Raw genomic sequence first — 124,707 nt, 5'->3', positions numbered from 1 at the left:
TGTAAACGAGTCTATAAGTATATTCGCTACTTAATAATAATAATCGAAGGGTTTAGATAGAAGGGGGGGGGGGGGGGGGATAGTTAGGTAGTAGCGAGTTAGTTTATAATCGAGTAGAAGAAAGAGCTTAGGAAGCTCGCTTTAAATAGGGTACGAAGGTAACGTAGTCCGTATATACCGCGCTAGTAAAGCAAACGGATAACGGCCGTATATAAAAGTAAAGCTATATACGAGACTTCTTTATTATTAGGATAGGCTAAAGTTTAACAATCGATCTAGCTAATTGCTAGTAGCGACTACGCGCCTTTATTAAACTTTAGCTAACGTAGACTCTCGCGTGCTCGAAATGTAACTAGTTAGTTCGAGTCCCTAGTAGAAATCTATAGTAGTAAGGCTAGCGGGACTAATAATACCCCTAGGGTAGTATTAGCTTCTCTCTAGAGATACTCGGTAACGAGGAGCAAGTCGCTTAGGCCTAGCGTAGCTAATTCGTCGGTATATTAGCCTATAGTACTGCCGTTATAGATATAGCATTACCTTTTATATTAGCAAGTACGTAAAGGTAGTCTATACGTTTATCTTCTTCCTTCTTCTAAATACTAAGCTTAATAGCCTAAGGTCCCTATTCTTAGAGGCTATAGGCCTAGGTTGCTATATCTATCTAAGAGCTAGGAAGGGAGAGGGATCCTCCCTTTCTTAGTATCCTACGTAACTAGTGCTAATTAGGGTAGGAACATCCTCTAGTAGAGTATCTTATTATCGTTATTACTTAAGGATAGTTGCTAGAGTCTAGGAATCTAGAGGGAAGTAGTCCTAGAAGGGTAGAGGGTTAGGTTCGGCTATTTTCCTAATACTACCCCCGGGGTATTATTAGGAAAATGCGCCTCGTATAGTTCTATCTAGGGAAAACAAAAGCAAAGGAATAAAGTTATAGCAATATCTCGAAGGCTAAAGAGCAAAACAATAGACAAAGTAAAAGTAAAAGAGGGCAATAACTATAAGCATTAACACCGTAGGAACAAGCAGTAAGGACTAAAGCTATAGGGCGGTACTATATTAATAGCGCGGAGAAGGTAAGGAAAACAACGTAGTAGAGGTAGGGAAAGACAAGCAATTATTTAGTCTCGGGATCTAGCTATAATTCTAGGCGGTCTTCGTCGCTAGACTAGTCGAGCTCCTCTTCGGAGTTAGAGTTAGATAGCTAGAAGTCTAGTTTACTATCGGAATTAATATCGGAAATGCTCTACGTATAATTAATACGTATATAACCCTCCCTTTATTTATAAGTTATTCCTAATAGCTTACTAAGACGTATCTAGGGATATATATAGTTGTCGGGTAGAATAGGATCTATAATCGCGGTAGGATCCTCCTCTCGATAGGCATCTAAGGTAGGTAGAGGGTCTATAGAGGTATTAACTTCCTCCTCGGTCGAGAGAGGGCTTTTTAGTATATTTTCGTAGGCTTGTTTTGTTTCGATATTACTATACGAGAGAGTAGTATACTAGGCTGTTTTCTTCTAATATTACCCCTAGGGTAGTATTAGGATTTAGCCCCCTAGGGGTCGCCTAGATACTACTAGGAGCTTTAATTTAGTAAACTTAGGCGAGAGCCGCTCGGAGGGAGAGACTATAATCTCTATTTATACCTAGATCCTAGAAACTAGCTCTCGTATCTCCTTTAGCTAGGCGGGGGGGCGGTAGCCTTCTTTTCCTAGTAGAAAGCTAAGCACTGTCTAAGCGAGGCTGCGAATCTAGGAAAGCCCTACCCGATTAATAGGGGACTCCCCGGCTATCCGACCTACAATCTAGAAATTGCTATCTATCGATAGTCTTAGCAAACTAAGCAAGGCCGATAGGTAATTAATCTATCTTCTCCTTAGGCGGGCGGTAGCTTATCTCGAGCAGGCGGTACTAGATAGGTCTTCGACCTAGAGCCGAGTCCTTAGAAGCTAGCTATAGTCGTAGACTAGGCCCTAAGCTATAATAGTCCTAAGGGTTTGTAGCTTTTCGGGGTCAAAGCGATACCCTCGTTAAGAGGTTTCTCTACTTATCGTAATAGCCCCTTAAGATACTTCGGTATCGTCCGTATCGTAGGCTCTTATCGTGCCCTCGCTTTAGTTATAGCTATTCGTGCCTAGAGACTACCTTTAATATACCCGAACCTATTAGATATAAAGAGATAGCCCTACCTTCGGCTCTAATAAAGGACGGAAACTAATACTACTACTACTACTAGTAGTAATAGTATAGGCTACCGAGGGTGATATAACCTATAGCAGTGTAGGCAGCTGTGTTTAGTATAATAGGATAATAAGACGATTGCTTAGGCTAATAACTAGAGCCCTACAATATAGGTATTGTAGAAGTGTAACATAAACAATGTGCTATACGAGGTTAGTACTCTATCTATAATATAGAAGGAGGCCTCTTGTATAGGCTTAAAACTTAGCCTAGGTATGTGGGGCCGGTTACTAGCTAATAATAGTCTCTAGTAGGTATAGATTGCTACGACTTCTAGTTTGCTTAGCGATAGAAGAGGTTGTTAGTACTACCGGCTCTTACAATTAATAGATACCTGCCTTATACTCTATATATCGAAGGAGCCGTAGATCAAGTTATATTCGATAACTAGCTCGAGAACGAGGTTCTACCTCTTCTCGAAGGGTTAGAGATAATCTTTATTATAGATAACTGCTCAATCTACTATAGCGACAACGTAGAAGATATTGTTACTTTAGCTAGCTATAGACTCGAGTATTTGCCGCTATACTTACTAGATCTTAATCCGATCGAATAGACCTTTAATATACTAAAAATGTAGATAAAGAAGAACAAGGACCGATAGAAGGAATACGCTAACTTTACTAACTTTCTTATATAGGCACTAGACTGTATTGCTAGTATAGATATGCGTAAACTCTTCGAATATAGCGGTTATAACGTTAGTAGAGCTAAGCTAGATAATATATTACTCGGCTTCGACACTCTGCTAGTATAGCACTATACTACGTCTATAATATATTACAAAAATTAATAAGCTCCTTAAGAATATATATCTAAAGCTCTATATCAATTTTTATATAATATTATTGTAATATAGTAGTACGAGAATGTTAGAGAGGCTGCTAAGCGTAAAGCGGATAGTCCCGCTTTATATATGCTAGGTAGTTACAGAAATCTCGGCGGAGATCTCGATAGTAACGAGAGCGATTATAGTATATCTAACGGAGGATAAATTAGGCCGTTAAGTTATTAATTTGCTAACAAACTATCCTTCAATCTCGCCTAATTAAAGTAGCCGTTTCTCTATTATAAATGTCGTAATCGCCTTATAAGCTAACCGCTTCTCTTAGCCAATTTCTGCTTCTAAAAGCGCTTTAGGCTGTCTCTTATAGAGCTATAGTCGCCTTTAAAGAAGCTAAGCGCCTTCTATTCCTTTATCGATAGAGTATAGATCTAATTATAGTTATATCGTTCCTTTATAAAGTAATCTTCTATCTTTATAAGCTACTTATTGTCTTCCGCTTCTAACTATTCTAGTTGCTTTACTACCTACTTAAAGAACTGTCGTAGAAGACTTCGTAGCGGCGTACTAAGTATAGTAGTAACGCGAGTTAGAATAGGTAACTCTTACTAAGACTAAGAAGCTAAAGCTGAAGTTGCTAAACCTAGCTATAACTGTTAATTAGCAAAGCTAGTAGCAAGGCTAAATGCTATTTCGAGAAGCTTTAAGTAATTAACCGGAGGTATAGTAGGTACGCCTCGATCTCGATAAGGAGTATATAGATTAGGTAGCTATAGTAAAGTAGGCTCCTTCTTCGGCTTGTCTCGTTTGTTCTTAGTAAATAACTTTATCTAATCGATAGCCTTCTACGGAGGGTTCTTTAATATAACGCCTTCTTCGCTAGCGATATAGGCTTCGCTCTAGAGCTTAAAAGAGTAGTTGCTAAGCTATAGATAATACCTCTAGGTGTCCGGCAAGTAAGGCGGAAGATAGTACTATTTGTTAATATTAGGACAGCCTACTATAAGGCATATATTGTTAGCTTTAATCTTAGCTGTTCTATTACCTCTAGTCGTACGCTTCTTAGTAATAAAAGCGTTACTCTCGATAAGTTACTAGTCGTTTAGCTTTAACTTAGACTTCGGCGGAGCAATAGGAGGTAAGTCTTTAGTAGTAGTAAAGAACTCTATATCTATACGGACAGAGCTAATATTCTTCGGGTCGTTTCTATACTTAAATGCGGCTTTAAGGCCCTTCTCGTACGTATCCGCTACGAGAGATATTAGCTAATCGTCTTATTATATAAGCAGTTACCTACCTAAGTTGAAATTCTCTCTAAACTCGTACTTCTTCGTTACTGTCTTCGTAGTAGCAACGACAAAGCGGTTACTAACAAACATCCCCTTCTTCTACGCCTCGTTAACGGCCTAGCGATAAGCATTATTACCGAAGCGAGTAGACTAGCTAGTACGATCTTCGTTAAACGATAAGACGAGGGTTTTGCTAGTAAAGAGGCGCTAGGTTTGCTTGTATTAGAAGACGTTACGCTTATCGCTAGACTCGGTCTCTATATCGTCCTTATTTTAAGTTATTTATCTAAACACTATTAATTTTACGTTGCCGTAGCCGTAGCGCTACTAACTGCTTCTTTCTAGGTAAAGTCTCGCCTATTCGCGTTAACTCGCCTTTATTAACTTGTCTAGTTATATTAACTTCTACGGCCGTCGAGGCGTCCTTATTATCCTTCTACTACTATACGAAGCGCCGGTAAGTATTGCTATCGTTTACGGGCGAGTCTATTAACTCTCGAAGCGCCTACGCCGCCGTTTCCTTCTTCGCGCCCTTCTTTACTCTCGAGCCCTTCTTAGGCGGCGACTCGCGCCTATCTATAGTATCCTTATACGCCGGCAACTCCTTATCGACTAGCTTCCTCGATCGACTCGTACGCTACTATGCGTCTTCGGTATTTAACTAACCTCGCGGCATCTTGAAATACTACTTTAAGAGGTAACTAGCGCCGTAAAGAAACACTATACCTACTAGCTCGGGCGGCAGCTATATAACAATCATCTTTAGGCGGTATAAGGATTCGATATAAGGTCTATAGAAGCATAAGAGGAGCATTCTACCTAGTAAAATATATAGGGAGGTGCTAAGGCTCTACTATACTTAGTATTCTTACGTAACCCGAGAAACCTAGTAAGATTCGGCGAGCAAATAGAAAGCCGCGTAAGGAGAGCAAAGAAGAGATTATAGGATAGATATAGGGTGTCTTATATATACAGTATATATATACCGCCTAGAGGCTAGTAGCTATCTCCGTTTTAGCCCCTTGCTATTTAGGCGTAAGGAGGTTTTTAGTATAGCAGGTAGTAGGCTCTTTCTAATGTTAAAGACGTTTAGTTAAGGTACGCTTTTTACCAAACAGCGCCTATTTAATTAGTAATTCATTTGGTATTTGACTAAGAGCCGGCGTATACAGTATTGCACTATAATAGCCCTCTTTTGCTAAATCCGCCTTCTATCTACTTAGCATCCTTAGTATACTATAATGCGCTTGCTATCGTGTGCGGACTAGGCTCCGCTCTATCTCCTAGTAAGAATTTACTAGAAATTTAGTAAGAAATACTATTAAATAGTTCCCTTAGCGTATATATATAATAGGGAGTAATATCTAAATTTAAAGGGGGATAACAACTATTAAATAGAGGCTTCTATAGGCCGTACGCGACAGTATATCTCGTAGAGGATTGCTTAGTTTAGAAGGGAAGATTAGACTAATATTATATATAGAAATAGTCCTATTTTCTCTATATAAGTACCCTATTCTCCTAACCTTACTACTATTACCTCTACCTCCTCTTTGCCTCCCTTAGTATAATAATATTATATTATAGAAGTATTACTATACGATATAAAGCTAACTAAGAATTCAGCCTTTAAGCTTAGTAAGCGGCTTAGAAATCCGGTTTCTATATTATACGGACTTATATTTAACTAAATAATACCTATTATAACTAAACAATGCCTTCTGTAACTAAATAATACCTAGAATCTAACTAAATTACGCTATTTTAATAAATAGGTATACGATAGTATAAAGAGGCTTATCTAGTTAAAGCTACTAGTAACTAACTAAATAGGCCTATTTTACTAAACCGACGTAGATTTACTAGTAACTAACTACTAACAGGCGTTAGTACTAATACTACCTACTACTACCTTCTACCTTCTACCTTCTAACTATTCTATATCGGACTACTACGCGACTAGACCTATATACCTATATACCTAACTATACTAACCTATTTATTTAGTATAATCGCCTATACGCTATATTCTAGATATCGTCGTTATTACGGTAGTTTTGCGATAAAAGTCTTAGTACCGAGTACAGCCTTTACTACCTTTCGATTATTTTAGTTTATATATATCGCCTTAGAAACGTACTAAAATACTTATATTAGCTTTATCCTAATAATATAGGATTATAAGAGTAATTATAAACACACCTAGGCCTAGTATTACTATACTCTCGTAGTATAAGGAAAAGGACCGCCGAAGTTATAAGATCTTAGTATTCTATAGTAAAGCGTAGGGCTCGAGAAAGCGAAGGTCGGCCGGAGCCGAGAATAGATAGTAGGGGCGACTAGAGTTAGAAAAATATTCTAAAATGCTATAAATTATTTAGTCTTCTACGATCGATACCGAGCAGGAATAGAGACTATGTACACATCACATAGATACTGGGATGCCTATGGGTATGCTTCGATTTCATTCTAACCTACACTACATTCTCCCCTCAAACATGTCTCCTCCTCGCCCACAAACTCAAAAACTCCCTCCCATCCAATCGATACGTATCATTCTCCGCACAACTCCCTCCCTGGTCCTTCGTCTGCAAAACAAGATTCAGCCCTTTCTCACCGTCACTGTACTTCGGCCACTCCGGCACTCCCTCCCCATTCGGATTCCCAGAATACACGAAATTGATCCACTGCTCACTCACCTGATCGCTCAAAGCCCGATACTCAGGCCAAGGACCCACAGTCGTAGGGTTGTGAAAGACGAAAGCCACTTCGCTGAAATGTTGTACGCCTTTGTATGCGGGAGCTAGACTTCCGGTGTAGTCTGTGTAGGTGGCGTTGGTGTTGTTTTCCCAAGGTCGGGTATTGAAGCGGTAGATGTAGGTTGGGGAGTATTTGGCGTAATTCTGGGCATCGGTGCGTCTGGGAGCGTGGTAGAAAATGTCCCCGACGATTGCTGCGACGCGTTTGTATTGCCAGCCTCGGGAGGCGAAGCGTTCGGTCCCGGTGTTGATTGGGACGCCTTGGGTTGGATCGTCGGGGTAGAGGGACATGATGTGGTCGACTGTAGATTCTGGGTATCCGAAGCCGACTTGAGTGAGGAGGTAGTGTTTGAGGTCTGCGTCTGTGTTGATTATGCCGACGGGTGCGTTGTCTGTGCCTTCGTCGGAATTTGTGCCGTATAAATGCGGGACATGCGCAAATTGGCCCTTCTCTAGCTGGACTGTCGGGAAGTCTGGGATGATGTCTCCATCGACTGTGGGATACCAGCCGGGGCCTGGAATGGTGGAGCCGTTCAGGAACGGAAAGATGGCTTCATAGGACACGGTACGCAGACATGCCAGAGTGTCAACCGCATCCGTACAGTTGACACCATCAACTACACTCTTATAAATGGGCTGATACCAATCACTGCCATTGTACCACGCAGTTGCTGCTGATCCTGACTCCTGGATGGAGCGATGGAATAGCCCGTCAGTTCTGCCCCCGTAGCTCATGAGAAGCTGACCGACTGCGAAACTACCTGCACTCTCACCCCAGATGGTCACGCAATCTTTGTCTCCCCCGAAAGCGCCGATGTTCTCCGAGATCCACGCCAGTCCTTGGCGCATGTCTCGAATAGCCAGGTTGGCGTTTCCAGAGCCTTGAATTTCGATACTGTACATATTGCCCCAGCCACCTTTGCGGTAATTGATCGAAGCAGCTACGATGGGTTTGCCGGTATCGATTGACCTCTCCACGATGTACGTCAGGTTGTAGTTGGAAAGGCCGCTGCTGCCGACCTGATAGGAGCCGCCATGGATCCATAACAAGACTGGCAATTTCGTGCTCGGCTTGAGACCAGCTGGACGTACGATATTGATACTCAGGCAGTCCTCGCTCATGCCATAAACTGTGTCTGCGGCAGATATGTCTGGACAAGCATGGCTGTAATTCGTGGCCGGCCGTACATCTTGCCAGGTCTCATTCAGCGCCTGGGGGATCCTGAAGCGGTTATGGCCTCCAGTGTCTTGAGCATAGGGTATCCCGAGAAAGATGTCTTGCTGGAACTGAGGTAAATGGACGCCACTGTAGCTGCCATTCAGGACTTTGACCACGGGCTGGGTCGCAGCCGCGCACACAGCCAGCAGAAGGACGAGCATGATGGTAGCATGGGCGTCTGAGTTGTTGCTTGGACGTGAAAAGTTGCACTTAGCTGAATGGCCTGCCTACCATCGAGATGTGCGACCGTCTCGGCCGCGGTCGGCCGTCACTATAAAGCATTGGCGATCCTTCGCCTATCGCGAGCTTGGCGCGTATGTTCGCACCTGGAAGCATTGCGCATTTACAGCCCTACAACAGCCGAGAAAAAGTCGGGTTGTAAGCAGAAGATAAGGAGAAGGGACGTGCCCTTCTGATGGTCACGTGGGGTCTCCATCCCGCTGTAAAAGGCTAGCGCAATCGCCAAGCATTCGAGGATATGAACCGTCTTCGAGAAGTTCCCAACTTCCCAAGTCAACTCACAATCCTTCATGTCCCATCGAGCGCGGGCAAACTCAAACTAGACCTGCTCAGTACTGCCGGGCGAGGTATTATCGACAGCATTAGCGACAAGGCTACCAGTACGCAAGCTAGTATGGGCGCCAGCAGGATCGTATCTACTCATGGCCTTCATGGGTGAGGACAATGCTCCAACAACAGGTGATGGTCGGCCACGGTTCGCCCACGATAGCAGAAGAAGTCGGAAGGAGCGTGCGATGAGGCAGGATGTAGTGCGTCCTACAGCACTACCCCGAACTATCTGAGGACTCCAAGAGAAGAACTGCGGCTGCAGCGTTCTAGAAAGAAGCAATGCCAAGAAAGAACAGGAACACCGTCACGCCACTGTCCAAGACACACAGTCAGAGGAAGAAGATGCACGGCCCGATCTCGAGTGCCGGTCCACGAGCACGGGAAAACTGGTCATGGGAGCTCGGAGGCAGTGCGTCTGGCAGAGATTGCAAGGTGGGTGTATGGCGATATGTTTCCGCCTGAAGAGGGAATCGAAGCACAAAGTTTCCCGGCGACTAATTACTACTCAGAACGACGGCATTCAGGAGCTCAATAACTCGTTGGACAGTCTCTAGACTGAGGTAAAAGTAGCCAAGCACGAGACATTCCAATTGACGCCTAACAGAGGTCAATCCCAAATCTCCGGAGTCTAAGATTGGCACGAAACACCGTAGTAGTCTTCGCTGTCATCACCATAATCTTCCTCCTGCTCTCCTTCATTTCTAGAGTCTTCGGTATAGGAACACAGTTGATTTTCGCAATATGAATCAAAATCAATAGGTCTTCTGGGAATCTGCGGCTCCCTTCACGCTCGCTGTGATCATGATCACAGTATGATTTGTCGATGTGGCTCCACTATCGCGGTGGAATGAACGACATGTGAATGCAGAAAACGAACAATAGGCACAGCGTTTTACGGGAAACAGCACAGCAGCCGAGCAAATATATTTGCGGATCTTGTCACGATGCAGGAGGCAGCTGCAGAGCTGATAAGTGCTTCGATAGAGAAGGAATCGAGGCTGAGGAGAGGAAGGCCTAAGGTTTTCAACCCGCCATACTTTCGGCGTGACGAGATTACTTCTTCAATATCGGTAGAGGACATTTAAGCATGAAACCTTGAAGTATGTCGTGATAATGCAATCAACAAGATCTCAGTTAAGCATCACTAAACCTCAAAATGAAGCCATGCAGGCACAGAAGTCGAAACGTAGAACGTCTTAGTTCTCACCAGCCCAGATTTCCGGACAATGGGCCGGCAGCGATCGACAGCTCAGACGGCCGCCGAGGCATGATCAGTGTTTCTTAGCATAAGATCTCAAAACAAGCTTAAACGCTAATCCCGCTCAAGAAGGAAGGTGATGTGCTCGATCGATCCTCAAAGACCAATCAAGTCGATTATAATTCTAAGCGTGCCGTCTACCGAGGAGACTAACTTGAATGTGTCTTCTTATTCAAGCTACTAGACAAGCATGATGGAGTGGCTTTTAGGCCTAGGGCGAGGGATTTGGATGTTTACAAGTATGGCTGACATCCTCGAGTACTTCTTCGTACTTCTACCACACAAATCGGGCTGCCCAGGATGGTTCAAGTCGTGAAAGCGTTGCCACTGTTGGCCGCCGCTGTATTAGCACAGTCGCTGCCCGCAATTACTGACATTCCCGCCCTGCTCGCCAGTCTGGGACCAGCACCAGAAGGAGATCCCCGTTTCACCAACTGGGTGGCACCAGGACCCAACGATGTCCGTTCACCATGTCCCGGTCTGAACGCTCTGGTAAGTCTAACACCAACAAATTCCCGCAGCACCATACCCATATCCTGACCGAAGAAATTTCTCAGGCCAACCACAACTTCATCCACCACGACGGCCGCAACATGACCCTCCCCCATCTCCTGCAAGGCCTCGCAGCAGGCATGAACATGGGCGCCGACTTCACAGTCCTAATCGGCGGAGCCGGCCTCCTCTCCGCTCCCATCCTAACCGGAGCTTTCGACCTCAACGACCTCGACCAACACAACTTCCCCATCGAGCACGACGCCTCGCTCTCTCGCCAAGACGCATACTTCGGCAACGACTACTCCTTCTACAACAAGTACTGGCAACAAGTCGTGTCATTTTTCCAAAACGGGCAAACTGCCCTCCTCCCAGCTGCCCAAGCCATCGCAAACCGAACCGCAGATTCGATGAACATCAACCCAACTTTCACGTACGGATTTAGGGAGTTCATTTTCCGATACGGCGAGACAGCGATTTATCTGCAGACTATGGGCGGTGATGATGCGACGGGTGTTACACGAGTAGATTGGGTGCGTAGTTTATTTGAGAAGGAAAAATTGCCGTATGATCTTGGTTGGAGACCGCGTGCTAAGGCCATCACGATTCCTAGTTTGGGACAGATGGTTTTCGAGCTTTTTAATGTGAGCCCGCAAAGGGTTCCGGAGGGGAGGAAGGTGTTTGTAGATAGTTATAAGGATGTGTTTGAGGTGCTAGTAGGTGGGGAGGAGCAGTTGAATAACATTACGGGGGGTTTGGCGAGGGCTGTTGGGTTGTAGGTTTTCTTTACGAGGAGGTGGGGGGGGGGCGGAATTTTATGTTTGTACCGTTATGGATGGCGACACAAACATGTCCTGCTCGATCGCGCATTACGTATCGTTAAAGCAGCTGTTTGCATCGCTAGATGACCCAGACCATTAGCATGCAATTCATTCCTCTATATAGGTAAGGTATCCTACTACCTCAGCTCAGCATAGAACGAAGCACCCACACACCCAACCATACATTTTCTCCAGCAATCCTCGCCTCAAAAACGTCATCACATCGCCTCAAACTCTTTCAGAATATAGTGAATATATCACAGAAACAGTACTCAAAGCACGAAACTTCTCTCGCGACCTTAGATCCTGCACACTTTCCATCAACATCCACGTAAGCACAACACTCTTCAATCAATCAATCAATCAATCAATCAATCACCATGACCTGCATCCAAAACTTGACCGCTCCAAAGTTGAACATAGCACCAACACAAGGCGGCACCAGCGGCTCTTACGACGATCCCGATGACGGATATCACGGCGATGATGATATGCGAAATTAAGGCAAGCAACCAACCTCACCTCTGATACACGAATTCAAAAAATCCTCAAAAAATTCTTGGAAATCTCAAGAAATGGCGTTAGTCATTCATAGTTCGTGTATCTGTATGCCATTCGTTATTATCATTTCTCTATCTATGCCGTTCATGTCATCTTCATAAAGCAAAAAATACCCCAAAACTCAATGCAACGAAACAAGCTCCCCAAGCTCGAGAAGCTGCTGCTGCTGCTGCTGCTGCGCCGCCTGTATTCATGTTGGAAATTTCTGTCGTCGTTGTAGAGGTAGTAGTACTAGGAGATGTAATTTCACTCGTAGTCGACGAGGAGGATGTGGATTCCGAACGCGTTACGCCGAGGGTGGTAGCAGAAATTCCGGTTCCGAGAACGACTCGGCCAGAGGACGCGATGCTGAAGATTTGAGATGCGAGGGTTATGGCGGAGGCTCCTGCTATGAGAGTTGTGGTTTTGTCGGCGTTGATGATTACGACGCCGCTTGTGCCTGGTAGGTTTGAGAAGGTGTATGTTTCTGGCCCGATTTGAGCGATCTCGACGCCTGGAGTCGAAGTTTGCTGGGATGGGTCGATGGTGGTTGCTGAGTTACCGGTGCCGATTATTAGAGCTCCGTTAGATGCGATACTAGCGGCTTGATTTCCAAGTGTGATGGGATTGTCTCCTGCGTTTAGGGTCTGGGTGTCGCCGCCTTGCGCTACGACGACAGCGCCGCTGCTTCCTGAAAGCTGAGAGACAGTAAGAGTCTGGAATCCGACTGTAGCTACTGTATTTGGATCAGAATCTGGCGCAGGCTGAGTCGGGTCAGAGTAACCACCCAGCACAGACGTCAGCTGGCCGCCAATGTTTACAGTGGACTGTGGCTCATCAGAAGAGACATGGGGTATTGTGGGTCCGTCATCGCCGGTGCTCGTCGGAAGGTTGTCAGGAATTGCAGTAGGCGTAGGTGTCGTTGGAGCTGGACCAGAAGCCGGCGTCGCTGGGTCTGATGTTGGCTTCGAAGAGTCGCCGGTCTGTGTTGGACCATAGGGCACAGTTGGGCCTTTCGCCGATGTGACTTGTGTAAGAGCAATAGGTGGATCATAGACTCCACGAATGTCTCCCCAGCAGTTCGACCAGGCTGGCTGCATGCTCTGCAGGAGCGGAGTAGGTACAACGAGAATTGGCTTGTAAGCAGCAGTAGTAGGGCACGTGACATTTCCGCAACCATTGTTTCGGACATAGGTCTGGCACCAAGGCTGTGAAGAATAGATGCTGTAAGCTGGAGAGGGTAGGTCCTGCACGGTGAATGGAGCAGTCCCGGTCCATACCTGCGTAGGGCGGAAGTGTGCATCGCAGGGCATGGTCCCAGCATAGACACTTGAGAGCGGCTGATCAGTGGGGATTGCCAGAATGGTGTTGCTGATGACAGTGCCAATGGTGCCACAAGCATTGTCGGCGTACAAGCTGTGATAAGAGATGTACAGCGTGGGAGAGGTAAAAGTCGTTCCCAGTGTCTCCACAGTGACTGGTGCAGTTGCTTGCGGTGTAGCACGACCTGGTGAGCTTCCATTGCGGGCAGCCGGGGTAGGTGTTGCTTCAGGCCAGTAGATGAGCTCCACTGTGCCGCCAGTGACAGCGCATCGTCCGCATCCAAGCGTACAGCCAAGTGCAGATCCGAGGGTGGAAGACGTAGGCCAGTACCAAGATGTGCGTATGCCATTATAGTTTCCGAGTGTGCCTTGATTAAAGAAGAAGGCATCATTTGAGGGCTTGAAGATGTAGTTCTCATCCATTTGGTAGTTGTCGCGCACGGACTGGCACAAGGATCCGCTGATGGAAGCCACTGTACACGCGGGCTCGCTTTGGGCATAGGTGCCAATCGACTCAGAATATGCGGTGACCAGTGAAGAGAACGAGGTCGCGCATGCTGGCACTGTGTTCTGGTTATTGAGGAAGCCGGCACCAATATCGCAATGTGGCGGAGGTGTTGGCGACGGAATGAGTTGTGTGGTGATCCAGTTTTCCCAAGAAGACTGGCAGTCCGGCACGACAGATGGGAGCGTACACGTGGGCTTCGGCGGCACACTGACCGTCGCGTTTGGCGCAAGAGTAGCATAGGAGGTGTAGGTCCAGGTCCATGTGCTTGTGCTAGCAGGTTCAGATGACTGGGTATAGACATAGCTAGAGGTCGACAGGATCGTCTGAGTGGAGATTGTGAAGCCGCCATTCACGATGGGAATCTCTGTGTCGATGGTGGTGATGTCTGTGGACGTGGTCAGTGGCCGCGCGCTGAACGTTTCTTCGTCGGTCGAGGTCAAGGTGGTGACGGGTGTCGACGACGGCGTGTAGCTGTAGTTGGACAGCAGAGAAGCGCGACCCGCTGTCCAATACTGCTGCCATGATGCGTAGCAATCTGTCGGATCTGAGGTGCCAATCGATGCCGCAGTGCCGGTCCTGGCTGGCGACGGATGTACGGTGGCATTTGCAACCAGAATGTCACCATTCTCAAGCTTTGTTGCTGTGAACACCGTCCCGTCTACCGTTACCAGACCCGTCGCTACAGGCTGCGTCCCGGCTGCCGGTGTCGATGCCGATGCCGATGCCGATGCCGATGCCGATGCCGATGCCGATGCCGATGCCGTTCCCGTTACCGATGCCGCTGCCGATGCCGTGGAAGACAGAGCAAGCCCAGCAGCAACATAGTCGCCCACTGCAGAAGATGCTGGAAGATGTCAGCACACTGTCATACCACTCTCTGCCTGCCACTTACGATCAGCTCGCACTAGACGCATTCCAGCAAGACATGTTAGCGAGAGAATCGCAGCGAGCATGATGCGCCCCTGCCGAGAAAACGATACTGCCCAACAAGCACGCTAACGCTTTCAAAAAAGAAGACTGGGAAAGACAATGTGAAGTGTCGCAGAGGAAGAAGATGGTGTCACGGCCTACCACTAAATCCTACATCCAGGCTTCCGCATCCTTCGGTGTCGCCATGCGCAGCACAGCAACGTGAAAAGTGCGGCTGAAGGAGGCTGCAGGTGAGCCATGTCCAAATTCCAAACAAGGACAACGCTCCTGTCGATCATCGGTCAAGCTCGGTAGAACTAGAATAAACTCCGCCAAGGTTTGCAAAACGTCAAAAGCGAAGCTCAGAGAAATCTGCGGTTGACCACGCTAAAAGCGGAGTTGACCAACGTCCGTATAGCCGAGTCTATGCATAACCGTATATATAGTTAGCCGCAAATTAGCGCCTACGCATCTACTTTCCCACTAATCGACTAATTCTTTCCCTTCCCTTTCCTTCTACTATACGAATGCCCGCTTCTTAGACTATACAGATTACGAGCACCGAATAAAACTACTATCTAAAGCACCGACTAAAGCTATAGAGACTCTATTAACCTTTCTTCCCTATATATAGGAAGATTATAAATATAAATATTCTAATAAGCTTATCTCGTATACCGAGTCTATTAACGAGCGCGTATATATAGGTATATAGATATATATACCCTTTAGCTTACCGAGATATAGGCCTCTAATGTCTTTACGTTAGGAATGCTTACGGAAGAAGATCGCATCGCTTTAGAGGCTATAGAAGACAAGTAGCTAGAAAGCAACATTGTAGGCTTAGCTATAGCTAATAGTATGCCTATACTTTCTAATAAGACTTAGCTACTTCCTCGACCCGGGCCTACCCTTATTATAAATGCTATATATGCCCCGCTTTCTGTTAAGTATATCGAATATATTACTACGATACTAGAATACCTAAGTAGTTATAACTATAGCTATATATATATCGTTCTACTTGCGGATTACTATAACTATACCGATCTTATCCTAGAGAACGTTATAAAGATTCCGGCCGTTCTTAAATATAGAGTATATATAGGCGTATATATTGTTATATATATGCTAATATATATTAGATGCAATATAGGGCAAGGCAGCCCTATTCCCCGAAGGAAACTAAAGCGTCGTACTTTAATAGCGTATCCTATGTTCGGGTACAGAAGAATTGTAGCGGTGTTAAGATATGTTAATATACTTGCTTATATCTCCGGGAGGGCGCTACGTACTATCGCCTTACAGACGAGTACCTAAACTAGAGGGTTAATTCTATACCTCCGCTCGTAAGGATATTCGTACTAAGAGGAGAAGAGACGCAATACCGGGTAGAGAACTCACATACGTATATATATCCGTAGTTAGATAGTTTACCGAGTACTAACCTACGGATATAGGCTTTAGTATATAGCACAAGCAAGATTCCGGTCGAGAAAAGCCTGCGACGATTAACGCGAAGATTGTAGTTTAACGTACGAGGAGGCAGAGACGCCTATAAGTAATTAGTTATATATATAGGCATATCTATAGCTAACTATATAGACGCTAGCTAGTTATTACTAGTACTTACTCGTATGTACCAACTACTATACATACCTACGACTATTATGCTTCCGCTAAGTTATTCTAAAAGAAGGGAAATAGTTAATCGATATACTTAAGGACTTCTTCTAAAATCTACTAGCAGGTCCGACTAACGTTTATACGGTTGTTAAGCCGACAAAGGTAGTTTATACGACATGCCGTAGGTACGTCTAGACCTATAGGCATAGATTAGCTAACACCGCGTAGAAGTCGATTACCTATAAGGGTAGGGCAAGCTCGTTACGCAAGAGTATAAGGTTAAGTTCGATTTTATCGTCCCGCGCGATCCTATAAGGACGCCCTATATAATAATCGTATCTCGGGGCAAATATACGTATATACTACCCCCTCCGACGAAAGTCCCTACTCTTATCGAGGAAGAGCTAAAGGAATTAATTAAGAAGTGCATTTCGCCGGACCTAATAACGGGTATGTATATAGCTATACCTATAGACTTCCGCTTACGTAGTCCTTAGCCCGATTCTAGGTCTATCCGATATTGTAGCAGTTCCTTAATGAAAAAGGGGTACTATTACTTACTAAGCTCTATGTTGCTTTAAACAATACTTCGCGCTTAACCGCGATAATAGTAAAGCTTAAGTATACGGAGTATAGTTACTTTCGCGATATTAACGTAGTAGAATAGGCATACAAACAGTAGAAACTCAACCCGAAGACTATATATCCTTATCTATAGCTATAGATGCTAACATACGCTAATTTAGTAGCAATATATCTAAGACGTATATATCTCCCCTATAGGCATATAGATAGTGGTATGCTTTTATAGGGAACAAGTAGAGATCTTTACGTCTCTCTAGTTATTCGACGTCGATATATCCTATAAACGTATCGCAGGATCTAATATAAACGAGGTTATCTTTGCGGTTAAGTTAGGTTAGAATAGAAAGCGTATATATAGGCTAACCTATAGCTATATACCTGCTAATAAGATAGTCTTCACCTTAGCTCGGGTTATCTATAACGAGAAGAATACTAATCGGATATATTATCTCGTATAGAAGCGCCTATTTACGACCTTAGCGGCTGTCGTAGGTGTAGGCAGATATAGGTAGGCACATATTTACGGGGATACGGACGGGTAGCACTATATCGTAGTCGATTAGCTCGGGTGCCAATATGCTAGTATCTATGCCCTAGCCTATGCCCGTACCTATGCTAACCTATAGGCCTTAGTCTCTACCTATACGAAATCGACCCCCTCTATACGGCGGAGTATTACCTACAGCATGTACTTATGCTCTATCGTATACACTTCATTAGGAACGTAGACAAGGTTATAAGCAAATAGCGTAGTAGGGTTACTATAAAAGAGCGAGAAGATATACTATCCCTTATCGACGCTCCGAGTAGATAGGAGTACTATACGATTATCGGCATCCTCTAACGTACGTCTATATATATAGCTATAGACATTCGCTAATATATATAGGGTCCCGGAACAAAGATCTCCGTAACTAGGCGACGAACAAGAAAAACGATATTATTGCAGCTACGCTCAACCCCGAGTATACGCTTATAAACAAGGATATATATAGAAGCAGACGGGCGGATACAAATGCTAACGAACAGACGGGATATAAGTCATACTCATTCGGAACCGACCTACCTTTAATAATAGGTATTTCTAGAGCTGCGACTATAGATATACGCGATATCGATTAGTTCTAGGGTTAAACCGACTACCGCGTAAAGCATATATTAGTAAATGTCTCTATCTAGTCTAGATACGAGAGGGCACTATAGAAGCAAGGTAAGAGCTACCTATTAGTAGATTTATGCCCGTACTAATAGCCGTAGTTGTAAAGAAGACTAGATATAAACAGGAAAAGGCTATAAGGCTAGCGTACTAAGAGTAGGCCTCTAGCAATCTCTATAAGTATAGGAGTAATAGTAAGGATAAGCGTACTACTAGGGTTAATAATGCGCATCGCGCCGCTAGAGCTTAGGTTAGAACAATTCCTACCCGGAGGACCCTCCTAGAATAGGAAACACGTTCACAATTACGGGATATCGAGCCTAGCCTACCGCTATATCTACGACCGTTACAACGCCTAACCGGAAGTCCAAGCCCTACGCCCGCCCTACGACCGTTACAACGCCCAAGCCTACTACCCGGGATTCGCCTATATATAATCCCTATCCGGGATCCTAAACTAGAGGTTACTAGCCGGCGACGAAAGCGAGCGAGTACGGAAAGTATACCTCTACCTTTACGCGTTCCTACGCCTAGAGAAAGGGGAAACTAGAGATTAGTTACTAATACCGCTACATTAGGACCTAGCCGTATTAGAACGCCTATAGGTACGCCTATAGATATGTCTCGAGACGGGATTCAACTTTAAGATTAAACCCGAATTGTCCCTAGCTATAACTAGCCGATAATTGGATAGCTAATATAGCTACTAACAATGCCGCTAATACAGCTACTAATAGGATAGCTAATGCAGCTACCGATAGGACAGCTAATACAGCTACCGATAGGATAGCTAATGCAGCTACCGATAGGACAGCTAATATAGCTACCGATAGGACAGCTAATGTAGCTACCGATAGGACAGCTAATATAGCCCCTAATAGGACAGCTAATGCAGCTACCGATAGGACAGCTAATGCAGCTACCGATAGAACAGCCAATGCAGCCCCTAATAGCTATACTAATAGCCGCGACAATGCCTTCCTTAATGCCTCCGGTTATACAACCTACCTCAATATATCCGCTAATACTAGCAGAGATCGCTAGTTTACAGGCGGAGTATCTACGGGCGTAGCTACGGGTATACGACGAGATAGCTCGCTAGTTAAGAGAGGGTCGGAGATAGCTATATATATAGGTTGTATTAACATCTTTTTGGCATACATTACGTATATAGACATAGTCGAGCATATATATATAGGCATAACTCGAGGGAGAGCCTCATCGTAAGCGCATAGGTATGTTCAAAGGGTAGATAAACTAGGCTAAAATTACCCTAATATTGAAATAATATTAAGCCTTTATTACTAAAAGGAAATGCAGGCGCATGCCTAAAGCGTAAGGTATGCGCATACCTATACGCAGCCGTATACAGAATAGAGGTAGTAACTAGAATAATAGTAGTAGAGATAAGTAATATTTGTATTAATATATATAACGAGAAAATTTAGAGAGAGAGCGATATCGTAATAACGTAAAATGTAATAGCTATAGAGTATTATTAATAAGTATAGATCTAAAAAAATAAAAAGATCTTTTTAGCTATATATATATAGGGTCTTCTACTATATAGGCAAACAAGTTAAACTATTTACTTTATATTACACTAGCGTAATAATCTTATACTAATATAAAATAATACTAAGCCTTTATTACTAAAACGGAAGAACGGACGCATATCTATAGCGTGAGATATGTGCATACCTATGTAGTGTCTTATACAGAACAATACGTAATAGGATAATAAAGTCGGATAAAACTAAGCTTTAACTATAATAGTTATATTAGAGATAATATTTCTATTAATATATATATAACGAGTACTAAGCCTTTATTACCAAAACGGAAGAACAGACGCATATCTATAGCGTGAGATATGTGCATACCTATGTAGTGTCTTATATAGAATAATACGTAATAGGATAATAAAGTCGGATAAAACTAAGCTTTAACTATAATAGTTATATTAGAGATAATATTTCTATTAATATATATATAACGAGAAAATTTAGAGAGAGAGCGATATTATAATAACATAAAATATAATAGCTATAGAGTATTATTAATAAGTATAGATCTAAAAAAATAAAAAGATCTTTTTAGCTATATATATATAGGGTCTTCTACTATATAGGTAAACAAGTTAAACTATTTACTTTATATTACACTAGCGTAATAATCTTATACTAATATAAAATAATACTAAGCCTTTATTACTAAAACGGAAGAACAGACGCATTCTATAGCGTGAGATATGTGCATACCTATGTAGTGTCTTATATAGAATAATACGTAATAGGATAATAAAGTCGGATAAAACTAAGCTTTAACTATAATAGTTATATTAGAGATAATATTTCTATTAATATATATATAACGAGAAAATTTAGAGAGAGAGCGATATTATAATAACATAAAATATAATAGCTATAGAGTATTATTAATAAGTATAGATCTAAAAAAATAAAAAGATCTTTTTAGCTATATATATATAGGGTCTTCTACTATATAGGTAAACAAGTTAAACTATTTACTTTATATTACACTAGCGTAATAATCTTACACTAACACAAAATAATACTAAGCCCCTACTACCAAAACAGAAGAACAGACGCATATCTACAGCGTGAGATATGTGCATACCTATGTAGTGTCTTATATAGAATAATACGTAAAGGGATAATAAAGTAGGATAAAACTAAGCTTTAACTATAATAATTATATTAGAGATAATATCTCTATTAATATATATATAACGAGAAAATTTAGAGAGAGAGCGATATTGTAATAACATAAAATATAATAGCTATAGAGTATTATTAATAAGTATAAATCTAAAAAAATAAAAAGATCTTTTTAGCTATATATATATAGGGTCTTCTACTATATAGGCAAACAAGTTAAACTATTTACTTTATATTACACTAGCGTAATAATCTTATACTAATATAAAATAATACTAAGCCTTTATTACTAAAACGGAAGAAGGGGCGCATATCTATAGCGTGAGATATGTGCATACCTATGTTGTGTCTCGCATAGAATAGGGAGTGCCTAATCGCTAGTGCATAGGTATGCGTAAAGGGATAATAAAGTAGGACAAAACTAAGCTTTAACTATAATAATTATATTACTAAAACGGAGGAACGGATGCATAGCTATAGCGTTGCCTTTGCGCATACCCGAAGGCATCTGTATGCTAAGAGAGGGGCAGTAACTAGAATAATAGTAGTAGAGATTATATTTCTATTAATATATATAACGAGAAAATTTAGAGGGAGAGAGATATAGTAATAACGCAAATTATAATAGTATAGAGTATTATTAATAAGTATAAATCTAAAGAAAAATAAAAAGATCTTTTTAGCTATGTATATATAGGGTCTTCTGCTGTATAGGTAAACAAGTTAAACTATTTACTTTATATTACACTAGCGTAATAATCTTATACTAATATTAAATAATACTAAGCCTTTATTACTAAAACGGGAGAAGGGGCGCATATCTATAGTAGGAGATATGTACATACCTATATAGTGTCTCGCATAGAATAGGGAGTGCCTAATCGCTAGTGTATAGGTATACGTAAAGGGATAATAAAGTAGGACAAAACTAAGCTTTAACTATAATAATTATATTACTAAAACGGAGGAACGGATGCATAGCTACAGCGTTGCCTTTGCGCATACCCGAAGGCATCTGTATGCTAAGAGAGGGGCAGTAACTAGAATAATAGTAGTAGAGATTATATTTCTATTAATATATATAACGAGAAAATTTAGAGGGAGAGAGATATAGTAACAACGCAAATTGTAATAGTATAGAGTATTATTAATAAGTATAAATCTAAAGAAAAATAAAAAGATCTTTTTAGCTATATATATATAGGGTCTTCTGCTGTATAGGTAAACAAGTTAAACTATTTACTTTATATTACACTAGCGTAATAATCTTATACTAATATTAAATAATACTAAGCCTTTATTACTAAAACGGGAGAAGGGGCGTATATCTATAGTAGGAGATATGTGTATACCTATGTGGTGTCTCGCATAGAATAGGGAGTGCCTAATCGCTAGTGTATAGGTATGCGTAAAGGGATAATAAAGTAGGACAAAACTAAGCTTTAACTATAATAATTATATTACTAAAACGGAGGAACGGATGCATAGCTACAGCGTTGCCTTTGCGCATACCCGAAGGCATCTGTATACTAAGAGAGGGGCAGTAACTAGAATAATAGTAGTAGAGATTATATTTCTATTAATATATATAACGAGAAAATTTAGAGGGAGAGAGATATAGTAACAACGCAAATTGTAATAGTATAGAGTATTATTAATAAGTATAAATCTAAAGAAAAATAAAAAGATCTTTTTAGCTATGTATATATAGGGTCTTCTACTATATAGGTAAACAAGTTAAACTATTTACTTTATATTACACTAGCGTAATAGTCTTATACTAATATTAAATAATACTAAGCCTTTATTACTAAAACGGAGGAACGGATGCATAGCTACAGTGTTGCCTCTACGTATACCTAAAGACATTCGTATGCTAGGAGAGGGGCAGTAACTAGAATAATAGTAGTAGAGATTATATTTCTATTAATATATATAACGAGAAAATTTAGAGGGAGAGAGATATAGTAACAACGCAAATTGTAATAGTATAGAGTATTATTAATAAGTATAAATCTAAAAAAACATAAAAAGATCTTTTTAGCTATATATATATAGGGTCTTCTACTATATAGGTAAACAAGTTAAACTATTTACTTTATATTACACTAGCGTAATAGTCTTATACTAATATTAAATAATACTAAGCCTTTATTACCAAAACGGAGGAACGGATGCATAGCTACAGTGTTGCCTTTGCGTATACCTAAAGACATTTGTATGCTAGGAGAGGGGCAGTAACTAGAATAATAGTAGTAGAGATTATATTTCTATTAATATATATATAACGAGAAAATTTAGAGAGAGAGAGAGATAGTAACAACGCAAATTATAATACTATAGAGTATTATTAATATATATAAATAGGAATTAATAAAAAATAGCATAGGGTATTCTACTATATAGGAATACAACTTAAACTATATACTTTGTATATTAAAGAAATAGCAAAGATACGCAGATCTAGAGCATCATTTATGCGTAGATATACGCGAGATATTAGCTAAACATATAGCGCTTCTTCTGTTCGTTCGGTAAAGGGGCTAGCGCCCTAGTAATAGCCGTCTGCTAGGTAAGCAGAGTTATAGGCGTAGATATGTCTATAGTTATGCTAATACATCTTAGCTACCTGCTATCGCGTCGTTCGAGAGGGTATCGAGTAAACAGAGCTATAGCTAAACGTATAAGTATAGCGATAGCCGTATATATAAAACTCCCGCTACCCGCCGCTAGCTCGGTCGACGCTAGCTAAAGTACGTCTTAGCGATTAAAGAAGTTGCGGAAAATGGTATAACGTTAGCTATACCTCTATATACGAGCTGTGCTATAAGCAGTAGTGTGAACTTTACTATACGTATAGGTCGGCGTATAGATTTGTATATAAATCACTGCATACTAAACGCTATAGGATGTTAATCTATATACTCTTACCGCCGCTAAGCTAAACATTAGCTAGCGCAAAGCTAAATCAACGCGCGAGCTATAGCTATAACCGGTTGTATACGTATAGCTATCTAATTCCCTAACGAATCCCTCTCCCCGGTGCGAGCCCTATAGTACTCTTATCTATACGCGTAGGTGTAGCTATAGATTAGAGTACGTATGCCTTTATATTCTCGCAGGTATAGTTACCCTATTTGCAGTCTATACATCCGTTAGTATACTAACAGACTAAAACGGATAGATAGGTATACTCGTCTTCGCACTAGCGGCCTTACAAGTATTATAGGGTACGGCTATATTAGGGAAGCGCCTTTTAAAGTCGTTGTTTATAAGCGTCCTATTGACCTACGCGCATTAGTATAAGTATAGATAAGGCTAGCCTTATGCTTACCCTACTAGACTTCGAGGCAAGTACAAGCTCGAATTTGCTACGTATATTAGCGGCGACAAGTCTCTATAACTATATCTAAGCATATACCCTTGCTTAGACCTAGAATCTATTTCCTCGTCCTCGTCCTCGTCCTTCGTAGACGACTTAATAACTACGGTCGGGGTCTTAGGACCTTTAGTAGAGGGCTTGTCGGTAGCTATATCGGTAGCCTTACTTTTCGCCTCGTTCTTAGCCTTGTTTTTAGCCTCGTTCTTAGCCTTACTTTTGGCCTCGTTCTTAGCCTCGCTCTTAGCCTCGTTCTTAGTCTAGTCGCTAGCCGCGTCGCTAGCCTCGTCGCTAGTCTCGTCGCTGCCCTCGTCGCTAGTCTCGTCGCTACCTATATCGGCCTTCTTCGAGGTCGCCTTAGAGGGACCCTTGCTAGATAGGTGTTAGAATGCGTGTATCTATAATCGTAGACTTACGTATACTCTCGCGCTTCGTCCTCGTATATCTCCTAGAGGCGGTCGTAGAATTCTAAGGCTCGTTAATAGGAATTAATAGGCAAATGTATAGGCATAGCTATACCTATATAGTGCTTTAACTTGTCTTCCGGGGTATAGCGACCGCCGGTATCCCGCTTGCTATCTTCCTTACGTCCCTCTTCGACGACGCCGCTATACTATAAAGGCATAAGTATAAGCAGATCTATTCGGGGACAATATATACCCCGTACTAAATATACGTCGCGAGTGTCCTTATATCGCGGCATATTATCTACGCAAGTATTAGCAGAATATATAGGTATACGCGAAGGCTAGGTTATATATAATACATGCCCTCCTCGTCGTATATATCCTCTAAACTCTTATTACTATAGAGATTAGTACTACATATAGATATACGCAATAGTATAACTATACCCGTTATCCTCCGTAGCGTCGATAAATCGACTCTAGTTTTTAGCACTAGCCGGCATACGACAAACGACCTCACCTATAAAAAGGCGAATAGCGGGCACTTTCTTCTTTAGGCATATCTATATATATAAGTATGTAGATAGGTAAGGGCAGAAGAATGCTTACGACGATATCTAGAATTAGTAGAGGGACTAGCTCGCTACTAAGTAGACGCTTTTTATACTTGCGGTAGCTGCTCTGTTTGCGTATTAGTATATAGCGACGTATAGCTATAGGAATGTACTTACGCTACCGTTAACGAGCGAGCTCGGGAATACGCAGCCCTTAATGTCCTACGGCATAGTCGACTACTATGCGTATAGCTTTGTGCGGATGTATATATAAACACTAGAATTGATTCTAGTACTAAGCGGATTAGGAATGCGTATAGGTATATATAGAGGGCTCTAGGTCTAATACGTACGAGTAGTTTATAGTAGAGAAAGAAGAAGAGGGTTCGAGCGTATAGAAAAGCGCAAAGATATCATATCCTTACTTAGCGTAATATATAATCCTAGCATAATAGAATCTTCGTATCCGGGATTGCCGGTCTCCCGATCCGATATGCGCAAACGTATAGCTATGTGTCTGCGCATACACTTAGTATATCTTATTCGACCCTAATAGAGTACTCTACTATAATCTCGTTATATATAATACTTAAACTAATATACTAGGTATATCTTCGTATACTTGTAATTAGCCTTCGACTCGTTATCCTACTAATATATACTAGTAATAGTCTATTATAAAAATAGAATAAAACCTTATACTATTAGGAGTACTAAAGAACGTAGAGCTAGCATATTACTAGACGACTTTATAGGAATACTAGTAGTATCTTATAGATAGTAACTTAAAACCTATTAAATAAGCACTAGGAGTATAACTAGTATTCTAATACGAAGGGACCTAAGCTTTATCTACTAGCCTCTAGGCCCGAAGAAAAAGGGTTTCTATATAGGAGAATACAAGGCAACCTAAGGACTATTCTAGTCTATATAGGCTACCTATAGGCTTAAGAGTTACAATTATAACCTTCTAAATATTTTATCTACCTAAGATCTAAGATAGATACCTAGTATATTAATAGCTACTAGACTAAATATAATACTATATAGTAAATTAAATTGAGCTATACCTCGACTAATAGTATATTAATCTGAACTATTGCCTAGTTCTAGCTACATATTTTGCCTCTATAAACGCTTAGATTTATAATAATATTTAACGAGTATCGCAAAGTCTAACGCGAATATAACGTATATACTTAATCCGATAGGCGAGTAGTTACTATTTAGGTATTAACTATTGCTAGCTAGTTATAGCTCCTTATAGTATTAACTATATCTCGACAAATAGTAGGTTAACCTATATAATTAGTATACGGTTAGAGGCCTATATAGCAAATTAAATGTTACTAGTAAATTAGATTTCTAGTAGGTAGTACTAAGCGGAGGCTAATACTCCTACTACTACTACTACTACTATTAGCTATAATAGTATAAGGTTCTATAGGTAGTATAACCTATCGTAGTATATATAGCTATACTTAGTAGTTAGAAGAGTCTACTTATAATTTATACTATAGTATATAGCGCACTATAATAGCACCTCTATTAGAATAATATAGGAATAGTATATTATACTAGGTTAATAAGGGTGTCTGTATTCTAGTAACAAGTCCTAGCGCTATACTAGGGGGAAGAATCCCCTCTTAGAACCCTCTCTTCCGCCTATAGTAGGCCTTTATTAATACTATTCGAATTCTCACAGTATAAAGTATAGGGAGTAAGGTAATTTAGAATATATCTAGGTTCCTTATTGTGCTATCGCTATATAGGCAACTATTAGTATAGATACTCTACAGGACTAACCGAGAATTCTAACGTATACTAGTAAGACTAACGATAATACTACGATACTATAATAATAAGCAACAACTATACCTCGAAATACGTAAATCCGAATTTAGCGGGTACTATTATACCTTACCGCGTCTAGAAGACAATATATTAATAATAATTATATATAATACCGACGGTTTTAACTTATAATATATAAAATCCGAAAAATTAAGTTTAGCTAAGCGAGTTCCTAGGGTATAGGGAATAGCCTAACGTCCCCTATTTTTAGAGACTATAGGCCCGGTTTGCTATATATGTCTAGGTACTAGGAGGGGCGAGGCAATAACCTAAGTACCTCCCTTAGACCCTTTCGTAGTATTTAACGTAGCTAATATTAATTACAAGTAGTATAATATCCGCTCGTAGTACGATAGTATCGAGCTAGTTAGAATATAGAACCTTATTACGCGGTTCGAACTAGGTACTTTTAACTAAAATATATCTAGAGACCGCCTAGATATCTAAATAACGTATACCGCTTTCCGATTAGAAAGGCAGCGTTAGATTCGTCTTAGATTCGAGATACGTTCTCGATTTATACGAAAGTTTTATATTAGATAGAATAAGATTGCGCGGTTCTAACGATATACTTTTTATTAGGTTATATTAAGAGACCGCCGAGAAATTTAATTAAACGTGTTTTACTTTCTAGATAGAAAGCGGCGTTAGATTCGCGCTAGATTCGAGGTACGTCTTCGAACTATATATTAATTTTATTTAGGACTAAGTTGTCTAGTAGTAACGGTATAGTAGTTTCTGTTAATATTATCTTAGTATCTACTAATATATATAAACAAATAATACTTTATCTACCCGTTAGGAAGATAAGGGTAAATTTTAGTAATAGAAGACTACTTAATAGGATGTCTTAGAATTGTTTTAATTTTATAGCCTAATTTACTCTCTTATTAAGCTTATAGTACTACGACGGGCCTAGACGATAGTTTTAGTATAATATTAGAAAAGAATAGGAGAATATTTAAAGAAATATTTAAACTACCTAATACTCTAAATTATACTACTACTTATAAACATCGTCTAAACTAGGGCGCTAGACGAGACTAATACCGTTTATAACGTAGGCTAAAACAAATTCTATCTATACTATAGCTATCTAGGAAGGAGCTTTCCGATTTAGGCGGAGGCTATAAGTACTACGAGGCTACTACTCCTCTATTCGCCTAGTAGTTAACCGGCGTCTACTAGTTAATTTAAACGTTACCGCTAGTGCCTTTTACTAACCTAGACTTCTACTTTAGCTTTAGGCTAACGCGCGTACTAGTAATCTTAACTAGCTTAAAGCTTTCTTTTATATATTAAAGGTCGATACCGCCGATATAAAAGATAGCTAGTAAGAGCTAATTAGAGTTAAGATTAGGACTGTTATCGGCTTTACGAAGGTCGCCGACAAGAATTAGGTCTAGCGTTTAAGTAATACTAACTAGGTTATATTCTGCTTTATCGACCCTATAAATACTATACTACGATAGATTACGGTTAATAATTACTTCCGTTAGTACTACGGAATTGCCCTTACTAGTAGGTACCTAGATCGTCTAGTACTTAACGTCGGTACGTGCGCTAATTACTAATATCTGCCTATAAAGTTATATACAGTCCGTCCTAGCTAGCCTTATCGACGCCTACTTAGTAGCAACTAGACTTCTAAGATACTTAAATTCGTAGCTAGATTTTTAAATCTTAACGCTATATCCGTTACTAGAACTCCCGGTACTAGACTTAGGAATAGTATATAACTCTTCCGTCTTACTAATCCTAATAGTAATCCTTAGTTAACTTCTATAAGGCTATTTAGCTTCTCGGTAGGTCCTAGTATAATTATAGTATCCGACTATATCCTAGATACTCTTTACGTAAGCTATAGTTCGAATTCGAAACCTATTACGCCGTAGAAGGGCTCCTAGAACTTATAGGGCGTTAAGTTTACTAGACCTAGAAAATCTAATAGGTAGTCGTTTCTAATTATTAACCGTAAAGGCAATCGAGGCAATACGCTATATAGGGACCTAGGTAATCTTAAAACTTGATTAATAGAGTTAAAAAGTATATAAAGTTATACAGTATTAGTATAGGCTAGCGTATTAAGCCTACGTAGGAAATCTTACTAGAGACCCTTACTACTATATAGAATCGCGACTTTAGTAACCGCTCGCTACGTAATATAATACTAATATCTTCGCGATAGCGGCCTAGGAGAGTATAGGTATTAGGTTCCTCTTTGTATTTATTCCGGAAGCCGATAAGTAGTTATACGCTCGTATTAAATAATTTAGTAATATTAAATTTAGTATATATACTATCTGCTCTCTAGGATCGAAGCTTTAGAAGCCTATTAGATAGGGCATATATATTAGTAATCTAGTACTTAAGTTTAACGTAAAGGGTAGTAGCGTAGCGTACTATATACTAAATGCCTTTAGTAGTAAACTGCTTGATAACGAGATAATACTACTATTTAGTATTAATATTACCTACCCGTCGCTAGGCTCCTCGAAGGTACGCTATTAATAGCTACGCTTATTACTAGCGTTAATAAGTATGTACTCTAATAGCTAGGCTCGATCTATATATAGGATAGCCGCTAAGAAATAGCTAATAGGCTCGAAGAAACGGTAATTAAGCGTCTAAATTTGTAGTATAAGAAGAATAGCTCTCTACTAAACAAAGTTATTATTTACCGGAATAGCGTCTCGGAAGGCTAGTATAAACTAGTCCTATAGATAGAACTACCGTCTTTCGAAAAGGCCTTTACGAAGCTCTACGGTAGTAAGGAGAAGTAGCCGAAGATAACTATTATTATCGTTAGTAAGCGTTGTTATACTCGATTCTACCCGACTCGTAAGTAAGCTCTTTAGTTTTGTATTCGTAGAGATAATATACTTAATAATAACTATAGCCTTATATGCCCTTTTAATATAGTAGTACTAGCTCTAAGCCTACGGCGTTATTCGCCTTAGCTTTAGTTAACTACGGTATAATTACAACGGGGACGAAAACTATATATTATATCTACTAAGAAGTATAACGGGATACTATAAAAAATAGGGAAGCTAGGTAGCGGTACCTAAAGTGGTATAGAACTCGTACGAGTCGAGACTAGACCCCGTAGTAGTTTGGGTTAGTTTAGTTTAGTATAGTTTGCTAAGCTAAAGATCTAGTTTAGTTTAGGTTAGTTTGCTAAGCAACTATAGGAGTAGCTAGTTCGAACTATAGAATTTATCGGTTTCTAAGAAGTATAAGAATGTATACGTAACTCGAAGCAAGCCCTTTATAAGACACGAGAGTATAGCCGGCAGCGTAGCCGGCATTTTTTAGTTATAGGAAGGTACTTATATAACCCTAAATCTATAGATAATTAGCTAAGGGCACTAACTAATTAAGAGCATATATATATACAAGCTATTATAGTTTAGTTTAGAAACTACACTTATTAGGTATAAATTTCATCCTTTCGCTCGCTATTTGATTCCCTAACTACTCGGTAGAATATTATTATCTATATCTAGGTAGAACTTATCGATTTCCCTAGAAGCCCTCTTTAAGAAGTTCTAACACTTTCCTACTAAACTATTCTCTAATATTAAGTAATAGGATAGCTCTTCCCTCGGTATCGGTATAGTATATAAAAGAGCTATAAAATAGCTCTATACTACGTTCTACTAGTTACTCGCTATACTAAGGCCGAATACTAGTTCGTTCCTTAGAACTCTTAGTTATTTAGTAGATATAAAGGGTAGGGTAGGTAGTAACTTCGTATTATATAAGGATATAGAGGCTGCTATAGAGGAGTCCTTTAACCTATAGAAGATAGTAAAAGATATAGAGGCAGCTATAGGTCTAGGTATCTAGTTAAATTTCTAGTAGGTAGAGTATAAGGATATTTAGAGTAAGTATTAGGTAGAGTTGCGAAGGCAGGTATATAATATAGTCTAGAAAACAGGGATAATGCCTATAACTATAAGTATTAGGCTCTTTAACCTTCCTTCTTTTTCCCTATTTTCTTTTTATAAAAATATAAACTAATACAAATTAACTAAAATATCTATCTTCTTCTAGTTCTTTAAAAGACCTAGTAGCGTAGCTATTAGCGTAGCCGGTAGCGTAGCCGGCGTTTTTACTCCTTAGTACTAACGGGATTTTTAAAGACTTCTATTCCGTACGGCTAATAAAGTATACTATACTATATATATATATACTTAGGGAGTATTTAGAGCGCGGTATATAGCGCCGTATAATAGCGGCTTATTTCGTATATAGAAAACGCTTATAGATAACACTAAGAACATTCTTCCTACTATAATATCTATCCTACCTAGTAGTACTATTTCGAATATAGACATTCTAGCCTTTTAGAATCTGATTGAGGGCTTTAAAATCTTATCTATAATCGTAATACGCTTCGCGTAGATAGCTATAAGGACAATAGCTAAAATAGTATTAGTATAGTTCGAAAAGAGGTAGCAGAGAAATATATATTCGTAGATACAAATAAGGTAGGCTTCTAAAGCCTCTTAAAGGGTATCTGTTGTAGAGGCTTAGAAGCGAAGGTCCTGTATAATATACTAGGCAATTTTACGAATAAGTCGTTAGAAAGGAGCTTTACGGATTAGGAGTTTAGTATCCTTCTAATATATCCGAATCTAACGAAGGGCTACGGCTAAAGAAGGATTAGTAAAAGAATAGTAAGAATGCCGGCTACGCTACCGGCTACGCTACCGGCTATAGATAGGACTTACTTCCTAGGCGCTATCGACGCTTCGTACGATTATTGCTACTAGTAGTAGAAGCGCTAGTCGTCGTCTTGCCTAGAGCCTTATCTGCCGTCGTCTTACGCGGAGCCTTACTCGCGACGCTCTTTCTAGTGCTAGAGCTGGCGGTAGTAGTAGTAGCCTTCTTGCGTTAATATACTATACTCGTTCTACTACTTCCGGTCTTATTATAACCCGTAGAAGTAGTAGGTCCCTTCGTACGAGTCGTTATAACTTAGTTAAGTAGACTCGGTATTATAAAAGTCGTCGAATTAATAAAGAAAGTACGTTACGAAGGTATACGAAGGCGCGCGCGGAGCGAGGATATTAGTACGGAGGTAGTAGATACAGAGCGTAGAGATATAGGTATCGATACGAAGGTTAAATATAGCGAGAGAGGTAGTATCGCGGTATCGCTAGGTAATAGAGTAAGCGTCGCGCAAGCCTATATTATAGTAACGTTAGAGCAAGAAAAGAAGTTAGATACGGCTAAAAAAGGCAGGTACGGCAAACTTTGAAATATAGCCGGTAGATATAGCCGGTATAGTAATAGGCAAAAGCCTCCTTTTAATAAATACTCGGCGTAATAATAGTATCCTACTATAGTATAGATATTCTTTAGTAATTCCCTTACTAGCTATAGTAATCTTATAAATAACCTAGGCCTATTACTAGGAAATATAAGAAATGTTAGGTAGGCTATACTAAACAAGCTAGTTATTTAGTAGGAAAAGGCCTACTACTATCTCTATATACCGGCTACGAGTGCCGGCTATCGCTCTAAATTTAACTCCGCCCTATCTCGGAGGCTAAGGTACCGAGCGGAAACCCTATAGCTTATATTTAATCGGTTATCGCGGAGCGCTTATAGGTAAGGTATTAGAAAAGAGTATAAAAAGTATAAGAAGAGTATCCTAGGATATAGGTCGTAAGTAAATAAGAGTCGCACGCCTAGTTATTTATATAGTACGTTACTCTATACGACCTAGAGCCTATATTATCTCGTACTTCGCTTATAAGACCTCGACTCTACTAGTATACTATCGATCTCTTAAATCTTCCTTAGTCGCTATCTTAATTCTTCTTCGAGTTGCCGGACTTAGTACGTATCTGTCGCTATATAATAGCGCTACGTATTATAGAGAATCTCTTATTAAAATTTCTCTCTCGTAGGCTTACTATCTGCCTCGTAGTATAGAGGATTAAAGTGCTAATACTAAAGAATCTCTCTATAGTTAGTATATTAGGGCTCCTTAGGACCTTTATATTTTAGGTCTAAATAGAGACGTATTATAAACGTTCTATCGCCCTTTCGCTAACTATCTACTCGGTCGCGATATACGAAGAAACCAATTTAAATATAGCTCGTCTCTATAATAGCCGAGTAAATATAGGGCGCTAGGTTTCTACTTCGTACCTTATATCTAGGTATAACGCGGGAATAAAACTAGGAGTATAGCCGGTATATATAGCTAGTAAAAGGATGCGAAAATAGGCCTCCTCCTAGGTTAATCTAACGACTAAATACAAAGTCTAACTAATCCGCTATAAACCGACGCCGAATTTTAGCTAGAAGCTATATATCTTTATCTTAAAGAGTACCCCGCTTCGTATAAATAGCAAGGAGGTTATAAAGCTTAAATTCGGTTATAAGAAATGCCTCCGTAGCTTCCTAAAGAGCATTAATCGCCTTAGCCGTAAATCGTATACTAGACTAAAAATCTAATATAATTTCTCGGACGAGTCGCTAGAAGAGAGTCTTAGGGATTAAAAACTCGGTCCCTCTTTTGTCTTAGAATAGCCGGATCTAGCGAAGGGTAATAGTACCTAGTTTAAAGTACTACTTCTTTATTGTCGAGTCCTACCTTATACCCTTTTTTTTAATAGAAGAATAACTTTTCTTTACGATAGTCTTCGTATACCTACTCCTTTTAGCCTTCTCTTATCTATCTAAGGCCTTCTTGTTTTTTAGTACTGTTTTCCGAGGAACCCCCTTCCCTTATATATACTACGGAGAGTCTTACTCTTCCGATATCTCGTTCTCGCTACGGTCTCCCTATACTTAGCTTGCTTTAACCTTGCCCTTTAGGCTCTAAAGGTATCTTTATATGCGCTTAGACGACGAAGGTATATCGCTAGAACCTAGAAAATTAATAAGCCTATAATCGTAAAGAGATATTCTATAATACTTCCTAGTAAGGATACGGACTATCCTAATTACGAATCTAACGATAACCGACTAGGACGGTTTAATAGAAGACTATTTAGTCTATTGTATAAGAAGTATAAATATCTCTTTACAATTATAGGCTTATTAATTTTTCTAGGTCTTAGCGATATACCTTCGTCGCCCGAACGTATATAAAGATACCTTTAGAACTTAGAATAGAGTACGAGTAAAGTAAGCTAAGTATAGGAAGACCGTAGCGAGAACGAAATATCGGAAGAGGAATACTATATATAGTATATATAAGGGAAGGGGTTACTCGGAAAACAGTACTCGAAATAAGAATACTTTAGGTAGATATAAGAAGGATAGAGTAGCTAAAAAGGTAGACAGACGAAGACTATTACGAAGAAAAGCTATTCTTCTATAAAAAAGGGTAAAAGGTAGGTTTAGACGATAAAGAAGCGGCGCCTTAAACCGGATACTATTACCCTTCGCGAGATCCGGCTATTCTAAGATAAAAGGTAGACCGAGCTTTTAATCTCTATAACTCCCTTCTAGCGACTCGTCTAAGTAATTATATTAGATTTTAAGTCTAGTATATAATTTACGGCTATAGCGATTAGTAATCTCTCGAAAGCTACGAAGGTATCCGGGGTTTCGTTAGTTATACTTTATCCCGTAGTCGCGGGGATTTCAACTATATATAGAATCGCACTTTCTTAGTAGGCTATACGTAAACCTCGATATAATCGTATATTCTAGTCCTATTCGGATATCTAGGTAGGTATAGTAAGGAACCGCGAGTCTAAATATTATATATATAGCCTTATCCGAGTATATTATAGCTATAGACTTTACTACCGCCGTTTTCTTATATAATCCTTAGCAAGCTAGTCTACCTTATTCTAAGGCGCGTATTCTTCGTATTCTTTCTTTCTAGTATACAAAGAGTATAGAAAACTCGGTATAGGGCGTAAAAAGGGCGAAAATATAAAGAGGGTACGTACTAAGCGGTTAACTAAGGTAGAGAGGGCGGAGAGGGTAGTAGATTATATAATAGATATATAGGCCGATATATAAAGTAATCGATTATATAGTAGACTAGAGTTTTGCTAAGAGGCCGGATTAAGGTCCTTAGTCGCAATTTACTAGTTACTAATATAGCGGAAATCTACTGTTTCTTATCTCTTATCGTACTTATATTTAGTTTCCTATTATATTTACTCTATAATAGTGCTATCGTCGACTTTTACGTATAGCCTACTAAGAAAGTGCGACTTTACGTATAGTTTAAATCCCCGAACGTAGGCGAGGGGTAAAGTAGACTAACGCAACCCTAGATATTTCTTATAACCGAGTTTAAGCTTTCTAACCTCCTTACTATCTATACGAAGCGGGTTGCTCTTTAATATAAAAATATATAGCTTCTAGCTAAGATTCGGCGTCGGTTTATAGCGGATTAATTAGGATTTGTATTTAGTCGTTATATTAACCTAGGACGAGGCACATTTTCGCATCCTTTTACTAGCTATATATACCGGCTATACTCCTAGTTTTATTCCCGCGTTATACCTAGATATAAGGTACGAAGTAGAAACCTAGCGCCTTATGTTTACTCGATTATTACGGAGACGAGCTATATTTAGACTAGTTTCTTTCTATATCCCGGCTTGCCTTAATAGTATTCGTAGTTTAACTATACTAAGAAGTAGAAGTATATATAACTAAAGAAGAAGAGAGATCGTTATACGATCTAGGTATTATCGCTTACCGCTACTCGTATAGCTAGGATAACTAGGGAGGAGATCGATAGTATAAGTTAGTAGAGTCTAGCGACGACTCTACCTACGAGTCTAACGAAGAAGAACGTATAGCCCGTATAAGAGATTCTAAGATATATAGAAGCCTCGTCCTAAGATACTACCTCTACCTCCCTACTATACTTACCCGGTCGTATATAATATAGTCTTATAAGCGAAGTACGAGATAATATAGGCTTATAGTCGTTTAGAGTAACGTACTATATAAATAACTAGGCGTACTACTATTATTTACTAACGACCTATATCCTAGGATGCTCTTCTCGTATATTTTATATACTTTTTTAATATCTTACTTATAAGCGCTCCGCGATAACCGAGTAGATATAAGGTATAGGGGTTCTACTCGGTACCTTAGCCTTCGAGATAGGGGGGAGTTAAATCTAGAGGCATAGTCGGCACTCGGAGCCGGTATATAGAGACGGTAGTAGGCCTATTCCTACTAAATAGCTAACTTATTTAGTATAGCCTACCGTAGTATAGATATTTATTATATTTCCTAGTAATAGAGTTAGGTTACTTATAAGATTACTATAGCTAGTACCTCTAGCCGGGTCTTTATACTAGATAGTTAGACTATATATAGTAGTATTATTACTATTAAAGTAGTAACTGCGGAAGATATCTAGGTAGAATTTCCTACTAAATTTTACTACCTCTTTTGGAACTATACTAATACTATTTTAGCTATTGTCCTTATAGCTATCTACGTAAATCGCGTTACGACTATAGGTAAGGATTTTAAAGCCCTAGATTAGATTCTTAAGGGTTAGAATATCTAAATTCGAGATAGTAGTAGGTAGGATAGATATTCTAGTAGGATAGATATTCTTAGTATCCTCTATAAGCGTTTCTATATACAAAATATGCCGCTATTATACGGCGCTATATAGCGCGCGATAAATACTCTCTAAGTATATATATAGTATATTATGCCTTATTAGACGTCCGAAATAAAAGTCTTCGAAAATTCTATTAGTACTAGTCTTAAAAAGGGCTTGCTTTAAGTTACGTATATATTCCTATACTTGTTAGAAACCGACTAATTCTATAGTTCTAACCTGCTACTCGTATAGTTGCTTAGCAAACTAACTTAAACTAACCTAGAATTTCGGCTTAGTAAACTAAACCAAACTAACCCGACCTACTATAGGGTATAGCAATGCTAGTACGCTAACCTACGATAGTATATAATACTATCTTAGGCCGACTATAGTAAACGTTTATAGTACTACTTAGGGTTGCCTAGTTAGCGGTAGCTAAATATTTTAGTTATAGTAAAACATACTTCTCTAGATACTATCGATATACTACTCGTCTATGCCGCGGACTATAGTAATAGCACGAGCCTTACTAGCGTCCTAGTCAGAAGTCTAATATACTACAATTCGGAAATATAATATAGTCGGCGACCTTAGTATTAGCTAGAATTAGATCGTATAGCAGGTATACAAACTAGTCTTCTAGATATATACGATCGAGTAGCAAATCCTTATTATTAAACTAACCTATAAAATCGAAATAGGCACTAGTAGTAGTGCGATTGCTACCGACTTTAAAGTAGTAGATATAAGTACTATTACCCTTCCCGGCCTACTAGTATAGAAAGCCGATTATCTCTAGGTTATAGCCTATACTGTCCTATTTAGTATAGGCGAGCGGGTAGGTAATACCTAGCTAAAGCACCTATATCTATACGATTAGCTATATATCTAGCTTGCTACGTTAAAAGTATAGCATAGTATTAGAGCAATTCGATACTAGTTAGAAACATACCTCGCCGACCTTAGTATACTAAACTAAAAAAGCGGGTTACTAGTAGATCCGTAGACTATACCCGATAGAATAGTACTATTAGCCGGAAAGCGGGTAAGTAGCGTATTATCTCCCGAGTAATACGAGACCCGATACTAGGCTACGCTAGAGATTAAGATATAGTTTAATATTAGTTAGTCGGTATATAGGCCTATACGGTAGTATATATATATATATATATATATATATATAAAAAAATCAAAATAGGGTAGTATTAAACTAGAGTACTACTACTTCTATACGTTTATATAATTCAATATATATAACGTATTCGATAGAACAGTATATAGGCCTTAGGGCATTATAAGATACGTACTAGCGCTAGTATATAGCTAACTTAAAAAGAATACCTAAACCTACTTTTTAAAGACTATACCTTTATTCTATTAACAGTAGGGGATAATAACGCCCTACTGCTATAGCTAAAGACTAGAGAATAGGTATAGTACTAGTAGTAGCATCTGTCCTATATAAAAAACCAGCCTACTAGTAACGCTATAGTATAATATCGATCGGTATCTCTATGTCTTTTAGACTAAAACTAGCAGTTATAAAATTCTAGGTATCTATACTAAAAAGGACCTACCCGCTATATACTAGTTTTAATTATTTTGATCTAGGTAACTTTACTAATATAGCCCCTATTATTTCAAACTTTCTATACTAATTCGTCTAAACTGTAGCTTCTACTACCTATAAATCCTAGTATATATATAATTATTGTTAGTTTCTAGCTGTTAGTACTTATTAGTACTAGTATAGCTTATATTATTCTTAGGATATAACCGCTAGCCTTTCGTTATCCCCCTTGTTTTTTAGTTAAGCTACCTTTGTTAGACTCTAGAAGCCTCGAAAGCAGTTACGATATTGTAAAGGGCGACCTATAGCTATAGCACGGCGTATATAGGAAGTTACGAGTACGGAGAAGATTTGGCTATAGTTAGATTTCAAGTCTAACTATAGCTGGGGCTTTTAACTAGTAGCTACTTCTATGCTTATACACGTGCCTATATAGGCAATAATCATCCTATGTTTATCCTATGCCCGTGCCTATACCTATATCTATACCCTCATCCTATAAGGATAACGACGTTATAGTTCTTAGTGTAGTTACAGGTATCGGCACTAAGGTTGCAGTCTGTTATAGGCGTTAGTATAGGCATTGCTATAGCTAAAGCTCTAGACTTACTCTTCTTAGCCTTCTTAGCCTAGCAACCTAGGCAAGGCACTATAGCCTCGGGGAACTCGGTACGGAACTCGCGGTTAGCCTTAGTCAGATCAATCTATATAGGCGTTAGTATAGGCAAAGGTATGTACGTAACTATTTATACCTTGCCGTGCTTACCGCGCCGGACGACGAAGGGCCTATTTGAGTTAGTATATAACTAGCGGCATAGGCATAGATCGGTATATATACCTCGCTATTACTTTTAGACTTAGACTTAGTCTCTAAGTCTTCGATTGTCTCGGTAGATTTAGCCGGTGCTTTGCCCTTAGCTTTGCCCTTACTCGATATACCTAGGGCGTCGGGGCTATATACGGATTAGTATAGGCAAAGCTAAGGGTGAAGATATAGCTATACTTAACCTCGTACAGATCCTAGGCATTGTCGAAGAAATCTAAGGGATATATTAGTAAAAAGCTTTGCCTATAGAGCTGCCTAGACCTACTAATACACTTTTTTATCTTAGTCTTAGGCGTATACCGACTACTACGGTCCTTCTCCTTAGGCTGCTCGACTTTTCCCTTATACTATATATACGTTAGTATAGGCAAAGCTCTAGGTAGGGAGCTACGTACACTATAGATAATGTGTATAGCGAGAGCCGAAGTGTCGCGGCAGATAGTCTATAAGGTATTAGCTTTAGGTATACGTATAGGTAAAGACAGAGTTATATACTATAGAAGCCCTTCTCTTCGTACAACTCCTTTAGTGTCTCTTCGTCTTCGTCTTTTCTATTATAGTATTAGCAATAACTAGTAATATAGGCATAATACTATATATACCTATCGCGATTCTTCTAGGCAGCTAGGAAGCGACCGAAGTTCTTAGATCCTACCGGTATACGATAAGTTACCTTACCTATATAGGTGCGTACGGCCTCCTAGTTAGTCTTTAGGCAGATCTATAGGCATTAGTTTAGCCTATTATATAGGTAGAAGAGAGATTATATACTACGATTTCTATCTTAGGCATATTAAATAACTCGCCCTATAAGAGGCGCTTCTTATATTTATAGTAGGAGCTCTATATAGGTATAAGTATAGGCAGATATATGCCCTAGTCTCTATACTTATAGATTGCTCTAGTAGGATATTATTCTAGGCAACGGTTTTAATATCTTACGGTATATTAGGAGGTATATATAGAGCTATAGGCTTAGGTATAGTAGTATAGGGGAACTCGGTTAGCTGCGATATCGAAGTCGCCTTATTAGCTCGTCGCGTATATATATAGGCATATATAAAGGAATAGGGGTAGGGGCTAGGGGTAGATACGTACTAGTAGTATATTGTAGAAAGAAAGGAAGAGAGTATACGCGTAAAGATACGCGCATAGATATCGCGTAACGCTTAGCGTAATAGAAGATCCTAGCGTAATGAAACTTTCGCGTACGGGACGCACCCGCTTTAGCGTCTACGGATCCCTACATCGATGGTCAACTCCGCGTTTAGCGTAGTCAAGCGCACTTGTCTCACAGCGAAGCTTACGAAATCAAAGCTTGCCTGGACGAGATCCGATCTTCATGTTCCACACGAGCATAAAAGCACATCACGGCGGCGCGGAGAGCAGAAGAGGTGGTCGTCTTTCGTAGAGCCACAGCAGCACACAGGTCTTCCGATCGCCAATGCAATTCCAGATGAACAATAGATGCGGGCAAGAGGTCAAGGTTTTTGGATCTGTGAAGGACTTTCCTGTCTGGGCATTGTCGTATCAGTAATAAAGCGTAGAATCTAGATGTACGAATACGAATACCTACACGCCAGGCCCGGATACTGATCTTCTCGAGCTGTTCGAGCGGACGATCTCACAGTGGATTTCGGTTGCAGCAGAGGGATGCTTTTCGCGAGCCACGACTTGGTTAATTACTCTCATATGGCAGCCGCTCAGGACTACAGCTCAACAACGCCGTTCGAACACCCACTGGAGCATATATGAAGTTCGACTGAGTCAAGCATTCTGGTAGCGGAGCAATCCTGATGACTCGAAGCCTACTGCTTTCTGCCATCTGCTTTAGAGCACGTTGCCCACTGTGGGATCCCTGCACGTGAGATCTGGGCATTATTATGTTACCGGAGCAACGTTCTTAGCAGGTGCGCATTGACGCGTGACGCCTGCTGAACGTCATGGGATGGATTGCAGCTCAGCGAGATTGAGATGCTGTGAAAGGGCTCCCCAAGCGACGCTGGCGGCATAGGCGGCTTGGCATTTTTGAGATACAATGTCCTCGAGAGTTCTTAAGCCGAGCACCTTGTATATCATAAATCCCACTCGAAAGTGCATGTGTGAGCTCTGTACAGAGTGTTCTGCGGGGAGCTGGGAGATATTCTATGTCCATCGACGCGTGACGCTTGCTGAACGGCATGATAGTCGTCACTTTCAGCTCCGCGAGGTCGAGCGAGTATGAAGAGCCCAAGAGCGACGGTGGTGCCATGGACGCCCTTGACTCACAGGAGGCGGTAATGCATGTATATTCCCCTTGTTGGACAATCAACGCCGTATTCTACGCAGAGTCTCGCCCCTGTGGTCGTGGCTGGAAGCTTTTCAGGAGTAGCTTGTTGGTGAGTACAGCGTCTTTTCCTCTTGACGCGTTCGTGATTCCCGGCCACCGCCAGACGCGTCGCTGCCATAGAATCCCGTCCTTCCCTCGCTTTCCTCTCCTTCCCTTCCCTTCCACTACACTTTCCCCCAAGGTCAGGTTTTCGAAGCGCGGCTACCACAAAACCATAAAGTTGCGCATCTGTAACACGCACGAGCCACCATCAATCCGAAACAGCGGCCCGCTCGAACCCTGCATACGCTAGCACTGCACTGCACTGCACGCACTGCACTGCAAGATGGTATAGAGCACCTCTCGCGTAGCAGGCGCGATCGCGCAGCTGCCACCCAAAGCAGCATCCACCCTCACGGGCTTTCACTTCTTTACCATGGAGAACGAGCAACCTTTCACCATGCCTTCCTCGCCGTCGCCAGCACCGGCACCGGCACCGGCACCGGCACCGGCATCGACCGCGCCTGCCGCCCAGGACGACGACTCCAGCTTGTCGTCGCTCCGCATGCCGTCAATGACCACGCTCCGCAGCTCACAATCGGCATATTCCATGAGCCGCTCAGAAATGGAGTCGACCACCCCTCGCGCGCTCTCCCCAGAGCAAAAAGCCTACCGCGAGTATGAAGCGGATCTCGATAATGCGCTCGACACCGCGCTTAGCAAGCGAGTCGCCAGCATTCAGGTGCCCGACAATGTCGCCGAGTCATTCCGTCTGAGCACCAGCAACATCTCCCCAGACCGCCGCCCAGCATCGTCTGGCGGCTACGGCGACGCATACCACCAGAAGCCACCGCGTAGAACGCTGACGCTGAAGGAGCAAAATGCCAAGACCGATGCTCTCACCAAAGAGAACTTCGACCTCAAGCTCAAGATCCACTACCTGAGCGAGGCACTCCACAAGCACTCCGAGGAAGGCGTCGACGAGTTGATAGCAACGAACGTCCAGCTTCAAACGGATCTGGCAAACGAGCGCAAAGACGCCAACGCCCTGCGCAAGAAGCTCCGCGAGTATGAGACTCGCTTCCGAGAGCTCGAGGAGGAGCTGGCAGACGCACGCCAAAATACTACTGCCACCCCCAGTCGCGATGACGACGATAATCCGACTCTGCAAGCCCAGATGCACGAGGAGATCCTCTACTTGCATCAGAAGAATGACCGCTTGGAGGAAACGGTCACGACGTTGAGGGAGGAGGTTATGAGCAAGGAGCAGGAAAAGCGCAAGATGGCAGAGCACATGCGCGGAATGGCAGGCAAGCGTGGCGAGGAGACCACTGGCTTGCGAGAGATGGAGGAAATGTGGCAGGACCTCCTGAATGCAGAGACCGGACGACGCGAACAGGCAGAGGAGGAGATCGCCAAGCTTCGCAATGAAATCACTGCACTACGTCTCGAGAAAGCATCACCAGCGCCGACTCGGGTTGGCGACAAGCTGAAGGCGCCAAGGAGACGAAGCCGGATGGACGAGCTCAACAGCGTTCACTCCGACATTGAGGATGACATCGCCAGTGGCGTTAGAATCGCCCTAGATGATCCCGTCGTGACAGATCTCCGGCGAGAACTGGAGTTGCAGAAACACGAAGCCGAAGAATTGCGACGCAATCTTGCAGCGCAAACAAGCATGTTGACATCACGCAATCGAGAGCGCGAAATGCTTCAAACACAGGTCGAAGACCTCAAGCTTATGACGCGAAAGAGCGATGGCGGCGCTCGATCACTGGCTGGGGAAAGCATCTTTGATCGGTCTGTCTCCAGGGCGCATCAGCATCCGCGGGCGCACTCGCGGATGAGCGACCACACTGCCGTCACCGAAGCAGAACGCGAAGAATGGCACAAGAAGGAGGGTGAGCTCCGCGACGTAAACGCAGAGCACCGGCTCAAATATCAGGAACTGGAGCGAAAACACAACACCTACCTCAACTACGTCGAAGTCCTTGAGCAAGACTATCAGCAGATGGAGGAGGAGTTGAACAGCTTCCAGGATGATGTTGTCACGATTTCCAAAGAGCGTGACGAGCTTCTGAAATTGAATCAGGAGCAAGAGGCCGAGATCGCCACCATTAGGGAGGAGGCCCTCGACGAGATTGCCGGCTTGGAGCAAGAGCGCGACAAACTCAACGGGAAACTCGAAGAGCTCAGAGACAAGCTGGACAGAACATCGATGCGATTGCAGACGACTGTCGACGGCTACAAAGGCCTACAAGGCGAACTTCGCGATCTCACCGCCCGCGTCATTGACCTTGAAGATGTCAAGGCCATCAATGAGCGCACTATCGCCAATCTGGAGAAACAGATGACTGAGGCGGAAGAAGAAATCACCAAGTGGGATCAGAAGTGCAGCGAGCTAGATCAGAAGAATCGCAAGCTCGAGATTGCCGAGGAGAGTCTCCATTCTGAAATAACCTTCCTGAGAGAAGAGCAGGAGGGTGATAAGATCAAGATTGGAGAGCTCGAAGGCGCACTCAATGCAGCCCACCAGACCATCCAGGACGAGCAAGAGAAGTCTCGCGAGATGGAAGAAACTATGGAGGAAGAACGCCGACAGCGCGACGTCCTCGAAAACAAGTCCAAGGAAGAAGTCCAGAAAGTGCTGGACGACCTCAATTCTGAGAATACCAAAACAAAGGACGAGGTTCGCCGACTGCGCAGAGCACTATCTGCCAAAGAAGTTGAGGCGACGAGCGAGAAGCAAAAGCTTGATCAGCTCGAACAAAGCCTGCGCAGCGTTTTGGGTGACCCCAGAGGTACCAAGCAGAGTTTACTGGCCGACATCGAGAAATTGCAGCGTGATCTGGACACGACTGCCAGCGAACTCGACAGAGCCAAGATGGACCTTTCAGACAAGGAACGTCTACTCAGACACCGAGATGGTCTGCTGGAGAGCACCAGCCTTGAGAGCAGAAGACTCTCCGACCTACTCGAGAAAGAGCGCAATGGCCGCAAGCACGACCTTGAACAGTTCGAGAAGTCATCGCGTGGCCAGGCGTCGCATATGCGCGCTATTGCGCAGCACGAGTCCCGCTACATGGAACTCGAAACAGTCCTCTTACAAGAGAGACGCAGCAAGACGGCGCTGGAGCAGAAATATCGCGACCAGTCTTACGAAATGTGCAGCCTTTTGCTTGCGGTGTGGAACAGACTTTCCACCATTTGTGGCGCCGATTGGGCTCAGGATAACAGCCTCATCAACGGCGAGATACCATCTATCGAATCTATTGGCCAGAACCTGCCAGCTTTCAATAAAAATATGATCAGTGCGATCAAGACGTTGGAAGCACTGTTTGGCAGCTTCAAAACCCGCATTCGAAGCATCGAGAAGGATCTCTGGAGAGACTACCAGACGCTCGAGCACAACCTCGAAATGCGCGCCAGACGCATGGACAATCTCGAGCACGCAGTCATTGAGACTCAGCAGCGTATCGAGGAAGAAGCCAGAGCCCAAGCAGCACATCAACAGCAAAGACCCGAGACACAGCGATCGTCAAGCGGCAAACTCATCAAGGGCTCCGAAGAAATCTCCAAACTAAAGAGCGAAATCAAGCTCCTTAAGACCGAGCTCAAGTTCCATCGCCAGCACCCGTCCGCCATGGCACAGCAGATGCTCAACCAGCAAGCCCTGACGAACCCCGAGCTCATGCGCGCAGGCAGCAGCAGTGGTTCCACTAAGAACGGACAGTCTCCAGCACGCCAAGTCATGGCGCATCTCCTCCGCCATCACTCCGCCAGCGCCGTAGAACAGCTGCACTACGGCGCAGGCGACGAGAACGTTTCTCCCACCCGCTCGCCCCAACAAATCGTGGTGGCTCCGCCACCGATGGAGCCTTCGGAGGCGCGTTGGCTACATCGTCTCAAGGAGTTGGAGCGCCGCTTAAAGGCCGAGAGAGAAGCGCGACTTTTGGATAGGCAGGGTGCGCGGAGGAGATTGGAGGAAGGGCGCGTGGAGAATGAGTCTCTCCGCGCGGAATTGGAGCGTGAGAGGCAGAGATTTGACGCTGAAAGCTTGGTGGAAGAAGAAGAAGAAGAAGGGGATGAAGAGGAGTGATTTGGAGTGGTGAATGATCAACTTGTATAACCTATGATACCCTCACCCCATGTGTATTATTATCTCCTCCAACGCTCCGTTGTCTGCTTGTGTTCTGTGCTTGCCGTGTTTTGTTCCCGGGTGTTTTGGCCCCGTCATCCCAAGGCTGGAGTTAGAATAAGACGAGGTGGACTTCTCCAGGCTCACATTGTGCACGGCTTTTCATTCCGCGGAAATTGTCTGGGGCGATCATCGGGCGTTTCGCCGTCGGCTCTCGAGTGCTTTGTATAGCATCAGTAACCGACTCGAGATTCTATGCCCGATGCCTGAAAGGCGGTGGTGGTCTTCTCCGACTCGCGAGATGCTCAAATTTCCGAAGACTCTCTCAACGCGGCTCTCTCTAAGGCGCCGAGACGCTGGAGTCGAGGTTTTGGAGCGGCTGTGCGTGTATTTGGAGACATTCGTAAGGGATGGAGCATCAACAAGTCAGTGGCATATTGCCCTCGTATCAAAAATGCTGGATGAAGGCGCTGGAACTACTTGCCACTGCCCTCTTTACATAACGAGTATTCGGAGGGCGGGCTGGCGCTGTTACATGCCAGCACGCACAGCGGCGGTCGCCATAGCTAAGATCCGTCAATTGGCAATTTGGGATGGTCCCATTGCCTTCTCTCAGCTCAAAATCTCGCTCATTGATGACCAACCGGCGTCCTGCCAGGGCGCCAAAAATATTGCTCTTTGTGCGTCACCAACTGTTCCAACTCCCGCAAAAGCTCGACTCAAATCTTCTGATGACATTTCTCCAAGCGGAGGGACAGCTTGAGCCGCGGTAATCAAAGCCATATCGGCGGCCTCGGTCTCGCCGGACAGTTCAGAAAGCTGAGACCAAGCCTGTGGATCGTCGGGCTTCAGAAGGATAGCTGATTGCGCTTCGCTCTCGACTGAGCCACCGGTTGACAAGGATGCAAGAGCAGAGAGCAGAAGTTCGAGGTCAGTGAAGTCCTTGGTTGTTATCGCATCCTTCGTCTTTAAACTGAGCAGATCATCCTTCACCGCGCTCGTCGTATCAGTGTCATCGTCCAGAGCTGCAATGGCACCAAGCAGTGTTACAGCCCCGATGTGCTCGGGAAAGTTGCCCACTGCCTCGAATAATTGCTCTCTCGCAACATCCTTCTCCGCCTGTCCACCTTGTGCCCACAGTACCTGCACTAGCGAGCATACCACATCAGGGTCGTTCTCGCTTTCGATGAGTGCAGCTTTGAACATGCTGACGCTCTCGCTGATTTCGCGCAAATAGTACTGCGCAAGTCCGGCGGTGAGATGGCAAGAGAGTCGAAGCTTTCGTCTGGCATCTGCAGCTAAGCCGCTACTATCGGCATCGGAGGAGAGGTCAAGAGCGAGGGCCGCATTTTCTGCTGCGTCGGAGAATTGCGATGCAGCCAGTTGATTCCTTGCAAGATCTGACTTTGAGAGAGCGAATCGTGCTAGCGAGGCGAGTGACTCAGAGGCTTCATATTCTGCTTCTGCGCTCTCGCATAATTTGACGAGACTTTCGATGGCGCCAACATGGTCACCTACCCGCTCGAGGAAAAGAGCTGCCAGGTGGCGATATGGCAGATCCTTGGGCCGCTGAGTTCCCAGTTGTTCGAGTGCGAAAATTGGCTGGATCAGTCTCGTGAGGTCATTTGATGTGGCTTTCGTCGAGAGCAAATGATCAAAGCTGGATATTGTGTACTGTCGCTTAGTGATGAGCGAGGCAGAGTCTGAGATCTCAAAAGCGTGTGTGAAATGATTGAGGGCTTCTCGCACGTCTCCAGTCATAAGAGCAATAATGCCCTCTCCGACCCACGCGTGAGCATAGTCCGGATCTGTGCTTTGAGCCCTTCCAAACGACTGATGCGCCAGCTCGATGTCGTTCTGAAGAAGGTAAAGAACACCAAGATTTGCCCATACCTTGGCATTGAGCTCGTTCAGATGCAGCGATCTGACGAAGGAGTGTTGTGCCACTTTTGGATTCAGTGTCGTCGTCACCACGCCGAGGGCATTCCAGAGCTCTGCATTGCCCGACTCAAGCTCGATGGCTCGCTTGAAACATCTGACTGCTGTGGTAAGATACTTCTTGCCAGACTTCGCATCGCTACATGCGTACGCCCGCTGTTCCATCCATCCTAGATTGTACCAAGCGACAGCTTGCGCGTGTATATCGTGGGAGCTGGCATGAATCGCGCGCTTGTATGCAAGAATCGATACAATAAGCGGATCCGACGGCACAGCAGCTGCAGTGCCATTCAAGCCGTCCTTGTCTAGAGCGCCTAGTGACACCCTGTCAATTTCCGAAAGCAGCTCGTACATCTTTTGATCGGAAGAACGATCCAAGAGACCATCTCGAATGGTCTCCGTCGGAAAATCATCCGTGGCGCTCTGAACCCATGAGAATATAGCACAAGCATCTCCAACAGCTTTCCAGAGATTAAAAGCATTGGGCACGTCTTTGGCAATCTCGATGGCAACGTCGATAGCATCGGCTGCACATTCGATGGCCCGTCCGAAAAGACCAGCCTCCACACACTGTCCAGCATGCTCTACTTGATTTTGCAACAGCGACACGAGGACTCCAAATTCTGATGGTCTTTCTTCGAGCACGCTTCGCAGTCCTGATTCAGCTTCATCATAATCGCCCAGCTCTCGATGTACATTGGCCAGCATATATTTAGCAAACCACTTCTCGCCAGTGACCTTCATTTTGATCCCATCATGAGGCTCCAGAGCGTAATTGAAAGTGCGCAGCGCGGAGTTGTAGCGGCCCGAATTGTGGTAACTTTCGCCGAGTCCAACGTAGGACTGGTAGTCATCGGGACTGATCCGCAATGCTGCAAGAAATGATACAATTGCGCGTTGATATTCTTGTTTGTTCATCTGAACCACGCCAAGAGCAGAGTATGGCCAGCTGAGGCCTTTCTTCTTGGAGCCAGGAGGCGGTCGTGCCCGGCCAGAATCCACGACACGCTGGGCAATGATCTCTACTATGTCCCAGTCACCTTGATCTGCAAAGGATTTGGCTAGACGCTCAGCGGCTTCGACTTCAGAGGAGGAGAGCTCGAATGCTTTTTGAAAACATTGCCGGGCGCGCTTCTTGTCCCTCGCATAGTCGGAATAGTAGTAGCCAAGACTTGTATATGCAGGTGCAAAATTTACGTTCGTCTTGATCGCTGCCAGAAAGCGACTGTACGCGCCACTGCGATCTCTTCGAGCTGTCTTTGAAGCGTCCAACTCCCACAAGCATATACCTGTGCGGTACAAAGTGAGGGCTCTGAGATCTTTCGCTCTTGGATCATCGGCTTGTATCATTTGCAGAAAGTCGTCCAGTTCGGTTAGTGCACGTGAGTAATCGCCGCTGAGTGCCCTACACCATGCAAGCTCTGTACCCACACGAACATTCCCTTTGTCTTCGTGCAGTGCTCGTGTCAGGAAGTCGACGGCGTCTTGGTAGTCTTCCGTCTCCTCGAAAATGAGCCCAAGCCCTATCAAAGCTGATGTGAATTTTGGTTTCCGAGCCAAAATATCCTCAAAGAGACGTCGGGCTTCAGCGTGATTTCGGGGTGCTTGATGATGGACCAAAGCTGTCCCCAATACAGCGCTGATGGCGTCCCTTGTGTTCTGCAGAGTAAGACCAAGTTTGCTGGACTCTGAGGCTAGCGTTTTCAAGCCAGCTCTTGCCGTGTCTGCGGCACTCTCATGCTCGTCAAGATGCAGGTAGTAGTCCGACACGAGACGGTATGCGAAGGGCGACTGTTCCGCAGCAGGTAAACCTTCGGTGAATAACAAGAGACGGTCCTCCGGGCTAATCTCGAACGCGAACGCGAAATCGTCATCTTCATCCTCCTTGGGAAGGGCCGGGAAGGGTGACAGCTCGCTCGTCAGCCAACCGCGCAAGATCTTTGATAGACCCGTCTCCGGGAATGAGCGCAGGTATTCTCTCAGGATGCCCACATCCAGATCCTTCAGGTCGTCTACATCTCTTGATTCCAGGACAAAGTCCCAAGCGAGGCGAAAATGGTGGTGTATGATGACCATACCTTCAGCGAGATCGAGGCACTGATTGAGCTTTGCAGCCTTACTGTCAAGAGGAAGCACGACTAAGTGGTCATAGGCCCTCTGGAGCAACTTCTCTTCGTATTGCCTTCGAATCTCATCGTCCTGAGACCAATCGATGATTTGTTGATAAAGACTTTCGAGTTCGCTTTTTCCGTACACGTCGCGCTTGACCTCCACGGTGACCTGTCCCACTCTGGCACCAATTCTCGTTCGTTTCTCATTGATTTCCTTGGAGATGAGTTGTGTCTCTTCCAATTCGGCAATCTCCACAAGCCTTGTGAGGGTATGCGATGCATGGGGAATGCGACCCTCGAGAGCATCGTAGATTGGGCCGCCTGGAAGCAGAACCTTGAGCACCTCCTTCTTCTGTTTTGCCGTGCCATGGAGTTTCGTGAATTCGGTAAGCTTATCTATCGTTGACTGCGCTCGATGCTTGTCATCAGCGGCCGCAAAAATCTGCGCCACCTTGACTGAGGCCTCGCGGTATTCGTCTAGTCGTGCTGAACCCTGGGCCTCATAAACGCTGAGGAGGCCTTGCCATGCTTGTGAGTCGTCAGGCTTGGCATCGGCGGCGGAGCGATAATGCTTCGCAGCTTCATCGTATTTCTTCTGCAGTTCGAGTGCTCGTGCCAAGAATAGCCTTGCAAAGTAGTTGGTGGGATCCGAGGACAAGACCGCATCGGCCTGCTTGATGGCCTGGTCATATTGTTTGTTGTCCAGGGCCGTTTTTGCCGCCTTCAGGGCCGCTTTGGTAGACATGGTCTTGCATTGGGCCTGGTATCAGAGCGGTATGTGACGATGGCAGCAGCGAGCCAGAAGTCGAGGTCGTAGAGATCGCCAAGTGGTGGTGTTGTTTCGATGTCCATGGCAAAAGTCACGAAGGCAGGCGATCAAGCTTTGCTTGGCAGAAGGCACGCACGGACTTCTTCCTTCAAGATTCCTCCATTGGGCACACATCCACTTCACTCTTTCTAATCAGCAACGACATAGATCGCAATGGATTCGGATTGGACGGCGTCGGCGTCGGCGTTGTTCTCGCCCTCGAAAGCGCGAGCGCAGCAGGCGCAGGCAAAAGACTGGGCGGCAGTCGACGCGTGGATATGCAGAAAATATGGCTCGCGACTACCACCGTTCGAGAGGAACGAAGACACACTCCACGCTCTTCTGACCTTGGCCAATCTCAATGAGAGCGCGGATGAGCAACGCAACCAGATCGACAAGATCGAGAAAGCCGCCTTGCAGTCCTTGACGAAGAGAAACGGGAATGTTAGCGACGAGGTACTGCATGCTTTACAGGCAGAACTGGCAAATGAGACGCATCTTGACACGCTGGCTGAGACGACAGTCGCCCTGGACTGTCCGAATGCCGACATTGCTACGATTGGCAAAGAGCTCATAGACCTCAGCTCGGCTCAATTCGAGATGCAGCAGCAAATTCGGAATGCCGAGAGCCAACTGGCGAACTTGACATCCGAGCAGGCTCATCTGCAGACCCTGCTGAATGAGCTCCATAGTGATGCTTTCCAGACTCCAGCAGATACCAGTCAACTTACAAATGACTGGATGAAGAGTACCAAGACTCTGAAGGCCAAGGTGGCCGAATACGAGGAACGTCTAAGCGCAAACAGGCCTTCAACCTCGTCCGGCGGCAGTTTTGAGTCCACACAACAGCGCATTCGAGACATTGCAAAGCAAAGAGCATACCTATCAACTCTCGAAGCTGAGTTGAGTGCCTTCCGAGACCTTCCCTCGGACGCTAGGTCTGCGCGGGCAAAATTAGAGGAAGCTCGGGAGAATTTGAGGAAGCAGATCACGAAGAGAGACCGTCTATTCGAGAGTTTGGTCGAGACATGATGGGAATTCATTTTGCTTTCTGTCAGTCGTGGCCTTCTAAGCTAGGGAAGCAGCAAATGCTTTAATATCGCCACCAACGAGATCTGGCACTTCGATACAATGCCAGTGACCAACCCCATCATAGACCTTGAGTTCCTTCCTTGGGCTGCCAAGGCGTTCATGAATGTTCTGCACACCTTCCAACGGAGTACTCGGGTCTTCCTTCCCTGCCAAAAGCAAGACCGGAGTCTTCATCTTGTCAAATCCAGGATCCTTGATATTTACGATGGCATCGCAGTGACTTGCGTAAGACTTTGGCTCCTGATTGAGAATCAACTCTCGAATCATTGCCCACATCAAAGGTGTGCTCTTCGACCCTGTCGCAGCTTTGGGGACTGTGTTGGCCAGCGGCTCCATCCCATCTGTCACGCTGGTCAATCGAATAGCTCAAGAACTCGCAACGCGAAGCTTACGATTTGTAACCGTCTCGATTCGCGAGGTGAACATCTCCGGCCTGACGCGATGCGGGTTTACAGGCCCAATCGCAACCACACCCGCAACTCTGTCGGGATGCCTCGCAGCTACCGTGAGCGCCATCGGACCTCCCATTGAATGGCCTACCACGACTGCTTTGGGAATTTTCAAGTAATCCATCAAAGCCACAACATCCTCAGCCAACTCTTCCATCGTGAGCTTTTCTCCTCGTGACTTTGACCTTGCTGCGCCGTAGTTGCTGAGAGCGACGACGCGGTGTCCATCAAGATACGGCATCACAGGCACATAATAGTTCTGAGAGCTACCCAGACCGTGGATGGTCACAATGGGCAGTTTGTCTTCCTGAGCATTGTACCCGAGTTCCGCATTCTCCACATATTGAACCGTGTGGGCAGTGGAAAGCTCGGCGAAAGGCATGGTCTTGATGGAAGGTGCTGAAGCTGATTGGTGCTGATAATCGTCCTTTCAATCGATGGTAAAGTTGTTCCTGCGACGATATTCCAACGAGTCGTGGTGGTGGTGGTGTTGGTGTTGGTCCCGGCCCGAGCTCCGTGTCTTCTTCCATCGGATCGGATCAGGTCTTTGTGTTTACGTCACCGTCGGAGCGAATTCGAGCGGGCATAATAATAAATAGGTATCTGGATGGTGTCAATGCTGGAGGAGCTGTACACGCGATTGCAGACTCCTCGGGATGGGCCTTTGCCTCGAGACGGTGCTCGCTCGCCAGTGTCAACGTCAACTGCACCTTATTATGTGCCGTGAGCCTCTCCACAACCTTGGTATATTATTATTCGCCAACTGGCCGGCAGAACCTTGAAAGCAAGCGAGAGAGAAGGTCAAGCGACTTCCAAGGCAACCTTTCTCCGCACACTTCTCCGCAAACCAAACCCCAAATAGGATCTGCATGTATGATCGTGAGGCGGCACATCTTCTTCAACGGCCGACTTGCCCGCACTCACACGCCGCGACAAGGAACAGGACCTGCACGATGTTAATCATTAAAGGTAGTAGGCACTTGTGAGTGTCATTCATTCCAATTCTCTCTTCACACTTCTGTTGTCTCTTCAGACGTGACAGTAGCAGGACAGTCAGAATGGCCGAAAAGTCAGAGATCACGCACCACACGGAAAACGTCTCCACAGCAGGAGGAGAAAAGGCAGATGCGATTCATTCCGAAGCCGCCAGTGATAATCCTCCAGTCAGTACAGGACAAAAAAAAAACCACAACACCCACAATAAATCAAGAAAGAAAGAAAGAAAAGAGACCTCTAACATCCCCCAGCACCACCAGCACCACCACTCCTCACCCCCCATCTTCATCGAAGACAAAAAACGTTCCCGCCGCCTCGTCCGAAAAATGGACCTCCACATCTTCCCCCTCTGCGCCTGGCTCTACCTCCTCAACTACCTCGACCGCGGCAACATCGGCAACTCCAAAGTCCTAAACTCCGAAACAGGCGACTCCCTCCTCCAAAAAACCCACATGACCAACAAAAACTACGCCGTCGCCGTCTCCTTATTCTCGCTCGCGTATTTCCTCTTCGAGGTGCCGTCGAATTTGATCCTGAAGAGGTACGTGAGACCGAGTGTGTGGCTTGCGGTCTTGTTGGGGTGTTGGGGGGTTTTCACGTTGGGGTTCGCGGGTGTGAGGACGTATGCGCAGGTTGTGGTGTTGAGGTTTTTCATCGGGGTTTTTGTACGTGTTCAGCCGCCCACAAGGAGAAGGTAGAAGGTCAGCTGATTTGGGTTGTTTTTTTTTTAGGAAGCAGGATTCTTCCCCGGCATCGTGTACCTCATCACATTCTGGTACCCGGTGGAAGAACGTTCCGTACGCATCGCCTTCGTCCTGGCATCCGCCACAGCAGCCGGGGCTTTCGGGGGCTGCATCGCGTACGGAGTCGGGTATTTAAACGGAGATGGAGGTCTTGAAGGCTTTCGATGGCTGTTCATCATCGAAGGAGTGATCACGATTCTGATGGTGCTTCCGGTTTTGTGCTTTCTCCCGGATTACCCTGCGACTGCGAAATTTTTGAGCGAAGATGAGAAGAAATATGTGCAGGATCGGATTGCGGTGAAAGGGGGTGGGTATACGAAGGAGAGGTCGACGAGAGCGGAGATTTTGGAGACGGCGTTTAGTCCGAGGATGTTGGCGCATTATTTTACTTATGTGGGTTTGGTCGGGAGTGCCCGTCTGACGATTCTGGGAGTGTGCTGATTTTGATCTAGGCTTGCGATTGTGTGCCGCTCGGGTCTTTGACTTTCTTCACGCCTACCATTGTGAATGGTCTCGGGTATACCTCCATCCAAGCACAGCTCATGACTGTACCGCCGTGGGTTGTGGGGTACTTCTTCTGCCTGTTCCTTGGCTGGTCTGCAGATCGCCACAACGCCCGAGGCTGGCATATCATGGGCGCTTCGATGCTAGGTGGCGTTGGCTGGCTGACAGCTGGACTCTTACCGGCTGATGCTTACACGGCACGCTATGGCTGTCTGATGTTGTGCGCTTGTGGGGCCTTTCCCTCAACAGGACCCCTTTCAGCTTGGGTTACTTGTAATGTGCCTGCGTTCGCTTGCATGGGAATCGCAACGGCCGCGAACAACAGTATGGCTGGGATCGCTCAAATCATCGCACAGTGGATCTGGAAACCTGCTGAGAAGGCGCAAGGATATCCGACTGGCAATTTCGTGTGTGCTAGTTGCAGTTTCGCTACCTTTTTCCTTGCGCTTGGCATGAGATTGAATTATGGGAGAATGAACAGGAAGGGGATCCGAGATGTCAAGGGCAATGAGAGAATTTGGTTGTTGTAGATAGATGGTGATCTTCTACACGGCCAGTCTGGGAGTTACGCCTGTATAAAGGTAGATGTGATCAGGAGACAAGAAGCGGGTTCCTGGCACAAATCCTTAAGACATGTGGTTTCGTTCAAGGTAAGTGGTAGGCTGATCGCTAGACTCCGATGGGCTTGCTGAGGCAGACAACCGCGATCCCAGAGAGTGCTATTGCTCCTGCATCGTTGCTACTACTGACATTCCCGCCAAGTCGTGTACTGGTGCCGTTTCATCGCTTCGGCCTGCTCTCAGTCGCGCGTCAAGCACGTCAGTCTCCTCATCATTGTCGCCATAGAAGGAGCTCAATCACAACAAGCCTAGTCCGAATCGCTCTGGCGTGGTTGACACTAGTGTCCTGCAGAATGAAGCACGTCAAGTGCTGATCATCAAATTTCTGATGGCATATTTGAAGTCTCAATGCCGCCTCTTCTGCGTCGTTTACAGCTCTTCCAATCTCTGCTCTATTTGCGCCGATCCTTGGAGATGTGAGCTGCTCGAACATATTAGATACGGCTGACGATCATCATGTTGATTTTGGCGTGGCTGACATGGCCTCGACGTGCGTTCGGCGGCCCAATGACCTGCTTGTTGATGCTACAACGACCTGTCCATGTCCAGAGCGAGGAACCGAGAGCAGACCATCGGCATCGGCTCATCGCCTTGGGTGGTGATACGGAACGCTGAGTGGGGGACGATCACCCTGGCTCTCCAACTTGGCCCGAGCGCTGATGGCGAGATCGGTACCTAGGAGAAAGATATAGTAGGTCAGTGATGACAGAGCATGACCAGGGAATTCGGTACGACATTCTGATCAAAAAATACCTGCTCACTTTTGTTTCAAAGCATGGCACCAGCATTGACTGAATCTGCTCCAGTAGCACCCCATGTACTGGCAAGCAAGCCAGTCAGCAAAGCTATATTCCCGGACGGCTTCAAAACCTCGGGCCAACATGCTCCCATATACGATTTGATTCGACCATACGAAGAGTTTCCGAAGGAGATATCAGGTCCAACTGTGTGGAAGGCCGAAGACTATCGCGACAACCCTGAAAGATGGACTCATGTTTTCAGTGAGGAGGAGATTGCCGAACTCGGCGCGGCGGCAGACGCGTACATTGCTTCGGGCAAGCCGTTGACTGGCATCTCGAAGGATTTGTTTCCGTTGCCGAAGCTCGCTTCATTCTTCGGTGCTGTGCGGAACGAGATCGTGAATGGAAAGGGGTTCATACTGTTCAAGGGAATTCCAGTGCAGGAATGGGGTCTGCAGAAGTCAGCTGTAGGTACTGCTCCATGTTCGGGCGTGGTTGGAAGGTGCTGACATGGATTCAGACTGCATATATGGGACTGGGTGCATATTTTGGCTATTTCGTAAGTCAGAATGGCAGAGGGCATGTTCTCGGTCACGTCAAGGATCTCGGTGAGGACCCAACCCAGAAGGATCGCGTTCGAATTTACAGAACCAATGCCAAGTCAGTTAATGGAACGCTTTAATTTAGAGACGCAAAGAATGCTGACAGCCGGCAGGCAGTATTTCCATACAGATGGAGCCGATCTGGTTGGTCTGCTGTGCATGGCCAAAGCCTTGGAAGGCGGCGAATCTGACATCGTGTCCACGCACCATGTTTTCAACACGTTGCAGGCAGAACGGCGTGATGTTGTCAAGACTCTCGTGACTCCGAATTGGTATTTCGATCGCAAAGGCGAGGTCAGTGAGGGCCAGGAGCAGTGGTTTCGGTCGGCCATCATGTTCATGGAAAACGATGGCAATGGCCGAGTATGGGCTCGATTCGACCCGAACAATGTCACATCTCTCGCTCGGTTCAATTCTGGACCAGACGCCAAGATTCCACCGCTCTCGGAGGAGCAGAAAGAGGCATTGAAGGTGTTGGAAGAGACGTGCACACGACTTGCGCTGCACATGATCTTGGAGCCCGGCGATATCCAGCTCATCACCAATACTCACGTGTTCCATGCTCGCACTGCGTACAAGGACTATCCTCCGGGCTCCGTCGACGAACAGGGTCGGCCGAGAGTGCGGCGCCATTTGATGCGGCTCTGGCTTGCTGTTCCTGAGGACGAGGGAGGCTTCAAGTTGCCGTTCCATGACAGCAACGAGAAGAAGAGAGGAGGCATACAGGTGAATGAGCATGCACCTCACTGTCCACTCGACGCCGAATGAGCTGGGGTGGTGTGGTGACAATGTTGATGCCAGTGATGTTGGTGATGGCAACGAAACAGACTGTCGTTGTTCGAAGCCAGAAAGGCGGCGGAAGGTTTGGTGGGGGGGGGGGGGGGACGAACCGTAATCGGGCTAGCTCTCCCGCGTTGGAAGTCGCATCTCAAAATCCAAGCACTTGTCGCATTGTTACCACAATCCAGCTCCTTGTGCGCCTGCACCATTGCTCGCTCACTGTTCCGACGCCTCGCCTCGCCTCGCCTCGCCTCGCCTCAAGAAGCAGTGCCAAAACACGTGCACGCGAAAGTGGGCCCGATCTGCTGCGATAACTGATACCGCGGAAGACCTGATCCCTTCCTTTCCTTGCCGATGAGCCGTCACGCCCTCTGCTCTCCATCCAACGTGGCGTGGTCGAGGGTTGATGGCAGACACCAAGAACGGCATCGTCAAGCCCAGGCGCACGACAAGGTATGTGCTTGGTGGATGGCGAGGCCACGACGCGCGTAGAACGTTGAGCAGTGCTGGTCTTGTCACGCCAGAGCTAGTTCTACCGGCCAGCCGTTTGCGGTGAGCATCGAAAACTCTCTGACACATGAACAGGTCGCGGCTGGGGTGCGAGACTTGCAGAGCACGGAAAGTGCGCTGTGATGAGCGAGCGGGCAGGTGAGTGGCTTGCTCGTGAGAGAGACGGCTTTGCGCTGATTCAGCAAGGTGCTACAATTGCGACCGTCTCGGTCTGGTATGCGCTCCATCCGGCAGGGCCAGGAGCGTGTCCGGAGAGGCGGTGGCGGTGGCGGGGACGCCACAGCAGCCGGCCGACTTGAACGGAGCATCTGCGCTCAAGCGGAAACGCACCTACAGATCATGCATCGAATGCCGCGGCTCCAAGACAAGGTGGGCGCCAGCACCACAGCGCGAGCTGCGAGAAGGCACGCACTCCACGGACCCTGATTGACGAAAAGTGTACAGATGCTCGGGCCACAAACCCATGTGTGCAAGGTGCAACGACAAGTCTTTGCCATGCCGATATGAAGACCATTCCGAACCCGCGTGGAAGCGGCGAGTCGCCCATTCCTCGGCTGTGTCCGAGCAGCAATCGCCGTCGACTGAATCAGCGCTTGCAGACGCTGAGCTGACGCCGGAGAGCCGACCCAGTCCCAGCAGAAGACCCGACGCAACTCCAGGAGGCAGTCTTGGTCTGGCATCGCCTGCACTGCCCCATTCGCCCACGACCTCGATCATCGACGACTTGCACTGGTTGATCGCACCCCATCTGCCTGATCATGCACGAGCGCGCGTCCTAGTCGAGCGTTATTTTGCCAATGTGCACCATCTGAGGTGCTTCGCCTTCCTTCATAAACCATCCTTTCTGCAGAAACTCGACAGTGATTCTTCGCGGAACCATGACGGCAACCCCCTGCTGCACATTGTCTGCGCTCTGGGAGCTTTGTTCTACGCCGTCGAATATGAGACGTCAAGGAATACAGTCCTGCACATCAACCCCCTGGACGCCGGGAGGCAATGGGCTCACCACGCCCAGAATCTCATCCTGGCAAGACTTGATCGCATCTCGGTCGAGAATCTGATGGCTGCAGTTCTGCTACATGACTACGAGATCCGCATGGGACACTATTCCAATGCTTTCATGCTCAGCGCCATCACAGCACGTATGGCTCAAGCACTACAGATCAATCTTGAGCACTCTACAGACGTCCTCTGTCGCGAGGGCGGCGATGCACCCTCTGCCAGTGTCAAGGAGTCACGCAGGCGACTGATGTGGTGCTGCTACATCACTGATTCTTTGGTCGGCAGTGGCATCGATCAGCTCACCCTCATTGACGAAGACGATATCAAGATTCAGCTTCCATGCAACGAGCGCAACTTTGTGCTAGAAGAGCCATGCATCACGGAGACGCTGGAAGAAGGGCAGATGCTGAAGTTCCTGCCAGTCGAAGTACTTCCAACATATCCTCAGGTATATCTACGCTCTGCAACATCACAAGGAAGCGCCGAAACATGTCTGACATAGGGACAGGACTGTATGGGTATGACCGCATTCTACATCCGGCACATTGCGATGCGTCGAAAAGTGCTCAAGTGCGTGACTGAAATCCAGTGCAAGAACAACAAGCTGACAGTAGCTCAGATATATCAAGCACCTTGACACAGCCAAAATGCCTTGGTTGCCGGATTCCGAGTTCGCTCAGCTTGATCGGGAATTGCGGCATTGGTACGACACACTGCCCGCCAATTTGCAGTTCACTCCAACGACACTCTATATTCGCCAGGAGACTTCGCAAGTCGGTGCGTTATGCGCATTGCATTACGCTTACCATCAGACCATGTGCGACCTATATCGCATCGCCGCACCCGGGCTGTACAAGTTACGAGCGCCCTTTGATTTCCCACCCGAGCAGAGCGAGTTCCTGGGTCATCTACAAAGTACACTGTTCGATCACGCCCGAAGTCTTGCGACGATCATGGCAGAAGCTCTCCGACATGGTCCTCACGCCATTGCTGATTCGTGGCTGCCGACCATCCTTTACGACTCTTGCAAGATAATGCTCTACTATCTGACCCAGCTTGTCGACCCCGCCGCGGAGAGCAGCAAAGTCTTGCTGGCCGATACCATTCCTCATGTCCAGAACAACGTCAAGGCGTTGCAGATCATGCGTTCCATGTACGCAGATGCAGCACCACTTTCGAAAGCTGCCAACACCATGGTGGAGAAAATCGGCATTGAGATATCTAACGCCACGAGAAATCCTAATTTCATCCAGGAAGACCCGTATTCGAACAACGAGGCCGATGATCACGACAATGCGGGCTCAGCGCCTGGAACACCTGCGCAAAGCGCGCCCGACTACATCCTCAACCCTTTGTCAATATATCGTCTGGCCAGAAAATCCATCCCGGAAAAGCATGCTCCAGAGACCATGCCGCAACCAGCACTTCCCGCCACTCCTTCCTTTATCCGACCTTCGCTAGCTCGCTCCATGCCATCAGGGCTGCCGTACTCGGGACCAAACCACGCGCGAGACGAAAGTCACTTGGCGCCAGAATTGCGATCAGAGGCGATGCCACAGTCAGACCAGATCAATTTTGACGAGCTTCAATCTCTCTTCACAAGTGACCCTACAGGCTGGACTTGGCAGCCTGCCGAGACTGCCGTCGGTTCACGCCATGAATCTAGCGGGTTGCCGCCATGGGAGTCGCAGGCATTGGAGGTAGGACTAGATGCCTGGCTGCCAACGTTCTCACTCGAGCCTCAGTGAGGCATCAGCAATCTCAGCCTTCGCATGGGGATAGGCTGCCAGGCGTTGCAGCCATAAACGCCTTGATGAAGCGCTACACGAACAGCCCTTCACGTGCACTTGGGCACGAACCATGCCAGCTTTTGCGCTAAACGATGGCGGCGGCGAAGGAGCCGCCGACAGCGACGTCTCTCCTGAAGAAGATGTCTCGGATCGTCGAAGCCCGATAGATACGGTCTCGTATTCGCCGGGCCGATCTCAATGCAAACTAGAAAACATGACTATCATCCCAGTTTTGGGTGAATGGAGTGTGGAGCTAGAGGGCGGTACATCCTGTATAGGGAGGGCAGGGCATTATGACCAGCGTGTTGTACACAACTGCCGCAAACAGCGTACGTGACTCGCAAGGCTCAACGGAGGCGATGCCGTTAGTACAGTACCATCAACCATCAATGATTGTTGGTACGGGGCAGCGTCCGAGGCTGCCCCACTTCGCCTTGCATCCGGGCCTACTGTAGCTGGAATCCGACAGTGGAGGTACCGATTCCCGGCGCATTTGGCAGATCACTCTGGTTGACCGCTGATCTCCTGCCCAGAATACACGGCAGCACGTAGCCGCTTATTAGCACAGCAGCTGGACGATAATAATCACAAGAATGTCCCACGTTGGTCCCAGAGTCCCAGAGTCCGACTTTGACAGCCGCATCGCTCTCGCTTACGCCTCGCCGAGGTGGCACATCGACAAGACATGCATCAAGACGTTAGCACGCACTCCCTGAAGTACCTTGCATATCTTCGCATGCTCTAGCGTCGGGTGGTTTACGGAGAAATCAACGATATGGCGAACGCAGCAAACCGGTTGGCAACTGATCAATGCACAAGAGCTGATCCTTGGTGCAGTCACGCGTTCCCATTAGCCAGGATAGAGCGCATTCGGAAGCGGAACATACGATTCTGCTGTGGCGCAAGCGACTGATTCTCACCCGCACAAGCTGATGATTTCCTCATCAAAGCGCTTGCACTTGCCTCCACGTTCGAGCGGCAATCGCAGTCCATCGGCTATGCAACTTGACGAGATCCAAATTGAGCCCGAGCGATGCTGACCACGACCCAAAACCCTGAAGTTCCTGAAGGATCATTCGATTCATTCCACGCCGAGTGATTCTCTAGCTCACGACCTGTTCCAATTGGTAACCTTTCAAAGACGCACATTGACTACAAGACTAGGTAGGGCTGGTCAATATACCAGGGTTACTGCTTGGGGACCATTTAGAGCGACGGGCCGTGCTAGGATAAGATCTACAACAATCTCGCTGAGAGTGCTGCCACCCAGAAAGCGTGTAATGATGAGAGTCATGAGACCACGCTTTGCATACATTGATGACCATTGGTAGACCAGCGGCCGAAGACGGTTCTCCAGTAAGCGAGCACATCGCGAGGCCACGGTCGCACTCAAAAGCAGCTTGCCAGTCAGGCCACTGCACAGCCTGTCTATTTTCGTTCTGCCATCGGCCACTTGGAGCAGATTACTACTCCTCTTTCGATCCCTCATACATTTGAGATCGTGCAACCTAGCCAGAATTGGCTGACTGTGCCTCACTGCACCAGACACCCCACCGGCCATGATTTCAGAGCCTGTCTATATGCCAAGCGGTCATTGGCAGCAACCTGGAATGATCCCGGGACAACAATTGGGATACCCTGAGCCCCAACACACGACGAACCACGTTCGCAGCAATGGTGTGAACCACCACCACCAGCTGTATTCTCCTTCGTTCCCTTACACTTCACAATTCACACCGACAGGAATGGTACACCAGAATATCTACCTTCGAGGACTTGGTATGGAGAGTTCAAAACAATTGCCAGAGCGAGACGCCTACCAGAACAGCCATGTATTCCATCCATCAGGCTTTCAGCCCTTTCATAGCGGTTACGCTGGCGGACCACAGATTCTGCACCATCCCAAGCAGCCACCGAACATGGCATATCATTATGCCGTCCATACACACTTTCCACCCGGACCTGTGATGAATGGTACTCACTTTGATTACAGGCATCCAGTAGTACCACTCAGCCCAATGGTAAGTAGCTCAGAATTTTGTGTTGAAGATGGAGTAGACTATGAGCCGTCGAGCAGCATACGATTGGACATGGAGACCGACATGCCATCGTTGACGTCAGTTCGTTGCGTCGCCAGAGAACACCAAGCTACTGAAATGCAATACATTTTCCATCGAAAAATTAGCTAACGCTCACATAGACCCAATCAGGTCCGTCACCGCACTCAGCATCTCTAGTTCCATTTCCTCCGTCACCTCTTTTGTCGCGAAGAGGACCACCGCGCAAACCCAGGCGTTCGGGCCACGCTGTATGGGTTGGAAATATCCCTCTGGGAGCATCAATCGAGTCCTTGAAAGATCACTTCTCTCGCGATGCGACCAACGACATCGACAGTGTCTTTCTCATGTCCAAGTCAAACTGCGCCTTCGTCAACTATCGCACGAAAGAAGCATGCGAGGCCGCCGTAGAACGCTTCAACCACTCTCTGTTCGGGAACGTAAGGTTACTCTGTCGTCTGAGACGAGACACCCAAAATCGAAGTCGCGACGAATCCACATCACCAGTGCCTCCTCCCAGCTCAGATCGCAGTGACTCAGTCCTCGAATCCAATGATTCACGAACTGTAGATGGCCTGAGCGACCAGATCGCCAATCTAACCATCTCCTCCGACCGCGATTCCGAAAAAACTCCCGCTCAAGACCAAACCTCCTCTGACCCTCCCCGCCACCTTCAAGACCGCTACTTCGTCCTCAAATCCCTCACCAAGGAAGACCTAAACGAATCCCTCCAAAAAGGCACCTGGGAAACTCAACCCCACAACCAAACTCTTCTCGACTCCGCTTACCGCGATGCTCAACGTTGCGGTAAGACTGTTTATCTCATTTTTTCGGTCAACAAATCTGGAGAGTATTTCGGTTATGCGCGTATGACCGGGTCGCCGTTTGACAACGCCAAAACTTCGCAAGTTAGCAGCGAGAAAAGTCCCGATATTCAAGGTCTCCGTATCCTTAAAACTCCGCCTACGGCTACTGCTCCTCAAGGTCAAATCGTCGACGATCAGGCGCGGGGGACGTTATTTTGGGAAGCCGAGAGACGGAACACCTCTTCCTCTTCCTCCCCTTCCGAGTTTTACGATGATGACAATTCCGCTGAAAACTCTTCCCTCCCTTTCAACATCTCTTGGCTCTCGGTACGACGCGTTCCGTTTCAGAAGACTAAAGGGTTGAAGAATTCTTGGAATTCGGGCAAGGATGTTAAGGTTGCGAGGGATGGGACGGAGTTGGAGAGTGGGGTTGGCAGGAAAATTTTGGAGTTGTTTTGTGAGGAGGGGAGGGGGCAAGGGGAGGTAACAGTGGGGATTGTGGATGGGTCGGGTGGGGGCGGGAGGAGGTGAGGGAGAGAGAAAGAAAGGGAGAGGGGGGTTGAGGGAGGGAGGGAGTTTGCAAGGTATTGTGATGGAATGGGGTGTATGTGTATGCTTGGGAATGTGATTATGATGATTATGATGTTGGTTGGGAGTAGGCATTGTAGTGTGTGGTGAGATAGGTAAAAGTGAGGATGGAAAAGAATGCATTGTCATACCTGAATTGATTGTGAATGATGGATGGTCTCTAATCCTCGCTGTCGTGTTGTTCAAGACTCCTCCATTCAGTGCACTATCATCATACATAGTACCTGGATTGGTTGTGAATTATGGTATTAGATCCTCGCGGTCGTGTTGTGAAAGATTTTGTCCTTTCGTTCGCACGCGAGCGCCGAGAGGCAGACTCTTTGTCTGGGGGTGGACAGAGCTACGTTCTATGTGCAGGTGTCGAGGGTTCGCTGCTGTCATGGTCTGCCAATTTCTCAGTATTAGGTATGCTGCGCGAACTGGAAGAGTTGTACATGGGAAGCATAGGAATCATAATGATGTGGGAGAGAGCAATATGTGACGTCGGCCCTCTTTCAAGCGTCCGATGCCATTATTCTCTATAGCCTTTCAAGAGTTCACGAGCCTTGCGGCTGCTGTGCTCACAGATGCAGAGGAGCGCATAATGACTGAGCGTCCCGCAGTCACAAACATGCTCATGTCCGGTTCCTGAAAGAGGGTGTGTGGTCCACACGAGAGGGCCTGGCTTGTCTAGAAATAGGCGGAGCTGCGTCCTATAGGTAGCTGTTATATGATACTTTTGACGATCTGATCCTAGTCGCCATGGCCCGTCAATTCTCCCGGCAAGGAGATGCTCGGTAGTGTTCTCCAATGTTCTTATTACCAGCCTCATCCACTTTAGTGCCAAGCTGGTTTTGCATGTGAAGACGTGGAAGCCGGAGATGGTCTTCTTTATCGCGAAAAAATCCCGGCATATCAGCTTTTATCCTTGCGATCCGGATATCTTCGGTCACCTACACCACGTGGAGCCCGGGACTCCAGGCGCCATGGTGATCGGTCAGACTGCTTCGAACGGACTTCGAACAGCCTAAGGGTCTTGGTCTCGTGGAAGCTCGGGCATTTTGGTTGCTTTGCTGGTGAGGGCGGTATGTGTAGCAGTGAATATGCTATTTCGAAAATTTGTGCTATACCTATGATGCCGCGCCTCATCAAAAAAAAATAGTGAATGCATGTAGGCTAGAGCGTCCGCTAGAAAGTGAGCGAGTGGTGGACAGTTGATGTCTGCGAGTGAGAAGTCGAAAGGTCGCTGGCGTTACCGCTTAGGGAAATAAGGTTTCGGCTGCCACTGCAGCAACGCAACTGGCTCCACAACGACTTCAATCTCCCGCCTCTTGCAGCTTGCTTGCTTGCTGGCCACCGCGCACCCGGCATTGCACCTTCAACTCCCCGCCGCTCGAAGTGACCGATACACTCCCCCCTAGCAGTAACTCCCACATTTCAAGGAGCCACCATTGATTTTCTTTCATGCAGCGCAGGGCAGGCCAGGGCCAGGGCCAGGACGGACAGCGAAAATCGAACAGCGAACAGCGAACAGCAATAGCAGGACCGAGACCTCTTCAGAGGCTGGCAGCCGAGTCAGCTTCGCACATACGGACTTGTCTGCCGCAATCGCATGGAGGCAATAGCAGCTTCCGCCGCGGCGGCGGTAGCAGGTCCGTCCAGCACATCCGAAGTGTCGACACCCGGGTATGAAGACGACTCGCGCCATGGCCATTTCCCCAATTCCGCCTCGCAAATACCCAAAGCAAGTGCGACCACATCTCCGCTCGGCGCAGGCAGTGCCTCCCCAGAACTCGGTATGAAGGACGTGAAGAGCATCGGTACACGTTTTCATGAAGATTGCCATGAATCGGATCTGGCAAGTCACCGGTTGCGATCCAGTCGCATGTTCAAAGGCAAAGGCAAGGAGGCTGTAGCGATTGAGAAGGAGAAGAAGAAGCCTCTGCGGCTGTTGGATCTCCCTGTGGACATACTTAAGGATATAATCAAGGAAGTCACGCATACGAACGATCTCACCTCGCTCGCGCTCTGTCATAGCGCTCTTCACCGCCTGACGACTCCCCATATCTATTCTCGTTTCGATATTGTGTGGCCAGACAGCAGTACACATGCGGAACCGCGATCTGGCGTCGATGCGCTCACCTATGGCCTGGCCACGCTGGTCATGGCAGAAGAGATCTTCGGCGAATCTCCCAGTCAGCGCCAGCACGTGGAGAACAATCGTGTCACATCTACGGGCATTGGGAGAGCCACTGATACGCAAGTGCGGAGAAGACGAGGTAATCACTATGCGCAGTTCACGCGGAAATTTTCCTTGGGAAATGGACCCGCCGACTGGGTGCAAGAGTATTTAATCAGCAAAGAGGGAGGGAAAATGCTAGGGACTTTGGTCGCTCTGGCGGTGGCGCGCATGCGATCGCTCGAGACGTTCATCTGGGATATGCCAACAGGTATATTGAGAGACGTGTGGATCGCGCTCTCCTCCCTAGGCGACCGAGACGATGGCAACTCCTGCAGGTTGGAGAAAGTCTGGGTCCGATGGCATAACAACTCATCAGCAGACGACGCGAACCCGATGCCTCCTCCGCCTCCGCCGATCAACATGCTCGCAGTGCCTGCGCCGCCCTTGCAAACTCCGAGCTCAATCGCGGCACCTCCACAAATCCACCCTGCCGCTCTTGACCGCGTGGAGCATCCTTCATTCTCGGTTCTACCTGCGCTGAAGAGCTTGAGCGTGCTAGATATCGACGAGTTGGCGTATTTGGATGAGATGGCTGTGCTTGTGGGCAAGTCTTTGCACAAGCTGAAAGAGCTTCGGGTCGGAATCGCAAGACATGCTTTGACCAAAGACTGGGTGACTGTCTGGGAAGGCGATTCATTGCAGCAGGTAGATCCAGACTATCCAACAGCGGGCTCGCTCACAATCGGCGAGAAGCGTCTCGGTGGCGTTTTGGGCATCCTAACAGGCTTTGTGACGGATATGCGGAAGCCGAGAATCGTGCTTCCGGATCGATCAAGACGCAGACGCGCAACAAGTCGGACCAGCCAGCCTGCAGAACTGCCAGCTGTTGATGCTACTGTGATTTCGACAAATGACGCGACGATCGATGTCACGGACATCACAAGCTTGCGAGACGTGATATCCGAATTGCCCGGCAACGAGCCAGAATCTCCGCTGTCATACCCGGATGCAGCCTCGCCGATAGCCGTTGAGAACCTGATCACTGACACTCTTCTTCCAGAGACCATCAACGATGACATTCCTCTGGTGAGCGGGGCACTTCCCGATGCTCCCACCGCGGAAATGGCAAACACTGCTGAAGAAGTTGTCGCTGCAGACTTTCAGCAACCTGATGGTACCCCACGTCTGGAGAATGTATTGCAGCTTGAGAGTCTCGAGCTCGAGCGGGTCCCAATCTCCGTTCCAGTGCTGCAGAAAGGCATCGACTGGACACGGCTGACGGCACTCACGCTGCTGAATTGCCCGAATCATGAACAACTCTGGAAAACGCTGCGCCGGCATTTTGCGCCCACGCCGAAATCTCCTACCTACCCTCATCCGAGACGGACAACGACAGCCTCTCCTAAGAAGGGAAGCAAGTCGAGCATTCCAAGCGATGCCGAACTGGAATATCGACTCAGACTTAGGAAGGTACATACCAACACTGTGTCGCCAGCTCTGATCTCTTTCCTCAAGGAGACTTTGGCACCCAACCAGTTGGAAGTCCTCTTTTTGCAGGAGGCAAGGACCCACTCATCGTCGGTTGCCATCGAAACGATCTTCCGAGGACCACTTCGCAGACACCGCAACAGCCTCAAGAAGGTCTTGATTGACAGCTCTGAGAAAGGACCGGATGGAATGCCAAATGGCACGAGCAGATGGCGGAAGTGGATGTTGACTCGCGACATACTTTCATTCATCTGCAGTGGCAAAATGCCCGCTTTGCGAGAGCTGGGCATGGCTATCGATTATCGAGATTGGGTAAGCAATGTGCATGGCCGTATACTCTGGCTTGTTCACTGATTCTTGGCACAGCACTTCTTTCTTCAACACCTGCCCTCGATACCACATCTCAGATCACTCTACTTGCCGTTCCTGGCTGATCACGTGCATGGTGCAACCTTGGACCCGCGGGAACTCGCGCTCCAGATGGTCGACATCGTTGCTCTTCGGCCCGAAGTTGAGCTCTGCTATATGGGAATCGCCAACAAGTGCTTTGAGATTCTCGAGAACAAGCGCGACACTGAGGGACGCAGCACAGAGTCTGCACTGGGCATCCACCCCAGTGTTGTCATCGATCCCGACATTGTTGGAAGCGACGATGACGAGGATGAGGATGAAGATCACGATGGCGAAGCGGACATGGGAATGTCTGACGAGGATGCTGATGACGAGACGGAGAGTGACGAAGATGACGTGGACGACGACACGAATTCTGAAATGTCCTCGGCGGAGAGCAGGAACACGGCTCGATTGCGATTGCGCGAAATTTTATTCTACGATGATAAGGTAGCCATTTTCAAGGCGCGGCATGGAAGACTGTAGATGCGACTTTGCTCCTGCCGAGTTACGCGATTCACATATGGAGCTTGGGATGAGCGATGAGCATGAGGCCAGCAACGAGAGCTGGACAGGCGTTACTTGCGATGGTAAATGATATCCCCGTCTGCGGCTACGGCAGAATGCATATTGTACTGATGAGAGATGGGATTCTTTTGGATATTGGTTGTTGTATGAATAGCAGCTCGTCGCAGCCATTTACTGAAGCTTCGATGGATCTTGACCTTGGTGATGTGGTTGCTCGCGTGCAGGGATACCTTGTGAAACGCAATGGAAAGTCTCTCATCATCAGAAAGCTGAAGCAGGGAGCTGTGCACGGCAATCTCCGGGTGGCATTACTTCCTTGATTTAAGGCCTTCACTTCAGCCAACCTCATTTCTGCAGAACAACTAACTCATCAGAGGCCGGCCTCGCCCTCGCAAATCACAACTTCCGTTGTCTGGACACACTATCGTCAAAAGCAGCACTGCGCTTGACCACGAAGCAGGCTTGATACCTGCATCACATTTCGATACAAGCTCTACGAAGCTACAGGAAGCGTCGTCAGCTGCTTATACTTCACTTCACGACTACCTTGTTCAGGAAGCTGTCCTACAACGCAACACGAACATTCGAACCTGCTTTGGATTCTACTTCGGCTCTCCACGAACTTCTTAGAACTCCAGCTCACCTACTATAATAACTCGCCATGACTTCGACTCTAAGCCCAACGACTTCATCTTCCTTAAGTCTCTCGAACGGCGGGCTGACGATTGCTATTCTTCCTCTCACTGGTATGACTGTCACAGCAACTGCTGTGCCTCCCACGACAGGCCTAGCAGTTGTTGACGGCACGACCAACGCCTTCCGCTCAGATGGCATCACTCTTTTCGATGGACAAGTCTTCAGCTTAGTTTTCGATGGCTTGGTCGACAGTTCAACCACGGCCCATTGGACCAGCGTAAGCCTATCTACGTCACTCCCCGAAGCACATCAAGACCTTCGAAGAAGACAGGACACCGAAGGAGCTTCAACACCCAAGGATCGACCCATTCAGGTCGAAGAGCCGCAAACGTCCTCAGTGCCACCCGATAGCCCGACGAATGCATATTCAAGCACTGCCATCAGCTTGAGCTCGCCGACTCCGAGCTCGTACACTGGTCCTGGTGGCACGGAGGGCTTGACGCAAACGACCGCTACATCCACTACGCTGACAGGCACCCCTACTTCGCAGGCCACCTCTTCGATTACGATCACTAGCGAGACTACACTGACTACTGCTACCGGGACAAAGACAGTCACGAGTAGCGCCACCCAGTCTGGATCGAGCGCGACTTCCAGTGCTGGAGCTGCTGGTCTTGTGCAACAGCAGTTGAGCATTGAAGGGTGGATAGTCGCTGCTCTGGGTCTACTTGCGACTTGTGGCGGATTCTTCGGCTTGTGAGCAGTGCTCTTCTGCTACGTTCTGGTGTATATCGTCTCCAATGAGGACGGACGGACTTCTTCTTCGAAAATATGGATGAAGAGGGATCACACTTGAGTAATGGTCTGATTGTCCTGATCGACATATATCGCTAACTATCACCTGTATAATGAAGACCGCTCCCGCTCCCTGGTTCTCGGACCTTACGCGCCTTCTCGGCATGTGCGGATCTTTCTCGCCGGTGCTGACTCTCGAAGCATGTGTCGACCTTTCTGGCATGTGAGGTGATGCAAGAGCTGTGAGGGAGCCGTTGCCAAGCCGCACGTGGCTTTCTCAAGCTCACTTTCGTCACTCCATATTTATTTGCACGGCTGAGCACCTTCAGCGACATCCACCACCAGTACAATCTGCACAACATGGCGAGCGACTCCGAGGGAGCCATGACCGGCGATATCGCGCTGTCCGCGCAAATCGCCAAATTACATCTTCCAAAAGCGCACGACCAGATTCTTCGCCTCACCGAGCCACTTCCATACAACAAGAACGATACATTCGCCATGGCATACTTGGCAGTATCGACCCGTGCGACAAGCGCCACTCAAGACAACATCAACGACACCAAAGCAAATGACGCCGATGGAGAGGGCGAGACATCTCCCACCGGCTTTCTCGACCTACCAAGAGAACTGCGCGATGAGATCTATGAGCTGGCTGTTGTTCATCAAAGCGACGACGGTGTCCAAACCATTGAGCGCGCAACTCCACGTGGTATCCTCCCCAGCCTCATGTCCCACAATGTCTCCAAGTTGGGTCAAGTTTGCAAGCAGTTACGCCAGGAAGCATTCGACATGTTCTTCAAGTACAATCGATTTGAAGTTGGCAGTCTCCGCTCGTACAAGGGTGGTGATCGGCTGGGATGGACTTCACACAAGAAGATCACGGATCTGCTCAAGCGCCTGGTCTACTTCGAGATTGCGTTCGCTGCCTTCCCGCGAGTGTACATCGAACAGCAGAGCGACGGCAGCTGGAGCGGAACTTGGGAAGATACTGACTGGAGCTCTCTGTACGCAAGTGGGGCTCCGACCAAAGACGTCGATGGGATCATTGCGGACATGTGCGATGCAGCTGATGAGAATTTGACGAAGCTGTTATTCATGTTGGAAAATGGTCGCGACAGCATCGCAGACGCGATCAAGCTGTTCCAGGACAACATCGAACTGCTCAGTACAGGAGGTAAACTACAGGTGGAGGTCCAGCGTCTACGAGCCCTTGGCTATATACAGGTTGCTTGAGCAGAGCACAAGGTGGCTGTCGTATGTACCATGTGGAGCTGCAACAGCCATAGAAGAGCGGTCTGGTCGACGTGGCGTTGGGTGAAACCGGATCGCAAAGCGAAGCATTAAGACAAGCATGTCATGCAAATGAGCAACTTGTAGTGATTTCCTCCCGATCCCCTTCTCCAGAACTTTCTCACGGTCATAGCTCGATTACCATTCGTAAACATTCGGCCACCCTGCTGCTAAAGCGTCCGCCGGATCTCCTGTACAACTCTGCTCTTGCATACACCAACCACAGAGTTTCCTTGATGTAGCTCAAGTCGCTCTGCGAGATTCCGGTCACTGATGCCACTGGTTTTCGGGACTGAAGTCCTTCGAGTAATCACACTGCATTGTGAACCACAGACGCTATCCTTCGATTGAAGAGGGAGATTCTCCTCGAGTGTACAGAAGCGAGGGATTTGGTGATGGAGAAGACGCTGCAGCTTTGAGGAAATTTCTTACAGACTTGGCTGTTCGCTCTTTGGAATGCCGAGCGCGATTGAGGAAGAGAACTTGAGGTAATTAAGATTACATTCTGATTTTGTGTACTCAAGCAATCATCTGGCAATGTCAGCTCCATCTTGAGGCATTGCTTGCTTCTGGAGACGACTCGTTGCTCGTTAGAAGGCTATGTTGCAATTCTTTCTACCATCAAAGAGCATGGGTCGCGTACTGATTGGTATTGCTGCTCGCCCGTTGCAAACATAGATGTTGAATAATGATTACTCAGTTTGAATATATATTCATATTCAGTTGAATATGAATCTGAATATAGATAGACTGCATAGTAGGTTTATTTATATTCAGTCGGATAAGCTCCGGATAGGGTATTCTATAGCTAAAGCAGTAGCAAACCTGCCTTGCTTCCGGGAAGATGCCTTAGGTTATTGCTAAGGGGTTAGTGAATATCTAGTCCGAGGCGTCCTTTATACCAAAATACTAAAGACGCTTCTAAGAAACAAGATACTATTAACAAGTAGGTATATCGTAATCGATTTCGTAGCTCGTTTCCCTTCGTCCTCGCCGTCGCTAAGAACTAGACTGAATATTGAATATTCACCTAGATACGCTGGGAGCTATATTCATATTCACTGAATATAGGGTCTGAATACTGAATATTCAGTATTCAACATCTATGGTTGCAAAGCAGCGCAGCAACATGGTCCTCACAAACAAGAGCAGTTGCTACTGACGCCTTCCTTCCACATTTCCCATCACGTCTTCCCTTAGTAACTCCACATCCGTATTCCCATTACCGATCCCATAGACGTGATGCCCAATCCCGCCCGCTCGCTTCATCTGCCGCCCTACCCTCCTCTTCCAAATCCCACAGCATCGCTTTGATGAACTCGAACTCGCTGCGTGAGATGCCTGGTGCGGGTGCGATGACTTCTCTGGAGTGCAGACCTTTGAGCAGGTTTTGTCCATGACAATCAACTCTGGGCCCTGAGCGCCCGGGGTGCACGAACCATTTCCCATCACGCTTGCCAAGACGGGGGTCTCATAAAATGGGACTACCAACAAGCGCTTAATGTGGAGCAGGACTGTTCGGCAGCAGCATGGTCCATTTGGTGGTGGTGGTGGTGGTGGTTAGTAGTAGTCATCATCGTATCTGGTGCCGCAGAACTTGAGTTCGAACATGTTCTTGTCGACGAAGATGTCGAGCGCATCCTGACGGACTTTAGAGGACACTTTGGTCAGGCTCATGATGGTAGTGCAGTTCATGCATCCGTCGTTCCAGCCTCCGAGACAGATCTGGATCGCTCTACGTTCGACGAGGGCGTATTCAAGGATTTGGTCTTGAAGTTCTTGAGCGAGGTGTAGGAAGCCGGTCTTGTTTGGAAGGCGAGCATCGATTCGTGGCGGCGAGGCTGCGGCCATCGGTGGTGAGGTCGACATTGTGTCCCCGTCCACTTCAGGTGCCTGTGGTGAGGATTCGAGAGTCAGGAGTTTGAGGAAATTTCGTGAACAAATTAAGCTCTTGCGCCGAATTTGCGCCGTTGCCAAGCCGCATGTGAAGATGCTCGCTTGTACTTTAGACTTGATGGAAAGAATGAACAGCATTACATGCAAGAGTAGTATCGAGTGGACGCATGCTGCTGCCTGCGATCCTATAAGAGAAGTCATTCCATTCACTGTGCTTCATTTTCCCTCGCACTTAACAACAGTACCACCACGGCGAGTATCACCATCGCACACGCGAGGACTTCAGCCACAAAGGTCTGCCGCGCGCATCCATAATCATTAGCCAACACAGAAGCATACAAGATCAAAATGGCTTACCCAGAACTGTTCTACTTTCCCTCGCACATCCCTAAACCTCGCAGCCGAACTCAACAGCAGAAGCAATCGAGCAATGGCTCCTAGTCCCTCCCTCAAGAGCTACGCGACATGATCTTAAGCCTGGCTCTCCTCAACTCCGCCAACCAGGAGAGAGAGAGATATGCCTTAGCCATCACCACCAAAAGCGAGCAGCACAAAGGTTACGCTTCTTTCCATCGTGAGGACAACGGCGCTTGCCTCTTTTGATGGTGTTTTGGAATTATTTCGAGACCGGTTTTGCATGACTTCCAGGTCATGCGATGTTCCAGTCAATGCTGTGTTTTGATTGAAGGGCAAGGATAGACGCGTGAAGATAAGCGTTAGCAAGAAGGGCTGGTAGTATAACACAATAGGGCAAGGGGAGTGATAGTGCAATCTTCCAAACGTCAGAGAATGCCCAATAACCGAACGGATTTGCATCACACGTACCTTGGATTTGCATCGCTTCCGAACTGAGGCATTGGTTTGCATCGAGCCTGCCATGAGAACGCATGGCTCCGGTTGTGCTGTGGAGGGAGTGAGATTTGAAGACGTTTCATCGCTCCGTTTCTCAGCTATGTGCCTATGCATCTGACTCAGACTCAGATATGGTATGCTGGCTCTTCCTGCGTTGCCGGGACCAGGAAACCCTCCTCGCGCTGGTTCCTCTCAGCATTTCCCTTAACTGCATCCGACCCGGTCTCAATTCCTGCTTTGGGACCCTCCTGCGAAAGACCGTCCTACATCTTCGATTTGATCTCTTCTAGCAGTTTCTTGAGCTTATCCATGTCACCTTTCTGCGTCGGCCATCCAATTTGCAGCCCCTCTTGCTCGTTAGGCTTCGGAATTACGTGAAAGTGGACGTGATCGACTTCTTGGTGCGCTAGACGGCCATTATTCTGCAGGATGTTGTAATTATCTCCCAAGCCGGCGTGTTAGGGTATTGGTCAAAAGAAGGGAGCGAAGTTTCATACCTGAGCCAACAGCTTTGGCAATCTTCTTCGCAACCGGTAGGACTTCTGAGAGGTCTTCGTCTGGGATGTCGAGGAGTTTGGCTCCGTGGTGCTTAGGAATTACGAGCTAAAGTGATTTGTGTCAGTCTGGAGTTGTGGCTTCCGAGATTTCAGAGCTACGAATGTCTGCAATAGGAAGTGCTGCGCGCCGTATGTGCACATGTCGCGGAAGGGGAGATTCGGGGACGAACTGGACATCAAGGTGTGTGGGGACAGTACTCACTGCATGACCTTGTCTGCAGCAGATACTCGTTAGCCGAAAGCTTCACATATATACTATGCTATGCCACACGAGACAAGTTATGATGGGAACTTACGAGAGTGGACCAATGTCGAGGAATGCAAGAGTCTTTTCGCTCTCGAAGAGTTTCATGGACGGAATATCGCCTGCCCAGAGTCAGTCTTGGCTGCTCACCTAGCATTTATTGCTATCTATTCGAACTCTCGTTACTCAAGGCTGAGCTATATGGACACTCGCCCCGAGTGAGAGGTCCAAGCATAGCATGAGTTTCTGTCTGCCATTTGAAGACCACAGCAATCGCTGAGAGGCGGAGTTGATTCTGGTCTTTTGACGTATATCGAGATCTCACTTACCCTTGATAATCTTGCAGAAGATGCAACTGGCGGCCATGATGTTGTTCTGGGATGTCGAACCCGTACAGAGAGCAAAAAGTGCTGTGACAAGTTCACTTGTTGTTCCTTCACATGCTGTGAGGGGCAGTGGCACCCAGGCATTGGAGCTCGGCTGATGACGGCAAGCGCAGCGGGACAGCGGAGCGGAGCGGAGCGGAACTCATCGGAGCCAAGTCCGACTCCATCTGTCTCTCAGGCCCTGTCTACTTGCAACAGGTTATAGCATAACCTAGCCGTAGATTATAACAACTCTTCTAATAACTAACCTGTCTTATATAACAACGATTATTAAATCGTTAGTTATCGCTATACTCGTAAACTCGCTAAGATTATACTATATATAGTATAATTAGTATAACTAACTCTTAAGGAGCTTTTAAGCCTATCCGTACGCCCTATAGACTTCTAGTATAGCGCCGCAGTATCTACCTCTTTCTACGTCTTATAAAAGGAGCTATATAGCGGTCGACAAGATATAGGGTAGCGGAGGTAAAGAACGAGGTACAATAGAGCGATTATTAGCGGTCGTATTATCGGTAAGCGCTATTACTAGTACGATGCCGTTGTTACTCGAAGAACTACCTAAATTTCGCCGCCGTACGATATATCGACTACTAGGACGAAAGTCGGTTTAAATAGACCGTAATAAGATAGAAAGCGAGGCATTTCGAGTACTATATAGTCCGCCGAAGTACTATTACGAGCGTACGAGGTTAAAGTAACCGGTATTGCGCGCGTTAGTAGAAGAGCTACGGAAGAATAGTTTAGAAAGTAAGAATAGGAACAAATACTCTATTAAGTTACGAGTTATCCTCTTCCTTATTATAGTCGGATATAATAGGAGCCTTAGCAACCTTACTAACGACTTTAGTATAGTAAGAGAGACACTACGAAGGATAATCTATACTGTATCGCGCTATTTATATCGTATAGCGAAGGAATAGATTAAATTGCTATAAAAGGACGATAAACCGCTATAGTCTAAGAGTACCGACGGAAGCAAGTTCTAGCTATATTTTAAGGGCGTTATAGGCTATAAGAAAATAGGTATATAGTAACGTATAGAATACCCTCTACTAATCGCCGTAGTAGAAAGTAGAACTAAACTATGCCTTTCTTAGAATAGGATAGAGCGTTTACTATTAACTAGGCTATATATAGATAGTATATATACCGAGCCGGCAACCGAGTATATCCGTATAAGCGACCGAGCTTTTCCGCGTATGCGCTAAGTAGGCTTTGCGCTAGCGAGATAGTACCGCAGTATACGTAATAATATTATATAATTGTTATATAGGCTTGCTAAGGCATAATAGGAGACTTTACTTACTTAGGTTCTTACAATTATCTCCTTCCCCTAGTATAGCTGTCTTAGCTATAGGGCAATATAGTAAATTATACTATTTCTTATACTCTACGCTATACTTGCGCGTCTTATACGTACCTATCGCTAGGCTATAGTTGCTAGGCGCGTTATAATTTGCCTCGTAGTTGCTTGTTTGTTTATAGATTTAAAGCGCGGCTACTTCTAGTACTAACTAGAGGTTGCCTAAATTTCTAAGAACGCGGTAGCTACGCGAGAACGTAAGCTGTCCGAAAGCGAGGCGAGTATTTAAAGTATTCGAAGCTTGCTTAAAAACTTCTTCTTTTTCTAAGCGCTCCGAATACCCTCTGCCTACTCTCTATCTACTTATATCTTACGCCCCCCTAGTATTACTTAAAAGTTTTTCTTCTTTAATTATCTATCTAAAAAAAACATTACTAGTATAGCTACTCCTTCGCGTGCCTTAGGCAAGCGCGCTATAGGTATACCGCTCTCGATACCTACTACGCCTACCTAGCGCCTACTAAAAGTCCTAGAAGGCTATACTCGTTGCTTTAGGTATATAACGGCTAATAGTACGTTTTCTCGCCTCTTGCTACGTATACGCGCTTCGCAACTAACTCGCTTTAGATAACCTATCTAAGCTCTATATAGGCGGCAATATAGACCCTACTACTAAGCGTAACTATAATCGCTACTATAGCAGCTATTACACCTATACTCCTATTACGGCACGCGCGCTAGTATCGCTACTAGTCCGTATCTGCGCTATACGCGCGGCGCGCGACTTATACGACCTAGATAGCTACGACTCCGTCGAGGAGTCTAACGAGGCCTTAGAGGCACTCTAGGCTAATCTAGACGCTGTCGTCGTACGTAGGTTTCTTATACGCTCCGCTTACGCTTCGTATACTAACCTCGTTATTAGTTATCCTATCTACGCTCGACGCCTTCTATATTAATAAGAATAAGGTAACCCTAGGCGGTAAAGCCCTAGCCCGTAAGAGGGCCGCCGGCGGGTCCCTTACAGACGTTAATCTATTAGGTGCCCTTAAGAACATCGGCACTAACTTAGCTAGATTAGTAGAGATCGGTCGTTAGGTATAGTTTTTCCTATAGCCTCGTTTTACTTGCGCTTCGTATACTAACTATACTAGAATCTCGCTTAGTACGTCGGTGCTAACGCTATCGCTACTATCGATACCGCTATAGGTATCGAAGAGGAGGACAAAGAGGAAGAGTCTAAGGATAAGTAGAGTAGGCGGCCCGCCGTCGCCGCGCCTATACGGCGCCTTCTTTATATATACTAGGCTAATAGGCCTTTTTTAGTAGCGAAACGAGTACGTATCTACTATTTTTCTTAAGTTTTATTTTCTTTTGTTTTAATTACTACCTACGCTTACGCTTCGCTTAAGCTTCGAACTCGTCTAACGCTATAGAATCTTTAATATAAATAGCTAGCTTCTAAGTATTATATTCTTTAGGCTAACCTCGCTACTTAATAAGGTAGTACGCCTTCTACTTCTTTATCTTCTTTGCTACGATTGTTTCTACCTACTACTTATCGCCTTTAGCGACGGGTATACTTACCTTATACTCCTCGCTATCGCGCCTATACTAAGGCTCGAAAAGGGAAATATAGAAAACATTGTAGATCTTCGTACTTAACGGTAGTGCTAGGCGGTACGCCTACGCTCTAACTGCGTTAATAATACGGAAAGGCCCTATATACTTCGGGCTAAGTTTCTTCTTTAAGATATCTAAGCTAATATTCTTTATCGATAGTAAGACTAGGTCGCCTATACTATATATCTTAGTAGTATAGTATATATTGTATTGCTTAGCCTAGTATTCTGCTACTTTCTACTAGCGTTCCGTAAGCGTCTTATATACTTTCCGTAGTCGCTCCGTAGCGTCGATAGCTACTAGTACCCTTCCCTTAGTTAGCTCGTCCCGAGCTAGTAGCTTATTTACGCTTAGCATTAAATTAGGATTAAAACTATAGAGCATCTTAAAGGGGCTTATACGTAACGTAGGATAAACGCTATTATTATAGGCGAACTCCGCCTAAGGTAACATTTTAGCCTAATTATCCTAATTCTTAGAGTAATAGTATCGAAGGTATTACTCGAGAGTCTAATTCGCGCGTTCGGTTTGCTCGTCGGTCTAAGGATAGAAGGCTATACTAAGCCTACGCTTTATATACGCTTCGAAGTAGAAGTCGCTTTAAAACTAGCTAGTAAATAGCGATCTACGATCGCTAACAATGCCTAATAGCACTCTAAAACGCCTAATTACCTCCCTTTAAAGGATATCCGCGAGTTCTACTACTATATACTTCTTCGTCGTTAGGATAAAGAGGCTTATCTTCGTATAGCGGTCGACTATTACGAGGATCGTAGTATATACGTAGGCGCCGAGCTTGCTCGGTAGGAGATTAGTAATAAAGTCTATCGTTAATTCTTACTATAGTCGGGTTAGTATAGGTAGCGTAGCGAGCTCGCTATATAGGCGATAGCGCTTCGCCTTCGACTATTAACAAATTCTATAAGTGCGGATATAGGCCGTAATATCCTCGGCTATCTTTAGCTAGAAGTACTTTCGGTATTACGCGAGGGACGATTAGTAGTTAGGCAATAGTATAGTATTAGGGTAAGTATCTACGGTTCTACGGAAAGTATGTACTAGGCTTAGCTAGCGTACCGTCCCTACTATAATAGTACCCCCGTCCGATAGAACGAAGGCTAGCGTACTATATTAGCTAAACCCCTTCTTATATACTCCTTCCGCTTTTGCTTGTTTTCCTTACCGCTCGTATTTGTATTATACGTTCGTATTATACTTTCTTATCGTCTCGAGTATATCCTCCTCTCCTTAGTCTAAGTCTACTAGTTTAGCGCGCGTCTTCTTAGTAGCGGACTTTAGCGTAGCCTTAGTATCGGAGCTAGTTATAAAGTTTGCGTATTAGCGTCGTCTCTTTTAGTTAGATATCTCGCCGGTACTAGTACTAGCTCGCTTGCGCTTTGTTCCGCTATTCTTATCTTGTATTTTACGCACGCCGACATGCTAGACTTGCTTTAGCGTTTCGGGTACAAGTATCGAGGTAGGTACCGAGGCTAGTAGGGATAAGGCGCGATCGAAGGGTTAGCGCTTCTAGATTTTCGGTAGCTTGTTTTTGTCCTTGCCTTTTAGTAGGGGGAAGGCCTTACTCTTACCCTTAGAGGCTAGGGCGAGAGTACCGGCGTCGGCGGCGCCGTACCGCGACTTAGTCTTACGCTTCTCTAATAGTTGCGGTATAGCTAGCGCTTCTTCGTTAGTAGCTACGGTGCTAACGAGAGTCTTAGACTTAATAGCTATAGCGAGCTCGTCCGGTAGGTAGAGGTATAGGTCGGCGCGTTGCTCGTTAGTAAGCGACTAGTATCGTCCTATAATACCTATACGCCCTAGTCTACGGTATAACTTTACCGGATCTGCGTCCTCCGTAGCGTAATCGTACTTAATATCTTTTAGTAGTAGGCCCTTCTTATTATAGGTAGCAACCTAATCGCGGTCTATACTCGGCGTACGGCCTAATTGTAGCTAGAGATATACTATATATAGGAAATAGTCGAGCGCGATATCCGTTAGTATACCGTCTTCGTTAGTCGTATTATAGGCCTATATGTTCGTAAGGGCGTAGTCTAGGATTGCCTCGATATCGATCTCTATTAGCTACTCTACCGTAGCGGCCTTAAAGGTAAGGTAGGACGGGGAAATGATTTAGAGCTACTTCTTATATAGGTCGTAGTTTAGGTCCTTATAGTACTTCCGCTAGCGCGCCTACTATTAGCGTAAAGAGGTAACTAGCTTAGTTTCGCCCTCGATGTCTAGTAGTATTATAGTCGTAATTATCGCCTAGTTGCTTACATTATCGATGTGCGTCTAGGTAACCTAATCTAGGGCCTTATAGCGGAAGGTGCTGCTGCCTATAAGTATAGTACGATAGGCAATAGCGGCAATCTTGTATATTCCGTTAAGATGCTGCTTATAGTATAGGTACGGCGGGCTAATTAGCTTACGCTTAGAGCGTAGATATCCCTATACCTCGACGGAGTACGTATACTACTTTCCGAGATCCTTTAAGCCGATAGTAGTATCGTCGACCTTGCGGTATATTATTCCTAATTTAAAGTTAGATAAGCGGATGCCTATCGGTAGTATGCAATCTATTGTCTTAAATCCTAGCGTATTATATATTAGTACTACTATATTAGCTTAATACTACGACTCTAACTAGTCTTCTATACTAGTATACTATATACTAGAGCGCTAGAAGTTCTTGTCCTTATCTATATTAACCGCTCTACGGCGTACCTTCTTCTTGTCTATAATAGCCCGGCCGTCTTCCTAATCGTCGTCCTTGTCTACCTTGCCCTTATTTATCTTAGCTGCTCTAGCCGCTCTACGGCGCTACTTCTCCTCCTTTACGTCCGTTAGGGCGTCCTCCTTATCGTCGTCCTCCTCTTATCTCTTAGGCGTATCTATCGCGTCGTCGATAGTAGATACGTCGCTAGCGTTATTAGTATAGTCCTCGGCTTATATAAGGTCCTAAACGTTAGCGTCCTTAGTATCGGCTTACGTAGAGTCCTAATTGTCCTCGGTATCGTTAGTAGGCTTATCGTAGGTAATAGGATCGGCGCTATCGGTAGGCTCGGGGTAATCGGTAAGCTCGTCCGATATCTCGTTTTTATAGTTAGCGGCTAGGGGGTTAGCGTCGTACTCTGCTACCGTACGCGTCTATAGTAGCGTATAGAGTAACAGGGTCGGTCCTAAGACTAGCGGGCCTCTATAGTATCCCTAGACGCGGTCGAATATAGCTTAGAGTCTACTACGTAGGTCTATGCTAGGTACCGGAGTAGGGTAAAAGTCGCTAATAAATTCTTTAAAGTACTCGTTTATATAAGCAGTCTTATATACCGAGCTAAGGAATTAGTATTCGTATACTAGTTAGAGCGTAATTTGTCCTATATAGGCTAACTTGTCTATTATTACAATACGCTCGATAATATTATTATCCTCCTTTATAGCGACCTTAACGGCGTTTACCGTCGTTATATAGGAGAGGGCGGCTATGCGCTAGTAGGCGCCTAATGCCTTTATAGCGTCTCGAATATCTCTATTTATATCGACGCTATCTAGGATCGGGTATTGCGGTCGCTTACCGTTGTTCTAATTACTATACTATAAGTCGTCGCTATTGTTAGCGTTTTAGCGTACTAGAGAGTCGCCGTCGTCGTAAGCGTCGTCGCGTATAGGAGAGTCGTCGCCGCCGTTAGGGTTCTTACGTACTAGGGAGTTATAGTCGATAGGGGCTAGGGTATCGTTATACTCGGTCTCCTCGTCGTACGTTTACGCGAGCGCTTCCGCCTTAGGGTCGTTCGCTACGACGTACTATCCTAGATTATACTCGTTATTAAAGTAGGTAGTTTCTATTACGCGAATCCTCGCCTCTAACCTACCTTTCGAGGTTAGAATAAACGCGTCGCCTACTTCGGTAAGGCTTATACCGACGTTAGCTTCTAGTAACTCCTACGCGAACTTAGCGTCTAGTATAGTCTTTATATTTAGGAACGCGATAGAGACGGCCTCGGTTAGCTATGCTACCGTTATAGGCTCTATTACGTAGACTAAAATTACCTCTATTGCTACCTCCTAGAGCTCTTTATTGCGTTCTTACACCTCTGTAGGGTCTTGCATCTCGGTATCCTATTCTAGAGCCTTGCTTCTTACTACGGTCGATAATATAGCGACTAGACCTGTCTTCTCCTTATAGTCGGCGTCCTTAGGTATATCCTTCGGCGACTTGTTAGTAGTAGCGTCCTCTACGTTACCGACGTCCTTTAGTAGTCGTAGCTACTCGGTAGCCTTTTGCAGTTGTCGCTCGTTAATAGTCTTTAGCTAGTATAAGCGATCTCGTAATAGCTTAGTATCCGCCTAGGGAAGCTTACCTACCGCCTTTTTATATACTACTTAGCTATATAAGGTAAGCACCTATTCGCTGTCTACTATAATTACTATACTGTTCTCGTCTTCTACCTACCTACTAAGCTCCTTATCGACGGAACGCGCTATTATCGTATATCTAAGGAGGGTCTAGACGTCCTTATAGATAGCGTCGAGCGTTATCTTTCGCGGGAAAACATTCGCGAGCACTGCCTAGATTAGCGTCGGCTAGTACTTCCGTAGGGAGTTCTTAAGGTAACGGCCTTTAGGTAGCGGTAGATTAGCTTCGGTATTCGCTATAACGTCCTACTTCTTAGTGTCTTTTATTAGGATCGTTATACTAGACGTCGCAGGCTATAGCTCGATAGCATCTTGCTTGTCTTACGTCGCGTTCGTACCTAGCGCGTCTTGCTTATTATTTGCTATAGTCTCGCTTAGCTCGGCGCCTTACTTATATCGTAGGGCCTTTTTATTTAGATTTAAGCCTTCGTCGCCCTAGTAGCTACGTAGCGTATTATAATAATCCTTCTACTCTCTAATCGTCTTACGCTTCTATACGATAGTGTCTTAGTCGTAGACGACTGTAAGCGTACGCTCGGGCTAGTACCGGCATTCGGTTTAAAAGTCTACTATCGACGCGATCTACGTAGAGTATTATAGTAGCGCGGTCGTTTCGCCGGTAATAGGGTCTACTAGCTCTACGGCTAGAATCTTTTCTTATACCTTTACGTGCATCGCTACTGTTTGCTAGTTACGTATCCGCTCGGCCGTAAGTATCTAGTCTAAGAGGTACTAACCCGGTAGGTTGTCGCGATTTAGGTACTACTCTATATCGTCGCGGCCCGCGACCTAAGCGATCTAGTTATAGACTACGACAAGGTTAACGTTAGTATTGTCCTATCTAGGCATGTCTTTAAGTACCTCGTATAGAGTGCTAATTGTATTAGAACAGAAACCGTACTTTACTAGTACGCGGAATAGCGGCGCTGCCGCTTAGACGTAGTTTCCGTTATATAGCGCTCCTATCTCCTAGTAATTAGTTATGCCGATATTAAGTCGTAATAGCGTTCGGATAGCGTAATAGATGTCGTAGTTCCGTACGTATATAGGGATGTCGTCTAGGTCGTAGAAAAGCTTCGTATACTAGGGATTAGGGAGCGTAACAACTGCGCCTTCGTCGCTAGCGTCGGATACGTCGGGCGCCTAATCGAGGAACTAGCAGAATTCTAGTACGCTAAAGAAACGGGCCTACTCGGAGCGGTCGTCCTTGTCGTACCTACGAAGGCTCGCATTTTCCTAGAGTATAATCTTAATACGTCGTAATAAGTTGCGGTCCGTTACGCTAGGCTCCGGGTCGAGTAGTAGTAAGGCGAAGTCTGTAGCTTCTATATAGTCCTACGCGCGGATGCGCGTAATAAAGGCGCGATAGGAGCCGTACTTATATAGGAAAAAATCCGCGATCGTAATTAGGTAGATCTTAGTAGCGCGTCCGTAAAGGAGAACTCGTAGGATCGGCGTATTATAGATTCGCGTTTAGATCTTAGCGCTTATAAACTCGCCGACGTAGTCGCGTAGCGGCTAGTCTAGTTCGCGGTATACTAGTGCTAGTACCTGCTCTACTAGGATACCGTAATTAAGTTTCTACGCTGCTTCTATCGGCGTAGTAGCGTAGTCGTCGTATAGCTCGAATTTAGGCTCTTAGGAGGCGAAGAACAGTAGGGACTTATAGCGGCGTTCCTTTAGCTAGGTCTAGCTAGGGTCGGACAATTCGTCCTAGCGGTATATATATAAGGCGACAGGCGGCGGGCCGTAGTCGTTATTCTAAGGGCAGTAGCGCACTATCGCGGTAATATCGCTAGGCGTACCGGCGTCGCTCGATATAATAGGGTTGCCGACGGGGTAGCGGTATGTTACTAGAGGGCGTACGTAGTCGTAGGTTCGCTAGAGTAGGGGGAGGTTAATGTCGTATTAAGTTTAATATATACGTAGCAGCTAAAAATTTTTAGGGCGTTACTAAGGCGTTCCGCTTTATTATAACGCAAACTTTACCTCGTCTATACTACGCCGTTTATATATACAGTACAGCCCGTCGGATTAGAGTAACAATAGGGGAAAGACAATAAAGTAAACTATTTGCGTTTTAAAAATAAAGTAAAGTAAGGTGCGATTTAAAATAAGGTAAAGTAGGGTACGATTCAATTATAGATAATAATACTATAACGTAGCCTGCCGCGATAGAGATGCCTATTATTACGTATAGTACTACTTAGTTAACCTTCTATATAGCCGTTCTTTAGGAGTTACGCAAGCTAGGCCTCCGAGAAGGCCGAGCCTATAGTTCTCCTACTATCGACTATAGCGCGCTTAGGGACAGCGCTATCGGTGCCTACTATTATAGCGCTTGCTAACGTGCCGCCTGCTAACGTAACGCTTATTATAGGTAGAGGCGATCGTATTCCTAGACAAGTTCCGCTAAGTCGCGGAGGTTATCGATATTATACTAAACGTTGTACGCGTAACTGTAGCTACGCTACTTAACTAGGTACTATGTTTTGCCTCTTAAGATCCTACGTCCGAGGAGCTTTTCGACCTCGTAATATAGCGCTTTTAGGTATAGATAGTCGTTATCGAAGGGTACTTCGTCTACTAGGCCCGGCTCTAGCATCTCTCGGTCGTATAGGTTACAGCCGTTAGGGTATAGTTCTAGCTGCGAAACTAAGATTATAGGATAGATGCGCATTACTAGGGGGAGGTCGAGCTCGTACGCGAGGTTACTAACTAGGCGTAGCACCTTAAATAGTCTAGTACGCTATGCCGAGAGCTTGCGATTAGGGTTCCCTAGTAGGCGGTATCCCTTATATAATTTAAGCAGTACCTTCTAGCCTATCTTAAAAGAAATAGGGCGATACTTGCGGTCGTATCGGTCCTTTATTATCGCTGCCGCCTACGTAAGAGAGTCTGCTACCTAGTCGCGTGCCTCCTATCTTAATACTAAGTAGTCCTTAGTAGGGAGCTCGGTAAGGGGGTTTAGCGCGTCTAGGTTCGTCTTGAATCCTTAAATTAGAACATTAGGTACCTCTCTAGTCGAGGCATTTCTAGCGTTATTAAGCTCGGCCTAGATATACGGAAGTGCGTCCGTCTAATTAGCGTCTAGATAATTAGAGGTAAAGAATCGTAGTACGATTTTTACGGTCTAATTAGTTCGCTTAGACTAGCCGTCCGACTAAGGGTAGTACGCCGTCGTTACGAAGAACCTCGTACCTAACTTCTTAAAGGCTGCTTTTATAAAGTTACTAAGCTAAATAGGGTCCCGGTCGCCGATTATAATAGCCGGAAGGTTGCGCTCTATTTCGATATGTCCTTAGATCTAATCGCTACCGTACTGCTACGCCGTCTACGTTAATTTGCACTTGCGTAGTATAACGCGCTTAGAGTACTTATACGTCTTAGTAAGGAAACTATCGTAGCCGTCTTTGTTAGGTAGTAGGCCGTAAACCTAGTCCGTAGTAATAGCGTACTATAGAATAGGCTAGCATTTAATCGGTTGCAATTTACCGTATAGAGGATAGCGTAGTATCTAGTTTAGGATGCACTCGGAGTAATAAGCGATATACTTAGAGACCTCGCGCCCGAGCCGGCGTATATAGAAGCTAGCGTATAGGCGAGCGTAAGTGCGGTAGTAACCTACGTAGTAATAGTAATTATAGGCTATTTAGAAGACTTCCTTATATAGGGAGCGAGAGATATATAGCCTCTCTCTACCGTCGGTGTCGTCCTTAAAATAGATAAAGTCGTCGCGTAGGAAAAAACAAAGTCCTAATAGGCTCGACTCGGCCTCGCCTATAATGTCCGCTTCCTCTTAATCGGGGTTATCGTTAGCGTCTAGGGTCCTCTTAGCGGCGGCTCGTAGGCGGCGTTCTTCTATAGCGTTTAGCTAAGCTAGGATTGCGGACTAATGCGGGTCCTTAGCATATTCCGCCTTTAAGTCGTCCTTAAATTCGGTAGCGAGTTCTACGAGTACGGAGTAGAAAACTATAGGCTCGTTAGAGGTATACGTTCGGCCGGAGTGCTCGTCGATTAAGGTAGCGTAAAAGCAAATCGCACCCTCGCTTTCGTATAGGTATATATAGTACGCGTCGATTACATTATTCGCGGGCGCCGGATCGTCGTACGCTAGGGGATCTAGTATATCGTATACTTAATCTACTACTCGGTCGAGATCCGCTACGAGTCTGCTTAAGGCGTCCGGTATTCTATAAAGGCGTCCTAGGCGGTAGTGTACCTTAAGCTTAGGGTACTAAGAGAGGTACTAACTAGCCCGCACTAGACGGAGGTTAAGCTTGTTCGTAGACGTAGTCGTCGCTAGGCTCGCTGCCGTAGTAATGCCTAGGGCCGCAATATAGTCGGAAAAAACATATACCGGCTTGCGTACCGCCTATAGGATTATTCGTGCCTTCCGCGCTGTCTAGACTAGTTCGCTAACCTTAAGCTCGGTAGCTAGGTACCGCTTTTCGACGTCCGTAAGGGCTTTGCTAAGGTATATAATAACTTGTACCTAATCTACCGGGAAGCGTGCGGCCTTGCTATTCTCGATAGTTAGCTCTAGATCTTCCTTAACGTAGTATACTACCGCTACGAATCCTCCTATATAGGCATCTAGGTCGATATATATAGGGCGATTAGGGTCCGCGTAATAGGAGAACTTAATATTACGGTATATCTGTCTAAGGATATCGAAGGCCTTATACTCGGTTTCTAGCGATTTATCGGAGTCGAAAGCTAGGGTCCTTATAGCGTAGCGTTTGCGCTTATTTCCTTTGTTAGCTAAGCTAAAGCGCAAGAGCTCCTTCTTACGATTCTCGAATAGTATCGTAATCGTAGAGTAGTATAGAATATGCTGGCGTTACTAGCTAGTTAGTCCTAAATAAAATTCGATGTCCTTTAGCGTCGTAGGGAATTTCAAGTCTAGGATAGCCTAGACCTTTTCCTTATAAGTAGTATATCCTAGTCCTAATACTTGTTAGCCTAAAAGCTTCGTAGATAGATACGCGAGGAATGACTTATACGGTGCGATACTAATGTTCTTGCCTACTAGGTACTCGAATACGGCGTTTAGATACTATAGGTACTCGTCGAAGGTATAGGAGTAGATAATAATATCGTCGATATAAGTATAGTAGTAGGATTTGTGTCGCTTAAGGATCTTGTTAAGCTAGCGCTAGACATATTGTACGCTATTCGAGAAACCTATAATAGCTATATACATCTGTTCCTAGCCGCGGTAGCTATTAATCGCGAATTTGCTATAGTCCTTTTTGGCTACTACCTATTAATAGAAAAACGCGACGGCGTCTACTATTGTAATATAGGTAGAGCCGCGTAGTGCCTTAATAATGTCCTCTTGTCTAGAGAGCGGATAAGAATCCTTAACTGTGATTTTATTTAGGCCTCTAATATCTACGACTACACGTCCTTTACGAACTAGCTTGCCGTCTACTATCGTTGTTTTCTAGACTACGAAGACTAGGAACCTAAATTAGGTAGGCTTAGTAGTAAAGGACATCTTTCCTTATATATATAGCGGGTCGAACGTCTTGTTTATAACTTCTTTATTAGGGGCGTAGAGTAGGTACGCTACTATAGGAACTTTATCGTTCTTATAGCCTAGCTTTAGCGTAACTTCTAGGTAGTTAGACTTAGGAATGTCTACCGTAGTGCCCTTGTCCTTCTATAGGTCCTCGTGCTTCTTTACTACGGCCTCGATAAGTTATACCTGCTCTTTAGTACCGTAGGCCGTTACGCTATTAAAAAGCTAGGTCTCTTTTATAGGGTTCGGTAGGTCCGGCGGCGGAAGGCCGGCTACGCCGTAATCTTTAGGCGCGATATAGTAGCAGCCGTAGTAGTTATACTCGCGTATGTACCCTATCTTTATATATCGTAGTAGAGTCTATAGCTAATCCGTATCGTTACGGACCTATACGAAATTTACTATAGCGTCTACGACGGCGGCGTAGATAGTTAGGGCTTTGTTCTTAAGCTCCTAGTTTTACGGGTAGAAGGCTACGTCTCGATCCGTAGGAAGGTCTATTCTAAACTAGACAGGCACCGAAGTTACCGTCTGCGGTACTAGAACGACGTTCTTATCGCCGGAGTATATAACCGTACGGAACTTAACGTAATCTTTGCGGCTTACTAGTAGGGGAATCTTCGCTTTTTTATAAGAATTAATCGTCGCGGTACGGTATAGTATATCGATTTTAATACCCTCCGGGCCGATAATGTCTATCGCTATAAGGAACTTAGCGCTAAGCTCCTTAACGACGTATATCTTATAACGCATATAGGCGATAACCTTAGAGCCCTTAACAATTCCCGGTACCTAAAAATCGAGATCTACGTACTCGCTAATATCCGTCGAACCTACGCCTTTAACCTTTAGTAGAGCTACTAAGCGCTTACGCTCGATGTCCGGGCGTATCTAGCGTAGGAAGGCCTTATCGATAAGTAACACTATCGCGCCTATGTCTAGGTAGACCGCGTATTCGGTGCTGTCCTTCTATAGGCGTACGACCGTATACAAATAATAATAGCCTCGGAACGCGTATCCTCCTTTAACCTTTAGCAATATAGCGGACTTAATAAGCCTAGCGTTCTCCTCTACGCTATCCTTCTTAGGCGTTAGCTCCGTAGCGTGCTTAGTACGCCTATAGTCCTATAAGAGATTGTTGCTATCGAACTTCGCGCTACAATTTAAGTATAAGAACTTTAAAGGCTATATCGTAGCGAAGGGTTCTATAGCCGGAGGAAGGTGCTTGCCGACGTATAGGGAAAAGGGGGATAGTAGCGGCACTTCGCTATAGTATACTAATACGGAGTCCTATAAAGAGGCGTTATTATCTACGTCGTCTAATCTATAGTAGATGTCTACCTAGTCGTTAAAGTACGCTAGTACGGAGTGCGGGCTTACTAGCCTCGCCGAGTAGCGTAAGCTAGATCGTAGGCGTAAGTGTAAACGCGGCTATAGGATAGATATAGGCTCTTCGACTAGAGGCTCCGGTGCCTACTTATTAGCGTAATAGTTGCGTAGGGCCTTATTGCCTTAGCGGCCGCGTTCCTACTAACCCTAGGTATCGCGTACGTCGTTTCGCGTATCCCTATCTTATCGTCGTCTACGATTAGCATTCTTGCTACTACGTACGTCGTAGCCCCGATTATTGTTACGTAGCTCTGCCCGATTATTACGGTTAGAAACGTACTCTTTTTAGCGTCCCTCCCCTGCTAGAGCTTGCCTATCGTTTCCTTAATCCTAGCGCTAATACTAGTTTTAATTAGTATAGCTACTATTTCTAGGGCGCTTATTGCCGTAGCCGCCGGCGTAACCGCGACCTAAATTGTCGCGATATCCGCGTACTACTACGGCGTACCGATCGTCGAACCTACTAGCGTAACCGCGACTAGAAGTATCGCGATACGCGCCCGAAGAATCGGCGTACTAGTCGCTATTGCGAGCGTTTCGGTATTATAACTTACCGTTGTACCTATTGCGGCCTCGTACTATGCCGTAGCTATCGGACTGTGTATATCTGCGGCACTATGCTTTATACTTGTCTTTAACGGCTCGTATAAAAGTATAAATCGTATCGCTTAGCAAAGGCTTGTCGAGCTTGTCCTATAGGCGGGGCTCGAATCGTAACTATGCCTAGTAGAGAAGGGCGTATAGTCTATTAGGGTCTATCTCGAGACCTGCCTTACGTATATAGCGGATATAGTTTATAATAAATTGCTAGAGTACTCTGCGGTTGCGTACGTCCTATACCGTATAGGATTCGGCGTGTAGCTTGTCCTAGGCCTCGACGATAGATCTGCTAAACTTGTCCCTTAGTGCCTTATACTAGCGCTTAATGCCCTCTCTTCCGCGGATAGTATCGCGGTTATTACTCGTTAGCTCGTAGATAAACTATTACTATACGGCTCTACGTAGGCACTTCGTAAGCTAAGTACGCACTATGCGGGCGTAATTAACCGCCGCGTAGTCGCAAGCTACGTCTAAGAACAGGTATACTAAGGTAAATGTAACCTTGTTACCGTACGTATAGATATCCTAGCTATCTAAGTCCGCGTATAGGGCGTCGGGGTAGAAGTACCCGATGTCTATTAGGTCGAACCTCTCTAAGCGCTAAGAACGCTACGGGCTGTAATAGGGTAAGTAGCTAAACTAAAAGTTGTCGACATAGTACGGGTTAAAGCGGTAACCTCGAGGGCTAAAGTTCCCGCCTTAGGTACTAGAATTACCTAGGCTCGGGCTTAGAGGCTCTCCGCTAGCCGCACCGCCTTAGCTATAGCGGCGTTGTCTAGCCTCGGCGTTGCGTATTACGTTACGGCGTAACTAATAAGGCTAGGCCTCGACTAGGTTAGGTAGTAGGGCTAATAGAACTTGTTTATATAGAACCTATTTATTTAAACCTATACGCGCGAGGCGCTTAGCTTTTCTAGTGTCTAGCCTATCTTATACTAAGCTCGAAGGGATACTCTAGCGTAACTAGTCGATCTCGTCCCTAATTTTATCCCTAAGTTGCTATATTTAGATAACTTGTTAATTTAATAGTTGTCTAAACAGCTAGCGTATCTTATTACGTAGAACGGCTAGGTTAGCGGCGTTTAGGATTTCGCCGTTAGCGTCTTTAGCGGCCGCGTTAGCGCTAGCGGCGTTCTAGTTCTCGCGTACTAGAACTTCGCGTAGCGCGCCTTCTCGTAGGCGTTAAGGCTAGGGATTGTCGTAAGCTAGCTACTTGCCGTTTCGCTAGTTTTAGGAGGATAGTCCCGCGCTAGCATTACGTGCACGCTAGCGGTCCGCGACTAGACGCCTAGCCTCCGTGCCTAGGAAAGCGTCGACTAACCTATTACGGCGCTATGTCTGCTATCGAGAAGGTAGGTCTCGCTCGACACTAGGTTCTACGTATGCTAAGTCTGTACGCTAGAATTCTAGGTCTATATTTTAGGACATGTCGGCTGTGTCTTTAGTAGAAGCGGGTAGGATTAACGGCTCTTATTATTAGGGTCCTTACTACTATGTCTCGGGACCTCGATACTAAAGCTTAGGACCTAATAGAGAGGACTCTTAGTAAGGCTTAGTACCTAATAAAAGGGACTCTAGACTGCTCGTAGCCGGAAGCTCCTACTGCTCGGGCTTAGGGCTCTATTGCTCCGGAGCTTACTAATTAGGACTCTACTGCTCCGTATCCTAGTGCTCGGGCTTAGGACCGTATTGCTTAGGATCCTACTATTTAGGACTCTGCTACTTAGGGCTCTGCTACTTAGGGCCGACTGAAACCGGCGAGGACAGATTAGGACTACTCGGGACCGACAGCTCTAAGGCACTAAGTTCTCGTAGGCCTAGGGGGAATACAATCGGTAAGGACCTATAACGTATATACGTAACTCGTCGTATACTAGCTACTAAAATAGTCCGACGGCGACGTAGCTATAGGCTAGTATCCGGACTTAGACTTGTAGACACTACTATATCTAGTAAGGGTAGTACTAGTTCCGGAGTAGGAGCCGCTAAGTCGTTAGGTCCTATCGTATCTAAAACTACAAGTTCGTTACGGAGAGCAAGCAGCGTCTTCGCTGCTACCGTAACTAAAGAGCGGTTAACTACCTAATCCTAAGGGAAACCGAGGGTAGTACCGCCTCTAGTATCCGAGAGTTTTCGTAGTATATATTCTTCTAGGGGCTAATAATACGTAGTAATTTTCGTAACGATTGCTATAAGCGGGTCTCTTTACTTCTAGTACACTAACTTAGCGTAACCGGCGTTAGCTAAGAACTCCTTAAAGCAAAAAGCGATATTTAACGAGTAGGCGTCTAAATCGGGGCGTGCGGAAGCTAGCGTATTTGTAGAATAAGCGTAGGCTCGGTAATCTTATAAAAATGTAGGATAAGTATAGAGTTAAGGAACTAGACTAAAGTCGGGAAACTGTTAGGGTGCTTATAGGCTCTTACCTCGACCGGTGCCCGCTTCGGCAGGTGCTAGTATAGAGTAAACAAACCTAGATAAGGAAGGCGGGCCGCCTAGTCTAGCGATTAGAGGGCTATAGTGCGCCGTCGATTAGAGGGCTATCGGTATATAGCTATATATATATAGAAGATAATATACAGAATTTAGAGGACTATCGTAATCGTATCTATATCGAGCGTAGGTAGTTGTTATAGTTAGGTAGGTAGGTCGGTGCCGCTAGTACGGGACCTCGCGGTCGCGTTAAGCGGTAGCGATAGGGTTTTTTAGTTTTTTAAGGTGCCCGTTCGTCTAGTACTCGGGTACTATTTAAACGGATCTGGATCTAACTAAAGCGAAGCTACTAATTGTTACGCGAGGGACGATTAGTAGTTAGGCAATAGTATAGTATTAGGGTAAGTATCTACGGTTCTACGGAAAGTATATACCGGGCTTAGCTAGCGTACCGTCCCTACTATAATATTCGGCGTATTAGGTCTATAGTCTTAGCTATACTAAAGTGTCTAGCTAAAGGGTCGTCGTAGTATATACGTATTAGTTGCGTATATAATACGTAGTCCTTAGGGATATATAGCGCATTACCGTAATAAATAAGGTTACTACGGCGTAAATAGCTAGCCGGGAGATTAGAGCTACTCGAAGAGGCTAGGCTACCCGACGGTAACCTTGTCTCGTCTAAGCCTCCTCCTCTCGCTTGCTCTAACTATTATAAGGTACGTACGAAGCTAAGGATAATATTAGGCGTCGCATAGCAGGGTCCGTCGTTACTAACGATAGTAGCCGCTACTCTTACAGGACTGCTAATAAAAGCCTTACGCTCCGCTAGCGTTATAGTAGCGTCTCGCATCCCTACGTATATAATCGAGACGCGATTTACGATCGGCTCGATATTGTCGGGCAGATTTAACTATAGAGCTAGTTTCGACTACAATATAGGGAGAAGGTTGTTTACCGCCTACGACTCGCTCTCGTAGTCGCTACGTCGTAAAGGCGCATCGGCTAGGTTTCGCTTACTAGCCCGATATTTAATAGTAAAGTTAAAAGGTATAAGGAAGGTTACCTATCTTACCTGCCTTCCGATAAGCTACTTTATCTTTATAAAGCCTTTAAGATTAGCGTAGTCGATAACTACGCGGGTCGTATACTAAGCGCCGTTGAGGTATAGGCGCTAATACTTAAAGGACTCGATAACCGCTAGGAGCTCCTAGTTGTAGGTCTTGTAATTCGTCTTAGCTAGGACTATTTTTCGTAACTAGAAGGTAATAGGGTACTAATTCCTATCTTCGCTCTATTATAATATAATTCCTACTAAGGCAAACGTAGAGGCATCGGTCTCGGTATATAGGGGCTTCGTAGGATTGTAGTGTTATAATATCGAGGCCGGGCTAAAGGTAGCCTTTAGCTAGCGGAACGCTTGCTCTTCGCTTTCGCCTTACTAGACCTACCCTAGCTTCCGGCTATTTACGGTACCTTTCGATAGGGCGGTTAGCGGTATAACGATTCGGGAGTAATTTAGAATAAACCTCCGATAGAAGTTATAGAATCTAAGGAAGGATTAAACCTCCTTTAGCGTTAACGGGCGAGGCTACTCGGTAATAGCGTTTACCCTACGCTAATCTATCGATACGCCTTTAGTACTAACGATAAACCCGAGGAATTCGACTTCTTTCTTTTAGAAGGAACATTTCTTTCTATTCGTATATAAGGCGAACTTCCGGAGCCGCGTAAGGATAGCGCGTACGTCTCGTACGTAGTCCTCTCGCGTTTTGCTATAAATAAGAATGTCGTTAAGGTAGACGATATAGTAGATATTAACTAGGCTAGCTAATGCCCTATTAATATATCCTTAGAACGTAGTAGGGGCATTAGTAAGCCTAAAAGGCATTACCTTATACTCGAAGTGCCCGTACCGCGTATAGAACGTAGTTTTCTACTCGTCGCCTCGCTTAATACAAATGCGGTAATATATATCCTAAAGGTCTAAGGACGTATACTATTCGGCGTCCTTAAGCCTATTAAGCGTTTCGCTAATAAGAGGCAGGGGGTAACGATTTTTAATAGTAATCTCGTTTAGCCTCCTATAATCGACGTAGAGTCTTAGACTACTATCCTTCTTTAGTACGAATAGGATCGGCGTACCTGCCTCGCTTATACTAAGCTAGATCTAATTATTCTCTAAGGCTAAGCTTAGGTAATTTCGAAGGTCGCTAAGCTCTTTTCCTAAAGAATAGTAGAGAGGTTTATATAGCGGCTTCGTTCCGAGGATTAGGTTAATCGTATACTCTACGTCTTCGAAGAGCTTACGTCTCGCTTCGGGCGTTATTATAAAGACGTCTTCGAAGTCTTTAAATTCTTCTAGTAAGGAGGAACCTTTAGCGATATCGCGGAGCTAGCGAACGCTAATCGTATATACGTATAGGGCGTTACGTATATCCTTCTAGAATTCCTATAGTTCCCGTACGCGTATCGAACGCGCTACGGCTTCGTTCCTATAGGTCTAGGTATCTATCGAGCTATCGACGATTACCTTTTAATCGCGCCTCTAAGGCCTACTAAGAATAATATTAGGGAGGGGCATCTCGAAAGCGTAGAATACTCCGGTAGTAATACGTTCTTAGCCTATAGAGTCGGCGATCCGTAAGCGTAGATAATACGCTCTATAGTAGTATCCTCGGTCGCCCTAGAAACTATTAGTACTAGGTAGTACGGTATTAACAATCTACTAAGGCTAGTATCGTAGAACGAATTCTTAAGATACTATATTAATGTTAGTAGCATTATCTAACAAGCATTCGACGGACACTTCCTCTTCTTACGTAACGATTACTCCGTATACGCGTCCCGTAGGTACTACTACTACTAAGCTACTTAGTTGAGATTCCGTACCTATCCCTAGCTCTTAGGAGGTACCTTGTCTTTTCCCTTAGCCTTCGAGTCGTTCTTCTTCTCTTTAGCGTTAGCAGCTACCTTACGTACCGTAGGGTTATCGTCTTTCTAGAGATAGCGGTTCGGGTACGCGTTCTTATAATAGCCTTTCTAGCGATAGCTATAATATTCGACCTTACTAATATTATACCCGCCTTACGAGTTATCGCCCTTCGTATACTTTCCGCCTACGCTACGGTCGCGATTTAACTACTACTTACGAGCCTAACTATTAGATCGACGCTTCTTGCCTTTGCTACCTCTAGTTTTATTATAGTTACGATCCTTATATTTGCTAGACGGCTTATTAGGGGTCTCGATACGCGTCGCAAGCTCTACGAGTTCGTAACGCGTCGTTAGTACTGTATAGTATTTAATAATCGTACTACGAATCGCCGGCTAGAGTTTAACGAGGAGATAGCGGATCCTATACTCCTCGCTATAGTCGCTAAGTTAATCTTCGAGTACTACGAGCTTAAGGGCAAAGCTTTAGACTAACTGTCCCTTACGCTAACGGGCCGCCTTATACTCGAGGGTTACGTCTAGTATACGGTTTATAGGGTCCCCGACGTAGTCCCGATAGAAGGTTTTAAAGTCCTAGTAGGTATAATTCTATAGGTCCTTAAGGCTGTTTTTATTATACTATCGCTCCTACGTATCGCCTACGAGGTATATAATACTATAAAGTACCTTGCTTTCGTCCGTATAATAGGTAGCTCTAGATAGTATAAAGGTAATAGAAAGTTCTTTAAGGAATCGCCTCGACTCCTTAATTATATCGCCTTTAAAGGGCTTAGGTTCCTTTAGGCGAGGCTTAATAGCCGCAAGACTAGCGACTATATAGCTTATACTAGGTATAGTAGCTACGCTTAGCGCACTTCTAGAAAGAGGTAGTCGATACGAGATAGATTTAGCTCTCTAAGATTCAGGCCTCTAAATCGACTCGTTAGCTAATTCTTCTTCGTCCTCGTCCTTATCTAGAAGCAGGGTCCTCGAAGGACCCTCGCCGGTAGTACTACTACTCGGAGCTAGCGCATCGCCGGCGTCCCTAAGGGCACGAAGACGCGCATTCTCTCGCTTAGCTTCTTAAGCCTATACTTCTAGCCTAAGCACTTCTTACTTAGCTAGAAATCGTTCGAGCCGTAGGCGGGTCGCTTCTCGGCGCGCCTAATATTCGGCTTCGTCTTATTATATCGCCGCGTCGTTTTCTAATACTATCGGCGCTCCTAGGGCATTATTCTACGCGTTTCCCGCGCTCGGCGCATTCGGATCGCTTGCGTTTATCTTTCGGGGTTCTATAGGCCGCTACGAAGGGTAGACGGTTTAGAACTATAAGAAAATAGGTATATAGTAACGTATAGAACACCCTCTACTAATCGCCGTAGTAGAAAGTAGAACTAAACCGTACCTTTCTTAGAATAGGGCAGAGCGTTTACTATTAACTAGGCTACGTACGGATAGCATATATACCGAGCTAGTAACCGAGTATGTCCGTACGAGCGACCGAGCTTTTCCGCGTATACGCTAAGTAGGCTTTACGCTAGCGAGATAGCACTGCAGTATACGTAATAATATTACATAATTGTTATATAGGCTTGCTAAGGCATAATAGGAGACTTTACTTGCTTAGGTTCTTATATAGGCGCTATCGACGGCACCTTATTAATAGCTAGTCTACCGAAGATTAATAGCAATCTATAGCGTTATCGGAAGGGCTATATTATATAGAATATAATAGCCGCCTACGACTCGTCTTTACGCTTCTTATATATAATACCTAAATATAAAGGGTTAGCAACGGATAGCACTATATTAAGGAAGGCCTATTAGTTAGGCTTCGACGTACTAGATAGCTACTTCTATCTTACGGACGGTAGATATTCCTTTAAAGATCTACGGCTCTTAGTGCTATATTAGAAGATACGATATTACTTTTATAAGCAAGGCGAGGCGGAAGAACGACTAACTAATTATCGAGAGATTTACAACCTCCGCTATACTTAGCTTCGTAACTATATCGAGAGGGTGTTTAGTATTATAAACAAGCGGTTTAGGCTTATTAAAGAGGGACTAAATAGCTAGTCGATTACCTAATAAAGTCGCTTTGTCGTCGCCTATTATATTATTTATAACTTTATCCTATCTAATAGTCGATAACCGCTATCTTTAGAGCTAGGTCTCCTTCTAACTAACGCTAAATTGAATGCCGCTCGAGAGGCCGATACGACGGCTAAGGTTTACGTCGATAATAGGCGCTACGCCGAAGAGGTTAAGGATAAAAGTTACGCTAATTATCGTAATAGAATAGCGAGGTAGATATATACTAAATACAACGATAATTAGTTAAGAACTAGACTTAATATAAGGGCTTAAAAGTAGGAGGTGCTACTTAGAGTACGGCGAAGGATGTAATAGGGTTTAGTAGATACTTATAGAATATAAAGGCAATAGCCGGGGTTTAGCTTTTAGTAAGAAACTTAGTATAGATTCGAATTCTAGGCTTAAATCGTGCATTTAAGAAACATTACTATCGCCTCTTCCGTAGACAGGCTCTTCTCTAGTCGAAATTATAGTAGGGTTAAATTCGTAGGTTCTTAGCAAACTTCTACGATACTAGAGTTTAGGTTAATAGGGTATAGCTTTTTTTTATATAATAGCACCCTGTACGTAACTACATTTTGCTAGTAAAAATTAATAACACCTCTATACAAATTAATAGTATAGCCGTTAGCGTGCATTTATACTAAAATTCTATCCTAATCTACGAATTCTCGTATCGAATAGTACTAAATACATACTTCTTCTACTATTTCCAATTATTGTTATTAATAACAACCTATTGCCTATATCCTAATAGTACGTATCTACCTTCTATCTATTGTAGATATGTATTCTAACGGATATTAGACTTAATGTCCGTTAATATAGATAGGAAGTACTCCTTAAACTACTCCTAGTTTATACTCGAAGCGACCTTATAATAGTTAAATTCCCCGTTCTTCTTTGCGACCTCGTGTACTAATAATATACAATTAGCCGTCGGTATGTCTATATTCTTAAACGTCTTCTGCTAGGCATACGGTTATAGTACGAAGGTATCGTAACGGTACAAAAGTTAATATATTCTCTAAGGTGCCGCGAGGCAAGCTATCTATATAATAGTCCTACTATTAGTAGTAATAGCGACCGTAGCGGTCGATAGTAACCGCTGCCTACTATCGTATATGCAATAGTATTATATCGTAATAGCCTCCCTCTCTATAAAAAAGGTCGGCACTGTCTATAGTATCCTAAAACAAAGGTCCTTAGTAGGCCGCACCGTAGGAAGGTTTAAGGCAAAAGAGCGTAATAGCGTCGTATAAAGGCTAAGCCTAAACAGTATACTAGAACGGTAATGCTAGGTACAGAATCGTGTCTCTCTAGTAATAACTGCGTCGGTTTTATACTTGCTTATTACGACGGTTACGAAGGGCGTCGCGTAAGCTAGTTAGTATAGTCTAAACCGCCTTTAGCTATAGCTAAGGCGCGACGGTCTTTATAGTCTTATTATCGGACAGCGAGGTATTAACTACGTCCGCTATAGTAGTAGCGCGGTCTAACTAATCGATAGGGATGTTAGGGAAGTCGGCACCTAGCAATAGTAGCGTATCGGCGTCGCGTATAGCACCGTATAGCTTAAAGTAGTCGGCTATCTATACGTTAAGCTTCGCGATCTTATCCTTAGTAGTATTGCCTTATACGCCGCCGAGTAGCTTAAAAGCGTCCTCGTTAATTAGGTATAGTATAGGGATTGCCTATTGCGGCGCGACGCGTAAGAAATTATAGTAAAGATAGGTTAGCGATAGCGTAAGCGACTCCTTTAAGACTGTAGTAGAAAGACGATACTACTAGGCTATCTAGCGCTTAGTTGCTTCGCGGATCTATGCCTTAGCTAGTATCTATTAAAGCTAGTATACCTCGGTTGCTACTAACTCGGACTAGCGTATATAGTAGAGAGCTTATAAGTTAAGCGTACGTATACTAATTGCCGTTGTATTGTATTAGTATTATCTATAGGCGCCTATAGTGTTTTCCTATAGGGCGGGTAAAGGTAGTAAGCGTATCGGAAGCGATAGGAGCTTGTACTGCAACTACGTAACCGTATTGTTAGGCGGTAGTAGCTAAGCTGTAACTAGAGCCTTCGTAGGCGTAGAGAATAGGTTAGACGGTAGCGGCATCTTCGACGGTAGGCGAGGCGCTAAGAACGGGCTAGTAGTTAGCTTCTAGCGAGTATTTAACTTAGTCGATAGTAATACGCGCGAGGAATTTAGCTAGATCGCTTTAGTTAGCGGGGCAATAGCCGGAGGTTGCGGCTTAGCCCGAGTCGCGAGCTTAGGAGGGATAATTTTGCTAAAAAGGCGCGTATTAGTAAGGTTAGTCTCGTCTAGCGAGTAGTCGGGTAACGGTACTAGGAATGCGCCTATAGGATCCTAAGTATAGTCGATGTTATACTACTAGTAATTCTTATTCGTTACTATCTTATCGTACTTAAAAATAGTATTACTCTATATAATACGCTCCTAGACGCCTAAAGGATCGAAGACTAGATCGGTAGAGGCCGTTTTTAGCAAATTGTAGAACTATAGCGTTAGCGCGGGCTCTAATCTATTAGGGATAGCGCTGTCCTTAAGCGTCTAGATATAGGCGATAAAGGTAGATAAGGCGTATACTAGATCGATCTAAGTTAGCTAGTAGACTAGGCTAAAGTCTACTAGGTATTAACGGTTAAGAAGTAGTAGAGGTATGCCTTTGCCTTTGTTAGCGGCATAGGTACTATTCTAGTAGCGACCGCTACCTATAAGCTAAGCGTACTATTCCGTACGCGACGTATTAGTAGCCTTCGTGTCCGTAAGCGCCTTATTAGTATAGAGGGCGGATATATAGCCCTCGCCGCGAAAGGTATAGGCGTTGCGGACCGTAATATACCGCTAGTAGGTATAAGCGACGACGTCCTAAGTAATAGCTAGGCGACCTAGGTTGCGACGGTATAGGTAGGGTAGGCTACTAGAGTTTAGAGAGGACTCGTACTACTTATAGAGCTATATAGCCGACTAGGTACTAAGCTCTATACCGATTAGTAGCAGCTAAACGGTATAGTCCTTAAGCTAGGAGTCTAGTAGAGGTAGGCGCACTATTAAGAGTCGTCCGGTAGCTACTATCTATAAGAATTAGACTTCGCCGTAGGTAGTTAGGTCGATCTTATAATGCTTTATCGCTACGACGTGTTTACTAATAGGTCGCTTGCCCGTCTTTTAGTATTCCTTACTATAATCGCAGTAGGAGATATCCTTACTATTCTCGCTACGCTTATATAGGACTAGGTAACCGCCTACTATAATACTATCGCGATATTCTTTTAGAACGAAGCGGTAGAACTACTCTTATACGAGGTCGACCGTCTATAGGAAGTATAAGATAGCGCGTACTATAAGACCGACGGCTCTATTACAGATTAGAGATAGTACTAGCTAGAATCGTAAGTCGCCGGTATAGGTGCTTAAGCTAAGGAAGTTCTCGCATAAGCGGGTAATATTTGCTAGGAGTCGGTACTATAACTTCGCGTAGTAGAAAGTAATAGTTAGTAGAAAATTCGTATCGAGGTTAGCTAGGTTAGGAAGCTCCTTTAATTCGCCCGCCGTTATAAGCGCTACGTACTCGCTAAAGCGTATCGCGTAAATCTCCTACTACGTATCGTAACCGTCCGAGTAGAGGTCGGTCCTAAAGATAGAGTATTTACGGGCGAGATCGTCGTTTACGATTCGGAAGGAGTATAGTTACGTAAAGAGTAGGTTTTTAAAATCGGTAACTAGCTTACCTATATACTAATACAATTTGCGTAGAATCTAGAAGCGCCGATCGCTAGCTATAAGGTACAGATAATATAGGTAATACTAAAGCCTTACTAAATAGTGTTCGACTATTCGCTTATATAGGCGTAGGCGAAAAAGATTAGATAGCCGACTGTTAGCGTCCTTAGCGTACGCGTTACGTACGAGCTTCGCGGCCTAGACAAAGCGTACGTCTCTATTCTTATTACGCTCTATAGGATTAGCGGCGATTAGCGTATCGACTTTCTTATTATAGTCCTCGTACTCTACGTACTACCGGATTATAGCTTGTTTAGGCGTCTCGTTAGCGCGAAAAAGACGCTTATTAATTAAAGTCTAGCGCGCACGCTAGCCTCGAAGCCGCTACTACTCGAACTTAAGTTCTTTAGGGGATAGGACTAGAGGTTCCTTAAAAACCGACTCGATCGGAGTAGCTAGGAGCTTAGGAGGAGCTAGTACGGGCGCTTATAGCGAGCCGTTACTTAGCGCCTACGTTAGGGAGGCTAGCACCTATAGTAGCGGTAAATTAGGAAGTGTACGCGCTAGCGGAGATAGTAATTCTAGTAAAGCCGGTCGATTTGCGGGTATTATTAATAGTAGTGCCGATTCTAAAGCCGAAGGCGTACTAAGAGGCTACGCGCTAATAGGATTAATCGGGCCGCTTTCTATACCGTTAACCGGGCTACTAGACGCGTAGGTAGCGGCGTCTCGGTAAAGGGTAAAGAAGCCTAGTACGATGTCCTATAGCTTCTCGGCCTCTAGAATCTCGACCTATAACGCTTTCTAAACAAACTCCTATTTACCTAAATAGTGCGGCGGAGGGTCGTCCTTATCGATAAAGTAGTCGGCTATAGCCTTATAGAGCGCTCGGCCCGTCTATCGGCTCTCGCCTAGTAACGCCTTCGCTAGCTCTATTAACTATTTCTTGTTCGTAGTAAGCGCCGTAACCGCCTATATAAACAACTTCCTATCGAAAACGTAATCTAGATTAACCGCCGCGATAACCGCCGGTATGTAATATTTTAGAAAGGAAAACTATCTAATATTAGAGAGCGGATAGTCTAGATTCGGAAGCACTATCGATAGGCTAGTAATAGTCTAACGCTATATAGTACTAAACTCGCTACCCGGCGTCCCCTACGATTACGAGCGAGCTATTACCTCGAGTAATTCTAAATTAGATTCGTCTATATTATTAGCCGGGGGCAACGGTGCTAAGCTCGCTATTAGCGTATCGTTAATACGACTATAGCCTAAGAATAACGGTACGTATTACTATAACAGTTGTCGACCGGAGTCCGTTAATACGTAGTATAGTTCTATATCTAATCCGTCCTTAGTAAACATTAGGAAAGGCCGTATATGTCTATTCTTAGTAGCGTAGCTTAATACCGCCTAAACCTCGCTAGTGCTTAAACTGCCGTTAGTAGAAATAAGCGATAGCGCTTTGCGAAAGGTCTATCGAAGATTGCCTTCTACCGTAGCGAGGATTGTAAAGCCCTCTAGCGTCTACGCTAGGTTAGTACTATATTCCTCTAGACGCGTTTATTGCGGGTTAAGCGTAGCGTTATCTATCTCTCTACAATACTCGCCGATCTAATCTGCTATTACGTCTTCTCTGCCTATCGAATCCTTTACTAGGCCCTCTAAATTCTCTAGCTTAGGCGTAGCCGTACGTTCCTCGACCGTAGTATTAAGCGTTATATCCTTTTTGTTCGTTATATACTTAAGCTTAGACGCGGGCGTAGGAACCTCGATCGAAGGGTCTAAGGCTATATCCTCTCTACTCGTTACGTCCTTAGGCTCCGGCGCGGCTATACGATTCTCGACCGTTTCGTCTAATACTATATCTTCTTTATCCGTTATATTATTTGCCTCCGGCGCGGCCGTACGACTTTCGACTATAGTATCTAATACTATAACCTCCTTATCCGTTATATTATCTGTCTTAGGCGCGGCCGTATAATTCTCGACCGTAGTATCTAATACTATATCCTTATTGCTTGCCCTACTCTCTAGCTTAGGCATAGGCGTTAAGCCGGTAATAAATAAGGACTATCCGGCCGATCCTAGACTGTCTAATAGTAGCGGTTCCCCGTAAGGAGCGTTAACCTTACTATTCCCTATCGTAGTGTCCTAGGGCTCTCGATCCTCGCTTCTACGATATTCCTTAGCTATCGCTCCTTAGAGGAGGTCGAATATATCGGCCTTATAGTATAGGCGAGACGCGCGCTATAAATCCGCCTTGAATAATATAACGTTTAGGCGCTTATATCGCGATCGGTGTTATAGAAATTTTTGCTAAAAAGCTACTACTTTACGTTCCTCGCGACGGACGCGGTTATCGCGTTTAAGGGCCGTTTCTATTCGTCGTCGGTAATTAATAGAAAGCTCTCTTATCGTCCGGAAAGATCGATACTAAATAAGGGATAGCCCGCGTCTACGTATAACAGTTGCCTAAGTAACGTAGTTACGATAACGATATAAGGGTACGCCTAGGCGGATTACGACTCCGAAGGAGGAGTCGCGCTACGGAGTTATATCGATTTGCGACAAACCGCGAGGGATTGTCCGGCCTCGCCTTTATCGGCGGAGCTAGTAATCTCTAAAAAAGGCTAGCGCGCTCTCGTCCGCTTTACTACCCTACGGAGAGTACGGAATAGTAGGGCCTCCTTTAGAGGGTAGGCGTTATTATAGATTTTATATAGATCGTCTACACTTATTAAGTTATCGATATTATACTATATATTATAGGCGCTCCTATACCCCTTCTACTTTACTAGGTATTAGAGAACGGGCTAGCCCCTCCGGACGACGGTCCTTCGCCCTAGAAAGCGCTCGATTTCGTAAGAATCGCCCTCGTTACTAGAACCTAGACTATCCTTAGCTATAATAGGTAGGGGCTCGTAATTAACAGTTCTCTTAAAAGGATCTAGGTCTTTAGGAGCTTTTTCTAACTACGAAACCGATATTACCGGATAGATACGTATTAATAGCAGCAACTCGAGACGGTAGGCTAGCCGTCCGACCTTCTCGAGAACCGTAAAAGGCCCTTTAAAACAGTAGCTAAACTTATACGACTAACTAGGCACTTCGTAACTACGGTATAGGCGAAGTATAATACGGTTACCTAGCTTAAGGAATAGGGGCTTATACTTACTATTATACTGTTCTTTTATTTTTACGTTCGCTTAAGTAATCGCATCCTAGACTTTCTTCTAGATACGACTACGCGCTGCCGCCCTATTATACGGATAGTTATATAGTATATTAAGCGAGTCGAGATTCGTCCTTACGCCCGTAGCAACCTCGTTTAGCGACTAACCGATAGTCGTATTGCGAGAGTTATTAAGCGTAGCCTATAGTTATAGGATAAACGTCGTCTAATCCTCGCTAGGATAATCCGCTAACTAGTAACGAATTGCCGTCTCGACCGTTTAGTTAGTTCGCTCGGATTAACTATCGGTTTAAGGGTAGTAGGCCGTAGACGTAGCTAGCTTCGTACGCAAGCGCGAGAAAACGCCTTTAAAGAAGTCGCTTAGCTAGCGAGGATTACGATTAGCGATAAGTACTACCGGTATACTTATATCTATTAAATAAAGCCTATCGATTAGAGCGATGCCCTAGTCGTAGGCCTTCTAGTCCTCTTTGCCTAGGACGACTACTACCCGCTTAGACGTCTTATAAGTAATTATATATAGTATATTAAATCTATCGGTTATAACCGGTAAGGCGGTTACGAGATCTATCGTTATAGTATAGTATAGGCCCTCCGTATTCTAGATCGGGTAAAGTTCGCCGTAAGGAGCGTATCGGGGGGTACGTAAAAGGAGATACTAGTAATAATAATCTAAATAGAGGCGAAGGTAGCGAGCGAGTCGATATATAAAGAAGGAAGCTTAAATGCGGTCGAAGACGCGCTAAAAGCCTTAGTAGCAACGGTTATCGTAAGCCTACTCGAAGATCTCGCCTATTAAGGCCCGAGGGATATAGAGTCGCTCGCGCCCTAAAGATTAGTTATAGAAATATAAGAGGCCGTCCCTCTTAAAGAACCGAATACCTAGCGGACTATTAAACTTATTACCTACAAATAGGTCCGGATTTTTACTACCCTTATACTAAACTAGCGTTTTCGTTACCGAAGGCATATTAGCTCCCTTCGAATAGAGACGCTCTAAAGCATTCCGCGCCTACGCTTATCGAACTAGTCGCAAAACCCTAGACTAATGTTCGTCGTTATTATACGCGCGGTTTAACCGACGTCGGAAATCCGGATCTAGCTCTACTAATATCGTATAGAAGTAGGCTACTTCCTCTAGATCGGCCGAAAAGAGCGTAACGTCGGTATAGTAAGAGAGCGGGTCTAAGTTCTCCTTGTCCGGCGTTAACTTAGGCGACTCCGTATTCCCTAGAAGTCGACTAAGGGCGTCTAGAACTAGATATATCCGCCCTAGACGGCAAACTATATTAACTCGATATTAGGAAAGGAACATCGATACCCTTACTAATTTTAGGTTCTACTTACCTATATCGGTAGTCGTAGTTATCGATACCGAGTTAGTAAGACCGACCGCGGTATAGTAGTCTATAAAGATAGTCGTCGGCCTCGATAAAGTATATATTAAATAGCCTACCTTCTTTACTATCTATACGATTCCCGAGTATTCGAGCTCTATCGGCTAATATCGTATCTCCGCCTAAGTTAGGCCTTAGCTTAAGAACAGAATAGGCTAAACCTTATAGTAAGGAAACAACTACGCCTTTCCCTTAGATAGAATAGAGTCTAGGTCCCTATCGATATAGTAGAGCACCGCGCTATAGCTAAACTCTTTAGAGGAATCTATATTAGCGTATAAGCGATAGTTAGGGTCGAAATAGTATAGAAAGGAGGGCTTATAGAATATCGATTGTAATAAGCGAAACGCTTTTACTAGCTCGTCGCGGTGCTAATCGTTCTTACCTAGCGTCGTAACGGCGACGTACCGGCGACGACTATTACCGGTATTAGCTAGTAACCGGCCCTATACCTATAGGCTAGTTTTGAGCCTATATAAGAGGCCTCCTTCTACAGAGTAGACAGATTATTAACCTCGTATAGTACATTGTTTATATCACACTTCTATAATGCCTATATTGTAGGGCTCTAGTTATTAGCCTAAGCGACAGTCTCGTTATCCTATCTTGCTAAATATAGCTACCTATATTGCTATAGGTTATATTACCCTCGGTAGCCTATACTATTGCTACAAGTAGTAGTAGTAGTATTAGTTTCCGTCCTTTATTAGAGCCGAAGGTAGGGCTATCTCTTTATATCTAACAGGTTCGGGTATGTTAAAGGTAGTCTCTAGGTACGAATAGCTATAACCGAAGCGAGGGCACGATAAGAGCCTATAATACGGACGATACTAAAGTATCTTAAGGGGCCGTTACGACAAGCAGAGAAACCTCTTAACGAGGGCATCGCTTTAACCCTAAAAAGCTATAAACCCTTAGGACTATTACAGCTTAGGGCCTAGTCTATAACTATAGCTAGCTTCTAAGGACTCGGCTCCGGGTCGAAGACCTATTTAGCACCGCTTGCTCGAGATAAGCTACCGCCCGCCTAAGGAGAAGATAGATTAATTACCTATCGGCCTTGCTTAGTTTGCTAAGACTATCTATACGATAGCAATTTCTAGATTATAGGTCGGATGCCTAGGCAGTTCCCCTATTAACCGGGTAGACTGTTTCGGGATTCGCTACCTCGTTCGGATAGTGCTTAGCCTTCTACTAGAAAAAGAAGGTCCCCGCCCCCCCCCGCCTAGCTAAAGGAGATAACGATAGTTAGTAAAGCGGCTAGTTTCTAGGATCTAGGTATAAATAGAGATTGCAGTTCCTTCCTCCGAGCGGCTTTTGTCTAAATTTACTAAATTAAAGCTCCTAGGGGTATCTAGGCGACCCCTAGGAGGCTAAACTCTAATGCTACCCTAGGGGTAATATTAGAAGAAAACAGCCTAGCATACTATTTTCTCGTATAGCAACATCGAAACAAACTAAACCTATAACATATACTAAAAACACTTTCCTATAGCATTTTATTTTAACTACTTTATAACAATCGAATAAGCTCTAGCGAAAGCGAATATTACGAATTAGCGGAATCTTCGGAATCTAATAACCTACCGGACCCTATTAACGAAGAAATTAGGCGACGACTAGTTATTATAAGCGCTATCGAACTAGGGGCTATCGAGCCTTCTACGCCTAAGGCTCTCTACAATGTCGTTATAAAGATAATTTAAGGGCAAACTAACTTTCTCCGTTAGAATAGGCGTCGCCCGCTAGAGCTAGGAAGCAGTAGGAACCCTTTGTTCGAAGGGTAGAACGCTACGGCGTACGTAGAACGCTTTAAGGACAACTTAGCCGAGTATAGACTCGAAGAGGAGTCGGACTAGTACAAGGTCCGGTCCCTTACGAGGACTACTATTACTAAGCTTTACCGAACCCTTAGAACCCTAGTTAGCTACCTAGAAAAGGACGACAAGTCTAATGCCGACTAGGAGGTCTTTAAGTAGGCCTTTATAAGGGAGTATCGGGATCGCGATAGCCGTCGCATTAAAGGCAGTCGTACGTAGCTTAAGAACCTCTATATAGAGAGGCGTACCGAAGATAACGACCTAAAGGAGTACGTCCGCGAGTTTGTTAAGTTAGCGGACGGTATCGACTAGTAGGACCTCGAGAATTCTTAGAGAACGAGGCTACTCCTTAAAGGGTTGCTATAGTCTACGGCTAAGCGTGTCTTCCGTCGCTATAAGCTTAGCGAAGCTAATCCCGAGACCTTTAGGAAGTATAAAGAGGTCCTAGAGGCTGTTAAGGACGATATTAACAGCTCCGCTAATACAAAGAAGTTTATTTACGGCGAGGACCGGAATAACCTAGCCTAGGTAAGGAACGATACCTCGGGAACTAGAGGGCCTAAGTTTCTTCCTAAATCGCAAAGTAGTCCTAGTACCGTAACTCCTACTATTACTAAGTATTCTTAGGACGTTGCGGACTTAGCTAAATCCCTAGCCTAGCTCAACCTTAATACGAAAGCACTATAGCGAGTTAGGGAGGTCCTTAATGCTAGTATACTAAAGGATATACTACTAGTCTACTAGGTCTCCGATCCTAACTACTCTAAGGCCCCTTTAGTTAACGTCTACGCTATACGGAAGATCTATTCTAACTTGGATAGCAAGTGCTAGATGTGCGGCGGTTTCAAATATGTTTAATTAGACTGCCCTATCTAGAAGGAGCTTCTTAAGAGGAAGCTCGTTATATAAGTAAATAGTCGGTTCTACTATACCGATACCGGCGACAAGATTGACTTCGAGTAGGATCGCAGAGCTCCGAAGCTGCCTCAACTTAGGAGTCTTCTAGAGAAGAAGTATAGTAGCAAGATCGAGTTTAAGGACACTAGGAATAGTACCCTCGCCGCTATTACTAAACGAGAAACTTAGAAAGTTAGGGTAAAACAGGTTAAGGAGCGGAGCAGTAATAGTACTACTAAGCCTATTAAAGTTAACTTTGTGTCTTAGGACCCGGACGCAGTTACTAATGTTTACGCGGTTACTAAGAACAGTATAGATGTCTACGCTGCTATAAGGTCCTAAACCTAGTCCTAGGGTAAGGGCAAGAGCCCGTAGAACCCTACCCGCCCTAGTACGGTAGCCCCTACTAGGATACTTAAGAAGTAGGCAGCTAATAAGGCTAAGAAACAGCGAGAATTAGTCGCTAAGACTAAAACACTCTAGATAGCTAAAGACCGTGCAACCCGAGCTAGTATAGCTACTCCGGAGGTACTAGAAACTCTAGATATCGATATAGAGGATGCTACTACCGACCTTAGTAGTACCCTAGGCCTAGCTAACCCGCCGGCCTATAAGCGAAAGTTAGCCGACCTAAAGAGCTTTCGCTTTAATAGGTATATAAAGAAGTATAGTACCGGGCCTACTAACTCTTACGATATAAAGGCAAATGCTCTCTTCTAGGCTTTATAGTTCCTAGACCTCAAGTCTAACGTGTCTATAGGGGAGCTTCTAGTATACGGTTTGCCTACTAACCTGTTCTAGAGCCGGATTCCTAACGATGCAACCTTTATAAAAGACCTTGTAGCCCTTCGACGTAAATAGGGGCGAGAGGACTATATCGACGTCTCTTCCCTATAGTTCCTTCCTAAATTTTTAAAGGCCTAGGAGTTAGTAGAAGGCGAATTAGTAACCTACGAGAGCTAGGAGACTATCGATAATGCTAACGAAGAGGGGATTAAGGAGATAGGCCGAGGGAATAATAATAATACCGACTCTGCTTCGGTTTTAGTTTCTATTAAGGCTGTCCGATTTACTAGCTAATAAATCGGTCGAGTAGGACCTCCTCGACCTAAGGAACTTTACTCTATCCCTAATAATATAGACCTTTCCGTAGTTACCCGTTCCTTTGCCGTCGTTCCTACTATCTATATTTAAGTTACTATCGGAAGCTATAGTTAGTAGTTGCTAGCAATGCTTAATAATGGTTTAGAGTTACTTATTATAAGTAAGCGCTAGGCTAAACAGCTCCGACTACTAATAAACAGAGATATTTCCCTTAGTATATAGGGAGTAAATAGGGAGGTTACGCTAGCAGGTGCCTGCTATAATGTTATAGTAGACGCTTTCGGTATATGCTTTTCCTTTACCTTCTAGATTGCCGCTAACCCGAATACGCTAATTATTCTAGGTCGACTATAGTCTCGTATAACCCGGGGTATCTAGCGCAACTGCGACGATAGCTCCTAGGAAGGAACTATCGCTAACTAGAAGGGCAACCGAGTCGTATTTACTAGTTATATCGGAAACACTAGCTACAAGTCCTACGAGGATATCCTTACTGCTTCTAAGCGCTCTTCGGGAAACGCTATAGCGCGGTTATAAGACCGGCAATCTACGCTATAAGTTAATATAGCTTAAATAGGTTATATTTAGAGGTACGCCGCTCCGTACGATAAGGCTAGTTTCTAGGCTCTATACTAAGGAGACGAATACTCGAAGCGACAGCGAGTATAATAGTGCAACGACTACCTAGTATACGAATCTCGGTAATAATACTATCGTAGGCATCGCCGCCGGAAGCGGATCTACCCGAGCCCGAATCCGAACTAACTAATTAGAGCGCCGAGCTAATGCTACCCCGGGGGTGTTATTAGGAATCTAACGTTTTCGCCGGAATTATAAATCAGGATTACTAGCTATATACCTACCGACTTAAGGAGACTTCTAATGAAGTTTACGCGCTATTCTATTACGCTAATCTCCGGGCCTAACGTTAAAGAGAGAGGGCTCGGGTATTACGAGCGGTTAGTATATATACCCTATATAAGAGGGTAGCTAATAAGATTAAGCCCGTAAAGGGCAGCGTATATATAACCGATAGGTCTAATCCTAGCGGAAATCCTAACTAGCGACAAAAGTGCCTTAACCGCGAAGCGATATTAATACCTAAGGATAGTTTATACGACTAGAGGTACATTACTAAAAAGTTCTCCGCTATTCCTAGGGGATCGAGGCTAACGCCGGAGAGACTAGCGAACATTAAACCTAGTATCGAGCTTTCGGATCTTAAACTAGATTTGCTATACGAGCTTCTATATAACCGCGAAGCTGTATTAGTATATAACTTTACGCATCTAGATAGGATTAACCCGGAGGTTGCCCCTCTATAGAGGATCCGAACGATCGAGTATAAGCCTTAGGCTTACCTAGGGTTCAAGCTAAACCTAAGCCTAAGAGGTATAGTTAAGGACATAATATAGTAGCGTATAAAGGCTAGTACCTTAGAGCCTTCCTATGCCTCGTATCGCAACCCGTACTTCCTAGTTTAGAAGAAGACAGCTCCTAGGGAACTAAAGAAGTACCGTCTAATTAACGCTATACAAAAGTTTAACGCAGTTACGATTAGAGATACTAACCTCCCTCCGGAGACTAATAGGTTCTCGGAAGCTTTTGCTAACTATATTGTAGCCTTACTAGTTAATGTTTTCTCGGGCTACGACTAGATCCCTCTCTATCCTAATAGCCGCGACCTTACTAGTTTCGAGACACCTCTTAGGCTATATAGACAAACTACCCTTCTATAAGGGGCAACCAACTCCGTAGCCTAGTTCGTTTGTATTATAAACTAAGTCCTCGCGGCCTATATCTCCTATATAGCGATGCCTTTCCTCGACGACATCGGTATTAAGGGCCCTAAGACTAGGTACGACAATAAAGAAGTAGAGCCTAGCATCTGTAGGTTCTTTCTCGAATATATTTAGAACCTCGATAGTATCCTCTACGACCTAGAGCGAGCTAACCTAACGGTGTATAGGGAGAAGCTTTAGCTCCTATATAAACGAATAAACATTGTCGGGTTTGTAACTAATAAGAACGGCCGCTATCCTAATAATGTACGGGTCCTAAAGATAGTATCCTAGCCGGATCCTACCTATTAGAAGGATGTCCGAACCTAGCTTAGAGTAGTCTCCTACTTCCGTATCTAGGTCGAGAACTTTGTATTAGTATATAAGCCCTTATACGCCTTGCTTAAGAAGGATGCTAAATTCGAATAGACCTCCGTATACTAAGCGGCTAAGGACAAGGTAACTAAGGCACTTGTTAGCGTACCTACACTTACGTCTATTAACTACTTAGAGGGTACGGGTTTGATAATTATTGCTATCGACTCGAGCGGGGAAGGCTATAGCGAGATACTAATATAGTGTAACCGTAAGGAGCCCTCCTTACGTTACCCTATCTAGTACGAGTCCGGTCTATAGAAACCTATCGAGGCCCGATACGATACTAGCAAACGAGAGTGCCTTAGTGTCTATAAGGCTCTTAAGAAGTTCCGACCTTAGCTCTTTAGAGTATTCTTTCGCCTAGAAGTCGACGCTTAGACGCTAGTCTATTAACTTAACCGTATAGCCTCCGACCTACCTAACTCTACGATAGCTTAGTAGGTTACCTAGATCTATTTATTTAATTTCGACGTCTTCTATATTCCTAGTAAGAAGTATACTAGACCGGATAGCCTTTCTAGAAGGCCTGCTATAGAAGAGGACATCGCCGAGATAATAGAAGAAGAGGATATCGACGCGGTTATTAACCGTACCTTCTTTACTACCTTCTATATTAACGCTATACCGGTAATTACTAGGTCTACTGCCGACGACTAACCTAGTAACTAGCCTAACGAAGACCCTACTACTAACGGCGAGGACTAGGACGATACTAAGGCGGGCGAACTAGGTAGGGATAATATCCTTAATAGGGTCTACTCCGACGACTCCTATAATATCGCCTACTTCCTTACCTATACAAAGAGAGCTCCTAGTCTATTAAAGAGTTAATACCGTCGTATTATTCGCTATTCTCGGAGGTTCCTTATTAAGGATCGCATCCTTTAGCGATAGGCTATAGTTAATATACCGCTCTAGCGTATTATTAACGATCTAGCAGCCCGATAAGAGATCCTTCGTTCCGTTTACGATAAGCTCGGCTATCGGGCGGTAGAGGGCACCTTCGATATCCTTCGTCGACGCTACTAGTAGGACGGCGTATAGGCTAATGTCTCCCGCTACTATAAGAGCTATCCTAAGTGCAACTTTAGGAACAGCTACCGACGTCTAGGAGAGCTACGTATCCCTACTACCTAGTTAGTTAGGGAGCGGTAGTATAGCGATAGGGTCTATCTTAGCCGTAATAATAGCCTATATATTATTCGAGAGAGTCTTTCTCGATAGCCGGAGGCCTATTATTTCTACAAAGGTTGCGGTGCTATTAATGCCCGTAATATAGCTACCTTCCTATTTAAGGATCTGTTTTGTCGCTAGGGAACACCTTACGAGGTTATCTTAGATAACGCTACGAACAATATAGCTAAGGAGGTTTAAGCGCTACTTGTTTTATACGGGGCTAAGAACGTTCGCATCTCCCCGTACTATCCCTAGTCGAATACTATTATTAAGCGCGGCTATCGGTCGTTAATTAATGCGCTGTCTAAGATAACTAATAGTAGCGATAGGTCTGTTCCTATCTCTACCCGCGTTCTAGCCCTTCTCTAAGCAGATCGAACTACTATTATCGACACGACTAGACTTACGCTAGCAGAGCTTATAATTAGAAGGGACGCCGTTCTACCTATTGAATTGTCCTATCGCACGCACGGCGTTTACGATTAGGGGTCTGTTCGTACTAGGGCAGACCTTCTTGCCCTACGGGCTAAGGCTCTTAAGGATATAACTACGACTTCTTAAGAGGGTCTTACTTAATAACGTCGGCTTCGGGAAGAGGCTAAGCAGTATTTTAATAACTATAATGCTATTAATTAGGAACCTCTAAAGGTTAGCGATATAGTCCTTCTATACCGGTCCGAACTAGAGTATAGTTACTCCTATAAGCTAGCCTTTAAGTAGAAGGGTCCTTATAGAGTAAAGGAGGTCCTTTACTCGGGTTCCGTATACCTTCTTTAGGAGCTAGATAGTGCTACCTTGAAGCACTCTTACCCTCGGGCTAATCTAAAGAAGATCGTTAAGTTACGCGAGCCTACCTACCCTCCGCCGACCGAGGAGGAAGTTAGTACCTCTATAGACCCTCTACCGTCCTTAGATGCCTATCGGGAGGAGGATCCTACCGCTATTATAGATCCTATTCTACCTAAGAACTATGCCTATCCCTAGATTCGTCTTAGTAAGCTATTAGGAATAACTTAAGAACAAAGGGAGGGTTATATATAGATTAACTATATATAGAGCGTTTCCGATGTTAATTCCGGTTCTAATAGTAAACTAGACTTCTAGCTATCTAACTCTAACTCCGAGGAACCTAACTAGTCTAGCGATAAAGACCGCCTAGAATTATAGCTAGACGACCCCGAGACTAAATAATCGCATATCCTTTCCTGCCTCTACTACGTTGCTTTCCTTGCCTCTATTAACCATTCTCCGCGCTATTAATACAGAGCGCTGCCCTTTAGCTTTAGTCCTTACTACCTGTTCCTACGGATGTTAATACTCTTAGTTGTTGCCCTCCTTTGCTTTTACCTTGTCTATTGTTTTACTCTTTTGTCTTTTGCCTTCGATTAATGTTACTATAGCTTTACTCTTTTTATGTTTCCTTAGAAAAGAACTATATAAGGCATAACTTCCGAATAATACCCCAGGGGTAGCATTCGGAAGCTAGCCGAACCTAACCTCCCGCCCTATTAGGACTACTTCCCTCTAGTTTCCTAGTCTCTAGCAACCGCCCTTAGGTAGCAACGATAATAAGATACTCCGCTAGAGAAGATTGTTCCTACCCTAATTAGTATTAGTTACGCGGGACACTAAGAAAGGGAGGATCCCTCTCCCTTCCTAGCGCTTAGATAGACGTAGCAACCTAGGCCTATAGCCTCTAAGAATAGGGACCTTAGGCCGCTAAGCTTAGTATCTAGAAGAAAGAAGAACGCACGGGCTACGTTTACATACCTGCTACTATAAAAGGTAATGCTATATCTATAACGATAGTGCTATAGGCTAATATAAGCTACGCTAGGCCTAGGCGATTTGCTCCTAGTTGCCGAGCATCTCTAGAGAAAAGCTAATACTACCCCGGGGGTATTATTAGTCCTACTAGCCTTACTACTATAGATTACTACTAGGTACTCGAACTAACTAGTTACATTTCGAGTACGCGGGAATCTACGAAAGCTAGAGGTTAATAAAGGCGCGTAGTCGCTACTAGCAATTAGCTAGATCGATTATTAAACTTTAGCTGCCCTACTAATAAAGGAGTCTCGTATGTAGCTTTACTTTTTAGGGTCTATATATAGTCGTTATCCGTTTGCTTTACCGGAATATACGGACTACGCTACCTTTATATCCTATTTAAGGCGAGCTTTCTAAGCTCTTTCTTCTACTCGAATACCGACCGACTTACTACCGCCTACCCCCCTCTCTCCCTTCTTCTATCTAAACCCTTTAATTATTATTAACAAGCTACGAACGTTTTTGCAAACTCGTTACTAACTCCTTTCCGCTCCGGTTGACTAAGATGTCTTCCGGCGCCCTAAATCCGCTAGGCGCTAGTAGCAGTAGCAACCTACTAGCCCTAAACCTAGGCGCACTAGTCCCGATCGAAGCCCCCTCCGATAGCGCCTTAGCTACTATAACTAGCCTCGAGCACTGCTTCTAGATCGTTACTGCCCTTAAAGACCCTTAAGAGAAGATCTAGAACGCTCGCACCCTACTACGCGTTATTAATAGGAATATTAAGAAGGCTACTATCTTAGTTGCGTATAGTATAAATAACTTGCGTTAGTCTATCGGTAAGCGTATCTTTAAGCGCGAGGTCCTTAACGATATAGATATCGAATAAGCCTTTCCTATCGTTTATAGCCTCGAGACGGCCGGCACCTAGATTCGTTTACGCTTTAAGACCCTCGACTAGGCCTTCGAACATTAGGGAGGACTAAGTAGTCTTCCTAAGAGCCTTATTAACTTCGCCTACGGTAGATAAGAGCGTACTAAGTAGGTCTCTTCGTTCGTTAACAAGTATAAGGTCCGTCGTTAAGGCGCTAAGTATCTTTCCCGTACTATAATCTATCGTATATCTATAGCTAGCAAGAAGGTAGGTAAGTAGTTACTTAACTTGTCCTTTACGCTTAACGACTTTACGATAGCCTACTAGAAGAAGTACTACGATACGATTGTCTAGGTCGATCTTAACGTATAGACAACTAAGGATCTACTAAAAGAGAAGGGCTATCGTATTAATAGTATAGGCTTTATTGTTAAAGGTTAAGAGGCTCCTATCGTTAATGTCCTTAAACGTAAGGCTCTTCGCCTAGAAACCGAGGCCGATATAGCTACTAGTCTTGCCCTCGCTATAGAAATGTAGGCTAAAGATCGTCGCTCGACCTATAACCGTAAGGTCCCTTAAGAAGTTTAAGACGAGCGCGCTAAGGCCGAAGCAGCGCGCAAGAAGGCATTATATACTCGCTAGGCCCTCCGCAAGGCTAGTAAGAAGTATAGCACTCCTTCTAGTACCGACTATAGTACTAACTATAGTACTAACTATAGTAACTCGGATATTAATATACTAGATATACTACTAGAAGATGTCTCCTCCGAAGGCTCCTTTAGCGAGCGTAGAGATAGAGGCCTCTCGCTAATCCTATTAACTAAGAATATCTATAGTTCTTATAAGGGCGACTCTATTGCGCACCTTATTACTAAGATCGATATAGTTCCTAAAGCCGATATAGGCAAAGCTCCTACCGCCCTATCTATCTATTAACAGCTCGACGACCTTAGCAAGCTAGGTAAAGAGCGGTTTACTATATATACTAACTATATTAAGAAGGCTGCTAAGGTCTATAGTCTCTATACTAGTGCTAAGACGAGTATCCTTATTAGCCGCCTATTAAAGATTAGACGTAATATCGCTAATTAAGATGCCTTCGCTACCCTTAAGGCTAATTAGGCCTATACTAACTAGTTTCCTAGACGCCCTGTTGCCGCCCCGATATCTCTAGGACTCTACGCGTTCAACCCTACTAGTACTATTACTCGCGCCCTTACGCTAACGGATCGCTAGAGTAAGTTCGTTACCGGCATCCTTAGCTAAGGCACCTCCTTCGACCGCTTTCGCTAGACTAGCAATGCTATCTTCCCTTAAGTCTTTAGTTAGTTATAAGAGCCTCGTAGAGTATATCTTCCTTTCCTTATCGACCTAATATAGGAGGAGTTTAAAATGTACCTTTAGTATATACGTACGATGCCTAAGGCTAAGTAGGAAGGCCGCAATGCCCTTTAAACTTATAGTGTAAGCAACTAAATCGTCCGCTAGTACCCTGCCCTATAGCTCTTAGCTGTCGCCCTTCGACCTAATTACGTATACGAGCTTATCTCTATCCCTAAGCCTGCTAAGTTCTTTAAGGTTAGCGGTACTTATAAAAACTGTCCTTCTAAGGAGTCTACTCGTCTCGGATAAGATATAGTTAAGCTCGCAGCTAGCGAGGGTGCTAGTTACCTACTAAAGGACGGAAACCAAAACCACTACTACTACTAGCAGTAATAGTATAGGCTACCGAGGGTAACATAACCCATAGCAATATAGGCAGCTATGTTTAGTATAATAGGATAACAAGACGGTTGCTTAGGCTAATAACTAGAGCCCTGCAATATAGGCATTGTAGAAGTGTAATATAAACAATGTGCTATACGAGGTTAGTGCTCTATCTATAATATAGAAGGAGGCCTCTTATATAGGCTTAAAACTCAGCCTAGGTGTATAGGGCCGGTTACTAGCCAATATCCCTCCCTTTCTTCGTGTCTAACTAGACACGCTTTACATTGCGCGCTCAAAACAAACAGTTATGTAGTAACCTTAGGCATCTTAGCTAAGGCTATCTTTTAGAGACTCCGCAATAACACCCCCGGGGTAGCATTGTTCCTAAATTCTATTAATATGCAAAAACAACTTCCTAAGTATCTAATCTACTACGCTAACTTACTGCTGCTTTAATGTACCGTAATCCTTACTAGCAATAACCTTATCTGCTAGTCGGCTCTCGAAATCTCCTCCGTATACGTTAAAGCTGTTAGTACCGAAGTACTATCCCTCGTAGAAAGCTTAATTAACGAGGAGGTTAACAGCCTTTTCCGTCGTAGCATTCTCCTAATTGTGTAGATATTCCTTAAGTCCCTCGTTATTAAGCTAGAGGATCTGTTCAACTTCGTTCTAAACAACGTAACTTAACTAAGGAATCCTACTAACTAGAGCGTCGGAGATATAGCCGAGGCCTTCGACTAAGATCGCCGTAGGGAAAGCGAATAGTACGAAGGAGTTAGAGGCCGGGAGGGCGGTTAGATTGCGGTGCGCTTTAGCAACCTAGGAGACTATTAAGTTCTCGTAACCCTCAACCTTAGTGCCGTTAATAACGCGAGAGTAGCCTAGGTTAATTGATATACGGTTGCTCTTAGTCTTTAGATTACTATATAGTAGGTATAGCATCTAAATAGAGACTTCGTATTCCTTTAGAGGGTTGAGGATCCACTCCGCTTTACGCCCCTTACTATTAGGCTAACTATCGAATATATAGTCGAGGTCGTCGTCGGTAAGGTGCTTGTTAGTAAGCTTGCCGATCTTGCTTAGTAGGACTAGGCTACGAGCCTTAAGCTTCTCAACCTAGTTCGTAAAGACCTCGGGCTAATATATGCCTTCGACAATAGTAGAGCAGCTAGTCTCATCCTTAGATATAAGGCAGACCTTAATGCGTAGGTGACTAGCTCCCTCGCTAGCTGCGAGCTTAACTATATCTTGTCCGAGACGAGCAGACTCCTTAGAAGGACAGTTTTTATAAGTGCCGCTAACCTTAAAGAACTTAGTAGGCTTAGGGACAGAGATAAGCTCGTATACGTAATTAGGTCGAAGGGCGATAGCCAAGAGCTATAGGGCAGGGTACTAGCGGACGATTTAGTTACTTATACTATAAGTTTAAAGGGTATTGCGGCCTTCTTACTTAGACTTAGGCATCGTACGTATATACTAAAGGTATATTTTAAACTCCTCCTATATTAGGTCGATAAGGAAAGGAAGATATGCTCTACGAGGCTCTTACAACTAACTAAAGACCTAAGGGAAGATAGTATTGCTAGTCTAGCGAAAGCGGTCGAAGGAGGTGCCTTAGCTAAGGATGCTAGTAACGAACTTACTCTAGCGATCCGTTAGCGTAAGGGCGCGAGTAATAGTACTAGTAGGGTTGAACGCGTAGAGTCCTAGAGATGTCGGGGCGGCAATAGGGCGTCTAGGAAACCAGTTAGTATAGGCCTAATTAGCCTTAAGGGCAGCGAAGGCGTCTTAATTAGGAACCTCGCGACTAATCTTTAATAGGCGACCGACGAGGATACTCGCCTTAGCACTAGTATAGAGACTATAGACCTTAGCGGCCTTCTTAATATAGTTGGTATATATAGAGAACGGCTCTTCTCCTAGCTTACTAAGGTCGTCGAGCTGTTAATAGATAGAGAGGGCGGTAGGAGCTTCGCCTATTACGGCTTTAGGAACTATATCGATGTCGGTAATAAGGTACGCGATAGAGTCGCCCTTATAAGAACTATAAATGTTCTTAGTTAATAGGATCGGCGAGAGGCCTCTATTTCTACGCTCGCTAAAGGAGCCTTCGGAGGAGATATCCTCTAGTAGTATATCTAGTATATTAACATCCGAGTTACTATAGTTAGTACTATAGTTAGTACTATAGTCGGTACTAGAAGGAGTACTATACTTCTTAGTAGCCTTGCGGAGGGCCTAGCGAGTATATAATGCCTTCTTACGCGCTGCTTCGGCCTTAGCGCGCTCGTCTTAAACTTCTTAAGGGACCTTGCGGTTACGGGTCGAGCGACGATCTTTAGCCTATATTTCTATAGCGAGCGTAAGACTAGCAGCCGTATCGGCCTCGGTTTCTAGGCAAAGAGCCTTACGTTTAAGGACATTAACGATAGGAGCCTCTTAACCCTTAACGATAAAGCCTATACTATTAATACGATAGCCCTTCTCTTTTAGTAGATCCTTAGTTGTTTATACGTTAAGATCGACCTAGACAATCGCATCGTAGTGCTTCTTCTAATAGGCTGTCGTAAAGTCGTTAAGCGCAAAGGACAAGTTAAGTAGCTACTTACCTACCTTCTTACTAGCGGTAGATACGCGATAGATTATAGTACGGGAAAGATGCTCGGCGCCTTAACGACGGACCTTATACTTATTAACGAACGAAGAGACCTACTTAGTACGCTCTTGTCTACCGTAGGCGAAGTTAACAAGGCTCTTAGGAAGACTGCTTAGTCCTCCCTAGTATTCGAAGGCCTAGTCGAGGGTCTTGAAGCGTAAGCGAATCTAGGTACCGGCTGTCTCGAGGCTATAGACGATAGGAAAGGCTTATTCGATATCTATATCGTTAAGAACCTCGCGCTTAAAGATACGCTTACCGATAGACTAACGTAAGTTGTTTATACTATACGTAACTAAGATAGCAGCCTTCTTAATGTTCCTATTAATAACGCGCAGTAGGGTACGAGCGTTCTAGATCTTCTCTTAAGGGTCTTCGAGGGCGGTAACGATCTAGAAGCAGTGCTCGAGGCTAGTTATAGTAGCTAAGGCGCTATCGGATAGGGCTTCGATCGGAACTAGGGCGGCTAGGCTTAGGTTAATAGGGGCAGGTAGGTCGTTGCTACTACTAGCGCCTAGCGGATTCGGGGCGCCGGAAGACATAGTCGACCGAGGCGGTTTAGAAACGAGTTTGCAAAGTGTGTTCGTTGCTTGACAATAATAATTAAAGGGTTTAGATAGAAGGGGGGTTTTAGGCGGTAGCGAGTTAGTTAGTAACCGAGTAGAAGAAGGAGCTTAGGAAGCTCGCTTTAAATATAGTGCGAAGGTAACGTAGTCCGTATATTCCGCGCTAGTAAAGCAAACGGATAACGGCTGTATGTAAAAGTAAAGCTGCATGCGAGACTTCTTTATTATTAGGGCAGGCTAAAGTTTAACAATCGATCTAGCTAATTGCTAGTAGCGACTACGCGCCTTTGTTAACCTTTAGCTATCGTAGATTCTCGCGCACTCGAAATGTAACTAGTTAGTTCGAGTCCTTAGCAGAAATCTATAGTAGTAAAGCTAGCGGGACTAATAATACCCCCGGGGTAGTATTAGCTTTTCTCTAGAGATGCTCGGTAGCGAGAAGCAAGTCGCCTAGGCCTAGCGTAGCTAATTCGTCGGTATATTAGCCTATAGCACTACCGTTATAGATGTAGCATTACCTTTTATATTAGCAAGCACGTAAGGGTAGTCTGTACGTTTACCTTCTTCCTTCTTCTAAATACTAAGCTTGATAGCCTAGGGTCCCTATTCTTAGAGGCTATAGGCCTAGGTTGCTATATCTATCTAAGAGCTAGGAAGGGAGAGGGATAGGGAACCTCCCTTTCTTAGTGTCCTACGTAACTAGTGCTAATTAGGGCAGGAACAGTCTCTAGCAGAGTATCTTATTGTCGTTGTTACTTAAGGAAGGTTGCTAGAGTCTAGGAATCTAGAGGGAAGTAGTCCTAGAAGGGTAGAGGGGTTAGGTTCGGCCATCTTCCTAATGCTACCCCCGGGGTATTATTAGGAAAATACGCCTCGTATAGTTCTATCTAAGGAAAAACAAGAGCAAAGGAATAAAGTTACAGCAATATCTCGAAGGCAAAAGGGCAATATAATAGATAAAGTAAAAGCAAAAGAGGGCAGCAACTATAAGTATTAATATCCGTAGGAACAAGTAGTAAGGACTAAAGCTATAGGGCGGCACTATATTAATAGCGCGGAGAAGGTAAGGAAAATAACGTAGTAGAGGTAGGGAAAGACAAGCAATCATTCAGTCTCGGGATCTAGCTATAATTCTAGGCGGTCTTCGTCGCTAGACTAGTCGAGCTCCTCCTCGGAGTTAGAGTTAGATAGCTAGAAGTCTAGTTCACTATCGGAATCAACATCGGAAATGCTCTGCGCGCAATTAATACGTATATAACCCTCCCTTTATTTATAAGTTATTCCTAATAGCTTACTAAGATGTATCTAGGGATGCGTATAGTTGTCGGGCAGAATAGGATCTATAATCGCGGTAGGATCCTCCTCTCGATAGGCATCTAAGGTCGGTAGAGGGTCTGTAGAGGCATTAACTTCCTCCTCGGTCGGGGGAGGACGGGCAGGCTCTCTTAACTCGACGACCTTCTTTAGGTTAGTCCGGGGGTGCGAGTGCTTTAAGGTAGCACTATTAAGTTCCTAAAGTCGATACGTAGAACTATCGTAAAGGACCTCCTATACTCTATAAGGCCCTTTCTATTTAAAGGCTAGCTTATAGGAGTAACTATACTCTAACTCGGACCGGTATAGGAGAACTATATCGCTAACCTTTAGAGGCTCCTAATTAACAGCATTATAGTTATTAAAATACTGCTTAGCCTCTTTACGGAGGCGCCGTTATCGAGCAAGACCCTCTTAAGAAGTAGTAGTTATATCCTTAAGAGCCTTAGCGCGTAGGGTAAGGAGATCTTGCTAGGCACACGGTTATAGTACGAAGGTATCGTAACGGTTGTACGGTGTAAAAGTTAATGCATTCTCTAAGGTGCCGCGAGGCAAGCTATCTATATAATAGTCCTACTATTAGTAGCAATAGCGACCGCAGCGGTCGATAGTAACCGCTGCCTACTATCGTACATGCAATAGTGTTATATCGTAACAGCCTCCCCCCCTACAAAAAAGGTCGGCACTGTCTATAGTGTCCTAAAACAAAGGTCCTTAGCAGGCCGCACCGTAGGAAGGTTTAAGGCAAAAGAGCGTAATAGCGTCGCACAAAGGCTAAGCCTAAACAGTATACTAGAACGGTAATGCTAGGTGCAGAATCGTGTCTCTCTAGTAATAACTACGTCGGTTTTATGCTTGCTTATTGCGACGGTTACGAAGGGCGTCGCGTAAGCTAGTTAGTATAGTCTAAACCGCCTTTAGCTGCGGCTAAGGCGCGACGGTCTTTATAGTCTTGTTATCGGATAGCGAGGTATTAACTGCGTCCGCTATAGTAGTAGCGCGATCTAACTAATCGATAGGGATGTTAGGGAAGTCGGTACCTAGCAACAGTAGCGTATCGGTATCGCGTATAGTACCGTATAGCTTGAAGTAGTCGGCTATCTATACGTTAAGCTTCGCGATCTCATCTTTAGTAGCATTGCCTTATGCGCCGCCGAGCAGCTTAAAAGCGTCCTCGTTAATTAGGTATAGTATAGGGATTGCCTATTACGGCGCGACGCGCAAGAAATCGTAGTAGAGATAGGTTAGCGATAGCGTAAGGGACTCCTTTAAGACCGTAGCGGAAAGGCGATACTGCTAGGCTATCTAGCGCTTAGTAGCTTCGCGGATCTATGCCTTAGCTAGTATCTGCTAAAGCTAGTATACCTCGGTTGCTACTAACTCGGACTAGCGCATATAGTAGAGCGCTTATAAGTTAAGCGTACGTATACTAATTGCCGTCGCATTGTATTAGTACTGTCCGTACGCGCCTATAGTGTTTTCTTATAGGGCGGGCAGAGGTAGTAAGCGTATCGGAAGCGATAGGAGCTTGTACTATAGCTACGCAACCGTATTGTTAGGCAGTAGTAGCTAAGCCGTAACTAGAGCCTTCGTAGGCGTAGAGAATAGGTTAGACGGCGGCGGCATCTTCGACGGTAGGCGAGGCGCTAAGAAAGGGCTAGCGGTTAGCTTCTAGCGAGTGTTTAACTTAGTCGATAGTAAGGCGCGCGAGGAATTTAGCTAGATCGCCTTAGTTAGCGGGGCAACCGGCTTAGCCCGAGTCGCGAGCTCTAGAGGGATGATTTTGCCGAATAGGTGCGCGTCGGTAAGGTCGGTCTCGTCTAGCGAGTAGTCGGGTAACGGTACTAGGAATGCGCCTATAGGATCCTAAGTATAGTCGATGTTGTACTACTAGTAATTCTTATTCGTTACTATCTTATCGTACTTGAAAATAGTATTGCCCTATATAATACGCTCCTAGACGCCTAAAGGATCGAAGACTAGATCGGTAGCGGCCGTACGCGGCAAATTGTAGAACTGTAGCGTTAGTACGGGCTGCAATCTATTAGGGATAGCGCCGTCCTTAAGCGTCTAGATATAGGCGATAAAGGTAGATAAGGCGTATACCGGATCGATCTACGTTAGCTAGCAGACTAGGCTAAAGTCTACCGGGCACTAACGGTTAAGGAGTAGCAGAGGCATACCTTTGCCCTTGTTAGCTATATAGGTACCATTCTAGTAGCGACCGCTACTAGTAAGCTAAGCGTACTATTCCGTACGCGACGCATTAGTAGCCTTAGTATCCGCAAGCGCCTTATTAGTATAGAGGGCGGAGGTGTAGCCCTCGCCGCGAAGCGTATATACGTTACGGACTATAACATACCGCTAGGTATAAGCGACGACGTCCTAGGTAATAGCTAGGCGACCTAGGTTGCGACGGTGTAGGTAGGGCAGGCTACTAGAGTTAAGGGAGGACTCGTACTACTTATAGAGCTATATAGCCGACTAGGTACTAAGCTCTATACCGATTAGTAGTAGCTAAACGGTGTAATCCTTAAGCTAGGAGTCTAGTAGAGGCAGGCGCACTATAGAGAGTCGTCCGGTAGCTACTATCTATAAGAACTAGACTTCGCCGTAGGTAGTTAGGTCGATCTTATAATACTTCGTCGCTCCGACGTATTCGCTAATAGGTCGCTTGCCCGTCTTTAGGTATTCCTTACCGTAGTTACGGTAGGATACGTCCTTACCGTTCTCGCTACGCTTATATAGGACCGGGTAACCGCCTGCTATAATACTATCGCGATATTCTTTTAAGACGAAGCGGTAGAACTACTCTTATACGAGGTCGACCGTCTATAGGAAGTGCAAGATAGCGCGTACTACAAGACCGACGGCTCTATTGCGGATTAGAGACAGTGCTAGCTAGAATCGTAGGTCGCCGGTATAGGTACTTAAGCTAAGGAAGTTCTCGCGTAAGCAGGTAATGTTTGCTAGGAGTCGGTGCTATAACTTCGCGTAGTAGAAAGTAATAGTTAGTAGAAAATTCGTATCGAGGTTAGCTAGGTTAGGGAGCTCCTTCAATTCGCCCGCAGTTGTAAGCGCTACGTACTCGCTAAAGCGTATCGCGTAAATCTCCTACTACGTATCGTAACCGTCCGAGTAGAGGTCGGTCCTAAAGATAGAGTATTTACGGGCGTAATCGTCGTTTAAGATTCGGAAGGAGTACGGTTGCGTAAAGAGTAGGCTTTCAAAATCGGTAACTAGCTTGCCTATATACTAATGCA

General features: G+C 45.0%; 20 protein-coding genes across 20 annotated transcripts; 10 read left to right on the top strand and 10 right to left on the bottom strand.

The window, feature by feature from the left end:
• Nucleotides 1–6,808: 6,808 nt before the first annotated feature.
• Nucleotides 6,809–8,455, bottom strand: MYCFIDRAFT_33466 (uncharacterized protein; the record flags this gene model as incomplete). Its single annotated transcript, XM_007933039.1, has 1 exon — nucleotides 6,809–8,455. The coding sequence occupies one exon, from the start codon at nucleotides 8,453–8,455 to the stop codon at nucleotides 6,809–6,811; it is 1,647 nt and encodes a 548-aa protein (XP_007931230.1).
• A 2,305-nt stretch (nucleotides 8,456–10,760) lies between these two features.
• Nucleotides 10,761–11,393, top strand: MYCFIDRAFT_145938 (uncharacterized protein; the record flags this gene model as incomplete). Its single annotated transcript, XM_007933587.1, has 1 exon — nucleotides 10,761–11,393. One exon carries the CDS (start codon nucleotides 10,761–10,763, stop codon nucleotides 11,391–11,393), a length of 633 nt encoding a protein of 210 aa, XP_007931778.1.
• Nucleotides 11,394–12,024: 631 nt separating this feature from the next.
• On the bottom strand, nucleotides 12,025–31,245 carry MYCFIDRAFT_179518 (uncharacterized protein; the record flags this gene model as incomplete). The annotated part of the gene is made up of 9 exons (XM_007933586.1): nucleotides 12,025–12,089; nucleotides 12,118–12,201; nucleotides 12,247–14,649; nucleotides 14,680–14,767; nucleotides 14,800–14,822; nucleotides 14,870–14,885; nucleotides 14,931–15,101; nucleotides 22,927–22,944; nucleotides 31,237–31,245. 9 exons carry the CDS (start codon nucleotides 31,243–31,245, stop codon nucleotides 12,025–12,027), a joined length of 2,877 nt encoding a protein of 958 aa, XP_007931777.1.
• A 9,425-nt stretch (nucleotides 31,246–40,670) lies between these two features.
• MYCFIDRAFT_212628 (uncharacterized protein) lies at nucleotides 40,671–41,400 on the bottom strand. Its single transcript, XM_007933585.1, has one exon. It carries the CDS (start codon nucleotides 41,166–41,168, stop codon nucleotides 40,878–40,880), a length of 291 nt encoding a protein of 96 aa, XP_007931776.1. The 5' UTR covers nucleotides 41,169–41,400; the 3' UTR covers nucleotides 40,671–40,877.
• A 687-nt stretch (nucleotides 41,401–42,087) lies between these two features.
• Nucleotides 42,088–45,273, top strand: MYCFIDRAFT_114355 (uncharacterized protein; the record flags this gene model as incomplete). Its single annotated transcript, XM_007933584.1, has 2 exons — nucleotides 42,088–44,679; nucleotides 44,740–45,273. Coding segments are annotated over 2 exons (3,126 nt in total), but the record flags the coding sequence as incomplete, so codon positions are not given.
• A 34-nt stretch (nucleotides 45,274–45,307) lies between these two features.
• MYCFIDRAFT_205391 (uncharacterized protein) lies at nucleotides 45,308–50,157 on the bottom strand (the record flags this gene model as incomplete). The annotated part of the gene is made up of 1 exon (XM_007933583.1): nucleotides 45,308–50,157. The coding sequence occupies one exon, from the start codon at nucleotides 50,155–50,157 to the stop codon at nucleotides 45,976–45,978; it is 4,182 nt and encodes a 1,393-aa protein (XP_007931774.1). The 3' UTR covers nucleotides 45,308–45,975.
• Nucleotides 50,158–50,394: 237 nt separating this feature from the next.
• Nucleotides 50,395–51,252, top strand: MYCFIDRAFT_33781 (uncharacterized protein; the record flags this gene model as incomplete). Its single annotated transcript, XM_007933057.1, has 1 exon — nucleotides 50,395–51,252. The coding sequence occupies one exon, from the start codon at nucleotides 50,395–50,397 to the stop codon at nucleotides 51,250–51,252; it is 858 nt and encodes a 285-aa protein (XP_007931248.1).
• A 36-nt stretch (nucleotides 51,253–51,288) lies between these two features.
• MYCFIDRAFT_63872 (uncharacterized protein) lies at nucleotides 51,289–52,143 on the bottom strand (the record flags this gene model as incomplete). The annotated part of the gene is made up of 2 exons (XM_007933149.1): nucleotides 51,289–51,653; nucleotides 51,705–52,143. The coding sequence occupies 2 exons, from the start codon at nucleotides 52,141–52,143 to the stop codon at nucleotides 51,289–51,291; spliced, it is 804 nt and encodes a 267-aa protein (XP_007931340.1).
• Nucleotides 52,144–52,788: 645 nt separating this feature from the next.
• MYCFIDRAFT_57511 (uncharacterized protein) lies at nucleotides 52,789–54,607 on the top strand. Its single transcript, XM_007933135.1, has 4 exons — nucleotides 52,789–52,924; nucleotides 53,009–53,422; nucleotides 53,489–53,902; nucleotides 53,953–54,607. The coding sequence occupies exons 1-4, from the start codon at nucleotides 52,820–52,822 to the stop codon at nucleotides 54,532–54,534; spliced, it is 1,515 nt and encodes a 504-aa protein (XP_007931326.1). The 5' UTR covers nucleotides 52,789–52,819; the 3' UTR covers nucleotides 54,535–54,607.
• A 792-nt stretch (nucleotides 54,608–55,399) lies between these two features.
• Nucleotides 55,400–56,734, top strand: MYCFIDRAFT_33252 (uncharacterized protein; the record flags this gene model as incomplete). The annotated part of the gene is made up of 3 exons (XM_007933024.1): nucleotides 55,400–55,831; nucleotides 55,885–56,024; nucleotides 56,080–56,734. The coding sequence occupies 3 exons, from the start codon at nucleotides 55,400–55,402 to the stop codon at nucleotides 56,732–56,734; spliced, it is 1,227 nt and encodes a 408-aa protein (XP_007931215.1).
• A 709-nt stretch (nucleotides 56,735–57,443) lies between these two features.
• MYCFIDRAFT_145146 (uncharacterized protein) lies at nucleotides 57,444–60,006 on the top strand (the record flags this gene model as incomplete). Its single annotated transcript, XM_007933582.1, has 5 exons — nucleotides 57,444–57,625; nucleotides 57,701–58,325; nucleotides 58,419–58,706; nucleotides 58,767–58,828; nucleotides 58,878–60,006. Coding segments are annotated over 5 exons (2,286 nt in total), but the record flags the coding sequence as incomplete, so codon positions are not given.
• A 421-nt stretch (nucleotides 60,007–60,427) lies between these two features.
• On the bottom strand, nucleotides 60,428–61,609 carry MYCFIDRAFT_179511 (uncharacterized protein; the record flags this gene model as incomplete). The annotated part of the gene is made up of 9 exons (XM_007933581.1): nucleotides 60,428–60,467; nucleotides 60,499–60,603; nucleotides 60,638–60,676; nucleotides 60,705–60,851; nucleotides 60,890–60,988; nucleotides 61,018–61,112; nucleotides 61,139–61,155; nucleotides 61,196–61,208; nucleotides 61,241–61,609. The coding sequence occupies 9 exons, from the start codon at nucleotides 61,607–61,609 to the stop codon at nucleotides 60,428–60,430; spliced, it is 924 nt and encodes a 307-aa protein (XP_007931772.1).
• Nucleotides 61,610–61,791: 182 nt separating this feature from the next.
• MYCFIDRAFT_168602 (uncharacterized protein) lies at nucleotides 61,792–63,644 on the top strand (the record flags this gene model as incomplete). Its single annotated transcript, XM_007933580.1, has 2 exons — nucleotides 61,792–62,069; nucleotides 62,249–63,644. Coding segments are annotated over 2 exons (1,472 nt in total), but the record flags the coding sequence as incomplete, so codon positions are not given.
• A 1,207-nt stretch (nucleotides 63,645–64,851) lies between these two features.
• MYCFIDRAFT_184140 (uncharacterized protein) lies at nucleotides 64,852–65,647 on the bottom strand. Its single transcript, XM_007933579.1, has one exon. It carries the CDS (start codon nucleotides 65,294–65,296, stop codon nucleotides 65,054–65,056), a length of 243 nt encoding a protein of 80 aa, XP_007931770.1. The 5' UTR covers nucleotides 65,297–65,647; the 3' UTR covers nucleotides 64,852–65,053.
• On the top strand, nucleotides 65,400–68,024 carry MYCFIDRAFT_95403 (uncharacterized protein; the record flags this gene model as incomplete). The annotated part of the gene is made up of 3 exons (XM_007933578.2): nucleotides 65,400–66,655; nucleotides 66,752–67,460; nucleotides 67,515–68,024. Coding segments are annotated over 3 exons (2,475 nt in total), but the record flags the coding sequence as incomplete, so codon positions are not given.
• A 703-nt stretch (nucleotides 68,025–68,727) lies between these two features.
• Nucleotides 68,728–69,558, top strand: MYCFIDRAFT_179509 (uncharacterized protein; the record flags this gene model as incomplete). Its single annotated transcript, XM_007933577.1, has 2 exons — nucleotides 68,728–69,439; nucleotides 69,464–69,558. 2 exons carry the CDS (start codon nucleotides 68,728–68,730, stop codon nucleotides 69,556–69,558), a joined length of 807 nt encoding a protein of 268 aa, XP_007931768.1.
• Nucleotides 69,559–69,610: 52 nt separating this feature from the next.
• Nucleotides 69,611–71,517, top strand: MYCFIDRAFT_179508 (uncharacterized protein; the record flags this gene model as incomplete). The annotated part of the gene is made up of 9 exons (XM_007933576.1): nucleotides 69,611–69,720; nucleotides 69,749–70,698; nucleotides 70,735–70,814; nucleotides 70,868–71,017; nucleotides 71,039–71,072; nucleotides 71,124–71,160; nucleotides 71,192–71,278; nucleotides 71,335–71,455; nucleotides 71,491–71,517. 9 exons carry the CDS (start codon nucleotides 69,611–69,613, stop codon nucleotides 71,515–71,517), a joined length of 1,596 nt encoding a protein of 531 aa, XP_007931767.1.
• A 331-nt stretch (nucleotides 71,518–71,848) lies between these two features.
• On the bottom strand, nucleotides 71,849–72,321 carry MYCFIDRAFT_179507 (uncharacterized protein; the record flags this gene model as incomplete). The annotated part of the gene is made up of 5 exons (XM_007933575.1): nucleotides 71,849–71,893; nucleotides 71,920–71,925; nucleotides 71,954–71,959; nucleotides 72,000–72,274; nucleotides 72,306–72,321. The coding sequence occupies 5 exons, from the start codon at nucleotides 72,319–72,321 to the stop codon at nucleotides 71,849–71,851; spliced, it is 348 nt and encodes a 115-aa protein (XP_007931766.1).
• Nucleotides 72,322–72,350: 29 nt separating this feature from the next.
• MYCFIDRAFT_79294 (uncharacterized protein) lies at nucleotides 72,351–73,565 on the bottom strand (the record flags this gene model as incomplete). Its single annotated transcript, XM_007933574.1, has 3 exons — nucleotides 72,351–72,683; nucleotides 73,044–73,142; nucleotides 73,512–73,565. 3 exons carry the CDS (start codon nucleotides 73,563–73,565, stop codon nucleotides 72,351–72,353), a joined length of 486 nt encoding a protein of 161 aa, XP_007931765.1.
• Nucleotides 73,566–73,801: 236 nt separating this feature from the next.
• MYCFIDRAFT_33938 (uncharacterized protein) lies at nucleotides 73,802–74,705 on the bottom strand (the record flags this gene model as incomplete). The annotated part of the gene is made up of 5 exons (XM_007933067.1): nucleotides 73,802–73,980; nucleotides 74,036–74,141; nucleotides 74,298–74,310; nucleotides 74,392–74,461; nucleotides 74,669–74,705. 5 exons carry the CDS (start codon nucleotides 74,703–74,705, stop codon nucleotides 73,802–73,804), a joined length of 405 nt encoding a protein of 134 aa, XP_007931258.1.
• Between the last annotated feature and the right edge of the window lie 50,002 nt (nucleotides 74,706–124,707).

Source organism: Pseudocercospora fijiensis, assembly GCF_000340215.1.
Source record: "Pseudocercospora fijiensis CIRAD86 unplaced genomic scaffold MYCFIscaffold_10, whole genome shotgun sequence".
NCBI lineage: Eukaryota > Fungi > Ascomycota > Dothideomycetes > Mycosphaerellales > Mycosphaerellaceae > Pseudocercospora > Pseudocercospora fijiensis.
The sequence above is the reverse complement of the archived record's forward strand: the minus strand, read 5'-3'. Positions and strand labels throughout refer to the sequence as shown.

Coding starts and splice junctions, on each gene's coding strand:
- MYCFIDRAFT_212628 (XM_007933585.1), bottom strand. CDS start 41,168: ATGGCACCACCGTCGCTCTTGGGCTCTTCATACTCGCTCGACCTCGCG.
- MYCFIDRAFT_57511 (XM_007933135.1), top strand. CDS start 52,820: ATGGCCGAAAAGTCAGAGATCACGCACCACACGGAAAACGTCTCCACA. Junction 53,423..53,488: donor GGTTTTTCATCGGGGTTTTT/GTACGTGTTCAG, acceptor TTTTTTTTTTAG/GAAGCAGGATTCTTCCCCGG. Junction 53,903..53,952: donor ATTTTACTTATGTGGGTTTG/GTCGGGAGTGCC, acceptor ATTTTGATCTAG/GCTTGCGATTGTGTGCCGCT.
- MYCFIDRAFT_184140 (XM_007933579.1), bottom strand. CDS start 65,296: ATGCTCTTCACGTCCTTCATACCGAGTTCTGGGGAGGCACTGCCTGCG.